At 48.4% G+C, this 138,984-nt stretch overlaps 11 protein-coding genes and 1 long non-coding RNA gene across 51 annotated transcripts in view; 8 read left to right on the forward strand and 4 right to left on the reverse strand.

Annotated features, from left to right (window-relative positions):
* Nucleotides 1-50,124: 50,124 nt before the first annotated feature.
* Nucleotides 50,125-54,605, reverse strand: LOC120689301 (polyadenylate-binding protein 4-like). The gene is made up of 9 exons (XM_039971600.1): nt 54,296-54,605; nt 52,828-52,946; nt 52,552-52,745; nt 52,219-52,475; nt 52,018-52,124; nt 51,744-51,933; nt 51,375-51,661; nt 50,574-50,753; nt 50,125-50,484 (listed from the first exon to the last, which is right to left on the reverse strand). The coding sequence occupies exons 1-9, from the start codon at nt 54,603-54,605 to the stop codon at nt 50,284-50,286; spliced, it is 1,845 nt and encodes a 614-aa protein (XP_039827534.1). The 3' UTR covers nt 50,125-50,283.
* Nucleotides 54,606-55,050: 445 nt separating this feature from the next.
* On the forward strand, nt 55,051-58,092 carry LOC120689532 (probable ADP-ribosylation factor GTPase-activating protein AGD6). Its single transcript, XM_039971820.1, has 3 exons — nt 55,051-56,011; nt 56,807-56,896; nt 57,350-58,092. Exons 1-3 carry the CDS (start codon nt 55,208-55,210, stop codon nt 57,827-57,829), a joined length of 1,374 nt encoding a protein of 457 aa, XP_039827754.1. The 5' UTR covers nt 55,051-55,207; the 3' UTR covers nt 57,830-58,092.
* A 2,217-nt stretch (nt 58,093-60,309) lies between these two features.
* On the forward strand, nt 60,310-62,973 carry LOC120689520 (THO complex subunit 4A-like). Its single transcript, XM_039971807.1, has 5 exons — nt 60,310-60,685; nt 60,815-60,961; nt 61,569-61,637; nt 61,718-61,896; nt 62,435-62,973. The coding sequence occupies exons 1-5, from the start codon at nt 60,479-60,481 to the stop codon at nt 62,613-62,615; spliced, it is 783 nt and encodes a 260-aa protein (XP_039827741.1). The 5' UTR covers nt 60,310-60,478; the 3' UTR covers nt 62,616-62,973.
* A 2,307-nt stretch (nt 62,974-65,280) lies between these two features.
* LOC120687999 (trifunctional UDP-glucose 4,6-dehydratase/UDP-4-keto-6-deoxy-D-glucose 3,5-epimerase/UDP-4-keto-L-rhamnose-reductase RHM1-like) lies at nt 65,281-68,821 on the reverse strand. Its single transcript, XM_039970119.1, has 3 exons — nt 68,420-68,821; nt 66,055-67,645; nt 65,281-65,958 (listed from the first exon to the last, which is right to left on the reverse strand). Exons 2-3 carry the CDS (start codon nt 67,621-67,623, stop codon nt 65,506-65,508), a joined length of 2,022 nt encoding a protein of 673 aa, XP_039826053.1. The 5' UTR covers nt 67,624-67,645; nt 68,420-68,821; the 3' UTR covers nt 65,281-65,505.
* Nucleotides 68,822-71,185: 2,364 nt separating this feature from the next.
* Nucleotides 71,186-75,431, reverse strand: LOC120688347 (UDP-glucuronic acid decarboxylase 6-like). Its single transcript, XM_039970635.1, has 13 exons — nt 74,941-75,431; nt 74,666-74,773; nt 74,472-74,558; nt 73,710-73,797; nt 72,919-73,010; nt 72,762-72,826; nt 72,593-72,681; nt 72,420-72,497; nt 72,219-72,312; nt 72,064-72,130; nt 71,908-71,971; nt 71,739-71,779; nt 71,186-71,655 (listed from the first exon to the last, which is right to left on the reverse strand). The coding sequence occupies exons 2-13, from the start codon at nt 74,759-74,761 to the stop codon at nt 71,464-71,466; spliced, it is 1,053 nt and encodes a 350-aa protein (XP_039826569.1). The 5' UTR covers nt 74,762-74,773; nt 74,941-75,431; the 3' UTR covers nt 71,186-71,463.
* Nucleotides 75,432-77,207: 1,776 nt separating this feature from the next.
* On the forward strand, nt 77,208-79,254 carry LOC120692324. Its single transcript, XR_005682577.1, has 2 exons — nt 77,208-77,654; nt 78,307-79,254. It is a non-coding gene; the product is annotated as an uncharacterized LOC120692324 (long non-coding RNA).
* An 8,637-nt stretch (nt 79,255-87,891) lies between these two features.
* On the forward strand, nt 87,892-92,848 carry LOC120689302 (cysteine-rich repeat secretory protein 55-like). The gene is made up of 3 exons (XM_039971601.1): nt 87,892-88,167; nt 91,902-92,062; nt 92,148-92,848. The coding sequence occupies exons 1-3, from the start codon at nt 87,892-87,894 to the stop codon at nt 92,599-92,601; spliced, it is 891 nt and encodes a 296-aa protein (XP_039827535.1). The 3' UTR covers nt 92,602-92,848.
* A 12,823-nt stretch (nt 92,849-105,671) lies between these two features.
* LOC120692634 (uncharacterized protein Mb0911c-like) lies at nt 105,672-106,590 on the forward strand. Its single transcript, XM_039976013.1, has 2 exons — nt 105,672-106,009; nt 106,104-106,590. The coding sequence occupies exons 1-2, from the start codon at nt 105,690-105,692 to the stop codon at nt 106,390-106,392; spliced, it is 609 nt and encodes a 202-aa protein (XP_039831947.1). The 5' UTR covers nt 105,672-105,689; the 3' UTR covers nt 106,393-106,590.
* Nucleotides 106,591-108,287: 1,697 nt separating this feature from the next.
* On the forward strand, nt 108,288-111,214 carry LOC120690922. Of its 40 annotated transcripts, XR_005682047.1 has the most exons (6): nt 108,288-108,793; nt 109,262-109,329; nt 109,424-109,491; nt 110,111-110,188; nt 110,242-110,342; nt 110,419-111,031. XR_005682047.1 is itself a non-coding variant. In XM_039973833.1 (5 exons), the coding sequence occupies exons 2-5, from the start codon at nt 109,220-109,222 to the stop codon at nt 110,512-110,514; spliced, it is 366 nt and encodes a 121-aa protein (XP_039829767.1). In that variant the 5' UTR covers nt 108,288-108,793; nt 108,892-109,219; the 3' UTR covers nt 110,515-111,031. The 40 variants fall into 40 exon arrangements, 6 of the variants coding, with proteins under 6 accessions (XP_039829767.1, XP_039829770.1, XP_039829773.1 ...); XM_039973833.1 differs by lacking the exon at nt 109,424-109,491 and having other exon boundaries at nt 108,892-109,329; nt 110,261-110,342; XR_005682034.1 differs by lacking the exons at nt 108,288-108,793; nt 110,419-111,031 and adding an exon at nt 111,046-111,214 and having other exon boundaries at nt 108,800-109,329.
* A 758-nt stretch (nt 111,215-111,972) lies between these two features.
* On the forward strand, nt 111,973-114,780 carry LOC120691359 (heat shock cognate 70 kDa protein-like). Its single transcript, XM_039974403.1, has 2 exons — nt 111,973-112,332; nt 112,681-114,780. Exons 1-2 carry the CDS (start codon nt 112,104-112,106, stop codon nt 114,420-114,422), a joined length of 1,971 nt encoding a protein of 656 aa, XP_039830337.1. The 5' UTR covers nt 111,973-112,103; the 3' UTR covers nt 114,423-114,780.
* A 15,729-nt stretch (nt 114,781-130,509) lies between these two features.
* Nucleotides 130,510-134,427, forward strand: LOC120689303 (extensin-like). The gene is made up of 4 exons (XM_039971602.1): nt 130,510-130,858; nt 131,859-131,999; nt 133,503-133,555; nt 133,897-134,427. The coding sequence occupies exons 1-4, from the start codon at nt 130,510-130,512 to the stop codon at nt 134,425-134,427; spliced, it is 1,074 nt and encodes a 357-aa protein (XP_039827536.1).
* Nucleotides 134,428-138,747: 4,320 nt separating this feature from the next.
* The window catches only part of LOC120688029, a 2,899-nt gene continuing 2,662 nt past the window's right edge, over nt 138,748-138,984 (reverse strand). The window contains exon 3 of the mRNA XM_039970152.1: nt 138,748-138,984. This exon is cut by the window's right edge and continues 370 nt beyond it. The gene's annotated coding sequence lies outside the window, so the exon portion shown is untranslated.

Here is a 138,984-nt window from a genome sequence, read left to right on the forward strand (position 1 = left end):
TAGATAAGTGTTAGTGTGCTTAAACCATAAGTGGGTTAGATTTTGATTTTAGAAGCATGCTTGTTAAATGCTTAGACTTTATTGGTTGAAAACAATGGTTTTGAGTCATGCCTTCATCCTAAGCCCCATCTTGTTGTTATAAGAATCTTTTCATTCCTTTGAATCTCAAATGATGAACCAGTACCGATTGTGGTTTATTATTTTCTGAGTTTGGAACCATATCATCTTTTGATTTAGAGTCATATTTGCTTTTCCGCAGTCTTCTTAAAGCTTTATTTGAGAAGTCTTGAGATAATTGTATTACTCACATTTGAATCCTTTTTGATTCAGATGGCGACTTGTTCCCAGATCTTTTGGGATGAGGAGGGGAATGCTCATACCGACTGTCTGTACTGGGAGGGTTTCCCAAGGATTCTTTGGGATTCACTTCGTATCTTCCACTACCCAGATCCACCCCAGTACACGGGACGCCAGTTTTCTGAGGAGGGAATTAAGAAGAACAGAGTTACAATGACCATTCCTCAGCACCCCACCTTGGAGTGGCCACCGATTGAGATTGAGGTGATTGGGTACCGTCTTGTTGATGCTTTTGAGACAGCAACTCTCAAAGCAATTACTACTTTTTGTGAGCACCATCCCGAGGAGGTAGCTGCATATCCTATTGGTTTGTTTCCAGCAGTCAGTGCTGGCAATGCAGAGTGGCTGTTTAGGGTCACCCACTTCGGGCACTTAATTGGAGATGTAGCGGATGAGACTATTGAGGCCGTAGTCAGATATATGAATGCTCAGTTGCACTACCAGATACTTCAGCAGCGACACATGGACCAGGTGATAGACTTGGCCCAGAGTTTTCAGCGAGGTCTTCGTTTGAGAGATACCCAGATTCAGGGACTTCAGGATGCCGTTGCTGGGAGGGATCTGGCCATTGCACAGTTTGAGCATCAGGCTATGGAGCATGGTGCTGAGATAGAGCAGCGCAACATAGTTATTGGTTTTCTTCAGGGGCAGGTGAATGAGCTCCAAGCAGATTGGGCTGATGCTTTAGCACATGTTGGTATGCTCCAGGAGCAACTAGATGCCCCAGCTGAGCCTGCAGCAGCAGATGAGGACCCCGAGGAGGTTGAGGGAGTATCTGATTTAGATTCAGAGCACGCACTTGCTGAGCCTAACCCTCAGCCGGATGACTCTTCTTCCGGCAGTGCCTCTTCTGTGGGCAACCTCGACGACTTCTAGGCGCCTTAGACTAGTCCTAGATAGTTCGTGTTTTCTCTTGTTGTAGCTTGTACATAGGAAAGAGATGTTGTAAGATAGCCCTAGGGAGGAGTACCACTTATTGTATTATATGTGGTAAGGGTGAGTGATGTTAGGTTGTAAGAAAAATGCTACTTTGAGTGTAATATAAGTAGCGACTACCAGTTTGAAAATTATGATCTTCCTACCTACCAATTCTCTTCGTTTGTGCATTTCTAGGCTGTTTGATGAATACTAAAGATGTTGTAATTTTTGTGGCATGTGTGCTCATCAAATTTTAGCCTATTGAATTTGTGAGACTAAATTTTTAGTCCAATCACTTCTATGATCTCTGTTGATTAGCAGCATAGCACATAGCGATGAAGAGTGAATTGCTAGATTATCTTCTTTACCCTTTTTGCTCTCATCGTTGAGTATCGATACGATGGAGCATGAAGCTATCTGACAGCTGACCTGTTCTGAGTTTTATGGGTTGCACAAATATGTGTTATGCCTATTGTGCTACACCGCATTTAGTTAAATTCTGCTGATTCTATTTTGATGTGCAATGTATGATCATTGCATGTACCATTGATTTTGGAAGCAAGAAATATGTATCTAATGGATGTCTTCCATAATTACAGATGGTAGGTCATACTCGTGGAACGCCTGATGGCTTCGGTTGTGAAGCCGGCAGTGGATCTCAGCAGCCACCGCCACCCCCCGTCGAATCTGGCCGAGTTAATGGCCATGCAAACAGAATTACTTCGCCAACTAGTCCAAGGGCAACAAAATCAGCCACGCCAACAGTATGGAGGACGTGAGGCACAACCAGCGGGTTACCAGGAATTCTTTGGTACCCAACCTCCGCTTTTCAGCAAAACTGATGACCCACTGGACGCTGATGCTTGGCTCCGTACAATCAATTCCAAGTTTGCTTTGTTAGCAGTACCATGTGTTGATGCAAACAAGGCCCACTTTGCCGCTCAGCAACTTCGTGGTCCTGCACGTATATGGTGGGATAATTATTGTGCAATGCAGCCTGCTGAACATATTATATCTTGGGAGGAATTCAGAACTGCCTTCAGATCACATCATATTCCTAAGGGACTAATTGAAAGAAAGTTGAATGAGTTCTTGGCTCTAGATCAGGGAACCCGCACTGTTCTACAATATGCACAGACCTTCAATCATCTGTGCCAGTATGCGGGCCATCATGCTGATACTGATGCCAAGAAACGTGATCGTTTCCGTCGTGGCCTCAATACCAAGCTCAAGGAACGCCTGAACCTTGTTCAGCCCAACACCTATAATGAGCTGGTCAACCTGGCCATTACACAGGAGGACTGTATTACTGCCCATCGTGCTGAGAAGAAGCGGAAGGCACCCACAGGACCCTCGAGTGCTCAGCCACCGAGGTATCGTCTAGTGCAGAATACTCCACCCAGGCCTCCGCAAAGAAATGCCCCAGTGGGCAGGTTTGTCTTTAGGCCGCCTCAGCAGCAAGGAGGATTCAGACCTCCAGTGCCTCAGTAGCAGCAACAGCAACAGCAGCAGCAGCAGCAGCAATTTAGCCCAAGGTCGAATGCCCCATAGTTCAATAGTGGGAATGGTAATAATCACTGCTTCAACTGCGGCAGTACTTCTCACTTTGCCAAGAATTGTCCGCAACCCAGAAGGAATAATCCAGGGCAAAACTCCAACCAGAACAACAACAAGGGCAAGGTTAAGAGGCAAATGGTGCAAGTCCGGCAAGGGCGAGTTAACTTCACAACTCTTGCAGACCTTCCAGAAGGAGCACCAGTAATGACGGGTAGTTTCTCTATCCACAATAAACCCGCAGTCATATTATTTGATTCTGGTGCAACGCATAGTTTTATAAGTGCCAAATTTGGAGCTAGAATAGGATTGGACTTTTGTCATACTAAGGGATCTTTTATGATAACAACTCCTGGTGGGAAGATAGCTTCCAATCAAATCACTAGATGTGTGCCAATTAAGCTGGGTAGCAAATTGATAAAGACAGATTTGATCTTGTTGAACTTAGAAGGCATGGATGTTATTCTGGGCATGAATTGGATGACTACACATAAAGTACTGTTAGATATCTCTTCCCGAGCTATCGAGATAGATTCACCACATCAAGGAGCCACCATACTCTATCTACCACAACGAAAGTGCTTCAACTCTTGTGCCTATACCACAAAAGAAATTAAACTTGAAGATATCGCTATTGTGTGGGAGTATGCGGATGTATTTCCAGATGATTTGCCTGGAATGCCCCCTGATAGAGATATCGAGTTTGTTATCGAGCTTCAACCCGGTACCACCCCTATATCTAAGAGGTCGTACCGAATGCCTCCAAATGAGTTAGCAGAATTGAAAGTCCAACTCCAAGACCTTCTTGACAAGGGCTTTATACGTCCAAGTTCTTCACCCTGGGGATGTCCAGCCCTGTTTGTGAAAAAGAAGGACAATAGCTTGAGGCTATGTGTTGATTATCGACCACTCAATGCGGTCACTATTAAAAACAAGTATCCTCTTCCCCGCATTGATATACTGTTTGATCAGTTAGCTGGAGCCAAGGTTTTCTCTAAAATCGATCTTCGTTCTGGCTACCACCAAATAAAGATCAGGCCTTGTGATATTCCAAAGACTGCTTTCTCGACCAGATATGGACTCTATGAGTATCTGGTCATGTCTTTTGGTCTTACCAACGCCCCAGCCTATTTTATGTACTTAATGAATTCAGTCTTCATGCCGGAGCTGGATAAATTCGTCGTGGTATTCATTGACGATATTTTGATCTACTCCAAGAATGAAGAAGATCATGCTGAGCATTTGCGTATCGTTCTTCAACGATTACGAGATCACCATCTTTATGCCAAATTCTCCAAATGTGACTTTTGGTTAATTCTTAGGCCACACTATCTCCAGTGATGGTATATCTGTTGATCCAACTAAAGTACAAGAAGTGATGGATTGGGAATCTCCTATTTCAGTTCATCAAATTCGCAGTTTTCTTGGTTTAGCTGGATATTATCGTCGATTCATTACTGATTTCTCTAGAATAGCCAAGCCTATGACGGAGTTATTGAAGAGGGAGTGAAGTTTGTTTGGAATGATAAGTGTGAAGAAGCCTTCCAAACTCTCAAAGCACGATTAACTACTGCTCCAGTATTGGCTACACCGGACAGTACCAAACCTTTTGATGTCTATTGTGATGCTTCTGGTACGGGACTTGGTTGTGTGCTTATGCAAGATAACCGGGTTATTGCTTATGCATCAAGAGCTCTCCGGAATCATGAAAAGAATTATCCAACACATGATCTGGAGTTAGCAGCTGTCATTCACGCTCTTAAGATTTGGAGACATCATCTTATGGGAACTCACTGTAATATTTACACTGACCATAAGAGCCTCAAATATATCTTCACTCAAGCTGATCTCAACATGAGACAAAGACGCTGGCTAGAGTTGATAAAGGATTATGATCTAGAAGTGCACTATCATCCAGGAAAGGCTAATGTGGTTGCGGATGCACTCAGCCGCAAGTCACAATGCCATTGTCTATCTGTAGAACCATTCAATGAAACTCTATGCCAGGAAATGATGAAGTTAAACCTAGAAATGGTACCTCAAGGAAGTTTGAACCATATATCCCTTGAGCCTACACTTCATGATAGCATCATCATGGCACAATTACATGATGAAGGTATCAAGATCATCAAAGAAAAGTTATCACAAGGAGAAGCAAAGTACAAATGTTTCCGAGTGGATCATAGAGGAGTTCTATGGTTTGAATCTCGACTGGTTGTACCCAAGGATCCTCAGCTTAGAAAGCAAATCCTTGATGAAGCACATCTATCGAAGTTTTCAATTCATCCCGGTGGTACCAAGATGTACCACGATCTTAAACAAAACTTCTGGTGGACTCGAATGAAAAGAGAGATTGCCAGATATGTTTCTGAATGTGATGTTTGTCAAAGAGTCAAGGCTAGTCACTTGAAAGTAGCTGGTACTCTCCAACCTTTACCTATTCCATCCTGGAAATGAGAGGACATCAGTATGGATTTTATCGTTGGCCTACCCACTACTCCTCATAAGCATGATTCTGTTTGGGTAATCGTTGATAGACTCACCAAGACCACTCATTTTATTCCAGTACACACAACTTATTCTACCAAGAGATATGCAGAAATTTATCTCGATCAGATTGTTCGTTTGCATGGAATTCCAAAGACAATTATTTCTGATCGTGGGCCTCAGTTTATTGCACGTTTCTGGGAGCAAATGCAAGAATCCCTTGGAACAAAACTGATTCGTAGTTCAGCTTATCATCCACAAACAGATGGGCAAACTGAACGAATCAATCAAATCCTTGAAGACATGTTGAGGGCATGTACTATTCAATATGGCAAGAACTGGGTTAAATGCCTAGCACTGGCAGAGTTTTCATATAATAATACTTATCAATCCAGCTTGCAAATGGCACCATTTGAAGCATTATACGGTCGAAGGTGTCGAACTCCTTTGAATTGGTCACAAGCTGGAGAACGCAAAATATTTGGGCCAGATTTAGTCTCTGAGGCAGAGGAGAAAGTCAAAGTTCTTCAGGTTAATCTTAAAGCAGCTCAATCAAGACAGAACAGTTATGCAGACAAAAGAAGAGATCCTTTACAATTCGAGGTAGGGGACTTCGTATATTTGCGAGTATCTCCTACTAAAGGTGTTCAACGCTTTGGCGTAAAAGGGAAATTAGCACCCCGATACATCGGACCATTTGAAATTATCAAAACTTGTGGACCCGTTGCCTACCGACTTCGTCTTCCATCTCAGTTGGCTGCCATTCATGATGTCTTTCATGTATCACAACTCCGGAAGTGTACCAGGGTACCTACTGAGATCCTTGAACCACAAGATATCGAGATTGAATCTGATCTATATTATACGGAGTATCCAATCAAGATTCTTGACACCAGAGAAAGAATTACTAGAAGGGAGAAATTTAAAATGTACAAAATCCAGTGGAATCAGCATACTGTAGAAGAAGCTACTTGGGAGACTGAAAATTTTCTCCAACGAAACTTTCCCGACTTTCTTAGAACCAATCCAGGTACCAAGTCTTTGCATCCTTTTCTTCCTGTAATCTCGGGACGAGATTCCTTTTAGGGGGGAAGGCTGTAACACCCCGGGTGTCTGCACAGTAATTAAATAGGTGTCTGCACAGTAATTGTGTATGTTTGCTATGCATCATGTGCTTGAAAAGCTTAAAAAGGATCTTTTTGTAATTATAAAAGGCTATATGTGTAATTATGATTTTATGCAAGGTCCTTTCTTTAGTTATTTCTGAATATAGCTTTTGTGGAGTGTGTTTTTGCAAAATTTCAGTGCATTTAATGCATGGCAGCAAAATTTACTTTTAAGTCTATGTTTGAAGTGAATTTGCTTTGAAAAAGACAAAATTCCTAGAATTCAAAATCCCTACAATGTTTTTAATTTTAGCTCTTGAATATTTGGTCAAATAAATTTTTGCACAACATCAAAGTTGTAGATCTTGAAAAGTTGAACAACTTTCATGTTGGGCACTTTTCCATTTGAGCTTTGGTTTAAAAGTTATTGCTTGTTTACAGAGTGGTCCCTGGAATTTTTGGAAATTGCAAAACTGCCCTTGTCTTCCACCTCCACCCCCCTGCTCTGTTTCTCGCCGCCGTCCACCGACAGCGCCGCCGCCCACCGACAGCGCCGCCGCCGGCGTCGTGGAGAGGCTTCCCGGCCATTAATTCGCCTCGCGCTGGCACCCACGCGTCGCGCCGCTCCTCCTCCCCCGCCTGTTGCCTCGCGCTGGAGCATTCCCGGCCGAGCCACGCGCCCCGCCGCTTCCAGAGCCACCCAGGCGGCCGCCACCTCGCCGTCGCCGTGGACAGCCCCGGACAGCGCCCGCCGCACCCTTCTAGCGAGCGCCCAAGCTCTACAAAACCCCCAGAATGCGATTCCTCTCTCTCTTTTGCTTCCCCCTCACTCCCACGCCTCGGAACGCCGCCGCCACACCACCCCGAACCCCCGCGAGCTCACCCCGCCGCGGAGCCGCCTCCACAGACCCGCTCCACCCCAATAGTCCCCACCATTAGCCGCGCCTCGTCCTCGCGCAACTCCCAGACCGCCTCCCCTCGCCCAATCCTCACCGGAGCACCCTCGCCGCCGCTTGCCTCCGCCGCCGAGCCGCCCTGCTCCATCGAGCCGCCGCCTCCGAGCCCCTCCCCGCAACCCTAGACCACCCAGAGGTGCGCCTTGAACCCGTGAAGCTCACACACCCCTCCACCCTCGCCGCCGGTGAGCCCCTCGCCGGGAAACCGCCGGTCAAACCCGCACTCCCCCTCTGACCCGACCCGAGGACCTCGGGTTTGAAATTCCAGAGAACCCGGGGGGTTATTTGAATAGGCCTAGACTCAGATGAATAGTGCCTTTGGGACTGCTTTGTAATGTTTTTCAGTGAACTTTGAAATTCAGTATCAATTCGTAGAAAATTTGTAAAATAGCAAATCTTGATGTTTTGGAATCCTCTTGAAGAGATCTATGCAATAGAACCATAATATGTTAGGCTTTAGTTGCAAGTTTTTGCTGTAGATTTGGATTTGTGTTACTAGTGCATAATTATTGGTTGATGTTATCTTTTTCTTAACTGCTGAATAAAGCCATGTCTTGCAGTGAAACTTTTATGGTAGTTTACTCATGTAATACTTGTTTTCCTATAAAAATTTCATGATCAGTTCTTTGGTGTAGCTATTTATTTGATTTAATCCTTGTTTAGTAGACTTTAATTATGGTAAATAGTTTCTGTTCTTAATAAATCATGAATTTATTTCTGCATGTTCTTTTTGAGTATCTTAGCTTGTCCAGGAAGTTTGAGCTTCAGTTCATGTCTAGATCAGGAGCTAAAATTAAATCTTGCTAATATGTTGTCTATTTTGTTTATTTTCTCATATTTATTTCTGTGTAGATAAAATCATTAAATTTTGAGGTTCTGCTTTGTTCTAATTTGACCTGTATAATTCAAGTTTGTTCTATGTGCTGCCTGCATGAATGTTTTGTTGTGATTAAATGGCTACATGTCTTGGCATGATTTTTACAGGGTAGATTGCTTTGTTCATGTTCTGTTTAGTGTAATTTTGGCAGATTTTATTACTGTTTGTACTATGAGTAGTTGATTGGTTAGCAAACTATGTTTTGTTTGTTATAAGAAAACCACCCCCACTTGTTTATGAAGTTAGTCAACTTCTTTTGTGCTGTTGATCATGATGCCTTGTGTAGTTAGATTTGTTATTTAACTACTCTATAAACGATTGCCCATGTGTGTATTTATAATGTTATTCTTGCATTACATATAGATACGACTACTTTGTCAGACGGGACGTACGAGCTGATCCCGGAGTCTGACGGAGGTGATATTGAAACTCAAGTAAACACTGCTGAACTAACTGAAGCCCCGGACCAAAGTTCGGAAGAGCCTAGGGCTGAAATAGTTAGCAACTATCGAGAAGGCAAGCCCCGGACATAACCTATACTTCAAATTAATATCATTTACTGTATTACTTACTTGTGCATTTACAGTTCTTAGGATTTGAATTGAAACCCTAGATGCATGATCCTAGGAACCTATGTACTGAACACTAGACTCGAGTTCGACTACTTCTAACCTTATAGGACCGGTAAAAGTCGAGTGATTGCCTGTCACTCGCGAGCTTTATAGGAATTGTTTGTTTACTTCTGTTATCAATATAAGGACGACGGACGGGGTTGTGATTGATATCATGACTTTATGTGAGACCCCGTCTGTGTTGATGAACTTGCTAAGGTCGCGGTGTGTGGTAGCGGTGGTTAAGTTTTTGAAAGTACTAGCCACATGCCGTAAATATGGTACGCGGCAAGCCTAGTAGCCGATTGGACCGGGGAGTGGATATACCTCCCACTCTCTCTTAGGGATAGGTTTTATTTTATGTTGCGCAACACTACGACTTCTAGGGACAAGGTTCGGCCTTGGAGCCCTGTAGTCGGGGAGAGTGGCACTATCCACAAGCCGGAAAGAAAGGTCAACGGTTGTTTGGAAACGACCCGACGGTGTTCCAAACGTGTGTGTTAGGTTTGTCTGGCCAGATTGAATTTCGATTCAGAATCGTCCGCCTCTCACGATGAAATGAGACTGCTTGATCCCTTTGCCACACAGAGTAATAAGAGCAACAATATTATTTATCAATCTTGATGTTTGCTTAGTTTTCTACCATGATTGAATAGTAGTTGCTTACATAGAATGGTTAATCAACTAGAATCTTGAAAGCTAAAACTTGAAAGTAAGGACATACTCTTTATTGCTTTTCAGGAAAAGGAAAACCAGTGCCTCACAAAACCTTGCATAGTCTAGCTAAAGTGGGCTATTTATACCCGTTGGCGGTTAAGTCTTGCTGAGTATTAGAATACTCAGCCTTGCTGTTGAACTCTCTTTCAGGTATGAGTTTTGAGGATCAGATCGCTAGCTTGACCTACCCTTGCTCGTTGCCTCCTGGCTGGTTCGTAGAGTGGGATACATCTGCGACCGGCAATGACTATGACGAGTGATACCATGCTTGGGCTAGCCTGGTGTCCTTTTGCGACGTGTTGTAGCCGTCGTGTTTTATCTTCCGCTGTTTTAAACTCTGAACTTATAGTTTTGGCTTGTATAACTGCTTTACTACGTTTGGTCTTGTATTAATGTTTTAGAACCAGTTTGTAATAACTTTTATGCATGTGATGTAAAAATTGTGGTTGTAATATCTCTAGACTCGCCTTCGTGCGGGATATGCTTGTTCGATCTGAGAACCGGTGGTTGTATCGGGACGTTACTCGACAGACCAAGAATTGTTCCGTTTGAAGTGCGTTTGTGCTGATGTTGCCTTTATGGTGATGGCCTGCACACTTGAGCCGGGATAATTTAGGCGGTTCTGCCACAGCTGCTGCTCTCCGGCTCCTCCTGGAACAGGAGTTGGAGGTCTTCACCTTCGGTTTGGGGCTCGTCGTCTTCGGAGACGATCCCGAAGTCGAACTCCTCTGCATCCCAGTGCAGAGGAGCGAGTGCCTCGTACGCCACCATCGGGTTGTACTCCGGCGTCGGTTCCTGACTCTTAGGAATAGAGTCGAGGGAGGAGGCGAGGGAGCTTGAAGAAGAAGGGGGAGAAGGATAGTCGATGGAGTTGGAGCCGGAGGAGGAGGAAATCACCATGGTTACTGAAGGTTGGGGTTTTCTGCGCTACTTGGCTTTGGAAGGAAGATGAGTTTGCGGTGAAAGGAGTCGATTTGGGATGAGATTAAATAGTAAAAAGTGGAAGACGGATCGGCAATTTCACATTCTACGAGGAGCCAGTTGCAGAGACGTTGTGTCTTCCATGGCGGTTGTTGTACGCTTTAATGAAGCATCAACGGGAAGGTGAAGCGATGGAGTGGTTTTGGAATTATCATTGCCAAAACCAGGGGGGCATGTGTTATCACCATAAATTAACATGGTTAATTAATGGGTCGCGAGCGAGTTGGGCTTAAAGCAGGAATCAAAGAAGACTTGTGAATCGGCTCCTGCGTGAGCATTTGGGCCGTGTGGGCCATGTATCTTTAAAGATTTAATTCAGTTTGATTAGAGATAGAGTCCGATATGGACACATTAGTTTAGATTGTTTTCCAAGTCTCCGGACTATAAATTTGTACCCTATGATATTTGTAAAAAGATCATCATCACGTTTTGCAAACAACAACTCTCGGCGCACCGCCACCCCTAATTCTAGGGTTTCATCCAAGTAAGCGCCATGCTGCCCTGATCGCTTCTTGCGATTAGGGCAGCGTTGTTCTTGCTTTTACCTTGGTATTACTCGTACTGAAGCGTTTTTATGGCGAGTAGTGCTAGTTATCCTGATTTTCGTAGCATGATCTTTAGTAGATTCATCGTGCTTTTATTGCTTATCATCTACGAACATCATGTCATCTCTGCGCGATCATGTTTTAATCTTATACTAATTCTTGTTGTATGGAATTAGTCGCGTAGATATGACACCCTGCTTCTTTTCCATCTAGTAGATTTAATCTGTTATGGTTTGTTCTTATATTTAAGAATCGGCATAATATCTGCTAGGTTAGGCCTTGCAAACGGGTTGGATGATCCAGTGATGTATTAGATGCTTTGCCTTAGTCTTAACAGGGAATTGATCCGGGAATCGGCTTTCGCTTGTTCTTAGGCCTCTATTCTGGTTAAGGTTTAGTTATTTATTACGCTCATTAGGCCCAATTACGTGTAGGATGTTCCGATCTAGCAGTGAAGCTTTTACCGTCGTGGATTAGATTAGCTAGATTCAATTGAAGCAGCTTTACAGTTATTTGCTTTATTCATTACCATATGGATATGCAGATCCAATCTGACACCGGGACTCGATCGGCTCTTTAAAGCAGATGCAAGAGTCATCCAGGGGAGCCGACCACGGCTCGGACTAATGTTTACACGTGTCTGTGCTTGTAGGCAAATCGTCGCAAGCACGTTCGCACCTTCATGATCGGCTATAGGTCAGGTGGCAAACCCTGCGTCTTATAAAGCCGCGGCGTGTGCCAGGATTGCGGGCCGTTGACGAGGGAGCAGTGCCTGCCAGCGCCCCGGCGACCTCCCAGCTCTACTAGATGGAAAAGAAGCAGGGTGTCGTCTCTACGCGACTAATTCCATGCAACGAGAATTAGTATAAGATTAAGACATGATCGCGCAAAGACAACATGATATTCGTAGATGATAAACAACCAAAGCATGATAGATCTACTAGAAGCCATGCTATGAACATCAGGATAACTAGTACTACTCGCCATCAAAAACGCTTCAGTACGAGTAATACCAAGGTAAAAGCAAGAACAATGCTGCCCTGATCGCAAGAAGCGATCAGGGTAGCATGACGCTTACTTGGATGAAAACCCTAGAATTAGGGGTGGCGGTGCGCCGAGAGTTGTTGTTTGGAAAACATGATGACGTTCTCCTTTACAAATGTCATATGGTACATATTTATAGTCCGGAGACTTCTTGCCGTGCAAGGCAACCTCTAAACTCTTTCCCAAACGAAGACTAGAGATAGATTACAACTCAATAAAGACTCGAAGATTAGATAACATGATCTGGACTCTTCCCTCCACCGGTCCAGATCTTCATGAAGCTTCCAAATATCAGCCGAACCATGCCGTATAATTGTGATAGATTCTAGTCGTCCTATTGTTTCGGCAGTTCTTGTCAACTCCGAGCGAATCTGGACGTGATTCCAGTTGTATTGGAAAGCTTATATCCTTAGCTTTCCATGCATATCTAGAACATCCAAAATGGAGTCCATATGTGGCCTGGGCGTCCATTTTTGTGCGGCCTCTTCCTGCAGTCCGAACCAGCCTCGCGAATAGACTGGGCTTCAACATGGATTAGCCCCGTGACCCCATCTCAGCTTGACCCTTGAGTGCCCAATTATCATTGTATTTGGCCAAACTTATGATATAAGCCTGGCTAGGTGGACTCCTTTACCGTGGGCTTCTTCTGACATTTGGCCTACCAATCCTGGTCAAATTCTGGCGATAACACTTCCCCAGCCTCTTGATCAATGCCCTGGAAAGCCTTGGCGTTACGGAACGCCCAAGGTACTACAGCAGATAGTACGAGCACCATGGTACCCTCCGCTGCAAGGTGATCCTGGTCATCGCTAGAAGTGACCGCTACCCCGACATCCAGCCATGGCGAGTGACCGCCACAGGGTTTAGGCACCAAAACACCTATCCCTTGGCCGTCAGGAAGGCGCTCTGTTATCTATGCCAGATTTTTGAAGGACACCTCGCCCCCACACCAATGAGGTTCTTCCCTCCGGCCATCAGAACCCCAGTATGGGAAGCTCGTATGAGAAGCCTGGAACGGCACCGCCATGAAGAAGACCCCCTGTACCAAGTGGCTACCTACCTAGCCTCCTTGGATCTGCTCTTTGACGAGCAAGCCAGCATCCTGAGGGAGCAGACCCATTGAGCTGAGCAAGCAGAGCTCACGGTAAGACTGCAACAGATCCGGGCAACCCAAGCCAAGGTAAGAGCCGTAGCTGCGGTTAGCAGCGAAGCGGTTGCCCAGGAGAGCCTCAGGCAGGCCCGGGACCGGCGTATGCAAGAATGGACCAGAAGTGGAACGCCAGTCTCGGCAATTGGGGAAGACCATGTTCTACTCAGGACGCCCATCATAGGATGGGGGCTGTGGCGGAACCACCCAAAACTACTGGGCCCGGGTGCTCTGATCTTTGTTGCTAAGCAACTCTGACCCAATTTGGCACTCACCGGTAGTTCCTCGAGTGAAGCCTCGATTAAAGCCAGCTATTCCAGGATCAGCAGACAACACTCACACGAAGGTGAGCCCAGAGATTACAACATAGAACATTTCATACATCTCAGAGTGATTGCAGCGGAAAGGAAATTTATTACAAACCAGGTTCAGAATAGTAAAGTACTACAGAGTTCCATCTACTCAAATTATTTAAGTCCCATTGTTCAGCGGAAGCAGTAAAAGATAACTAGCGAGATAACGTGATGCATCGATAAAGCCTGTACGAAAGCGTCACTCAGCGGGAGGGCGATCAACACCCGCTGAAGGGCCATCCCACTCGACAGACCAACCCGGAGGCAAGGTACACGGCCAAGTAAGACTTGCAAACAGATCCTCGAAGTTAGTACCTGAAAAACAGTGCCACAAGCAAGGCTGAGTATACTAATACTCAGCAAGACTGACCCATCTCCGGATATAACATAGTCCGATAACTAGACATGCAAGGCTTTTTGGTTGGTGGGGTTTGTTTTGCCAAAATGCCGCTAAATGTTGATCCTTAGTTTCAGGTTTTACTTAGCCATATTCTAGTTGGATTAACCATTCTAAATTTGCATCTAACTCTACACAAACATGGTATAGCAACCATTTAATCAACCAGCAGTATTATCATCATCATGTTCCACTTGTTACTCTGTGTGACCGAAAATATTAAGCAATCTCATGCCGTGAGAGGCGGACGATTCCGAATCGAATTTCAACCTGGCCAGGGGAACCTAGACCACACGTATGGGAACCAAGTCACCCACACAACATTTCCCCTTTCTTTCCAGTCCGTGGATCCGGAACACCCTCCCCGATTACAGAGCCCGACGTCTCTGCACCCATACGTCGCGACAAAAATATAAACCCTACTTCTACCAGGAGGGTGCGAGATCGTTCCACTCGCCGGTCCAATCAGGTACTTCAGCTTACCGATTACCATATTTCTCGGCATGTGGCTAGTACTTTCAAACGCTTAACGAAATGAGCCACACACCACGACCTTAACCATTTTTGACTACACCAGCGGGGTATCACAACTACACAACCCCGCCCGTTGTCCTTATATTTCAGCAGGAATTAAAGTCAGTAAAATTCCTATTTGCTCGCGAGAGGCAAGAAACCACTCGACTTCTACCGTACCTAATTACCATGGCAACTAGTCGATAAAAAGATCCGGTATCAAACATAGGTACCTAGGGATTATGCATCTAAGGTTTTCGATCAACGCCTAGAAAACTTAAATGCAGAAAGAAACTATTACAACACATTATAAGTAGATAAATGAATAATAATTCAGAAAATACTGGGATTATGCTCCGGGGCTTGCCTTCTTGGGCACTGTCAGGCAGAAAAGCCTCTGGGGCTTGGCCCAGGTCTTGAGACAAGTTAGCACAGTTCAAAGTGAACCCCTGATCCACACGAGAGTCCGCGGGCACCAATTCGTAGTCCCCGTCCGCGAGATTAACCGTTTCTATATGCAATGCAAGATTATGAGTTATTCAAGGATAACAATTTCTTTCCTTCATGATAAAGTTGTAGTTCAACAAAAGTTAACTTAGTGATGATTTCCACATTTCATTTCATGGGCAGTCATTTATAGAGTAGTTTCTAATTTCACTTTTCTTCATAAAAGAGCTGTGTGGTTTGGTTTTCAATTTTTATCATTATAACACATAGCATGCTTTCATTATTTCATAACAACAAAACTACTAAAGAGCTAGTGATGAACAACTAAGTAATGCAGATCCAAACTTAAGCATGTATGGTATAAATTTCAGATTCTAACCATAGAGCAAGTACCACAACTATTCATGTAAGCAGATTACTCTAGTTACTTAACTTTTTTGTACAGAACGTTTTGTATGGGTTATGGTGCTACAAAATTTATGGAAGCATCTACCAAGCATCTACTTAGTACTGTAATTTATCCAGATTTTATTCACTTATACAGCAGAGGTGACAAAAAGAACAAAAACAGCAAGCCATTAACTAAGATTAATTCTACAGAGAGTTACATTAGGGATATGGTCCTCAATTTTTTACCAGAGCCTATTCATGAGCTAAACATACTCCATAAAAATTATCAAGCTTTATATCCACCAGATAAATTATTTATGCGATTAATTTAACATGAGTTAGCATAAATTTCTCACAGATCAAATGACCAGTAACGCATGTGAACTTTTTATTACACATAGATCGTACTCTGCACAAGAACATGTCAAAAGATCATGATCAGATATTGTGTAGTTTACTCAGAACAAAAATAGTAAATCTAGCCATAAGATGCTAAGCATGATTTTTAACTAGAGCAAAACTCAGTAACTGCAGCTCAAAATTTTCAGGAAGGATCACAGAGCCAAAAAGAGACTTCAAAAATAAATATAGATTTTTATGAGTATACAAACTATATATGATGAATTAAGTTGTTTAAACAAGCATAAATCATGGTATATAGCAAAAGAACTCTAATAAATCTGAAATTTTTGTATTAACAAGGTTTCAGTTACACATGTACGCAGTATAAAATTCCAGAGCAAGTTCATGCATATGTTTCCCAGTATTAAATCGAGTAAGCCAACAACAGATTAGAGAATCTTGATTGTTCCAACATGATAATTATTTTGGTTGTGTGCCATCTTTTTACTGTAGCTTAAAATTCCAGTAGTGATAACATATTCAAAAATCAAGGTCAGTTGTTGAGTAGAACTTCCTGAACATGAATAGGGTGATTTTCTTATTCTTTTTCCCAGATTAAATTTGGTTGAGTTTCTGCAGATGTGACTGTTACAAAATTTGTAGATCTTGTTACAAGGATTCTAGATCCGTTGAGTTTATATTTTTACGATTTTTCTACGGTTTGTTCTGCATTTTAGAAGTTCACTGGTATACACTGGAATTCTTGCAAACACACCCTTGAACGAAAAAAAGAATTTACAACCGGGTCCTTCGCCGGCCTTCTCCGCCACTGCAGCTCGCCCGGTGGTGTTCTGCTAGGCAGGGCTTACCGGGGCTGCAACGGGGAGGCGCGTGGGAGAGTAGAGATCGAGGAACACCTACCCTGGTCGGCGTTCGAGGGTTCGGTGCACGGAATCGAGCTCGTCGGCGTCAATGGCGGAGCGGATGTTCGGGTCGCCGGCGTTGTAGGTGAAGGAGAGCTCGGGGTAGGGGAACAGGGCGCGCACGAGCACCGCGAGAGCTTGAGGATGTGCCTGGGGTAGCTGTCGTGCTCGGTCTCCCTCTGGGCTAGCCGGTCCGCGGTGAGCCCGAGCTCGCCGGCGGCGGCGCAGAAGGGGGAACAGCGACGGGAAGAGTCTGGGTTCGATTCCGTGTGCGTGGAGCTCAACTGGAGGGTGGAGAAGCTTGTGGGGTGGTCGGATGGAGCAATGCAGGGCCGAGGTGGCTGGTCCGCGCGAGCTAGATCTCGCCGGCCATGGCGGAGCGGCGGGAGGAGGAAGAAGGAGAAGAAGCCGCGCAACGGCGGGGCTCTGGGGTTCTTATAGGCCAAGGAGCTCCTGGGCGAGTGGAGTAGCGTCTGGGGGAGGCGGGTTTGGGTCCGAGGCGCACGACGGCGAGCGGGCGGAGCGGCCAGTGGCGCTGCGCATGGCGGGGGTGTCGTGGCGGCTCTGTAAGGATCGATGGACCAAGAGGGGGGTGAATTGGGCCTTTTTCAAATTTCTAAGATAGTTAAAACAACCTTAACCTATGCAATGCTAGTAAGGCTCAATTCACCAATCGGCTAAACAAAGCAAACTACACAAGCTAACAAAGATATGAAACTAAGCAAGGTAGAGCTAAGCTATGATCTCTAAGGTCAAGCACATGAAAGATTGCATGAAAGTAAGTGCTTGAAATGAGAGAGAGTGCAAGAGACAACCGGATTTTTTTTCCGTGGTGTCGATGTGTTGGCACACACCCCTAATCCACGTTGTGACACTTACTAAGAGTCTTGTCACCTCCCATGTCACCGAGACTTGGGCGCCCACTAAGAGTCTCCGTTCACCATCCCGGCGTGGTGGAGCTCAAGCCGCGTACAATCTTCTTCTCCGGGCTCCCACAATCCTTGGCAGGCTCCGCGAGAAACACCTCGATCACCAAGATCGCCTAGGTGATGCCAATCACCAAGAGTAACAAGCAAGGGCCTTCACTTGAGCAAGAACCGATCACCAAGAACGGATGCACACAAGCTTCTCTCTACTCAAGTCCTTAGCCTTGCTTCTTGAATGATTGAATGATCAAGTATGTGAAGGATGAAGCTCAAGGTGGCTCTTGACTATATTATGAGTGTATGGATGTTGCCTGGTGTCAAGAGTGGCAAAATGGCCCATTGGAGGGGTATATATAGGCAGCTCACACGAATAGAGCCGTTGGAGAAAAGCTGCCAGAAAACTGCGTAGCACCGGTTAATCCGACGATCCTCCAATAGCCAGCGTCGGTTTAACCGATGAATGTAAACTGCCCCTTCTGAAAACTAGCCGTTACAACTTGGGCAGATTAACCGACGTATCATCGGTTTAACCGGTGAGTGTAGTTGTCCACTGATCAACTGGAAAACCAAGTCTCTGGACAACTGCACCGATGTTAACTCAAAACCATCGTCGGTTTAACCGGTGAGTACAACTTCAGAAATCCCTGGAAAAACCATCTCACTGGTCAATTGCACCGACGTCTCAATTCAAACATCGTCGGTTTAACCGGTGTATAGAACCTTGAAACACCCTGGAAAAACCAACTCTGGACTAATGCACCGACGTTCAATTTAAACGCATTGGTTTAACCGGTGTATTGACTTGTCCAGACTCTGCTGACTTCGTTTAACCGACGTATAGAAAAATGAAAGCGTCGGTTAAACCGGTGTTAAAGACTTTTTCTGATTTTGCCTTTTCTGATTTGAATCTTGAATGAAATCCAAATATTCTTGACATATAAGTTGAGAACCACTTATTTGAACTTCTAGGAACCTGAGTGACCATAGTGTGTATCCATTTTTGATTGACCATGTCCATGCTCAAGTTACTTGGCCTTAACCCCTCTTAATAGTGCGATCACTACAAAACTATAAAACCTATACTAACCTGAGTGTCCTTCTCAACCTTATGACACTTAGGACTAGAAAGATCCTTAGTCTTGACATATATATGAGTTGAATACCGAGATCGCCTTTTTGGATAATGAAATTGAGGGGCCTCTTTTGACATATGACCAAATGAGCGATAATGATCTATTAAGCTGCACAAACTCATTAGTCACAATAATGGTTGTCATTAATCACCGAAACATACCTTGAGGGCCTAGATGCTTACAGGCTCGGGAGGACGCCCAGGACGCGTGTGAACGCGGGGAGGTGCCAAGGGGCAAGCCAGGTGGCGCTGGAGGGCTTCCCGGGTCCATTTGGCCGCGGGCGCGCCGTGGACAAGGTCCACTGGCGGCGTACGGCGGGCGGCGGGTGAAACAGAGTAAGTCGAGAGGAGAGAGATGGAGGTGAGGGCATATCTACAATTTCTGAAATTCCAGGGACCTGTCGGTAAACTAAAAATATCTCCTACTTAGAGGGCTCAAATGAAAAAGTGTTGAATACCAATTTTGCATAACTTTTCAGGATCTACAACTTTTATGTTATGCAAATTTTCATTTGAAACTCACATTTTGAACTATTTGTAAATTTGCAATCTTGCACAAAAGGGTTTTGATTTTACTTAGTTTTTGATTTGTTTTTGGCTTAAGTTCAATTGAGCACATGTCAATTGAAGTACCTCTCATGGGCCAATTAAAATTTTGTGCACATTTTTTAATTGAAATTTGAGTAGCTTTTCACTCTTTTTCCTTTCTCCTTTAATTTCTTTTGTTTACTTTGACTTTTATTTGACCCCTTCTTTTTGAATTAATTTCCCCCATGTTTCTTTTAAGTTTAAGTAAGGTACATTGATTGTGTTTAAGTGTACTGACACCTGAGGTGTCACAAGGACCACTGTTGGGAACTCCACAAGCCCCGCCCGAGAACCCTGAAGGGTCTACTGCCGCCATTGAAGGAGAAGCTGCTGCGCAACCCCTGGAAAACGGAAACCTAGAAGACGGCGAGTTGTCTGTTCCCCTGGAAGCACGTTCCGCCCCGGAAGAAGGCTTGCCCCGCGAGTAGAATGCCCGACGCCACCCTAGTGTAGTACCCTCCCGGCCCCTTTGGCTTAAGTTATACCCACATTTGTGACCTTTGTACCCGATCGTGTAGTACGCATTTTGGCCTTGCACCAATGTTGTGCCCCCTCGCAGTAATAAAATTGTTTGTGCTTGTTGCTTGCTAGCTTGTGTGCTCGTTGTTAGTTTGTGTGCTTTTCGGCGGAAGGTAGATTCTTCCTTTTCAAAAATATGAATTAAACAACTTAAACATCACTTAATCCTAATCCCAATCTCACAAAGACTCTATCCAATCTACATATGGCTTCTCGAAGCGGTACAAGGGCCTCCCACAACCGGACCCCTGCAGCCTCTGGCGCGGGAGTACCGCTCAACGGACAGAACCCTCCTCAGGGAGAACAATAAGTGAGCCAGAATGGAGGAGGAAACTAAGGAGAAGTGCCACTGCCACCACCACCACCCCACGGGGACCTGGTACAGATAATACATAATCAGACACTCATACTGGAAACTCTGGCCAATGCCCTCGTCAATAAGCGGCCAAGAGAGCAGACCATGAATGACAAGTTGACAGCTTTCCTGAGGACCAAACCACCCACCTTTGCCGGATCCAGCAACCCCTTGGATGCAGACGACTGTCTGCGTGTGATCCAGAGGAAGCTCGAGCCGTTCGAATGCCAAGATCGAGACAAAGTTCTTCTGGCAACCCACCAACTCACCGGGACTGCCTTAGCATGGTGGGAGAATTACTGCGCCGCTGCCGAAGATGCCTCCACCATCACTTAGAAGGAATTTGTGAAGGAGTTCCGCCGCTATCATATTCCCTCGACCACCATGAAGCGCAAGGCGGATGAGCTCCGCGCACTGCAGTAAGGAAGCATGTCAGTAGAAGAGTACACCTACCAGTTCATGGAGCTGCCCCGATATGCACCAGAGGAAGTGGACAATGATGAAAAGAAGTAGGACATGTTCAAGAAGGGATTGAACCCAGAACTCCGGACCTTGCTTACCCCTCAGATCTACCCGGACTTCAACACTCTGATGAATAAGGCCATCATCATAGAAAGAGCCAAAGCTGAAAAAAGGAAGGATAACAAGTGCAAGTTTCTGGAAAGCAAGGCCCGCCAGCAGGACCACTTTCAGAAACCAAGAAGCTTCAGCTACACTGCACCAAGAGGGAGTCACATTGTTTTATTGATTTGAGTGCATAGGAGCTTGAATTCAAAGTTGAATTTGAATCCAAATAGTCTTGAGTTGAGAGGAAAAAGAAAAGAGATAGGAAAATTGGAAAACCCAACCCAGTCCACCTCATTCTCTGGCCCAGCACTCTCCCACCTCCCTCACTCGCGCGGGCCTAGTCCCCGGTCGAATGGGCCCCCGGAACACTGGAATCGATCAACTCCGGCAAGGCGCCACCGCGGGATATGTCTCCGGCGACGCAGCGCCGCCGCCCGTGCGCCCAAACGCCCTGAGCCGCACGATCTCCATCGGATGGGCCGAAACAAACCAGCCCGAGGTCAACTAGATCAGATAACGGTCAGTGCTGGCGTTTATGCAAAGTAGTCCCTGTGTTTTTCCAAAAACAACCCGCCATCCAGTTGCGTGCAAAAGTAATTGCACGTGGGTCCTGTTTTTAATGTTTTAGACCCTGGGTTTCTTTAAAATAGAACCCGCCATCCAGGTCTGTTGTTTTTGCGAGTTAGACCCCAGAGTTTTAGTTTAATTACATTTTAGTCCTCGGTTTTGCCCAGAAACCCCCCTGGAACTCCAGTTTTCTTACAAATAGGTCCCTGGATCTTGTTTTTGGCCTAGATTATGCGTTTTAGCTCCGTTTTAGGCGTTCTTTATGTCCACGCGATTGTTGTAGCGCGTAGAATAGTTCTAGCTTAGTTTTGTCTGCTGTTTTCATGTATTGTTGTACTGTTTCTTAGTTTTTGCTATTATTTGCATGTATGTTTATGTTGTGCCTTGTTTTTGGCCATGTGCTCGTGAGTAGACATCGATCCATCTGAGGAGCCCCAGTACCAGTACCAGGAGCCATCATCTGAGCAGTTTGAGCAGCAGGAACAGTTTGAGGAAGGCAAGTATAACATGAACTACACCTTTCACTTTAAATACATTTTCATACTGCATTTTAATACTGTATGCCTATAAGGACTTCCCTAGCCACTTTATATCCTTTATATATATCCTTTGGGTTGCATTTTGGTTAGTTGTGCTAGGTGCCGCGCTATAACACACTTGGTCCTTTTTAATTAATTTGATTAATGGTATATGCAACTTAATTCTGAGAGTGGCCCGTTTGAGGGGCTCACGTCTCGTTAAAATTGATTTTGTTGGAAACATGGTTTAGGGGGCTAGCACGGTGCTTACTGCCTGGTTGGCCACTCTCCATAAGGACCGGTTCATAGAGCGACAACCTGGGACAACAGCGCTACCACAAGACTGGAATGAGACGGTCTTGGCTTACTAATTAGGTCATTTTGGTTCGGGAGTAACTTACCGACGGGGCAAGAGGGGTGGTGAGCTTCAATGGTCCCCAGGCTACGAGGCTTGGTCTGCGTACCCCTCGAGGTGGTCACCATCGTTGCGGAGCCTGATTCCTTTGCGGTTACACCTTACCAACGTGTCCTTTGTAACGGCCTCGTAGTGAGTTTGCTAGTCATCTCACCTAAGGAAGTGTGATGAACAACTAGCGTAGCTCACGACTTGTGGGTAAAGATGTGCAACCTCTGCAGAGTGTAAAACTGGTATACTAGCCGTGCTCATGGTCATGAGCGGCCCAGATCCTCCTTTTGATTAGTGGGGTTATCTTCCTTCGACGAGGCAGGTTTCCCCGGGTGGCTTGGTTTGGTTAGGATCTCAGTAGTTTCATAATTTAATTCTGATTAATTACTATGTAACTGGGTATAGTAACTCATCCACTTGTAGTAATTAGCTTTAATAAAATTTTGCCAAGATTAAAAGCTAATGCAGTTGAGTCAGCCAACCTTAGAGCCTCATAGTTTGTGTTATACTTGTTGAGTACAAGTTGTGTACTCACTCTTGCCTACTCTACTCTTTTTCCTCTTGGGACACTCTACTGCTGCTCAGTTCCTACCGATGCGAGGAAGTTCGCTCAGCACTACCAGGACTACGAGGACTTCTAGGCATTCGTCTCTCAGTCGACGTCCCTGTGGCGCCCTGCTCAGCTTCCGACGAGAGTTATCGTTTATGTACTATGCTTCCGCATACTCTGTATCAGACATTTTGTCATTAACGTAATAAATAACATTTGTACTCGCTTTATTATATCTTTTACGTGATATGTGCTGTGATATATTGTTCATTCTGTTGTATATACGTGTGACTTGATTCTGGCACGTATATGATTGCTCTGTTTATGTCCTTTTATAAACCGGGTGTTACAGAGTGGTATCAGAACTATATCGACTGTAGGACAAAAGCCTAGATAGAACTGGTCGAGTTTTAGGACTTCTTCTCTCTCAGCCTTGTCTGCTGAAACTATTTTGCTATTATATTCCTTGAAATTCCAAGATTTTTAGTCGTCTTGCCTTGATTTCTCTCTATAGAATAGTTTCCGTAGATTTTGGCCTGAAGAAAATCATCTGACCATCATAGGTATAAGCTAGATGACCCCTTTATAATAATTCGATAGAACGTTCTGCGACGAGCTGTGTTAGTCGAGTGGTGTGTTAAACTCGACTAAAGAATGAACTTTTGAATGCTTGTGATTATGCAAATGTTTGATTTGGATCTTTGGTTGATTGCATAGCTTAGTAGTTAAATTTGTTTAATGAAAATCAGTCTCAAGTTAAAGTTTAATTAATTAATAAAATGAGTTAGATCGTTGCGGGTAAAACCATCCACTCTATCCTCTCTACCTTATCATGCCTTGGGTTTCTCCTGTCTTGCTCGTCGAGAAGAAGGATAGCGCGAAGAGGATGTGATATTCCAGGATTCATCGACGAGGACGTCGGTTTCTGTAAGAGGGTAGGGATGTGACACCCCGGCCTATAGATAGAACAGGAGAATTTGAGAATCTCTCAGATGAGGCAGAAGTGTTATGCTATATTTCTCTTTTTCGGGTTTATGTGACATCTATCTGGAGTTAGCAGCAGTGATGCGTAGGTAGTGTTGTCCAAAAAAGATAGAACCTTACATAGTGAGGTTTTCTCTCTTCTTTGACCTTACCAATCTATGCTTCCTTTTATCCCAGCTCAATGTCGGCAGAACAAAAAGGCCTTGAAGACAGTGCAATGGGTGATGATGTTCATGCAACAGTTTCCGTGGAGCAGCCGATGACGTTACAAGTTCAGTCTTTGCAAACAACATACCACCCAAAGAATGGTGAGAAAGCTTGCCCGTGTTGCCAATTCTACGGTGTTCCTTGTCGTCAAGTTCGTGCGACTGAAGATGAAGCTACAATTAGGAGGAACCAGAGGTTGTTCTCCAGTACAAAGAGAAAGAGGTCTTGTCAAGAGCAGCTAGCAGAAGATTCCCTTTTCCTTGACGGCCCATCGGTCGATGAGCTACAAACCATCCAGAAGAGAAAGGATCCTGAGTGCTCTAGAGATACACAGGTCAAGAACCAAGCACTCTATGATTTTTTGATGGATTGACTATCACTATGAATGTGATTCAGCCACGCGGTCGCAAGGAGTCCTAAAAAGCAAGCAGAAGAAATAATGCAAGATGTGATGATAAGTTCACAGGGAGGTCAACCAAGTAGCGCCATTCACCACCACCGCATGTGCTACCAATGCGGGCAAAAAGGTCATTATGCCAAAAGTTGTCCACAGAAACGCCTTCCACTGGCTCCACGGCAGGCAGGACAGCAGAGGCGCCCAGCCCAACCCAGGGCGCCACGACAGGGGAAGGTGAACCATGTGACGGCCGAGTCAGCGGTCGAGTCTCCGAACGTGGTTATTGGTACGTCCATGGTCAACTCGTATCCAGCTACGGTGCTTTTTGATACTGGTGCTACGCATTCCTTTATTTCACAGTCTTTTGTCGAGCACCATGGTATTCGTACTAGCACATTAAAGAGGTGCATGTTAGTATCTTCACCTGGAGGACAATTGGGGTCTCATATCTTCTGCCCCAGAGTCAGTGTTTCCATAGGGGGGTAAAGTTCAGTGCAAATCTGATGGTGATAGACACCAAGGGTATTGATGTGATTTTGGGAATGGATACTCTTGCCAAGTGGGGAGTCAGAATTGATTGTGCTCAGCGGCCAGTTCACTCGTCAGCATCTGATGGCCAAGAGGTGACAGTCAGTGCTACAGAGCCTTCTGGTTTTCTTCATCAGATGGAGGCTACACCCACGGATGGTATTAGCGTTGTGTCTGAATTCCCGGATGTCTTTTCGGAGGACTTGCCAGAAGAAGGAAAAGGAGTTGATAAAGACATATCCGGATCTCTTTGCTAGCCAGCCCAGAATCTTGGGACGAGATTCCTGTAAGGGGGTAGGATTTGTAACACCCTAATTTAAATTTCAATATTTAATAACAAATTTAATTGTCTTTATTTAATTTTCTAGGATTTAATTTGCTTAGCCTTGCATTTATAATTTATTTTTGTTTTATAAAGTAATTAAAATTTATCATAGGGTTAAAATGTTTGTGCATTCATGCTAGAGCATTATTTTATTGATTTGAGTGCATAGGAGCTTGAATTCAAAGTTGAATTTGAATCCAAATAGTCTTGAGTTGAGAGGAAAAGGAAAAGAGATAGGAAAAATGGAAAACCCAACCCAGTCCACCTCCTTCTCTGGCCCAGCACTCTCCCACCTCCCTTACTCGCGCGGGCCCAGTCCCCGGTCGAATGGGCCCCCGGAACACTGGAATCGATCAACTCCGGCAAGGCGCCACCGCGGGATATGTCTCCGGCGACGCAGCGCCGCCGCCCGCGCGCCCAAACGCCCTGAGCCGCACGATCTCCATCGGACAGCCCGAAACAAACCAGCCCGAGGTCAACTGGATCAGATAACGGTCAGCGCTAGCGTTTATGCAAAGTGGTCCCTGTGTTTTTCCAAAAACAACCCGCCATCCAGTCGCGTGCAAAAGTAAATGCACGTGGGTCCTGTTTTTAACGTTTTAGACCCTGGGTTTCTTTAAAATAGAACCCGCCATCCAGGTCTATTGTTTTTGCGAGTTAGACCCCAGAGTTTTAGTTTAATTACATTTTAGTCCTTGGTTTTGCCCAGAAACCCCCCTGGAACTCTAGTTTTCTGACAAATAGGTCCCTGGATGTTGTTTTTGGCCTAGATTATGCGTTTTAGCTCCGTTTTAGGCGTTCTTTATGTCCACGCAATCGTTGTAGCGTGTAGAATAGTTCTAGCTTAGTTTTGTCTACTGTTTTCATGAATTGTTATACTATTTCTTAATTTTTGTTATTGTTTGCATGTATGTTTATGTTGTGCCTTGTTTTTGGCCATGTGCTCGTGAGTAGACGTCGATCCATCTGAGGAGCCCCAGTACCAGTACCAGGAGCCATCTTCTGAGCAGTTCGAGCAGCAGGAATAGTTTGAGGAAGGCAAGTATAACATGAACAACACCTTTCACTTTAAATACATTTTCATACTACATTTTAATACTGTATGCCTATAATGACTTCCCTAGCAACTTTATATCCTTTATATATATCCTTTGGGTTGCATTTTGGTTAGTTGTGCTAGGTGACGTGCTATAACACACTTGGTCCTTTTTAATTAATTTGATTTATAGTATATGCAACTTAATTCTGAGAGTGGCCCGTTTGAGGAGCTCACGTCTGGTTAAAATTGGTTTTGTTAGAAACATGGTTTTGGGGGCCAGCACGGTGCTTACTGCCTGGTTGGCCACTCTCCATAAGGACCGGTTCATAGAGCGACTACCTGGGACAACAGCGCTACCACAAGACTGGAATGAGACGGTCTTGGCTTACTAATTAGGTCATTTTGGTTCGGGTGTAACTTATCGACGGGGCAGGAGGGGTGGTGGGCTTCAATGGTCCCCAGGCTACGAGGCTTGGTCTGCGTACCCCTCGAGGTGGTCACCATCGTTGCGGAGCCTGATTCTTTGTAACGGCCTCGTAGTGAGTTTGCTAATCATCTCACCTAAGGAAGTGTGATGAACAACTAGCGTAGCTCACAACTTGTGGGTAAAGATGTGCAACCTCTGCAGAGTGTAAAACTGGTATACTAGCCGTGCTCATGGTCATGAGCGGCCCAGATCCTCCTTTTGATTAGTGGGGTTATCTTCCTTCGACGAGTCAGGTTTCCCCGGGTGGCTTGGTTTGGTTAGGATCTCAGTAGTTTCATAATTTAATTCTGATTAATTACTATGTAACTGGGTATGGTAACTCATCCACTTGTAGTAATTAGCTTTAATAAAATTTTGCCAAGATTAAAAGCTAATGCAGTTGAGTCAGCCAACCTTAGAGCCTTATAGTTTGTGTTATACTTGTTGAGTACAAGTTGTGTACTCACTCTTGCCTACTCTACTCTTTTTCCTCTTGGGACACTCTACTGCTGTTCAGTTCCTGCCGACGCGAGGGAGTTCGCTCAGCGCTACCAGGACTATGAGGACTTCTAGGCATTCGTCTCCCAGTCGACGTCCCTGTGGCGCCCTGCTCAGCTTCCGACGAGAGTTATCGTTTATGTACTATGCTTCCGCATACTCTGTATCAGACATTTTGTCATTAACATAATAAATAACATTCGTACTCGCTTTATTATATCTTTTACGTGATATGTGCTGTGATATATTGTTCATTCTGTTGTATATACGTGTGACTTGATCCTGGCACGTATATGATTGCTCGGTTTATGTCCTTTTATAAACCGGGTGTTACAGAGTGGTATCAGAGCTATATCGACTGTAGAACGAAAGCCTACATAGAACTGGTCGAGTTTTAGGACTTCTTCTCTCTCAGCCTTGTCTGCTGAAACTATTTTGCTATTATATTCCTTGAAATTCCAAGATTTTTACTCGTCTTGCCTTGATTTCTCTCTATAGAATAGTTTCTGTAGATTCTAGCCTGAAGAAAATCATCTGACCATCATAGGTATAAGCTAGATGACCCCTTTATAATAATACGATAGAACGTTCTGCGACGAGCTATGTTAGTCGAGTGGTGTGTTAAACTCGACTAAAGAATGAACTTTTGAATGCTTGTGATTATGCAAATATTTGATTTGGATTTGTATCTATGAATATAGAAATTTGTTATCATTGAAATCGAAAGTGTGGCCCATCGAGGCCTTGTGCGTTCGAGCCCGCGTTTTCTTTACTCTACTTCCGTGTTCTCGTATGCGACTTAGATAAACTTCTGCGAGGAATTTCGCATTCATAAGCGACGTACGCGTGGGGTAGTGAGGAGGGTGCCGTATCCCGGAGGCGTAGGCGGCCCCACGACTCGGCCGGCCCCGCACTGTAGTTGCTTATGCCTCACGTCCGTTTTTTCCAAGTGCACGAGAAGCTTAGAGACGGGACGGAAATTTTTCGAAAAAACATTGGCGATTTTTGGGGACGTTCGGGGGTTCCCCCCCGTAGTAGCCCTCGAGGGAGGCTTGGCTTTGCCGAGGGTGAAGCCAAGCGTACCTCAGTGTTCGTGCGCATCCGAGCCCTCGAGGGTCCGGAAGGTTCCCAAAAATAAACAAGTAAAGCGTACTTCTTTATTATTTCGGGAAATCGAAAATGCGAGTACAAACGATGTACAAATAGCTCAGAATTCTAAGGGTAAAAGCGACGTAGCTGCTGTATGTTCCAAGCGTTGGTGAAGATTTCACCGTTTTCGGTCGCCAGCTTGTACGTGCCGGGCTTGAGCACCTCGGCGACAATGTATGGGCCTTCCCACGGTGGTGAGAGCTTGTGGCGGCCTCTGTTGTCCTGTCAAAGCCTCAGCACCAAGTCCCCTTTATTGAGGTCTCGGCGCCGGACTCTCTGCGCTTGATATCTTGAAAATCTGCTGGTAGCGCGCAGAGTGCAGGAGTGCCACGTCTCGAGCCTCATCCACTTGATCCAGCAAGTCCCCGTGGGCTCGCTGGTTCTGCTGCTCTTGATAGGCCTTGAGCCTTGGCGACCCATACTCCAAGTCTGTGGGGAGTATGGCCTCGGCACCATAGACGAGGAAGAACGGGGTAAAGCCCGTGGCTCTGCTTGGGGTCATCCTCAGGCTCCAGATGACCGAGGGTAGCTCCGTGAGCCACCTCCGGCCAAACTTGTTCAACTTGTTGAAGATTCTTGGTTTCAGTCCTTGGAGGATCATGCCATTGGCACGCTCCACTTGCCCATTCGTCTGTGGGTGCGCCACAGCCGACCAGTCCACACGTATGTGGAAACTGTCACAGAACGCTAAGAACTTCTTGCCTGAGAACTGGGTGCCGTTGTCGGTGATGATCGAGTTCGGGACCCCGAACCTGAAGACGATGTCGGTAAAGAACAGAACCGATTGCTCGGATTTAATGTTGCCGATGGGTCGAGCCTCGATCCACTTGGAGAATTTGCCGACTGCCACCAGCAAGTGGGTGAAGCCCCCGGGCGCCTTCTGCAGCGGACCGACGAGGTCCAGTCCCCACATGGCAAAAGGCCACGAGATGGGGATGGTCCGCGGAGCATGGGCCGGGAGATGTGTTTTTCGAGCGTAGAACTAGCAACCCTCGCAGGTTCGCACGACGTCGGTGGCGTCGGCGACCGCGGTGGGCCAGTAAAAACCTTGCCGAAATGCGTTACCCACGAGGGTATGTGGCGCGGCATGGTGGCCGCAGACGCCAGCGTGGATATCGCGGATCAGCTCCTTGCCCTCGGGAATGGGGATGCATCGCTGCAGAATGCCCGAGGGACTGCGCTTGTACAGCTCGTGGTCGAATAAGATGAAGGACTTGGCCCGCCTAGCGAGGTGCCGCGCCTAAGCGCGGTTCGAGGGTAGGACCCCTTGAATCATCCAGTCCAGGTATTGGGCGAGCCAATCTTGCGAAGTGGGGGCCTCGTCGATCTCCATCGCTTCGGCCTCGTCCGTGGAGGAGGTCCCAAAATCAATGTCCATGAGCTCGGCCTCGTCTGCCAGGCGGTTCCCGCCGAGGGGCCCGGCAGTCGAGGGGCCTGGCTCTGCCGGATCCTTGAATTCGACGGAGGGCTTGGTGATGTCGCGAGCGAAGATATTCGGGGGGACGGTGGTCCGCCCTGACGCTGTAATGACCTACCCTGGGATAACGGCTAAGATCTACTCTGCACGTTGAGTAAATCACACCTGCTAAATAACTCTCTTGCGCTTTCGTCCTCGCTTCGCGCAAAAAGTTACAACCGGAGTTATTTAGCTTCCCGGGGCCTGGTATTTAAGCTGGTCTGGGTTCATTTGTATTCTCAGTATGGAACTAAACTGCCGCCGTGCTACAGTAGCATGTCGCTACAGTAACCCGGCCCAACCGGCATTTGGCCCGTTCTGTTACAATCATCCCCCCTTAGGACTCGACGTCCCCGTCGAGTACCAGACCAACCTAAATACCACCAGGATCTCCTCTCTTGGCCACGTCCCATACGTCTAGTGCTAACGGTCCCATGTGCCACGTCCGTGCGTCCAGTGCCAACGGTCCCTGTGCAACGTCCGTGCCTCGCACGCGCCCGTCCACATGCCTTGGCATCTGCGACCACGCGCCCGTGCTCATGCCCGCGCACTTCTGCCCGTATGTGGCGTGAAACCGCGAGAGTCGGCTCTGATACCACTGTAACGACCTACCCTGGGATAGCGGCTAAGATCTACTCTGCACGTTGAGTAAATCACACCTGCTAAATAACTCTCTTGCGCTTTCGTCCTCGCTTCGCGCAAAAAGTTACAACCGGAGTCATTTAGCTTCTCGGGGCCTGGTATTTAAGCTGGTCTGGGTTCATTTCTATTCACAGTATGGGACTAAACTGTCGCCATGCTACAGAAGCATGCCGCTACAGTAACCCGGCCCAACCGGCATTTGGCCCGTTCTGTTACAGACGCGATCTTGGCTAGTTCGTCGGCATCCTCGTTGTACTTGCGCGGGGCATGATTGAGTTCTAGGCCGTCGAATTTGTCCTCGAGGCGACGCACTGCTTTGCAGTATGCCTCCATCTTTGGGTCGTGGCAGCTAGACTCCTTCATCACTTGGTCGATGACGAGTTGAGAGTCACCGCGCACGTCGAGGCGTTTGATGCCGAGTTCAATGGCGATGTGGGGACCACTGAGGAGGGCCTCGTACTCCGCCATATTGTTAGACACAGGAAAGTGCAAGCGTACCACGTACCGCATGTGGTCTCCGAGGGTGAGATGAAAAGGAGGCCGGCACCGGCGCCGGTTTTCATCACCGACCCGTCGAAGAACATGGTCCAGCATTCGGCCTGGATTTGTGGTGGGGGTAGCTGAGTGTCCGTCCACTCTGCCACGAAGTCAGCCAAGACTTGGGACTTGATCGCTTTGTGGGGGGCGTAGGTGAGAGTTTCTCCCATCAACTCCACAGACCATTTGGCAATTCTACCCTCGGCTTCCCTATTGCGGACTATCTCTCCCAAAGGGAAAGACGAGACCACGATGACGGGATGTGCCTCGAAGTAGTGGCGCAGCTTGCGCCGTACATAAACCACCGTGTACAGCTACTTTTGAATCTGCGGATAGCGTGTCTTAGTTTTAGACAACACCTCGCTGATGTAGTATACCGGCCATTGGACGGGCAGAGCATGGCCCTCCTCTTGTCTTTCGACAATGACCACCGCGCTGACCACTTGGGTCGTCGCGGCTACGTACAGATAGAGGGGCTCGCCATCCGCGGGTGGTGTGAGAATGGGGGCGTGAGTGAGCGATGCCTTTAGCCTGTCGAGGGCTTCTTGGGCTTCGGGGTCCACGTGAAGCGCTCGGCTTTCCTCAGGAGTCGATACAGGGGTAAGCCTTTCTCGCCGAGACGCGAGATGAATCGGCTAAGGGACGCTAGGCATCCCATGACCCTCTGTACCCCCTTTAGGTCTTGGATCGGTCCCATCCGAGTGATGGACGAGACTTTGTCAGGGTTGGGTTCGATGCCCCGCTGGGAGACAATGAAACCCAAAAGCATGCCTCGAGGGACTCCGAACACGCACTTCTCGGGGTTGAGTTTTACCCCTTTGGCCCTTAGGCAATCGAATGCGATCCTGAGATCAGCAACCAGGTCATCCGCCTTCCTGGATTTTACAACGATGTCGTCGACATATGCCTCTACGTTCCGCCCGAGATGGTCCCCGAAAACGTGTAGCATACACTGCTAATATGTAGCTCCGGCGTTTCTGAGGCCAAAGGGCATCGTGACGTAGCAGTACATGCCGAAAGGCATGATAAAAGAAGTCGCGAGCTGGTCGGACTCTTTCATCTTGATTTGGTGGTAACTGGAGTAAGCATCAAGAAAGGATAAGAGTTCACATCCCGCTGTTGAATCTACGAGTTGATCAATGCGTGGCAAAGGAAAGGGAACCTTCGGACATACTTTATTTAAACTAGTGTAGTCTACGCACATCCGCCAACTCCAATTCTTTTGCTTCACTAATACAGGATTAGCTAGCCACTCGGGATGGAATACTTCCTTGATGAATCTGGCCACCAGAAGTTTCTGCAGCTCCTCGCCGATCGCCCAGTGCTTGAGCTCGTCGAAGCGTCGCAGGCACTGCTTCACTGGCTTGGAGTTGGGTCGGATATCAAGGGAGTGCTTGGCGGCCTCCCTCGGTATGCCAGGCATGTCTGAGGGGCTCCACGCGAGGATGTCTGCGTTGGCGCGGAGAAAGTCGACGAGCACCACTTCCTATTTGCTGTCGAGGGTGGCACTGACCTACAACGCCTTGTCGTCGGAGCGATTCGGGTCGAGGGGCACCTTCTTGATACCCTCGGCGGGTTCGAAGCTTCCTGTGTGTCGGTGCGTGGAGTCCAAGGCCTCGCCTGCCATTTTGTCGAGGGTGGCTGCGAGGGCTTCGTCCTCCGCTTGAGCCTCCGCGTGCTCAACGCACTCGACGTCGCACTCGTAAGCATGCTCGAACGAAGAGCTGACGGTGATGACACCCTTCGGACCCGGCATCTTCAGCTTGAGGTAGGTGTAGTTGGGGACGGCCATGAACTTGGCATAGCAGGGACGACCAAGGATGGCATGATAGGATCCCCGAAACCCCACCACCTCAAAGGTGAGTACTTCCTTGCGGAAGTTGGCTGCCGTGCCGAAGCAGACAAGCAGATCGATCTGGCTGAGGGGTTGGACTCGCTTCCCCGGCGCAACACCATGAAATGGCGACTTGCTGGGGCGAAGCTTGTCAAATCCAATCCCCATGAGCTCCAAGGTGTGGAAATACATGATGTTGAGGCTACTCCCTCCATCCATGAGCACCTTGGAGAAGCGGGTATTGCCGATGATGGGGTCGACAACGAGCGGATACCATCCCGGGTGCGGGACGTAGTTGGGGTGGTCCTCGTGGCCAAAGGAAATGGTGTCCTTCGACCAGTCGAGGTAGGACGGCGTGGCCTTGGTGACGGTGAAGACTTCCCGGCGCTCACGCTTGCGCTGCCGAGAGGTCATGTTCGTCGTTGGTCCTCCAAAGATGAAGAAGGCATTCTCTACTGGGGGGAACTCGTCATCTCCACCTTTGTTGCTAGCATCCTTCTTTTTGTCCTCGTCGCGATGCGTGACGCGGTTGTAGTACTTATTGAGCATTTCGCACTGCTCGAGGGTGTGATTGACCGAGCCCTTGTGGTAAGGGCACGGTTTCTTCAGCATGTCGTCGAATAGGCCGCCTCCACCTCGAGGGGGACCTCGAGGCCCTTTGCGGTCCGGGACGGCAACGAAGACCTCGTCGGAGTCTTCCACCTGCCCCGGTCCACGCTGGATTGGGGGGCTTGCTTCTTTCCCTTTCTAACCCGCTTTTGCTTCTTGGCATGGGCGTAGGTCTTGAGGTTGCCGCCCTCCGCGGGCGCATCTTCCTTACGCTTGTTCGGCTTGTCGTCGAAAATGGCACCAACAGCCTCCTCGCGCGGTGGCGTAGTTGGTGGCAGCGTCGAACAACTCATTGGTGTTGGCGGGATGGCTTCGCACAAGCTCGTGCACCAGGTTCTTGCACGTCGTGCCCTCGAGGAAAGCGTTGATGACCTCGACGTGTGTGACGCTGGGGAGCTCGGTGCATTGCTTGGAGAAACGTCGCACGTAGTCACGCAGGGACTCATTGGGCTTCTGGCGACACCCTTTGAGGTCCCAGGAGTTCCCAGGGTGCACGTATGTGCCCTGGAAGTTGCCCATGAAGATCTGGACCAAGTCGGCCTAGTTGTGGATCTGGTCCGCGGGCAAGTGCTCGAGCCACGTTCGTGTGGCGTCAGCGAGATGAAGGGGAAGGTTGCGGATGATGACCGCGTCTTCCGTAGCACCGGCCAGCTGGCACGCTAGGCGGTAGTCGTTGAGCCAGACTGCAGGATCGGTCTCGCCCGAGTATTTGACGAGGGTGGTGGGTTGTCAAAAGCGCGGGGTAAAAGAAGCGGTTCGAATCTCCCGGCTGAACACCCGGGTGCCCGGAGGCTCCGGTGACTCACCCCTGTCGTGCTCGGGGTCGAAGCATCCACCCCGCCGAGGGGTGTACTTCCTGCCGTTAATGACATAGCGGGCGTCGCCGTCGCCGGCATGCCCGCGCGTGTTGTGGAGTCGCTCCCTTGCGGGAGCCTTTCCGATGCGGTCGTGCACCGAGGGTGCCTTCGCGTCGTGCGCCACGGCTGCCTTTCCTTTCCCTCCAGGCGGAGTGTGCACCGAAGCCTCGTGGTCCTGGCGTGCAGTCCCTCCGGGATGCTCCGGGGCTTTCTAGCGCATACGAGACGCAGAGCTCTCGGCCTGCTGCACGGCAGCTTGCTCGATAAGCGCCTGTGCCTCGCGGTGCAGGTTGCGACCCGAAGTCGTCGATGGCTCGGGCATCGCTTGGAGTAGGTAGGCCGCAGCGATGAGCTTTTCGTCGGCTGTTTTCAATTCCGGAGGTTTGTCGACGTTGTCGTCGGCTAGAATCCACTCCCAGGCAACACGTCCCACCGCCTGGGCATGTGCACCACGCGCGGTACGCTGCTGCTCGAGTGCGGTGCGCAGCTCCTGGGTCTACCGACGCTGCTCGTCGAGCTTGGCTTGAAGCTCCTTGAGCTGCGCCCGCTGTACTTGCCGAGCCGCCGAGCTTGATGAAGAAGAAGGGGCCGCAGGCGGCACCACCGGTTGGTTCGCCTGCGCGTCTGCCCCGCCGTTCCCATCATCACCCGGAGCGTTGTCGTCTTGCCCGTCCACGAGCTGGACCATGAAGCACTCCCGGGCGGGATCGTAATCCCCCCCGCCGCTGGAGTCCTCGGAACAGGTGAGGCAGTAAGCCATCGCCAGCTGGAACGAGCGGAAAGTGTCGGGGTCGCGGACCCCGGAGTAGTCCTCGGCCTCCTCGGCCGTCAAGTTGTCCATGAAGAAATTGATGTCATCGGCGATCGAGCTCGCCGTCTCGGGGTAGGAGTCGTTAGGAGATGACGCGATGAGGCTGCGGATCGACAGGAGGTGATGACCCGGCAGGTCCTCGTACTCAGCGAAGTTGGTGCTGGATGAAGAAGCGTAGGACGCAGCGTTGCGCATCCCAATGGGGAAGGGCGACGCCGCAATCACGCCTCCCCTGGGAGGCACTAGAGCTACAGTCGATGATGACGCCGGCGCTGCCGACGCCGAAGCACGTGATGACGAAGCGGTGGCCCCGTCGGCCGCGACGCTGAGCCGCGACATGGCAACCTCAACCCACGTAGGGGAGGTGAGCCGTGCCGCCCAGTGCCGCTCTGCGCGCGCTTATCGCGAGTGCTGGCCCGAACGCCTGTTGCGCCGGGCTGGTGAAGCCGGAATGTCCGGGTTGCGTCTTGGCGAGAGGAGCTCCATGAGATAACCGTTGTCGGTTGCTCTGAACTCGAGACTCCCGAACCAGATCACGTATCCTACTGGGAGCGGATCCGAGATGCCCATGGGGTATGGGTTGGATCTGCTCGCCATCCCTGGAGATCAAATGGGAACAAAAGAGAAAATGTCACGCAGTGAGCCCCTACCTGGCGCGCCAACTGTCGGTGCCCTGACTCGGGGGTCCGGATCCCAACTAGTAAATGCAGCGTGTTTCCTCGTCCCAGATATTGATGCAAGAGGCAACACAGTAACGCACGGGTTTATCCTGGTTCCGGCCACGGGGTCGTACGTCCAGCAAGGGGGTGTGCGAGGGCACTGTATTATCTTGCACCGGAGGTTCCTGTAGTAGGGGGTACAGGCAAGGCGAGAGAGGGAGGGAAGCTCCCAGGTCTCTGCTAGAGGAGAAGCTGACAGAGGCGAGTGCCAATATCGAGTGCTGAGCGTGGTGCTTATGTCCGGATGATCGCGACCAACGTCCCCCTTTAAGGGAGCCCGTCTCCTCCTTTTATAGTCACAAGGAGGGACGGTGTACATGAGCAGGGGATCGTGGAAGTCGTCATTTCCCCCCGAATCGCGGGGTGCAGTGGTCGAATACTGTAGGAAGTACACTGTGGGGCATGGCGTCGGGCGTGGCTGCCGTCCTTGGTCTTGCGGAGATCGCGCCGGCGTCCTGCCAGCCCCAGCGGGCGGCGTGATCGTCGATGTAGGGTGTACAGTCTTCCAAACGTGGCGTGACGGCGCCCTGAGGGACCGAAACTGGCGACCAGAGGGGGGTGAATGGGAACCGATCAAAATTTCTCTCGAAATCGATCCGTCGGCCTATATCCCGAAAATCACAACAAACCCTCGAACCTAGAGCGAGAGAGTAGCTATGGATCTGCTATCTCCTTGCGAAAAGCCCTAGGAAGCTACGCGGAAGCAAAAGAGTCAATACGATTCGAATCGCAGAACTCGATTGCCTGGACCGGTCTGACCGGTGCAACGGACCGGTCTGACCGGTCGTGGCCTGAACAGGTCTAGACCGGTCTAACCGGTCTTGTCGCCCGGTCTGACCGGTGCACCCAGGGAAACCCGTGAACAAGACTTCAAAAGAGGAATCTCGAGCAAACGAAGTCCAAATCCAGTGAAACTTGGAGGATACCTCCGCAACTAACCTGTGAACATATCCCCAAGAGATCTTTCCCAAAAGATCAAAGAATCTTGAGAATTTAAGGGAAGATCAAGAAGGATTGGGGTTTTCTCAAGAACTCAAAAACTTCAATTCGTTAGAACTCATGATTCCAGAGGATTTGGGATGAGGCTAGGGGTATGGGAATCACTACAAAGAGCTCTACGAACCGTCACGATCATGTGCACCAAAAATGAAACGAAAATCCATCACAAAAGAGCACAAGAGGGACGAGATTGGATTGATTCAAAAGCCCAGAGGGCACAAGGAGGATGGGGCCTCCTTTCCCAATCAAATCCAATACAAAATCTCACAAATCCATAAGCAAATCCTATTCTAAAGAGAAGAATGGGGGGAGAGACACAGGGGTGGCGGCCTGGAGGAACAAGCAATCCACTGAGAAGTTACAAAAGCCGCAATAACCTAATACAAGTGAAGGGGTATTTATACCCGCGGAGGCCGGTCAGACCGGTTCCATGGACCGATCAGACCGGTGCCAGGGACCGGTCAAACCGGTTGGTCTGCAGTATCCCCCTGTACACGATCCCATCTGACGGCTGAGGTTCTTTCTTCGGAACAAAGTCTTCTCCACGATGCCGCCATCTTGATGAAGATCTGGTCCACGGTTTTGGAAGGTCCGTGAAACCCGGGTAGGTCGCCGGTTTTGAGAAAACCGCCAAAACTCCTCGCGCGGGAAGATTCCCGCCTCCACGCCGTGGCCCTAGACGCCGTTCCCGCCTCGGCTTTCTGACGGCCCTAAACGCCGCCCGACGCCCGTCACCTCCTCGCCCGCAACGAGGCCCTAGACGCCGTCGACGCCCGTCACCTCCGCCAGTCCCGAGACCGACGCCCGTGCCTCCACGACTTGGCATCTTCAACCGTCGTCCGCCTGCTTGGTTTTGTGGCGCAAACCAAGAAACCCGCCTTCCGTCGCCGCTTGCGCCCTCGATCCAGGAATGGACGCCACAGCTGCCGCCCGGCCCGAGCTCTTCCATGGCAACTCTCCGTCGACACTCGACACTCGTGTACCTGCAATCCAAAGACCAAGCGCACGATCATACCACACGGTTGACAATTCAATCATCATAGGCAGGATAGAGTACTCAACATTCCTCAATCTCCCCCTTGATGAGTGCATTGTCAACACACCACCTGAAACCAGAGAAGTGATAAAATAGAAGCAAGAAAGAGAAGAACTCAAGCAAGTGACAAAAAGCTCAGAAAGGCAAGACCAGTCACTTACTCAAGCACAAATCGATCCCCTAAGACAAGGTCAACGGCTCGACACAATCGATCAAAAGCCAAAATATGACTCCTCAAAGACATAGGTAACGCTCGACGCAGTCATGCAAGAAGCAGAGGGAAAATGAGGAAACCAGGAGCCACAACAAAGCAGAAACTCCCCTTGAAATGCATTTCCCCTCACAAGTGCAATTCTCCCAAAATGATGCACTCTCAAAGCCAAAATCAAACAAGTCTCCCCCTTGTTCGATCACTTCTCCCAAAAATTCTCCCCCTTGTTGGCACATGCACACATCAAGTCTAAAAAGACCTAAAGCTCCCCCTGAAGCTGAAACTCCCCCTGAACAGATGCTATACAATGAATGCAATGCAAGAGGTGTAAGTGAAAGCATTCAGGGATACAATGATATGAGCAACATCTAGTCACAAGCACGTGTGCAACCACAAACAAGACCTGCATCTAGCTCAACAGGGTATATAAAATCAGTCTAGAGCTAGACAAGTTCAGTTTAGGAGAAATAAAAGCATCACCCATGATCTAGCACTAATAAGAAGGGAAAGGAAAGCAGTGCTAATCATACTCATACATGTGAGCCAAACCAGCCAAAGCATGTTGCAAGCATTCATTTTTCAGTCAAATTATATCAAGCAATTCTTAATGCCAGGGGTTGAAAGGTTGTCATGCTTTACTTAGCAATGAGGCCAAGCCTATGCCAAAGACAATCAGAAGCTCAAGACACTCGTTTTAGTCATGCACAGCCTTGCTCGGGTTCTCACAAGTGCAAAGTGAGCCGTCCCGAAAGCTAGATCAGTGCGACAAGCAATCCCACCTGGGTCTTTTCAATCCATTTCAAGAACAGTTCAAGCAATTTTATCAGATTTAGATCATTTCAAGTATGAATTGCTTAACGAAAGGCTACACTAGCATGAATAAGATAGCAAAGCATATCAACACGCCCTAACATGCTAGTAGCCAAGACAGGGTGATCATGTTTTCAGATTTTCAAAACAAAATAGCTTAACTCAGATGATGTCATATACACAGTGGAGCAAGCTATACATGATCAAATTTATCAACTCACACTAGCAAGCACTAGAAGATCATAGCAATTTATACAAGAATGCTAGTGCAAGTGAGTAAATGCAAAATACAAACATGTACAATGCATATGCACAATGCAACTACCAAACCTAGAAAACGAAGAGAAGCAAATACAACCTACAAAGCTAACCAAAGAAAAGTCAGCGATCAAAAGGGGTAACAAACCCCAAGCTCCCCTCGCAAGCGAGCAAAGGTGTCCTGCTCAAGCGGTTTGGTTAGGATATCTGCGGTTTGCCTCTCTGAAGGGACATGGATCAAGTCTATGTGGCCTCTCTTATGGTTCTCTCACATGAAGTGGAACCGGATATCTATGTGTTTGGTTCTGGAGTGTAGGACAGGATTCTTTGCAAAGCTAATGGCTGACATGTTGTCTACAAAAATGGGAACCCTACCGAAACTCAAACCATAATCCTGCAAGGTTTGTTTCATCCAAAGTATCTGGGAGCAGCAGCTAGCAGCGGCAACATACTCAGCTTCTGTGGAAGAAAGCGCTACGCTAGCCTGCTTGCGAGAGGACCAAGACACCAAAGATGTACCGAGAAATTGACAAGTGCCGGATGTCGACTTGCGATCCAACCGACACCCACCGTAATCGGCATCAGAAAAGCCCACCAAAACCAGAGAAGAATCCGCAGAGTACCAAAGACCAAATTCAGGGGTGAATTTCAGATACCTGAAGATGCGTTTCACCACCTGCCTGTGGGAGGTGCGCGGAGAAGCCTGGTACCGCGCACAAATGCCGACCCCGAACTGAATGTCCGGCTGGGTCGCCGTCAGGTACATGAGCGAGCTGATCATGCTCCTGTACTCCTTCTGGTCCACCGCCTCGACGTACAAGTCCTCATCAAGCACCGTCGAAGTGTTGATCGGAGTCGGCTGAGGAGACAAGTCGCTCATGTCGAACTTCCGCAGCAAGTCCCTGGTGTACTTGGCTTGATGAACGAACGTGCCCTGGGAAGTTTGCTTGATCTGCAGCCCGAGGAAGAACTGCAACTCACCCATCATGCTCATCTCGAACTCTCTGGACATATGCTCAGAAAACATGGAGACAAGAGCGTGAGAAGAGCTACCAAACATAATATCATCCACGTATATCTGAACTAATAAAAAATCAGTGCCAGATCGCATGAGGAACAATGTTTTATCCACACATCTCATTTTAAAACCCTGAGCCAACAAAAAAGTTTTCAGTCTATCATACCAATCTCTAGGCGCCTGTTTCAAAACGTAAAGAGCTTTCTGAAGTTTATAAACACGGTTTGGAAACTTGGGATTTTCGAAACTAGAAGGTTGCTTCACATAAACCTCTTCTTCGATAAAACCATTCAAGAAGGCAGATTTAACGTCTATTTGTAAAACTTCAAAACCCTTGGAAGCAGCAAATGCAAGAAAAATCCGAATAGCTTCCAGTCGAGCAACTGGGGCAAAATTTTCCTCAAAATCAATCCCTTCTTTTTGGCAAAACCCTTGGGCAACAAGACGAGCCTTGTTTCGAACAACCAACCCATCCTCACCCTGCTTGTTTTTGAAAACCCACTTCGTTCCGATGGGATTACAAGCTGGTGGAGGCTCGACCAAAACCCAAACTTTGTTTCTTTCAAAATTTTCAAGTTCCTCATGCATGGCATTGACCCAATTAGAATCAAAAAGAGCGTGTCCAATATCCTTAGGCTCAAAAGAGGCAACAAATACTGAATGAGCAAACCCAGCGATACTTGTTACCTTGGACCTGGTGACTCGCTCGTTGAGATCACCTAGCATCTGTTGAGGTGGATGACGACGCTGAATGTGTCGCGGTGCTTCCCTTGTCGAAGTCGTCTCCTCCTCAACCAAATCTGGTGTCTCCTCTGGTGCAGCTGGTGAAGCCTGAGTCACCTACTCGATCGGCCCTCATGAAGTAGACGTCGTCAGATCGGGGCCGTCATCATCGTCCGAGCTCGTGGCGGAGGCAACTGGGTCCACAGCACGCGTGGGAGCCTCAGCCTCACCCTCCGCAGCTTCTTCCTCCTCATCTTCAAAGATGGAGGTGCCGAGCTCATCATCTCCTGCAACTTCAAAGACAGAAGAATTGCACGGTGCAGTCTCGTCGAAAGTGACTTCACAAGTCTCTCTGGAGATGTTAGTATCAATAATCAGCACACGGTACGCTCTAGAGTGAGAAGCATAACCGAGAAAAATGCCGTCAGATGAGCGAGACTCAAACTTATCAAGATTTCCATCTTTCAGCACAAAGCACCGACAACCGAAGACTCTGAGATGATCAACACGGGGCTGGCGTCCAAATCACAACTCATAAGAAGTCCTGTGCATGAAAGCACGCAAGAAAATGTGGTTGGACACGTAACAAGCGGTGTTAACCGCCTCAGCCCAGTATTTGCGAGGAGTCCTATGCTCATCGAGCATCGTCCTCGCCATCTCAACCAGCTTCCGATTCTTCAGCTCAACAACTCCATTCTGCTGTGGAGTGTAGGGAGAATAATACTGGTGTTCAAGCACTTGATCACTGCAAAAGCCGTCAAAACGAGCATTTTTGAATTCTGTGCCATTATCACTGCGAATCGCTCGCATGGCCTGGGGTAGCTCGTTTTTCAACCTGAAGATCAAGTCTCGAACAAACTCGAAAGCCTCATCCTTGGTTCTCATGAAAAAGACCCAAGAATAGCGAGAGAAGTCCTCCACGATCACAAGAACGTACCACTTCCCACCAACAGACATCACCCTAGAAGGACCAACTGTGTCCATGTGAAGCAACTCTCCAGGGTGAGCGATCATCACCTGATTAACAGGCAGATGAGAAGCGGCAATCATCTTCCCGTGGCGACACGGATGGCAAACAAGGTCCTTTTCAAACTTCAATTTGGGCAATCCTCGGATCAGCCCAAGTGAGCTAAGTCTCGACAACAAATCGAAGCTCAAATGTCCAAGTCTCCTATGCCACTTCCACAAATCAGAACAAGGACCAGCCAACAAGCAACGAGAAGAGACAAGAGGAGTTCCAGAGAAGTCAACCAAGAAAACCCGATCGCGAGGTGTAATCCGGCAAACCAAATCTCCTCTAGAATCCAAAACACGCGAACAGCCCTCCTTGAAGCGAACCTCAAACCCCTCATCAAGAAGTTGTGAAACAGAAAGCAAATTGAACCCAAGGTTCGAAACCAGAGCAACCTTTCTCAGGGTAAAGCGATCAGAAACTCGAACAGTGCCAAGTCCACGTACCTTTCCTCTTCCATTATCCCCGAACACAATGTACTCCTTTGAGCGCATCGGGGTGAGGCCGGAGAACCATTTGTCTCAGTAGTGAGACAAAGGGTGAGCAAATGTCTCAACACTGGGGTTAGCAAAGTGAGAAGCAAACCAGTGTCGAGCCATTTGCTCTACAGAAGGGTTAGCAAAACCAGACAATGCATATCCCTCGTCCCGTCTACCGCGTGACTGACGAACACCACCGCGAGGAAAGCGTGGTGCCTCGAAACCTTCTCCAAAGCCTCGGTCCCGTGGTCCATAGCCGTACTGAAAATGACCAGGAGCACGACCGGCAAAGCGACCACCCGCTGGAACACTGTAAGCACCACCGTCTCCCTGACCTCCACCTACACAGCGCGCCCTAGCAACTTGCCTATCATCACGCCAAGGAGGACCATGCACCCGACCAGAGTACATGTCCGCGTTCCATCTCTCCTGCTCACGCCTCACAGCCCGCTTCCTTCTAAAGCAAAACTCCTCCAGGTGACCTTCCCTGTCACAGTACTCGCAGTGGTACCTCACCTCACACTTGGGAGGCGGAGGCCTAGCCTGCGAACGGGGAGGAGCAGACCCCTTCTTCTGGGCAACCTGGGCTGTGGCAGCAGGGAGCGTATCCAGGGGATTCTTCAGCTCATTGGGCTTTGGAACCCAAACCTGCTTCTGCGGAGGTGCTTTCGGTGGTTCTTTAAGCACAGCATCTGCAGAGTCAACAAGCGAAGGCTGCGTGTTCGTACTAGCAGTGTTTCCAGCAGCCTTGCCGATTTTACCATACAACTTGTCAAAGTCTGACTTTATGTATGTCTAACCGACCCCAAACCCATCACCACGCTTGAACTGCTTGATCATCATGCCCAACTGCGGCTCACTAGCAGAAACCCAACTAAGAATCGCCCTAAGATAGGTATTCTCATTCTCCAGATTGGCTTTCTCTACCGCAAGATTATCCAAATCAGAGATCAAACCAGGGCAAACAGAGCAGTCAATAGGTGGGCTAGACTCCATGACCTTAGTCTTCCCCCCAAAGACTTAATCAAGGCGTTCTTCTCATCTAGCTCCGACCTAAGCATGGGACAAAGCTTGCAAGCACCAAGCAGAACTGGCCTAGACTTCATCTCCTCTAGCTCGCACACAACAATAGCAAACTTGGACTGCAACGAAGTTAGATCGGACTTAAAGATAGGACACTCATCACATTCAAGCACATCGCTAACAATAGGAGCGTCCTTAACCAGTTCTAGTTCATGCTTGGCCTTAGCGAGCTCATGAGACACATCAGCAAGCGAAGTCTTAGCAACATCTAAGTTCGCGACGTTCTCATCATGCTTGGCACGGAGCGCAACAAGATCATTCGTGTGAGATATGCAGCCAGCGCACTCATCCTCAATAGATTTCTCCCTAGCCAAAGCTAGCTCAGCCCTAAGCTTTCTACGCTCTCTAGCTGCTTCCTTAAGCAGCCATTTCTGGTTGTCGAGAGCGGCGTACAACTCCCTAACCTCTGTATCTAGCAGATCAATCGTGGAGTTTACCTCTGAATCACTCTCGGATCCAGGAGAAGAGTCGACATGCGTCGGTGTAGCATGTCCACCTGAAGACGCACGAGCACCATCGGCTTCACCCGCCATGGTACAGAAGCCCTTACGCCGACCGGCCGCCAAGCAAAGGCCGATGAAGCCAGTGGCTTCCTTGTCCCGCTTCTTCTTCTTCTTGTCGTCGTCGTCGGAGGTCGGTGAAGAAGAGCGGTCGGTGTCGGAGCTCTTGTCGAGATCGCTGAGTTGCGCCAGAAAGGCCTTCTCCCGCTTCTTGGCCTTGTACTGGAAGCGCTTCTTGAACAACTCCTTGTCGAAGCGTCCTCCCCGGTCACGACTGCGGTGCTTGTGGCGCCGATGCTCCTTGTTGGAGCCTCCCTCGTCGCGGTCGCGGTGGCGGTAGTAGTCAAAGTGGTTGTTCTGGCCACCGCCGGAATTCTTGGGGCAATCGGCGATGAAGTGGTTCAGATCGCCGCAGTTGTAGAACCCGGGGTTCTTCTTCCTCTGCCTGTTGTGGTAGACGCGCTGGAACTTGCTGATGAGGAGGCACAAGTCATCGTCGCCAAGCGTCTCCAGCTGCTCATCTGTAACAGAAGGCAAAGAGGCAAGAGAAAAACCAAGAGCAGAGTTAGCGTTAGAGCTCGATCCACCTGGGCCAGTCACAAGAGCGATGCTCTTGGAAGGAGGGGCACCATTGAGCTTGGCTCGTGTCTGGTTATCCACCTCCGTGGTCTTGACCTTGCTGAAAAGCTCGTTCACGGTCAGAGTCTCATAGCCAGCAAACTCAATGATCGTGTTCACCTTGAGATCCCACACAGAGAGGTCAAGTGCGTAGAGCAGCTTGAGGGGCCTTCTCATGCTCTGTGTACTCAAGGGCATCAACAGATCTGTTCGCATTGATCTTGTTCACAATCGATTGAAACCGACTGAACATGTCGCCAATGCTCTCACCCGGCCCCTGTGTGAAGTTCTTGTATTCACGCCGGTGAGTCTCGAACAGTCTAGCCTTTACCTGAGGTGTGCCCTCGTGGTAGTTCTCAAGGCACGTCCAAACTTTGTGGGCTTCCTGAAAACCCTGGACGCGTGAGAACTCCGCACGAGAAATGCCAGCGAACAAAGCATTGACAGCCTTGGCGTTGGCCTCGTGCTCGGACACCTGAAGAGGTGTGGTCCGAACGGCAAGCACCTCGTAAGCCTGGTTCCTGATAATCTCCCAAACCTCGGCTCCCATGCTTTGCAAGAAGGCTCGCATATGCATTCCAATAAGCATAGTCCTCGCCGGCAAACACAGGGATCTTACCAAGACTCGCCATGGTCGCCAAGTGATTTTCGAACCGGTTAAGGTACTGAAAACCTCAACCAAGCTCTGATACCAATTGAGGGACCGAAATTGGCGACCAGAGGTGGAGTGAATGGGAGCCGATCAAAATTTCTCTCGAAATCGATCCGTCGGACTATATCCCGAAAATCACCACAAACCCTCGAACCTAGAGCGAGAGAGTAGCTATGGACCAGCTATCTCCATGCGAAAAGCCCTAGGAAGCTACGCGGAAGCAAAAGAGTCAATACGATTCGAATCGCAGAACTCGACTGCCTGGACCGGTCTTACCGGTGCAACGGACCGGTCTGACCGGTCGTGGCCTGAACAGGTCTAGACCAGTCTGACCGGTCTTGTCGTCCGGTCTGAATGGTGCCACCCAGAGAAACCCGTAAACAAGACTTCAAAAGAGGAATCTCGAGCAAACGAAGTCCAAATCTAGTGAAACTTAGAGGAAACCTTCGCAACTAACCTGTGAATATATCCCCAAGAGATCTTTCCCAAAAGATTAAAGAATCTTGAGAATTTAAGGGAAGATCAAGAAGGATTGGGGTTTTCTCAAGAACTCAAAAACTTCAATTCGTGAGAACTCGTGATTCCAGAGGATTTGGGATGAGCCTAGGGGTATGGGAATCACTACAAAGAGCTCTACGAACTGTCACGATCATGTGCACCAAAAACGAAATGAAAATCCATCACAAAAGAGCACAAGAGGGATGGGATTGGATTGATTCAAAAGCCTAGAGGGCAAAAGGAGGATGGGGCCTCCTTTCCCAATCAAATCCAATACAAAGTCTCACAAATCCATAAGCAAATCCTATTCTAAAGAGAAGAACGGGGGGAGAGAGACACAGGGGCGGCGGCCTGGAGGAACAACCAACCCACGGACAAATTACAAAAGCCTCAATAACCTAATACAAGTGAAGGGGTATTTATACCCGCGGAGGCCGGTCAGACCAGTCAGACCGGTTGGTTAGACCGGTCAGACCGGTGCCAGGGACCGGTCAGACCGGTTGGTCTGCAGTATCCCCCTGTACACGATCCCATCTGACGGCTGAGGTTCTTTCTTCGGAACAAAGTCTTCTCCACGATGCTGCCATCTTGATGAAGATCTGGTCCACGATTTTGGAAGGTCCGTGAAACCCGGGTAGGTGGCCGGTTTTGAGAAAACCGCCAAAACTCCTCGCGCGGAAAGATTCCCGCCTCCACGCCGTGGCCCTAGACGTCGTTCCCGCCTCGGCTTTCTGACGGCCCTAGACGCCGCCCGACGCCCGTCACCTCCTCGCCCGCAGCGAGGCCCTAGACGCTGTCGACGCCTGTCGCCTCCGCTAGTCCCGAGACCGACGCCCGTGCCTCCACGACTTGGCATCTTCAACCGCCGTCCGCCTGCTTGGTTTTGTGGCGCAAACCAAGAAACCCGCCTTCCATCGCCGCTTGCGCCCTCGATCCAAGAATGGACGCCACAGCTGCCATCCAGCCCGAGCTCCTCCACGGCAACTCTCCGTCGACATTCGACGCCCGTGTACCTGCAATCCAAAGACCAAGCGCACGATCATACCGCACGGTTGACAATTCACTCATCACAGGCAGGATAGAGTACTCAACATTCCTCACGTCCCGTGGGCCCTGCAGGTCAGGGTCTTGCGTGCTCCAGCGGCACGTGGCGATCCCGGACCCCCCTGAACGGAGTGCTGGCGCACGTACTAGGAGGTCCGGGAGACACACGGAGTTCCCGGACCCCTCGAGGGGGAGGTCCGAGACTCCGGCTGCGAGTGCTAAGCGTCCCTCCTTGAGGGGCACGTGGCGACGCCGGACCCCCTCCCGAGCAGGGGGCGGGTCCGGGGTCATACGTGTGATGAGATGGAGTCCGGACAGCCGGAGTTGGCAGAACAGTAACGGGAACTGTGCCGAGCGCGTCTCGTCCCGCGTCGCAGACTCCATAGTGCTGCCACAGCGTCCGGGATGGCGGAGCAGTGACCGGAGTTGGCGGACGGGACTCCGATCACAGTCACTGTGGGGAATGGCGGCCTGACGCCGTCTGTCCTGGGCGCTGTGGAGGAGTGGTTGGCATTCAATGCCCCCGTACGACGGACGGGTGAGCGGCAGGGCCGTTTGTCCTTTACGCCGAGGAGTGGCCTCGAGCGAGGCGGAGATGAGTTGCCTGCTTGAGGGTAGGTTCGCTACCCTCGAGCGAGGCGGAGATGTTTTGCCCACTCGAGGGTATATTCGCTACCCTCGAGCGAGGTTGAGATGCGGGGCGCAGTCGAGGGTCTCGATGGGAGCCCTCGAGCGAGGCGGAGATCGCCCCGCGGGTCCGAGAGGGGTGCGAATGGGCCGCATGCTGGGCTTCTTTGAGTCTTTTCCTTTCTTCCGGATTGAAAGGAGGCCGTGGGCCTTCGTGGGCCCAGTCGCCTATCATGTGTTTGCGTTTTTTAGGGTGACCTTAGTACCCCGATTAAGGTGTCCCTAATCGTGGTACCCGATAAAAACGAAGTGAGGCACGGAAGGAGGGGAGGAGTAGAGAGAGGAGACGGCGGGCGTAACATCTTCGGGAGAGGGAGCTGCGGTGGCGGCGGGCGAAGAAAATGCCGGGGAAGGGAGGGGAGCGGCGGCGGGAGGAGAAGGAAACGCGGGGGCGTTGGTGTGGCGTGACTTGCGGTGCGGCGCGTGGCGTGGGGGTTGCGTTGCCCCGCCCGCGCCGTCTTTTATCGATGCACGCATGATGATTAAGCGGAGCAAAACTTTTGCTGCAAAAGAAATCGCCTGCCGCATCAACGTTTTGCCACCATGCCCCGGTGCGATGCACCCAATCGTGGGGTTGTTGGGACGTGCAACTTTGTGTATCTGGGCCTGTCAATTTCTCTAACACTTTCGCCAATGCTGACACCATACAGAAAATGTCGTTATATCCAAATGAAGGGCTGTCACGCCAGCTCGGACACATGCACCAGCCGCCAACCCGTGCCATTCTGTCCGGGCGCAGAAAGTGCAAGAGCAAACGCAGATTCTTTGGTCCTCGAGAGGACGACGAAGATTCTTTGGCCAGGAGCCCAGGACGATGGGCCGGCGATGCATTCTTTTTCGTGAACAGAATGGCCTTGTTTGTTTTGTTCCGTGCTATTCCATTCTACAAAAAAAATCTTGCATACATGGTGTATTAAATGAAGTCTATTTGTAAAACTTTTTTAGTGATGGGTGTAACTTTTCGCGACGAATCTAATGACAGTAATTAAGTGATGATTTGCTACAGTGATGCTACTCGCGCGGTCAAAGGCCTCATTAGATTCTTCAGAGTCACTAGCGCGGGGATACTGAAGTTGGTTTTGTAAATTGTCTTTATTTGACACCGTAATTAACGGTCAAATGTCACTATTCACTAGCACAGCACAAACCAAACGGGGCCAATCTCGACGGGCGGCGACGCTCGAGCAGTGAAAGATAGCTCAGCTAGTCAGCTCCACTGATTTTAGATGAGCTAAGATGCTGAATTCTTCTCTACTATTTGAACTACTTGGTTATGAACTATACTTATGACCACTTCCCCTAAAGCAAAGCAAAGGCACAACGAAATCATCTAACGAATTGGAGGTGCCTGTCATGCAACTCAACCTGCTAATGGGTTGAAATCTACACTAAACCCACACAAAACCATTTTTCATAAACACGGCAATTCAAACCACTTCAGACCGCCCTATCACATTTTAAAACCAGATTAAACCAAACCAAACATTTAGTAATCTGAAACCAACCCAACCATACACCCGGTGTCTCCAAACAGTTGGTCAGCGCTTCGTGAGGCCTAGGGACCGGACAGCGAGCTCAGCCTCAGCTTAGGCTGCTGTCATCGTTGCGATCGAGGAGCATCAGCTATATATTACCAAAACGTCCAAACCACAATGAACGGTTTTCTCCGTGAAACCGAATTAAAACAAAAATGTCAGCTCGAGCAGACCACTTTCCTATTAAACCCAAGCCTGCCAAAGCAAAATTCAAACCACTAAACTTGGTTAATTTCCACCCAAACCGTTAGCAGATTAACAAGCAACCACCTTGATCTTGCATCGGCTGGCCGTGGCGGGTAGATAAATTATAGAACGATCGTCACTGATTCACTGCAAACTTCAAAGGCAATTGAGCTTGTTTGCAAAGGCAGATTGAAATGAACTAGTCATACTAGCTCCGGTCTCACTTATTAGCACTGTTTGTCTACACAGCCGTTTACACCGTTTATACACAACGGGTAAATGATTATCGATGGGTAACCGTGTAGGCCGATTAGCCCGTGTAAAGTCGTGCAAAACCGTTAACCGTTTAAACGGCCGTGTATACCATCTTTTTGCTAAACGATGGGTGACCGACCGTTCACCGTTTAACATTTAGGCTAACATTGCTTATTAGCTTACATCATTTTTTTAAAGACAAAAGTCTCTGACATAGTGAGCAGGAACTCGACGTGCGTTTCAGGATTTCAACGTCTTTCTGCTGATCTTAACGCCGGGACAACGCCAGCAAGGTTGGCATGTGTGGCCATCCATTGCCTACGTTCCACAGCTCTATCCAGCTTTACACCAGCAGAGGGGAAAGCAACGTTGACGGCTTGACGCCTCTGGAGAGGAGTAACCTGAAAACGAGAGCACTGACCACAACATGCTCGCAGGTTGCAGCCTTTCAGAAGCAAGGCATTCTTCTTGCATTGCTCTAATTTGTGAGCCCAATCTGGACCAAACTCATTAGAAAATAGACAACCTAGCTTCCATATACCTACGAACATAAACTACTACCCACGAAACCAAGGACAAATTACAGTACATGAACGTCAACACAAACAATTTATTTTCCTAGGATTCGAAAGGTTCTACCCAAGTAAGATTCGTAGCATGTCCAGATAACAGTTCTAGCTAGCTGAATCTAGTTTTTATTATTGCTAAGTTCTATAGCAAGCAGCACCTCAGCAAATCCAACCGGTAAAACTCCGCAAACTAGACGCGAAAACGCAGCAGCTACCACCTAGTTACCATCCCTATCACACAAAAGCAAGCAGCCAAGCTTCAATTGGCGTTTACACCAGCAGACTCCATCAAGCCCAGGTGTAGCGCGTCCTGATCCTCGGTCTTGGTTTTTGTTGCATGAAGCAGCTGAACGCACTCGTCGACCTTGGCTGACAGCATCTCCGACGAGCAAAGCAGAGCGACTACCTCAGAGTTGTCCAGCTCCAGCAGCATACCAGTGATTTTGCTCACGAGTTCAGGCTTGAACCAACAAAGCATAGATCAGTACAAATCTGGGTCCCTAGCTATGTTATGGATGGAATACATGACAAGAAAAAGCATGAGATTACTTGGTGTCTCTCAACGAGCGGATAGAGCCTGTTCCCAAGCAACTTCTTCTGTTCCTCCGGTGGAGCAGAAGCCAGATAGCTGCTGAACGAATCATTCACCGAAGAAACAGGGTCACCATGGTGAATGGTTAAACCGTTGGCCATAACATCATTTGAGAAGTACTTTGGATGGCTGAATCTCTGCAAAAACTCGAACGTATTATTAATAAGTGAACTGTCTTGTGTGAAGATAAGAAAAAGGAAGAACCAAATATAACTGATAAATCATCATGGAGAATGCTATCATAAAAGCCACAAATAAAAATGATCAGATTGGGAAATAGTTCATTAGATGCACATGAAACTTGCATGGGTGGGGGTGGGGTGGGGGCGTGGATCAAATCATCAAATATAGGTCACTAAGAAGGCTGCCACAAGGCAATGCCTAAAAATGTATTCGCATTGAACAGAGATTTTGGAAATAGTTAAGTACTAGATGAGCTCATGAGGCAACAGCCAGGCTATTTTGCAATGAGGCACATAACATGATATTCACATACTTACATTAATTTAAACATGAGGATGTAGAGAACAAATACCTGTCGGGGCATAGACATGAAATCTTTAGCTGGTGGTGCATGTGCGACATAGTTTACAGCATGAACGGTATGAGGAAGAGGCATCATATTCCCACCCATCCTTCCCCTGTTACTTCTGTAATGCCTTGGCGAATTCGGCATCTATGATATGGTAAATAAGAGCTTATTAACAAAGGAGAAAATATGAAGCAAAAATAGTTAAAAAAAAAGAAAGTAAATGTACCATGGGTGAATGTATTTGTTGGATATTAGGTGGTGAAGGAAACATGTTCGGCCTCCATTCGTGACTGAGCCCCATGGGTGGATACACAAATCCATGTCTTGGAGGACCTTGAGGAAGATGTGTACTTGGATGTGCAAAGTATACGTGTGGATATCCTGTGGGAATCATAGAGTTTGCAGGTCCAACCATTCTGGCAATATGAGCAAAATGTTGCTGCAGTTTGGCTCGCCTCTCCTCTTTCCTTTGAAAAATAGCAACGTACAATGGTTTTCCATAAAACATAACACCTGCGCGATTAACCCAAGTAACATGTTAGTAATCTAGTTGCAATAATCAATGAAATATGTTTATGAACAATTATGAAATTACCACGCATGCTGCTTACAGCACTCTTTGCCTCCTCAGGGGTACTGAAACATACAAAACCGAAGCCTCTACTAATGCCCTTATCATCACGCATAACCTTCGCTGATGTTATGTTACCAAATTCACCAAACCGTGCACGAAGAGTGTCATCATCGACTTCGTCATGGATATTTTTGATATACACATTTGATTCCTGTAAAAGAATGCATATAACATGAGTAAGCATAAGTTTGGAGATCGAGCATATAGGACTTAGGAATACATGTGTGAAACTTACATTGCTCTTATTTATTATTTCTTTTCTTTTCTCCTCATGTAAACGCTGCAAATATTGTTTCCTTTCCTCCTTCTTTTGAGCTCTCGCCACGTATAAAGCTTTTGATCCTAAAGAAAATAATTCACAAAAACATGTACCCATTAAAGCTTTTTTTTCTAGTAGAAGCTTTTATGTTATTTAACATGCGATTGATAAACATACCAATTAGCATCCCATGCATGGTCTCTTGTGCTTTAATGGCACTTTCAGGGTTTTGGAAACTAACAAATCCAAAACCCATAGATGACCCATCAGGCCTCCTCATAATCTTCAAACTAACTATTGGACCAAACTGAGAGAACTTCAATTTAACAAGTTCCTCTGTTATGTCATCATCCAGATGCTTCATGTATAGGTTAGTGTACTTGTCATCATTATTTGCAGACCGTTCACTTTTCTTAACAAAAGTAGCAACGTGCCTAAGAAAATGGAAATTATATATGTCAAATACAAACTATTACATGTAATACAAATGATTAAAGGACATAGACATACAATTTCCTATCATTGAAAAGGGAGCCATGGAGGTTCTCAATTGCTTCATCTGCTGGTTCTTGTGATGCAAATTGAACGAACCCATAACCTCTGCTAGTCCCATCCTCATTTTTAGCAACTTTACATGATAAAACATCTCCAAACTTGGAGAACAATTCTTGAAGGCTGGCATTGTCAACAGAATCACTAAGATTCTGGGAATTTCACAACAAAACAGGATTAGACCTTCATAAAATTGTAAATTCAGCAGGTATATATGCTCTATTGCGAGTATACCTTAACAAAAATGTTACCGACACCACTTCTCCTAGCATCTGGATCCCGGTTCGACCACATCACCCTTATTGGCTTATCCAAAATTAAGCTATGATTTAGTTTTTCAAGAGCTGTCACAGCTGATAAATAATGTTAGAACACTAGTCAAAATCTTACTATATTAGTCAACAAATGAATTATGATACTATTCATATTCATATCAATTAACAAAAACAAGATATAAGGATCACCACCATTTTTAAATGTATGACATCACCACCATTTGATATTTTGAACTAACTAGCTTGCCCACAACATCATATATTTTAAAAAGGAGGGAGCAACATGGTTTATTTATGCGCTCGGTTGTCACTAAAAGAAAATTAAAAACAATTCAGTAATGTAAAACAAATATCTAAACTTCAGTACATCTACATGTCAAAAGATATATGCGAAAACCCAAAATTATATGTGAGAGTAGCATATCAATTAACCTACTATGAAAATGCATGGAAAAGTGATTAAAGGAACAATTGCAAGTCAAGTGCACAATGCACCTATAACATTCAAGGAGTTGCACATTTTGACATGGTAAATCATTTACTTCCAGAATTTCAAAATACTTATCCACTCATATACAAATTAATGCTAGCAAAGATACTGATCCGTAAAAAAATGAAGGCACCCTTTTTAATTTCATCATACATCACTAGACAAACTCAATGTTGTTCTCAATCCTACTCGAATGATCAAACAAACATAAATTGACATCCTTTAGGATCTGCTGAGTATGTAATTAAGTTGCATTGGACGAGTATCATCAATCAACAAAGTTAATAAACAAAAAAATTAAATGCATTATTCAAATCAATTCAACCCGTGTATATTGTTAGAGTTGCTCACAGTTTAAGTAACTACCACCCTGAATGTGTGTTTGTATGAGTTCAAAGGGACACATATATATGACCACTTCAACCCAAGAGGGCAAGACGTGGTCTGAAAATATAAAGACGACTTTCTCATTGTCATGCAAAAAGACGAAAAAGAGAAAATCATCCTCAGCAACTTAATATGCTAAGCTTTACCAGTTCACATACCATGCTTGCGTTGGACAGCGTGAGAAAGAAAGAGATGACAAGGAGACGGCAAGTACGTGTTTGAGGTGAACAGCAGCATTTGAACTGGCGCTCCAAGCTTTGCATGGACCGTGCTTGCAGGATGCATGAGGCCTTCCTAGCTAGCTACCCGGCTCCAATTTCCCCACACCTCGAATTTAACATGAATGTTTTTCTAAACGATACTGGTCGATCCGATTTTAGTCTATAAATCCCAGAATAATGAAAATATACGCAAACCAAGCTAATAATTAATAATTAAGCCCTCGCATTACAGTAATACAGACAGGCAATCAAATTAAACCCCAATCAACCGGCCGGTACGACAGCTCGAGGAAACGGGATCAAGCGCGGCCGAGAGCTAGCGCACGTACCGTCAGCCCGGGAGAAGTAGTTCACGTATCCGTATCTAAGCGATCTGCTGGTGGCGTTGTCGCGGCAGACGCGCACGGACGTGACGGTGCCGATTTTGCTGAAGGCGTCGAACAGGTGCTCCTCCGCCACGTCCTCGTGCAGATCGCCCACGTACAGCGCCGGCACCGCCGCGGCGGCCGGCTGCGCCTCCTCGCTCCCTGGCCCTGCTGGCGCCGCGGGCGCCGCCGCCGACGTTTCCTCCTGCTGATCAGCGGCCGCCGCCGGCGCGTGCGCGGACGCGGCAGGCGCTTCCATCTCCGACGCCGGCATGGGCGAAGCAACGACGACCTGAGCTGGAGGCGCCGGCGGCGAGGAGCGGGCTAGGGCAATGCGGGGGAGGCGACGAGATGTCGAAACCGGCGAGGAGTCCCGCAGGGTTTCGGCGACGCGACGGTTTCTAAAAAAACTCGCGAGGGCGAGGGCCAAGAGACGCCACAGGTGGGCCTCCTCCTCCTTTTATTCGGCGGGGAGCGCGTCGGATACGGGAAACCGTCCGCGCCTGCCTGGCCGCCCGCCCATCTCGGTGGCCCCCCGAGCAGGCCCAGCCTCCTCCTCCTCCTCCTCCTCCTCCTTCCCGGCGCGCTGGGCCCAGATTGTCGGCGTCTGGAGTGGGCCCCTGTTCGGTTCGGCCACGCCCACCAGCCAGGGTCCCGGCGCTGCCCTCTGGCGACGAGGGGTAATTACCGCTCTGCCCTGGCCACCGCCCGCGCGCAGCCAGGGGCAGAAGCGTCCGCGTCACCGTATTTGACCCCTCCCCGTCCCGTGTCGGCGACTCCTCCTCCTCCCTGCCTCGCCCTCCCCCTTTCCCCTCCGCGTCCAGGGCCCGGGCCACCCACCCAGCCGCGGATCCGAGGCGCAGATCCGATCCGGCGATGGCGTCCACGGCGGCGAGGCGGCTGCGGGAGCTGCAGGCGCAGACGGGGAACAAGACCTGCGTGGACTGCGCGCAGCGGAACCCGCAGTGGGCGAGCGTCTCCTACGGGGTGTTCATGTGCCTCGAGTGCTCGGGCAAGCACCGCGGCCTCGGCGTGCACATCAGCTTCGTGCGCTCCGTCACCATGGACTCCTGGACCGAGGCGCAGCTCCGCAAGATGGAGGCCGGCGGCAACGACCGCCTCAACGCCTTCCTCGCCGCGCGGGGCGTGCCCAAGGAGACGCCCCACGTCGCCAAGTACAACTCCAACGCCGCGGCCGCCTACCGCGACCGCATCGTCGCGCTCGCCGAGGGCAGGCCGTGGACCGACCCGCCCGTTGTCAAGGAGACGCCCGGATCTGGGGCGCCCGCCCCCGCCAGGAAGCCGCCCGTGCACGCCTCCGCCGCGTCCGGAGGCGGCGGTGGCGGCGACGGCGGCTGGGACGAGTGGGACGACGACTTCCGGCCGGACATGAGGCGGAACCAATCGGTTGGATCATTCGCCGCCGCGGGGACGCAGTCGGGGAGGCAGCCGCCTAGGTCCAAATCGACGCAGGACATGTACACTAGGCAGCAGCTGGAGGCGTCGGCGGCAAATAAGGAGGATTTCTTCGCCAGGAGGATGGCGGAGAACGAGTCCAAGCCTGAGGGGATCCCGCCATCTCAGGGCGGCAAGTACGTTGGGTTCGGATCCAGCCCGGCGCCGTCGGCGAATAGGAATGGCGGTGCTGCCCAGGGCGATGTCATGCAGGTCGTCTCCCAGGTAAAAATATCATCTTTTTGCTATTGCTGTTGTTGTATGCCATTTAGCAGAACGCGCAATGTACAGGCCCCCGCCCAATTCTCCAATATAAGGAGCATAATTTCCATCGATTGGATAACAATATCATCAGTTTGCAGAAAAATAAATTACTATATGCATATCTGGTTTACATGCAAATGTTAGAAATCTCTGAATTTTGTTCCTTGGTACTATTTGTCCGTAAGATTGGGAATGTTGCAACTTGCAACTGTTGTTACGTAAAAATCAACTGCTCTCCTTGGGGTTGCCGACTATAAGGAATCTTGTTAGTACTGTGTTCTAATCAAGTTTCAGAAACCTAATGGACACATAAACATAGTGATGAAGAAGTTTTACTTCATAATAGAGGAACAAGCTGAGCTCCTCATGTAGTATATTTACATAAGAACAATCCCACTCTCTTGAAATATTTCAGCAGAATAGCTTCTGGAATTAAGTATACATCTTTGGTTGCTCTTGTTTCGATATGCGTCAGCATGTTTTTGCACTAAGCCTGAGATATGGTGTGATTCAATAGTATTCAATTCACTATTCACGGGTATACTTTGATCTTGTTAATATTTAGTTAGCTGCGATCTTGTTAATATTTACTTAGCTGCGCACGCCCTCAGCTTACTTTGATCTTGTTAATATTTAGTTAGCTGCGCACGCCCTCAGCTTACTTTGATCTTGTTAGTTAGCTGCGGTGATGCCAGGATTGTACCTTGTTTTGTAATTGTATTGATCTGATAGTTCCTCACTGTAACACCTTTTCAGGGATTTGGACGTCTTTCGCTAGTTGCAGCATCTGCTGCCCAGTCTGCTGCCAGTGTTGTCCAAGTCAGCACAAAAGAAATCCAATCAAAGGTGATGATACGCTTGCTTCCCCATTTCTGTGGCTCAATCATGTATCAGATATGAACCCCTCTTAGGTTCATCAAACTCATCTAGCTTCTTATTTGAATCTTTTGTTTTTCTTAAGCACTTCTTATAGCAACAATACTATGCTTCTGATCAATAGTAATGCATAACTTGGAAGTTACCTCGACATCAGTGTATTTTGAACAAATGGCAGTAAATCTTATTTAATTTAACATCAAATTAGTCTTGTGCTGCCTTTTTTCCTTTGAGAACCAAGTAATGTTTTTCACTTACATTTATGCAATATTCTTCTGTCAACACTTTATTGCTCCCTGTGCAGTAGTCACTGTTAGACTACATGAAAGCATATTTTGTTGCATTTTTTTTACCAGAATGTATAATACATTTGTTGTGCTTCACTGTTTTTTCCCCTGAGAATGGTGCTTGTCTGGAATGCAGATGAGGGAAGGGGGCTATGACCAGAAGGTGAATGAAACTGTCAGTGTTGTTGCCAATAAAACTGCAGAGATTGGAAGCAGGACCTGGGGGATCATGAGAGGAGTTGTGGCGTTGGCTACGCAAAAGGTCGAGGAATATGCCAAGGAAGGAGGAGTAGGTGGCTGGGGAGATGATTGGCAACGCAGTGAGCAGAGCAATGAGCCTTACCAAAGGTTCCAGCATGAGACCAACGGCAATGGTTGGAACTCTTCCCAAAATTCTTCATCCAAGAACTACAATTCCAATTCCTGGGACAATTGGGATGACCAAGGCAAGAAGGACGAGCCTGCGAAACCGCACCAGAGCAGTGACTCATGGGCCGGCTGGGATGACGGGAAGGATGACAGTCCTAGTTTTAGCAATCACAGCACCTCCAACAAGGGTAGCAACCAGAACGGGACCTCCGGCGGCTCGTATTGGACGGAGGGCGGATTCCGCTGAAGTTTCTCTCTTTCGACATAGAGCTATACTTTCAGGGTTGTTATTATATGCCAGGAAACTTGAGCGTCCAGTGGTTGGTATTATTGGGGATACTGAAACACTTGGGTAAAAGGGTTTGTGTTTTTGTACGATGTCTGCAACTGTTATATCTAGTGGTATATTTTTGTGGTAAAGGCCTGTCCGAAACCGCCGTCCAAATTACTAAGGAATGCCGAATTGAAGCTGTAATTTACGCAACTTCCTCGCATATTCTTTATTGGTTTTGCACCAGACAAGCTAGCCTTACAGAAATTTGCCTTAGTGGATGTTCTGGTTCCCATTGTGTGGCAGTATGCGCAATGAACTGGATATACTGTTCTCTGATCGGTGTCTTGGCTTGGGGCAAGTATTGTGCCCACTATCCACCAACTGATAAGGCACTGAAATCCGGTGCTTTCTCTCCAATTGGCTACTTTCCAAGTAGTTGATTCCAGGTAGGAAGCTGACAGTGTGACTCCACTTTTTGGAATCCATTGGTGTTGGTGCGGAAAGGATGCATCCCAGGTGATGCCAACCTCAAGCTCCACGTTCCTACAGAATCGTCGACAGCTGTATCTTCCAATCGAATTGCTGGAGTAGATTAACAAAATATTCCAGCCACTACATTCCATGATGTATAAAACCGATTGGACCTGTTTGGGCATTCAATCATCATACTGTATTTTCTTGTAATAGCTGGATTATACATGGAGCTTCCTATTTATGCCTATTTATGTGCTTCCAGTGCCAATCTGCGTTGTGTATTTGGCTAAGAGGGTCCCAGTCAATTAATGCATCAAAGGTCTGCACAGCAAGGAGGATGCAATGCTTGACTAAGGCCTTGTTTAGTTGCGAAATTCAAAATTCTAAATCTATCACATCGAAAAAGAATCTTACATGCATGGAATATTAAATTTAGATGAAATAAAAAATAAATTGCATAGTTTGCTTGTAAATTGCGAGACGAATCTAATGAACCTAATTATGCTATGATTATACATTAAATTGCTACAGTACACCTGCTCTAATGATGGGGTTAATTAGGCTAATTAGATTCATCTCGTAATTTACAGACAAGTTCTGCAATTAGTTTTGTGATTAGTCTATGTTTAATACTTCAAATATGCAAAGATTCTATTTTTACAATTTTACATGGGCAACTAAACGAGATCTAAATACAGGTAGTGAGCATGCTTGATAAATGGGAATAAGAGGTTACTCCCTTTTGGACTCGGTGATGGAACAGCAAAGGACGAAGAATATTATGCTACACTGTCATTTACCTGAACGGAGAAAATGAAACATGAGACAAATAAGTCGGTATAATTCGTGTCACTAACTTACTAACCTGTAGTGCTTCACGTTTTGTACTTTTGTGGCATAAAACCGAACTTGAGACAGGCACTAAACCAAGGTATGGGCACCTCATATAAGTTTATTTGTATAAAGTTTCGCTCACCAATCACCGCGCTAAAGTTAGGCAGCAATCTGAAATGATAATCATTTATAATTGTATGTACAAATAAAGAGGCGCCATCTCCACCGAATGCGAAAGCATAGAACAAAGCTTAGTTGGAGCACATGCACATGCATGCCAACTTGAGCTGTCCATGTGGAGCACTAGCTCAGAAAATTTTCTTCTCATCAGATGAGCAGGATGTTCGGTGGACCTGGACCATACAAGATTCTCGAGTAAGTAGTATAAGAGGTATTAACTAGGTGCCACTTAGGAAATTTTGATGATATGAAAAGTAACTAAACTAAGCTCTCTTCGTTAGGGCTCCGGCATCTCGCAAAATGGCTCGGGTTTTGGCTTTTCAAGTGGACCCGAAGCCATTTTACAAACCCTGTTAAATTTAACAAGCAATAATAATATGTTGCACTCTAGCCGTTATGCTTGCCCATTGGTTCAAGAGAAAGTGTTTCATAGTGTTTGCCTCATGATGATAGTATTAGTTATTTTAAATATTTTCACTCACTGCCGTTAACAAGGGTATCGATGGGCATTTCATTTTGACTTTTACCTGACTTTAGCACGTCCTTGTATGTGTTCTATGTACAAACATTCAAAGTCTAAAATAATAACTCATTCCGAAGATCTTTAAAATGTTTTATCACTAGTGGAGTGTTTTGACCGGCATAAAAAAAACCGTGTCTATCTCAAAGGCAACACTATTTTATTTTTTTTTACTAAAATCTACAATTTTATAATAACATGAAATCAACAAAGCTGCTTTTGCGTAGCTCGTGTCATCGTGTGGAAAACGGAATTCCAAAAAAGGATGGACCGAAAAGGAAAAAAACCATGAACTCTTTGCGCAGTTCCGGTCGGGATGTGACGGAACGAGCCAGAGGCCGCCGCCGCCGACCCGGACTCGGCCCATGTCAAGCCAACCAATCAGTGCCCGTCCGCATCACGCCGTCCTGGCCGTGCGCCCCCACCGCCTCATCCCGCGTTCTCCCTACGCGTCTCCGCCTATACTATTTCCCCCGCCCGAAAAAATATCCCCAATTCCCCACCCCAGCTCACAACCCTAATCACATTTCGCCGCCTCCGCCCCCGTCAACCTCTTCCCCTTCTCTCGCCAACCCTAGCCCACCCCCGGCGAGATCTGCCCAGCTCGAGCAGCCATGGCGGATACGCTCGACATGACCCTCGACGACATCATCAAGAACAACAAGAAGAGCAACCCCTCCTCCGGCGGGGGCCGCCGCAGCCGCGGCGGATCCGCCTCTGGCGGCAGCGGCAGCGGCGGCGGCGGTGGCGGTGGGGTCGGGCCGACCAGGCGCCCCTTCAAGAGGGCTGGAAACAGGCAGGCTCCCTACCAGCCGCCGAAGGTACGAACGAATCGAACGGGCTAGTGGCTCCGCGTCGCCCGGCGGAGGATGCGGGGCTTCCGACTTCGCTGAGTCGGGCGGGAGGAGATGGTCGGAACGTTTTCTCACGTGGTGACGCGATCGATCCAGGCCCCCGACGCGGCGTGGCAGCACGACATGTACCCCGCGGTCGCCGCCACCGGTGGAGGCAGCGGCGGGAGGGTCTCGGCTATCGAGACGGGCACCAAACTCTACATCTCCAACCTGGACTTTGGCGTCTCGAACGACGACATCAAGGTATATGCATCACCGGCTTCTGAGCATTTAATTGTGCACAAAATCCGTAGTTAGCTGGTTAGATGTACGATTAGCTTGGATTCTTTCTAGATCTAGTGATCCTGAGGGTAGCTAAGATCTATTGTATGATGTTGTAGTTTGTGAAAGTCACTTGTATGTATTACTTGCAATTGTGCATGTTAAAAAAAAAAGGTGTTTAGATCTGGCAAAGATCTATATCTACATATAGCTTGGTCTTCGTTTTCTATGACATAGTGATTCTCCCATGGCGATATATGATTGAAAGTATTTATAGTAGGCTGTCTGCTTCAAACACCTAAGACTATGCTCCTGTTATATCCTCAGCTCGTCATGAGTTCTCAGTTTGTCCGTTTGGCTTATCCTAAAATATGCATATTTTCTGGACATTATTTATATTTATGTACCATAGGTGTCAGTTCTGTTTTTTTAGATCTTACTTATGCTAATTGCTAAATATTTAAGTTGTAGTGAAGCTATGTTCTAAGACTTTAAAATCGCAGTGGCGATTCTGTTTATTCGTCAATTTCTGCTGCATACAATATCAGAATTTAAACATTAGCTCACTAGTTTTGTATGTATGATGCAGGAGCTATTCTCTGAGTTAGGTGATCTGAAGCGATCTTCCATAAATTATGATCGAAGTGGGAGGTCTAAGGTACAGATGCAACCTTATTGGTCTCCAGCCCATCTCTTACCTATTTTTGGTCTCTTAAGTTAGTTTTTTTTCCCTTACAGGGAACAGCTGAAGTTGTATTTGCACGGCGTGCTGATGCTGTAGCTGCGGTGAAGAAATATAACAACGTGCAACTTGATGGTAAGCCCATGAAGATAGAGATAGTTGGGACCAATACTCCAACAGCAGCTTCTGCTCTTCCACTCACTAACGGAGGCCAGGCTAGGAATGCTGTGAAGAGGTATATTCTCAATCGGTCCATGCCAAATTGCCAATATCAAATTTGTAGGGGCATGTTCGGCAGTATTTAGATTAACTAACAGGCATTATGCTAAAAGTTGTTTATTGTTATATGAATCATGTCATTGAACAGCAGAGCTAGACTCATGTCTCTCAATGTAGCAATGCAAATAGAAAGATATCAATTTTATTAGTTATTTTTGTAATAAGAGCTTAACAGTAATTTCCATTGTGCAGTAGGCTATTTTTGGCATGTGCAAACTTAATATAATATGTCCTGTTTTCAGGGCCTTTGGCATTGTTGAATCTGTAATTTTTAAGGATTGAAAATTCTTAGGTGTTTGTATTTTGTGCTAGTTCATCTGATGAAATAGTTGCATCCGTGGACCATTTTCGTAACTGTGCATTTGTCACCTAATATGCAGTGAGATGCGTAATTGATCTTTTACCTATCAAAATTGTTATGTTTATTTTTTCCCTTTTTATTAATAGATATGCAATCTGTGTAAAGTTTACTAAGTCATATGCAAATGTTACAGCGCACCGAGGGGTGGCCCAACAGGTATGCCACAGCGTAGACCCCATCAAAGGGGCAGCAGTGGTCGTGGTGGTGGTGGATCTGGTGGTCGTCGTGGCAAAGAGCGTAGTAAGCCAAAGTCTGCTGAAGAACTTGATGCTGACTTGGAGAAATATCATGCCAATGCGATGCAGACCAACTAAATACCTTCACCAAGTTGACATTTCCATCAAATATGAAGAGCATTAGTCCTTTCATTCCTGCTGTTTGTGCTGCTATGTTCAGGGGACAACAGAACTTTATGTTTGTGGGGGGTCTTGCTTTACTGAATTTATGGGTTATATGTGTTTACATAGAACTAGACAGTGGGTGATGCTGAACACTGCTATGGAAATTACTTGGTTGCCTTTAGTTTCTGTACCTAATGCTGCGGAGTGAAGAATCATCCAAGTTACTCCACATGTGAACGTTGGAGTTGTATCAAGGTTCCTCTCATTTGCTTTGACCCTCACCATGCAACAATACAACATCTTCAAGGTAAAAAAAGGAATGGGTTTCAGATGTTCCCTGGTGATCCAGTTTTGTGCTTTCATTCTGATATTGCTGAGATGATTAACTGCTGTCCCGGTTCAAGCTCCAGCCATCTTAGGAGGTACGATGCTTTTCAGTTGATTAGAGTCCTTACTTTTGTTGGTTAGCTATGTATATTCATTTTCTTGTGTTTGTGAGGTTTAAGGATTTTTTTTTCGTATTGCAGGTGGCTGTTGCTTTTTATTGTGAAGCAATTTGATATTTATTTTGGGCATCTTAAGCGATCTTCGCAGGCACATTAATGATTCGCATGAGCTCGAGGTGCCTCATTCTTTTAAAAACTGAATCCTTTCTTGCATAATCTTCATCGCTTCTGGTGTCGACAAGTAAAGTTATCGCGGATTTGGCAGTCACTAATCTCATTGAAACATCATGGTTCAAATCCTGCCTCAAGGTCTGCTTTTGGTAGTTATAGTCGATGCTCTGCATCCTTTTGGAATTGAGTCCCATGCTTTCTTATTTATGGTGTAAGCATATGTGGATGCCTCTGAGGCTCTGATGGTTGATCTCATCAACTGCTCTTCGTTGGAAATATATCAACTTCCTTGGAGGATGCACATGGAGTCCCTTGCCTCTTGCCCAGAAAATTAGTTTTTAATTGAGACACTTTCCTATTTCTTGCCTGTCACTGGGTAGTTGGAACTTGTTTCAACTTCAACCCTGGTGGGCATCTCCCCATGCAGATGGTTTGAATCATCCTAGGTTCCCAGTTTTGCATGTGATTACTTGTGACCCTGGTGGTAATGCTATATCTCGTTAGCGGGCTGAGGTCAACCTTGTTTTTGTTCCTTCTCTTATTCTGGTATAGTTGGTTATGGTTTGTGGAAACATTTCTTTTGTTTCATTATTGCTTCAGTTTTATCGCACAATGTTTTAATATTCTGGGAGTGCTACACTTTTCAGCTTGCGTGCGATTTTTCTGATGGTTGGAATTATATAGTAATATAATAGGGATTGTCGGTTTAATTGATGTGTTCCTGTGGTGCTTTGATTTACTCCCTCTATCCCAAATTATTAGCTGTTTTGGGTTTCCTAGATATATTGGTTTCACTATGTAACTAGACATGATATATATCAAGATGCATAGAAAAAATTATGCATTTATAAAAGTCAAAATGACTAATTTAATTTGGGACGAAGTGAGTAGGAATCTTCGTTTCGCAGTTTTTGTTCTGATTACTTATTCTGGAGGTTTGATTGGCGAGTGCGTTGACGCGTGCCCCTTGGTGAACTAATAATCTTCTTGCTATACCGGCCTAACTTAGCAGGAAAACAACGCACGACGGGCTAGGGTTATTCCAGCGACTACTATTATTATATCATGGTTTTCGAACTAGGCAAGATACATTTCAGTAAACAAGTGGTAATGGTACGCTATTAGGCAGGCCGATCATGTTAGCTTGCATGAGGTGTCCTGACCTAAGGGAAACAGCAGAAACGGTCGCAAGACGGTGCCGCCTGACAGCCATGCGGGTTCGTGCGGCTGCGACCCTCGCCCTGCCAGGTGCGGGGCGTCCGGCAACGGAAGGGCTTCGTCAGGGGTGCACATCCGTCCCAGGGCGGTGCGCTGTGCAGCCAACAGCCACCAGCGATGCAACCGCGCAGCCAGCAGTGCAAGTTCGCTGCCGATCCTCCGACCAGCTGCGCTCTACATCACCTGTTGCCGATTTGCATTTGCGGCAAGCGGGCAACCAAAGGTGAAAGGTCTCACAAGTCACAATGCACCAATAATAACCAATTGACCATAAGCGATTCACCTTTTTGCATACATTTGTTTATGATGTAACTACCTTATCAGATCAATAAAGGCCTTGTTTGGTTTCCTAGCATGCTAGGAAATCAACACTTTGACTACTAATTACGGTGTCAAACAAAATCAGTTTATAAAATCAACTTCAGAACCCCCGCACTAGTGACCCTAAATAATCTAATGAGGTTTTGACCGTGTGATTAGAAGATGATTACTGTCGCAGCATTATAGCCAATCATCGATTAATTACCTTCATTAAATTCGTCGCGAAAAATTACACCCATCCCTGAAGAGGTTTTGCAAATAGACTTCATTTAGTACTCCATGCATGCGAGATTTTTTCTCAACTTGCATGTGCTAGAAATCTTGGTAGGAACCAAACAAGGCCAAAGCTCGCCGAATGCCCCCCCCCCCCACAAAAAAAAAACATCGAGCAATCACCATGCAGTGGTAGACAAAACACAAGATTATCGTAGCGAGGATAATCACTGAAGATGCTGCTATGCTAGGGGATGACAACCTACATGTATCTCGATAACCACGCCTCAGCTTATTAGCCATTATATAGAACATCTAAGAAATATCTACCTGTTCTGTAAAAACATGATCCAACAGAACGATAAAGGAGAGGAGGTATGCCTGCCACTGTCCAAAAAGAACCGACCACAACTACGAACCACCATTCAACATTTAGCTAATTTAGTGTCCAACGATAACAAATACAAAGGACCTCAACAACCGCCTATAAATCCTCAGCTAGAAGGGACCTTCCTGTTTGGCTCAAAGACATTCTTGATCAAAGAATCCTTGATGGATAGCAGCTCAGGGAACTCAGCCTTCAATTTAGATGCGTCCATCTCATTGTTGCTCCTAGGTGCAACTATGACCTTGGCCTGCTCTTCCAGGGTGAAGTTGGTCCACTTGAATTCAGGATTGATGTACTTTTTGTACATCTCCAGAATCTCGTTGTGGCTGACAACACCAGGGTTGGTGAAGTTCCATATGCCCCTGCAGTCCCGCTTCGCCATCTCGATGGAGATAGGCAGAAGCTCATCCAAAATTGTCATGCTGTTGGGAATGTTCACCACCTTGTCGTAACGAGCTATCTTTGTGATGAAGTTACGAGGGTTGCTTAGGTCTGATGATATAGGCATCCTTACCCTAAGAGTACAGACATTATCATAGTCCTTCAATAGTTCTTCCACCTGCACCACAATTAACAGCAGAGAAGTTAACTTCCAGGCATTATGAAGCAGTAGAAGGAAATCCCACGATAAAAGAAAAGACAAAAGTGAGCTTACCATCGCTTTAGTTTTGGAATAAAAGGAACCTGTAAAGTTGGGTGTGTCTTCCTCTTTAAAGCCGATTCCAGACCCTTCAGGGTGCTTAGCATCGTACTCAAATATACAGCCTGTAGCATAGTTGATCATGAGCAAACCCTGCTCACGACAAACATCTGCAAGATTCAAGGTGCCTACAACATTGGTGCGGATAGTGTCTTGTTTGTGGGTCTCGCACCAGTCAACATTCGGTCTCCCAGTGACTCCAGCAGCATTGAAAACATGAGTCGGCTTCACATTTCTAATGTCCTCCAAAAGCTGAGAACGCTCCTCCAAGCGTCCTTTCCCATACTCATATGGTATCCCTTGTTTCTCACAAATCTTCCCAAGGAGGCCACCAATCCATCCAGTCCTACCATATATTAAGAACTTGTAGGGATGCTTTTGAGGGGCATCGGTGGTGCTTTGGGTATTGGTTGCAGGAGCTGTTGTGCTAGCTTCCACTGGTGAAGAAGATATAGACTTGATTTCCTCAGTCCAGTTATGTCTTTCATCAACACCAGGAGTCATCAGCATCCTTGGATGAGGGAGCAGTGCACCACTGACATCTCCCCAGTAATCAGGATTGGTGGTATACCACTCAATTGTTTTCTTCAATCCCTCTTCCCATGGTGTGCGCTCTGCCCATCCCAATCTCTTCAGCTTCTGATCATCCAAGAAGTACCTCTGGTCATTGAAGGGCCTGTTCTCAACAAACCTGATGACTTTCTCAGTATCCAAGCCAAAGAGCCTGCATATGTCCTTGGCCACATCAATCACCCTCCTCTCCTTCACAGTACCAATGTTATACACATGTCCAACCTCTCCTTTGTGAAGAACCACCTCAAAAGCTTCAGCCACATCCTCACAGTACAGGTAGCTCCTGACATTGGAACCATCTCCATGAATAGGAAGAGGTAGACCTCTCATGGCCAAAAGAATGAATTTGGGAATGAGCTTCTCAGGGAACTGATTTGGCCCATACACATTGTTACCCCGAGTGGTAATCACAGGAAGACCATAAGACCTTCCATATGCCATCACAAGCATTTCAGCCCCAGCTTTTGTAGCTGAATAAGGATTTGTTGGAAGCAGTTGTGATGCCTCGTGGTTACCAACCACAGCATCCTCATCAGTTTCTCCATACACCTCATCAGTACTGACATGAATAAACCTCCTGATCTGACCAGTAACCTTGCAAGCCTCCAGCAGGACGTGGGTACCATATATATTGTTCTTTGTGAACTCAAATGAATTGCCGAAGGAATTATCCACATGAGTCTGAGCAGCAAAATGCATGATGGTGTCAATCGACTCTGTGATCAGAAGGTAGTTGACCAGATCAGCACTTGCAATGTCACCCTTGACAAACTTGAAATTTGGTGAAGGCCGTGAAGGGTTGAGGTTCTTTAGGCTGGAGCAGTAGTCAAGCTTGTCGAGGACAACAATCTTATAGTGTGGATAGTTCCTAACCAGGCGGTTTGCCACATGTGATGCAATGAAACCAGCAGCGCCGGTTATGAGAATGTTCTTGGGCTCGTAGGTCGCCATCTTTGTCTGCTAATCAGTGGACCTGTTAATTTGTACAGAGCACAATGAGATCAGGTGTCCAGTCACAGTGACTCCTCATCTGCTTAAGTTGAGGAAATGAAAAGACAGACAAGCAACATTCTCAGGCAAAAAAGAACTGACATGTACAAAGCAGATACCTGGTTGCATCAGTAGAAATAATAAGTTAATAATAAAAAATAACAAAATGAAGACAACCATCACTAGAAAACATGTAATTAATTAAGTATTAGCAAATGTAGTACTAGAATATAATATGAAATGAACAAGGATCTTTAGCATAGATATTCTCTATAATCAGACACGTCAGCTTAATGGTCTTGCCCGCTGATTGCCAGCTTGAGTTCTCCATGCTACGCAACTAATAACTCGATTACTAAGGATCATTAACTCAAGCAGTAAGAGTCGTTAACTCTAACAGTAAGGGGATCATTAACTCAGGAAGATAAGCAGAAGTCAGACAGCGCTCACCACAATATCCTAGCCCAGGCAATTAACAAATTGAAAGGCGCGCGTCCACCATGATCCACACACAAATCTAGCGAACCAGCTCACGCAACGCAACGGCAGCCAACTCCATCGACTATCCGGCCGCAACGACCGAACGGCATCGCCGGCGACCAACTCCAAACCCGGCAGGGATCACGCTCCCTCACTGACGCGGGCCGCGAGGATCAATCAGATCTATCGCGCTGGCCGCTACAACGAAGCCGAAACGAGCACCGCCCGGAAGCAACCGTGGAATTCGCACGATCAGATTCGAGAGCAGGGGACTTACGAGAAGCGGTCGCCGAGATCCGGGAGCGCCGCGGTGGCGGCAGAACCGAACCGAGCCGAGCCGGGGGGAGAAGAGCCTGTCGCGGAGCCGAAGGGGGCGGTCGCGCGCGCCTCGTCGGGGGACGAGGCGGCTGGCGAGCGCGGGCGGGCGGGCGGGGACCACGGCCGGTGGCGGTGATGAGATGACGCCTGCCGCGACGAGCAGCGGGGCGAAGCGTGGGCGTGGAGGGTGGAGATCGGGAGGAGGGAGGGAGGGGGCCGGGGCTGGCTCGCTTAAATGCGGGCCGCGCTAGTAGTCTAGTCCTGGCTCCAGACTCGCCTCGCCGCGGGGACACGCCGTCTGTTTCGTCCAGCGCACGCTGCTCTTGCTGGCGCCTGGCGGTGGTGGACTCGCGGCCGCGGTGTCCCCGTCGCCGGAATCAGCTCCCGACTGGAGGGCGACACCGTCACTGCACGTGGGCCCAAACGCCCGTCGGGTCCACGCGTCGGTGACTGAGTAGACTGCAGAGCATCTCGTCCCCGTCGCCAGCGCCCAAGCCCCACAGGCCACGGCTCAGCAACGGACTGACGGAGCGTGACGGGGGTAGGTAGGCGGCGCCTCCGGCGGCTCGCAGACTCTCGCACACGACGCGAATCTCAGCGGTGATTCCGAGATTTTTTTGATTATTTTTCTTTCTTTTTGGGACGGACTCTACACGGTTAGCGACGCGATCCTGTTTGTGCCTTCGAAATTTGCACACATGCATGGAGCACTAAATTTAGATAAACAACTTAACTAATTACACAGTTTGGATATACACGACGAGACGAATTTTTTGAGCCTAATTAGCGCATGATTAGTCATAAGTGCTATAGTAACCTATATGTGCTAATGATGCGGTCAAAGGCTTCAAAAGATTCGTCTCGCGGTTTTCAGGTGAGTTCTGAAATTAGTTTTAAATTAGTGTCCGAAAAATATTCCCGATATCTGGTCAAATCGTTGATGTGAGACCCAAAATTTTTTGATTTGGGAAATAAACGGCCCCTCTGTTGTGCGCTTAAACTGTAGTAAGCCCCGTCGTCTTCTTAGGCCATGCTTAGTTCTTGGGTCACCGACATATCCTGACGGCGTGCTTGGGTCGGACAACGGGCCGCTTCGCTTGGGACGGAAGCGTTGGATCATTCGTTGCTCGCTTCATCAGCCAGATCTGCTCGGCTCATTGCCCCATTCGAGTCAGGCTCAGGCCACGGTCCACCCCACCCCGTGTGGGTGTGGGGGCGTCGTGGGCTTTCGTGGCTCGTTGCTGCTGTTTCCATCGTTAGGTCACGGCGTCACGCGACCGACGCGGGAGGAAACTTTCGTGACGCGCCCTGCTTCGTTTTTCACCGTGCCTAACGCGCAGTCAAATCTGCCAACCTGTGACTTGTTTAGTTGCTCTCATAAATTTTTTGAAATGAAATCTTTTTACATTTGAGGTATTAAATATAAATTAATTATAAAACTAATTACAGAACTCGTCTGTAAACTATGAGACGAATTTATTAAGACTAATTAATTTATCATTAGCACATATGTACTGTAGCAATTTAGTGTCTAATCATAGTCTAATTAGTCTCATTAAATTTATCTCGCAATTTACAAGCAAACTATACAATTTTTTTTATCTAAATTTAATACTCCATGCATATAAGATTTTCTTTCGATATGATAGTTTTGGAATTTTGAATTTTGCAACTAAGGGCCTGTTTGGCAGGGCTCCGGCTCTTCCAAAAACAGCTCCGGCTCCGGCTCCTCAGATGGAGCGGCTTCTCTGGTAGAGTTGGAGCCGTTTTAGAAAATGTTTGGCAAAACAGCTTCACTTGTTAGATTGATGTGTAAGCCGCGTGAAGCCACAATTTCATGACTTCACCTTGCCTGTGTAAGCCGCCGATGGCTTCAGGACCAGCTTCACACGTGAAGCCGGTTACAAAATAAACATTTGGGAGGGTTTCGCCTAGAGCCGGAGCCGCTCGTAAAGCCGCTCCAGAAACCCTCCCAAACGGGACCTAAATAAGGGCATGGTGTCCCAGCACTGAGAATAGTCTTGAATCGGGGCAAAAGAAGCTCCTGTCACGAAAGGTCAAAAAGGAAGGTTCTGGGCGTTCCGCGGCACGATCTGTGCACGAATTGACTGCCTAGCACCCAAGGAATCGCAATCAGATCTCAGCACGACCCCCCACCGCTTGCATGTTACGAGTACTACTCCGTACTTCGCAGCTTCTGCTACTCGTGTCATCTTAAGCATTTTTAGATGCACTCAAAATTCCAAAATTTTATAAGATTTTTCGTCACATCGAAGCTTTGAATGCGTACATGAGATATTAAATGTAACTAAACAAAATAACTAATTACATAGTTTGACTATAATTTGCGAGACAAATCTTTTGAGTCTAGTTAGCACATAACGGGACAATAATTATTAAATATAAATGAAGGTGCTACAATATTTTACACCTAAAATTTTTCGCATCTAAACAAGGCCTTGTTGGACAAGTGCCATTAGGGATGAGCTAAATTTCAAATGGTATTGAAGGGAATTTTCTCTATTTTCTCCAGACGACACCCGGCCACCGGGATTTCCGTTTGCCGAAACACGGTTCGGTCAGATTTCTGCAAGACAACGGCCGCTTTGTCCTGTACTCCTGTTAAGGTATTGTCATGTTAGCAGGACTTTTGTCCAGTAAACAAAGTGTGCAGTTTAGCCATGCCAAGCTGGTTGGTTACTCTGAGGCAGCAGCAGCAGCAAGATGGAACAAAGCTCAAAATGGCATCAACATTGCTATAATCGATTCAGGAGTACACAGGCTACAAACACAAGTACAACAAGATCTGCGGGAGCAGAGAGACGCAAAACGGCCGGCCCTGTATGGGAATTCTAATAGTACAATCTTTCAAGGTGAACGACAAATGTGTATTCAGTTTATTGGAACTCAAATTCCGTAATGAAATGCGGCCACGAATAATGACGAACCCAACTATGAGTATGCTCCCCCCTTGGATATCCTTCTCGCCAAACACAGGGCGGTTTAGGCCTTGGTCTTCTTGGGCACCGCCAGGCGCTCCCGGAAATCACCCTCCATGAGCACCAAACCGTCGCGCAGGACGACCTTGGGCTCCCACCCAAGAACTTCCTTGGCCTTTGTGATGTCTGGCTTCCTCTGGCGAGGATCATCAGGAGTGTTCTCGGTCATCATCACTGTCACTTCTGGGTTGATCAACTGCAAAGCAGGCATGTCAGTAAACCATCAAGATTTACCAAGCTTTAAAAGAAAGGTTTGCAGTTATATAATATCCAGCTTACCTCCTTCACATTCTCAGCAAGTTCCAGCATGGTAAATTCACCTACACAATAAATATAGCCATTTAGCAGAAAGAAGGAGCCTGACATCTTTAACATTGGAATACTTATGACAAATTTATAACACTGACAACTGTGTGTCAACAAAAGTAAATATAGAGATGAATTTTACCTGGGTTACCCAAGTTAATCGGTCCAGTGTTGTTTCCATTCATCAGCTTAATAAGACCATCAACCTACATTGAAATGATGTAGTTGTCTATATCATGCACTGATAGAGCCATGAGAAATTATGAATCCAATTTTGAAAATGCAATGGAAGACAAACCATATCGGCAACATAGCAGAAGCTCCTAGTCTGTGTGCCTGGTTTCTGCACAGTCAGGGGTTCGCCACTAGAAGATTGTGAAAAAAAAAAGGTAAGCCACCAAAACCATCTGGACACAAGCTGAATTAAAATAGGAGAAATCCAACGATTATTACCGAACAGCCTGAGCAATGAAGTTGCTAACAACACGGCCATCATCAATGTTCATCCTAGGCCCGTACGTGTTGAAAATCCTGGCAATTCGGATTTCTGCAGACATGGATGACAAATACTAATAAGGAAAAATCATCCCAGAGTAATAATGGAACAAAAAGGGCTATGAGCTAATAGTCAAGTTTAAGTACACAAAGTATTACCAATGCCATGCTGCCTGTGATAGTCGAACATCAGTGTCTCTGCTACACGCTTACCCTCATCATAACAACTCCTGACTCCTGATAGAAAAAAAATCAAAATGGTAAGAGAACTTGAAAATAAATTTTGAAAAGCAGAGGAAAATATATTGCATTTGCCAGACGAACAAAATTACCAATTGGGTTAACATTGCCCCAGTAGGCCTCGGTTTGAGGATGCTCAAGCGGATCACCATAAACTTCAGAGGTCGAAGTCAACAAAATCCTGCAAATGAACATAAATTCCATTTAATACAGCTTTTTCACATGGAGGCATTGGAAGAATCAATAGGCATGATTACCAACCTAGCTCCAACTCTCTTTGCAAGTCCCAGCATGTTAAGGGTCCCAATAACATTAGTCTTGATGGTCTGTTCAGGAAATTATAGACATTTCAATACAATGAACGGTCAGGAAAAACAAAGAAATGATATACTTATCACAGAACAGAGAACTTGCATACCTTAACAGGATTGTGCTTGTAGAAGATTGGGGAAGCAGGGCAAGCAAGATGATAGATTTGGTCAACCTCCACAAGCAGCGGTTGGGTGACATCTAAAACAGTGAGGAAGAATTTACAGCATAAGAGCATAACTCATGACTCATTAGGAAGAAAATATACTTAAAACGAAACAACTGAGACTAGGTATTCATTAAACTGTTTTTTCATGATGACATGATGAATACTATCAATTTGAGTATATCTGTCCCGTCATCACATTTTCATGATCAGAAATGAAGAAAGTTACAACCAGTGTCAGAAAAAATAACTTGAATGCACATGCTTGTACTCCGAATATGAGTTGTCATTAGCAAGTTCCAAATCAATAGTCAATGACCAATTAAGAGAAAAAGAAAGTTAATTCAGTCAACAGACAACTCGGGTCATGCTATTGGACAAGCATTGAATATATGGCACAATAATTGCATCGTACTTCAATTGTCATTGACTAACCATGATTCAAATTTTCAGGAACCTTTGAAAAAAGACTAAAATAACTACAGCTTACAAGTGAGTACAGTACTAGTCAACAACTAAGGCTTCAATAATATAGTTAGAAAATATTAACCTCCATTAAACGAACAACAAAGGACACGTTAGGGCTAACATAGAGACAACATAAAAAAGTAGCACTTTATTTCCAATTGACTATCCAAGATCAATAACTCAGGATCCTATGAAAGAGAAGACTTAAAACAATACCAACATAGTTGAATTTGTGGCAATGCGTAGTTAACTAGTAGTTATTTTACCGTGACGGATGAGCTCAAATCTTGGGTGGCCGATCCACTTCTTCAGGTTGTCTTTTGAACCAGTGAAGAAGTTATCAGCAACAATGACCTGGACACAGCAGAACAGGGTTAAGAAAAAATGTATGGTATGCAGGATCTGTAACAAGGATCCTATAACACACAAATTTAGAGCAGCATGAACTATGAAGCATGAAACAACACTACCGTAAATAGCCCTCGATCCTTAGAACAGCACTCCACATGAGTCAACAACTATCTTAGGAAGCTCAAAATGAAGTACCTCTAACAGGATCTCTAAAGCATTGCCAGTGGATCTTTGTGATCTTTCAAAGCCACAAACAGATCCACGAAATAACACTCTGAATTACAGTCATGATATAGCTTGAGCTCTATCAAGTAATGCACGATTTGCTGCTGGATCTCACTCAATTCAGTGATCACTCACATTACCAATCAGATCCACAGAAGTACTCAATGCTCGAGCAAAGCTTCCAGCTATAGCTTAATACATCAATTGCCCCCACATGATGCAAAATGTAACTCGAAAGCTTGCTCCCCAGAGATTGGGAAGCACAATTATCTCCAACTAACGTCCCTTTCAAGCAGATCTAGACCCACTCAGTTCCTGGCCTTATCACTCGGATGAGATCTAGACGCCCCCCATCATAATGGGTTTGACCCAACACATGAACGCAGGCCGATCCCGCAAACCAACGAGAACCGAAGTGCTATGCTACGGGATCTCAGTCAGGGCGCGCGTACCTCGTGCTTCTCGTTCTCCATGAGCTTGTCGACGAGGTGCGAGCCGATGAAGCCCGCCCCACCGGTGACCAGGATCCGCAGGTTGGCCTGGATCAAACAGCAATTCGGCACCGGCGATCAGGATCCGGACCACGCGAGCCCGCCAGACCAGACGGCGAGGGAGGGAGATCCGGCGGCGGAGATCGCGCTCTCACCTGGAAGAACTTGGAGAAGCGGAGCGGCGAGGGGGTCGGCGGCGGGCGGGAGGTGGTGTGCTCGCCGTTGCTGCCATTGGTCTCCTTCTGCGCCATCGCGTCGCGCACCTGGTTCCGCCCAGATCCAACCCAAACCACACGCGTCAGGCGTCAGGTAAAAATCACGCACCGGAACGGGGCGGGACCAAAAGCGATCACGCAATTGCGAGCGAGCGAGCAACGAAGAAGCGTGGGAAGGGCGGAGGGAGGGGACGGGGACGGGGCGGGGCGCTCACCCAGCAGCTGGCGCAGGGGATTGGGCTCGGCTTGCTTGGCTCGGACAGACACGGGGAACGGGCGGTTTGAATCGGATTAGACTCTGGGCGGACGACGAGGAGGCCTTCCAGATCTGAGCAGTATTTATAGAACCCGCGCTGTGCACTCCCGGAGCACAGAGGGGAAGAACAGAGGCCACGCACCAGCACCGCCACCGACTGCTGCTAGCCTGCTACCAACCGGGATAATCGGCCAATCTAAATCAGATCTCACCGCCACCCGACGCCACAATTAATTCCTCCCCCTTTCCGATCTGGTGCCAATAAGAAACTAGTAATCCGTGCAGCGGAGGGCGCGGGGGGACGAGGAGGGAGGAGCAGACATTTGCGCTTCCAATGGAAGCAAAGGTGCCGGTGCTGGTGCGGATGCCGCCCCCGGCCGCGCGCGAGATTCCAACGGGTGCCGCGTGCGATCGATGGCGACAGCGCAGCGCGCCCGGACCTCGACGCCCGCCCGCCCGCCCGGCCGTCACCGCGCGTTCTTTGTTTAGTGGCGCGATTAGGCGCGCGTTAGGTGCGATCTGGGCGACTTGGGATGGGGGTGAGATCGGTCGGTCGAGCAGTCGAAGGTTGGGATCGTTCGGCGGGCAGGTGGGGCCTCGACGGCTGGTGAGGCTCACGAGCTGCCGCCTTCTGGTTCTGGCGCGCGTCCGGTCGCGGGGCCGGCGAGTTCGAGCCGACGCGCTGTTGGACGGGGCTGTCGGGTACGGCGGAGCGGCGAGGTGCCGACGTGGTGGCGACTCGTTGCTTGCGACATACGGCGCGCGAGCGCATCATGGTTCAGAGCCGTCGATTGGGTGTGTGACCGGGCTAAGATTAGATTAGGCGATCAGCGAGCGGCATGGGATTAAAGGCCTAGATCTCAGATTATGATACCGGGTGAATGAAGAAGCTCGAGGCTTGCCTTCGCACCGGGATAAGAATATTCTACGAATTCACGTTCACGTCGCGCTCCAACCTTTAAACCTACCAAAAAAAATGCCCCAACATTTCCTTGAGAGCTAGCAGGCTAGCACTAGTGGGTGGTTACGCGGAGTGATGAACGTAACCAACTGCAGAGCATGTGATTGCGATTGCTGCCGTGAGTTTTAATCTTGGGACGTAGAGCCGGGCTCCGCCTCAGGCATTTTATTTTTTTTTCTTTTGTAGCGCCGGTTTGCAGCATGCGGTGGTTGTTGCCATTTTCCCTCCCTTTTTTTTCCTGTTGGGACCTGCTCTCGGCCTTGAGATGCCGGCGACATGTTATCGTTACTTTTTCTGTTCTTGTCGATGCGTTGGCGATACTGCTACAGTACTACCGTCACCCTGCCTGCCTGAAGGCAGACGGTCATTGATCCCAGCGAATTGTTTCAGAGCCGCAAAAGCGAAACGAGCGAGATCCTCAGCGCATCAGAAGAACCCAGCCGAGCAGGGAATGAGCATCGTCTGTGGCCTGTGGGTATAATAAGCAAAGGTCAACGGTCAAACCCCTCCCCCGCGGCAGATCTTGAAATGAAAGGCACATCATCGTATCGTATACATAAAAAAAACAGATCGAGGTTTTTTATGGGCTGCTTGAAAGTGTACCGAGATATTCCCTGCTTCGGACACGAGATCTTCCATTCCACGCCGGTAGCGGCAGGCGGTAGCCCATGTGTTTCCCTGACTCGCAGCTTGACCTGGGGAGCTCCCGAGGTCAGCTCTCGGTCACTGATCCTCGATCATCAACCACCAACCACTGTGTTCGGCAGCTCCACCAGCCTTCAGCTCAACAGTATTTTTTTCTCACACCGTTCCAGCACCAGCCTCCAGCCACCAGCCAGCCAACAATATTTTTCTCTCACACCACTCCAGCACCAGCCACCAGCTCCAGCCCAGCGAACAGAGTGACTGGTCCATGCACCGCCGTGGTGTCGCAGTGCGGGCGGGCAGAATTAGGGGTGCAAATGGGTGGATGACCCTTAGAGCAACTCTAGTGGAGTCATTAAATTTGAGTGACTAAAATTCATTTTAGTCACCCAATTTTCAAGTTTAGTCACTTAAAATATAGTCTCTACTCCAACAGCGCCGACTAAATAGACTAAAAATGGTGGGTTTTACTATTGGTAGCCTAAGACCATCTCCAACTGGAAGACTAAATATGAGCCTATTTTGCATTTTTTAGTAGGCCCATAAAATTTAGGGGCTTGAAATCCTCTCCGGACTCCAGCACGACCAAATAATGGCCCCTAAATCAATCTGTGGGACCCAACCGTCAGCGAAACAAATTAACTATCCACCGCCGCGGACGCTAGCGCTCGAGCTCTCGCGCCTCGCCGCCGTCCTCCCTCTGCGCCGGCGACCTCGCGCCTCGCCGCCGTCCTCCCTCTCCCCCTCCCGCACCCGGCGGAGACCTCCCTCCCGCACCCGCGGCGAGTTCGTGCCGCGCCGGCCGCCTCTCCCCCGCGCCGCCACGCCCACCTCGCCCCGTGCCGCGCCGGCCGTCGTGCCCGCCTGCCTCGCCGGCGCCGTGCCCGGTGCGCCATCCCCGCCGTGCCAGGGGATTGACAAGACCGCTAGAGAGAGGGAGACCGCAGTGCGGAGATGGGTTGAGGAAGATGGAGGGAGAAAGCGGGCAGCTTGGTGGATCTCGTCACCGCGCATCCGCCGCTGCTCACTTGGGCCGCTCCTCCTGAGAGGCTCAGCGCCTCCACCAGGTATGCTTCTTCATCTCTTCAATTTTGTGAGAAACAGAAGCATTTGCACCATTCGTGCTTGAGAAGTTAGCAGTAATAATATTAATCACCGGATTCAATGTAATGACTCTGCTTGAATCAAAAGGATTCAAAGGGATTTAACATACATCCCTTTAATTGTCATATATGGATGAATCAGTTATGGCCTGCTGAATTTGGCCTAGCAAATGTCCGCACTGTCATCTATCATGTCCTTTTGGCACTTGCACCTTCACCATTAGCTCATCTGATGGATCACCTGATATGCAGGTAGAGTACCTCCCTGGTTTATGCAGCAGTAGTATACATGACCAGAAACTTGGCCCTTTCTCTGGTTTTGCCAGTATTTCTATGCTATATAAATACTTATAGGTTGTAATAATGTACAAGATCAGAACCTTGGCCATGGACTACTGATGGTGCAATGCCCGAATTTGTTATTGCTGGAAAAAGTACCTTAGAAAAAATGAATAAGAAAATGGTGTCTGAATGTCAGCATAATTTCTAAGTAGATAATGCCATCAAAGTCAGTTCAAAACAGTTCAATATTGTTGAAGATAATATCATCAAGTGTACCCAACCTTGTCATTTCTTATATGCTAACTGAAAGTGTTGAATTTTGTTGGTGTGGCAGATGTCGAGGTCCAAGAGGTTTCAGCGGTGGCGGGAGGAAGAGGAGGAATTCGATGAAGATGATGTTGTCTTCCTTGGTGCTATGCTTGCGGCATTGAAGAGGAAGAAGAACAAGAAAAAGTTTCGCGGATCTTTACCGGGCCGCCACAACGTGCCACGAGATATCCTAGGCGGTCACGAGAAGATTTACTGGGATTACTTCGCTGACAAGCCTATTTATAACGAAAATCATTTCGGAAGGTGCCTTGCTGACGGGATTACCATGGGGTATTACCTTGCTGACGGGATATACCCCGCATGGGCATCACTTGTGAAAGCTTTTCGCAACCCGCAAGGTAACAAGAAGGTGCATTTCACAACAGTGCAAGAATTTTACAGGAAGGACATAGAACGAGCCTTCCGGGGTACTACAATCATGATTCGCCATGATTCGAGGCCCTGCTAGATGGTGGAGCAAAGGAGATCTCTGGTACATAATGATGTGTTGTGTTATCTTACACAACATGATAATAGAGGATGAGCGAGAAGAGGATGAGAACTTTAACTACTACCAGGAGCCGGTACTACATAATGATGTCTGATGCAGCCTGCTGAAATATTCTGCATTATAGCTCTGATTGAACTGATCTACAGGTTGCCACACAACAAGCAGAAAGCAGTAGTACAACACCAAAGGAAGATCACTAGCAGTTCAACATAGCTTCAACAGTAGTACAATTTCAGCATACTGCACTCCAAATGCCTTGCATTATAGCACTGTAAATATTGCTGAACTATACAAGGTGCTCAACCTTGCTGACAATTGAGCTTGTTGTGTTTTTTGTCTTGAATGTAAAATACCCATCTCTTGTACCTTCTATTATTTTTCTGAACATAAAGAAACACATTTGTATTCCAGCTTTGTCAAAATCCTGAACTTTTCTGGATGATATTCAGACAAATGCTGTGTCTGTGCTGTGTCTGCTACTGTGTCACCTCTGAATTGTCACCTCCATGGATGCTGAGTAAATAAGTTCAGGTTCAGTATTTACAAACAATAGTACTGTCACATGATACCAGGAGTCGTGATGGTGGAAATTTGATGATAATCATGGCAGCACAACTTAACAGATAAACCTACCAACCATTTCCAAAAAGCCTGAATCATTTCATTTCATCTCAAGGACAGTCACAGTTCAAAAGCACAGCTCAATCCATGACAACTCAAAGCAAGCATGGTTGGGATTACATGGACCGACCTAACAGGCTCTACTCAAAAACACTGGTAACAACCATCTAACAGGCTCTACTCAGTACAAAAACACAAGCAACAACCATTCAGATCTCTCTCTCTCTCTGAGAAGTTAGCTTGACCATTCAGGTGACAGATTCACATATATACAGCACACAAATGACAGATTCACATATACATTCAGGTGGCAAATAATTTCAGTGGCAAATATAAATACTGGCAATAGATCCACATATACATTCAGACCACAAAATCTCTCAAAATGGAGATACTCAAACATTCAGCTTACAAACATTAGTACTGAACTAATTTGCAAAATCTCTGAAATGTTTCAGCCACAACCCATTTTCGCTTGGACTGAGAAGACTACAGATCAGTACTTTAAGCTTTTGCTACACATGAGAATATTCTTAACAAGACACTTTCAAGTTTGTGCAGTAGAAACTTGAATACAAGCACACTGCAGTAGAGCACTGAAATTATGACAGTAACTGAAAAAATGGTCTTCACATGAGAGACTCGGCTTCATCAGCGTCACCTCCGCTACCGTGCTCACTTGTGGAACCTCCCCCCGATGCCTTGACTAATGCTTCCTTGGCTGTTACTATTTGTTGCTTCATTGCCTTGACATTTGCTATTTGGCTTTCATCCATGTTGGAGGTGTTGCAGAACATGATCTTTTGTTCTTGATCCCACAGCAACTTCCGCTCCTCGAGGTCCTTCTCAGCTTTCCATCTTTCTTCATGTTTCTGATGTTCTTCTGTCTTCATTTGTATAAAGGTTGCAAGTTGCACGACATATTCATCTTCTCCATCGTTCCTCTTTTGTTTCTGTTTTGATTGTTTGCGACCTGAAGGTCGCTTGGAAGGTTCACGGCCATCTTCTTGTGCTTCTTGTGATGGGATCGTAGACTTGCTTTGCCTCTTTCCTTGGGCTTGTTTCATTGCTTCATATACTGATTGAAACTTCTAGGTATGGCGGACCTCCATCCAGCAGTGAAAGTAAGGAAAACATTTGGTCTCATCATAGGATTTTTGCGCTAAATTGATCTGCAACAAAGATAAAATCAACAATTAGAGAATGAGAAGTATTTGATGAAGTCATGAATTTACGAACTTACATATTCTGTATGGGGAACGCCACTTGGACGGAGACGTTCTATCTTCTCGATGCATTCTTGAAACCGAATGCATTTCCTTTGGATGCCATTCCACCTTTTTTCAAGGGAGGTAACATTTCTATCAGAGACAAAAGTCTTGTTCTCATGATAGTGTTGTGATATCCGATTCCAATATGTGCCTTTTGGTTAATCACTTCCTATTCTTGGGTCAAATGTTATGGCCATCCAAGACCAACACAACTGGATGTCTTCATTGTAATTGTAGTTTCCTCCCCGCCCTCTGCTACTGCCACTATCTGGGATTGGTGCTTGTGTGAGAACTCCAGATCGGCTTCAGAGTCTTGTGTCAGCATGTCCACCAATGACTGAGAACTGTCCATTAGATCCTATAATGCAGAGGCTAGTCAGTCAGAGAACTGTTGTTCCTACTGCTTGAGTTTCACCAATTGAATATTCAGGTATAACAGTCAGTTTCAACTCTGAAGCCTAACAATTCATACTAGTATTGACAGAATCTGAACATACTAATTTTAGTGCACAAGTAGCTGTAAAACATGCTGAGATACATGCTGATGGTAGATGGTAGCTGAGATACATGACCTGATCCATCTACAGTGATAGAGAGGTGCAATAGCCATAGGGACACCCAAAATATTGGAAAAACATTGCACAATTTGGCCATGCCTTTGCACTAGATCAAGCTGCGATTTTTTTGCCCATGTATTTCAGACTAAATTTGTGCCCAGAATTGCAGGCCAAAAAAAAGATGCAGAGTATGGAAAAACATTGCAGTTCAGAGGTGCCATGCACTATGGGAAGTTAATCAGTTGGAGCATGGCAACAACAAGCACTCTGTATAAATAGCAAGCTATGTGATCAGCAACCAAATACAGTACAAGGTGTACTCAAAATTGTAGATAAGCTAAAGTAGGTGTGGTAAACACATGAAATGAGCAAAGTGTAGCACGAGGGTACCAAATTAAACTGAGAACCAGGTGGAGTTGCTTCTACCTGCATAGTGTTGTCGGCAGTCAGGGTAGGGCTCCAGTCATACAATGGCATCGAGGAGGAGTTGAAGTAGTCGCCGTCGTCCTGGAGTGAAGTCGTTGAGGCGGATCTTCGGGTGTCCGAGGCGGTGGTGTCGGCTTCCCTTGATGTCTTCTGGACTTGGTGCGACGGAAGCTGTGCCGGCTCGGAGAAGCTCGGCGTTTGGGCCTTCCTGCCGGCGCAGGTGAAGACAGAGCCGCGATATGGTTCATGGCGCAGGAGAGCGGGCAGGAGGGGGCCAGGTGGAGGCGGTTGGAAGAGCCGGCAAGGCAGCAAGGCGCCGGGTGCGTCGCGGACCTGGCGTGGCCGGACGCCGCCGGGATCGACCCCGGCGTCGTGGTTCTGGCGAGGTAGGACGCCGCCGGGATGAGGACCTGCCGGCCGTGTGGGTGCCACGAATGTCGGCCGGCGTTTCTTGGATGCCGAGGTAGGCGCGGCCGGCCGGGGAGGGTGCCCGTCGCCGGAGATGCCGCGAGGCAGCGGCACCCCGTCCAGGCGCGGCGACGGCCTGGTCCGGCTCGGCCCGTCGCCGTCGGTGCCCCAAGCCGGCCGGCCGTCCCCCAGAGGGGCAGATCCGGTCATGGCGGGGAGTCTACCGGCGGCGGGCGAGGATCTCCAGCGACGGCGAGGCTGGATGGTGGCGACGGCGGCCGGCGCGCGAGGGGCGGATCGAGCGAGCGAGAGCGAGTGGCGCTGCGTCGCAGGAGAAAGAGGGGAAAAAATAGATGTGGGACCCACGTGTCGGGTGGAAATAGAGGGCCTTCAATTCTAGGGGCTCTGGACCAAAATTTGGTGGTCTTCACAAAATAGTAGCCCGTTTAGTGATCCGGCTGGAGCTGTTTTTTTTTTCACTTGGGAGACTAAAACAAGAAATAGAGGCCCATATAAGGACCCGGCTGGAGATGCTCTAAGTAAAGGGTGATTAAATTGAGGGAATGGGAGAGAACGAGTGCTCGTACGAGCCCAACCGTCGACGCGGACTCCCCGTCGCGTCGTTGCCCCGCCCTGTCGTCGATGTGCTTTGTCAGTTCTTCGTGCGGCCGAGTATGCCAATAATTGCTGCCGAACCCAGCTTCGTAGTAGGATACTGACATACTGTTGGTTGCTTAATCGGTTGGTTAGCTTGGCACTATGGGCCTGTGTGTCCGGTCCTGTAGACGGTGCGGTTGTGCCAAATTTCGTGGAGCTACTGTGCCGCTCGCTGCTCGTGTTGGGTGGCTTTCACGATGTATTTTAATCCATCAGTTTTTTTTAAGGGAACGGGTGGACTTCTCACTTCTGGATGGGCTTCTTCAGGCCGCATGTGATGATGCCCCGGTAAACGGACCCGCGCGGGGGTAGGAACGAGGCCCAAGTGCAGGCCATTCTGATCCCCCGACGCTTCTTTCTGCTCTTTCGTTCTTCTGGATGAGCTCCCCTGTCGTGGATGATGAGTGGCACGCCACGCCCACACGACTTCAAGAGTAGGGAGATTGGTGGATGCACGCACACGATGCGTCTGCTCTTCTTCTTCCTTTTCGGCCTTCATGGTGCTTGATTTACGTGCAGTATATAGACAGTCAAACTTGGGATTGGTTGAGGTAACTTATCACTACCATCTATAGTTCTATACCATCCTCATGGTGGTTCACTGTTTCGTTCACTCACTCAAGGTGGATGTTTGGATCCTTGGACTAAACTTTTCTCTTTTTTTTTACACCGATTAGATGGACTAAGGGCCTATTTGGGAGGGCTCTGGCTCTCTGCAAAAAGGGTGGAGATGGAGCTGGAGCTGATTTTTGTGGCTCCACCTTCTCACAAGCAAAGCTGCTGCTCCACTTTCTCACGTACATAGTATGAAGCCACTCCACTTCCATAATATTTGGTAGGGCTCCGGCAGGAGCCGCCGAGAGAGACGGAAATGGAGCCTTGCCAAACAGGCTCAATAAGAGCAATGCGGCTAATTGTCGAAACGAACCACTTAGTCTAATTAGTCCATAATTAGCACATGTTTACTATAGCACAATATTGCCAAATTATGGTCGATTAGGTTTAATGGATTTGTCTCGACAATAGCCCCTATTTATGCAATTTGTTTTTTAATTAGTATAGATTTAATAATTCTAATTGGTTTCCAAACATTCGATGTGACTGGAAGGCCTAACTTGCAAGGGTCCGCCCGGCGAGTACAATTTATCTTATATGCAAAATACGAATATAACAAACAAAAAAAGAGAAACAAACCTAAATCTCTAAACCTGAGGTCTCTGCTTATTTTTCTGACTCCCAGGAATTTTTTTTAAAACAAAATCAGCGAGCTTTCATCTATGAACTGTGATGGGCTGCTATCAATTCGGAAGATATCGGAAGATGAAGGGGGTCGTCTGCAAAGCCCAGGTCAAGGAGTCGTAACATGCATGGCGCCAATCGAGCCGCCAAGCCAGCTAGCTCGCAATGTCTGCAAGTGCCAACTGCCAAGTGCCCGTCTGCGGTCTGCCCATGCCCACCCGTGGACGGTGGACCAACTGCTGACTCAGCGGTCAGCACTGCTAGGACTGCAACTCGATCTGCATGCTTATGTCCCCATCAAAACGGCACGCAACCAAGAAAATTAAACAGTCAAAGGACGGCAGCAACCGGAAAGCACCTCTCTGCAATCCTAATTCCTATCCACTCTCCCTCTATATAAAGCTCCAGCACACCCTTCACAAGTGGAGCCACACGAATCACTAGCATCTTAATAAGTAAGCAAGCACTTGAGCTCGGCACGCATGGAGTTCAGCACGATGCGCCGCTGCGTGGCGCTACTTGTCTCATTGGCCCTGCTCCCTCTGCTGGGAATGGCCGCGGACTCCATCGGCAGCTACTGCGCCGGCAGCAGCTACGCGGGCAGCAACAAGGCCGTTGCCAGCATCAACGCCGTCCTCGCCGACCTCGTTGCCACGGCCTCCACCTGGGGCGGCTACGCCACGTCCACCGCCGGTGTAACATCCCAGGTTTTGGAAAAATTGAAATTCCGAAAGCTCCGGGTTCAAAAACCAGAACCTCCGGTTTTACTCTGCTCCGGTGGGCAGAGCACGAATCGCGGCACGCCGCACGTCGCCACCGCCGCCAGCCATCCTCGTGCCACGCGCCGGCCATCCTCATTCCATGCACGTCCTTATCCCCTGAGGAGCTGCCGTGTTCTTCTTTTCATTCTCTTCTTCCTCGAGCTCAAGCCGAGCTGAGCCGCCCCGTCGCTGCTCCGGCCATCTCCGGCCGCCGTTCGTCGATTCCTCCCACCAGCATCTGCCGAGCCTCGTCCTCCACCCATCCACGAGCCCATTTGAGCTGTTCCCCGACCGAAATCGATTCCCCACGGCCGCCACCGCTTGAAACTCTGCCTCACGTGTCGAGCTCCATTCTCCTGCCTTTCTCCGCATGACCTGAGCTCGGGGGTAAGTATCACGGCATCCCCCTCGACCTCTCCAGCCATTTCTTCTTCCATTCCGGGCGTCGCGTGCATGCCATGGCAAAGATCGGCTGAAACCGGAACCGCCGGTTTTAGAAACCGGAACCTCCGGTTTGAAATTCCGGAACCTCCGGTTTTGTCAGGGTTGCATATCCAAAATGTTATCTCATATATATATATATATATATATATATATATATATATATATATATATATATATATATATATATATATATATATATATATATAGACACACACACGCATATCATTTCATGCAGTTAATTTTAAGCACAATCGTAGCATTGCACTAACGCATGCATTTCATCCATGCATTATAGTGACCGAACCATCGGAGGTCGAACCAGTGGAGCCCACCGAGTCCGTTGAGCCTGAACCCGAAGTCCCGTTCGCGGTCGAGCCCGAAGCTAGCCGAGGCAAGCAGCTAAGCATGAATTCTTGCTCCTATTTAACCTGATTTAATTAGTTATCTCATCGGGTAATGTTGGGTTATATATATATTATATATGTATTGCATTCTTGCACCTATCTGCGTTCATTATCCTTTCTTGATTTGTTATCCTTGTTCTTGGCACCAGTTAGTCAGTTAATCACTTAACTTGACTAGATACTGAGCTATGCTTAGAACAATCTTTTCGCTCACTAAAAAGGATAGTTTGGAGTATGACACTTACCGGTTACCCTTGATCGCACTGGTTCGGTTTAGTGGTAAGGGTTTGGTAGTATCGAGGTTCGAGCAGAATGGTAGGGTTTAGAGAATGAAGTCACATGAGCATAGTCCGCTTGGATCGATTAATGACTGAGTTGATGCCATCGGCCTTGAGCACCTTTCCGTGCTACCACATATCCAATATAATGGTACGGATGAGCCAATTATCTTCTTTGACTTGATCATTGATGTGCAGTCCTAGATACGTGGCTACGGGCTATGCAGAGAGGCTTAGTGTGTCCCCAGGTGGACCTATGTGTAGAAAAATTTAGAGATGTCCCTGGTGGAACTAAGTCTCTACTCGTAAACTAGGTGTGAGGTTCAATGATCGAGCCATGTTGGGAACGGTTGACGCGAGTACCGCCTTATCCAACTTTGGCCAGTTGGGTGAGTCGCATGGTCCTTGCGTCGTGTGGGTAAAGTAGTACACCCTTGCAAGGTTATTATCAATTCGAATTGCCGCGCTATCGGATATGAGCAAGCTCTTGGTTCGTCGAATTCTTCATAGAGAGTTTCGGTATTGTTGGTTTTGGCTTCATGTCATATCGAGGATTTATTATAGATTATGTTACTCTCTTAATCAACTAAAATTGTTTGGAGGTTGGGCAAAATTAATTAAGTTTGCTAGGTGATAGTCTAGACAGCTCATGTTTATGCAATAATTACTTAACCCTAAAGTCTTTACTTGAGCCTTTGCATGATCCTTGTTTATTTAATCGCGTAAGTCTTGCGAGTACCTTTGTACTCAGGGTGCTTCTAACCCTAGTTGCAGGTGAACCGGAAGTGGTGTTCGGCCACTTCTACCCCGCCGATTCAGGCGCGGGGGAGGAGTAGGTCGTTGAGGCTGGGATGGTGTCCTTGAGCAAGACATCATCATCGTAGTATGTTTTTATCGTAATCGAACTCTGTGAGGGCATATAAATATAATAATCTTTAAGTTTCTGTTTAATATGGCTTTCGTGAACCCAAGGCTTGTAATGAAAGTTAGTTGAACCCTCCTATATTGAACTTGTAATTTTAAGTGTGTAAAGTTGCTCTTTGTGGATCATCGGCAATGTATGTGCTTGTGTAACGGTACGTGTGCTTAATCCTGGGCATGTGGCAAACACGTACCGGGACTACCGGGTTTGCTCTCGTCCTAGGTGAATTGTGTTGATTAAGTGCCTCTAAGATGTTGATTAGCACGTGGCATGTCGAAAGACGGACACGTGCTAGCCCTCATCTTAAAGGATTAATCAATAATTTCACCTAAACCGAGTGCAAATTGGGCGGTTCTCACAACGGGTATCAGAGCTGAGGTTCCATGGAGTGAACTTAAAATTTGCTTAGGGGGATGAGAGTTAAATAAATTTGATCATTTGCACTAAGATTTATGTTTGTTAAAAATTTGAATTTAAGGTAAAATGATACCCTTCTTCCTTCGTCTTAGAGCTAATTCTTCCTTATTGCTTCACTTGTTTAACTAAAATGTGCTTAACCTCTCTTGACTTTGTGGGTAGTGGGCGCGTAGGAAAACCCTTTGACATCCGGAAAACCTTTTGCTCCTTTTACCGGGGTTGAGTAGGTGGGAATCACCCATTGCCCTAAGTGCTAGTAGGAGGATTGTAGCGCTGCTGGGCAATGCGGTTGTTTCGGATCGTGAGTGAGTGCTAGAACGTTAAGGCGTGCTCACAATGTGAGGAGACGACATGTTGCATTCATACCTTGCATGCTTACATTCATGCATGCATATACTCTTTTGGTCCCCAAATCTGCACCCAATCACTCTCCCATGCGGCTGATCAGATTTTTGCCCATCTCGTTCTTGTTAATCTTAGTGGACCAAATCTACTCTATCTCTTAGAGTTATTACTCCTGTGTTGATCAGTGTTAGATTTTTATCTACACATTGTCTTTCCACCGTTCCTTCGAGTATCCTTCTCTATCTTTTATTTCCCGATCGCTAACTGTTTTGTTCATTAACAGTTAACAGGATGGTGTTGCGCTCGGGGACTGATAGGGATGATGCTAGTGCATCGGGTGCCAACCGCAATGGCAACGATGTTCCCCTTCCTGAACCTCCCAATTCACCCAACCCTCGCGGACGTCCTGGCCCGACAAACTGAACTCATGGCGCACTTAGTCAATCAAATGGGCAATGCCGGCAATCATGGTCCAAGAGCTGAGCCTCCAGTGAACAGGTTCGGAGAATTCTTCCGCACCAACCCACCCATCTTTCATGGCTCCAAGGATCCACTTGATGCAAACTTCTGGCTCAATGTGATCGAAGAAAAACTTGGTCTTATTGAGTGTGAGCCACATGAGAAGGTTCTTTTTGTTGCTCATCAACTGCATGACGCCCCTGGGGCTTGGTGACGGAATTTCAAGGCCTCTCACCCTGCTAACCACCGCTTCACATGGGATGAGTTCCACACAGCTTTCCGCTCTTTCCATATCCGCAAGGGTATAATGGATATTAAGAAGAAGGAATTTCTAAACCTTACTCAAGGACGTCGTGATGTGATGGCATATGTCAATGCCTTTAATACCCTTTCCCAGTATGCACCTGAAGAAGTGGCCACCGATGCCAAAAAAAACAAGAATGCTTGTATGATGGGTTCTCTGAAGAATTACAAGACAAGCTCTCCACTACCAAGTTTGAAGACTTCAATGATCTGGTGAATATTACTAGCAGAGCCGAGCACAAGATGAAGAATCTTGAAGCAAAGAACAGGCGTCCTGCTCCTACCTCGGCGGGTGGTAGCTCCTCACGTCCACGTCTGGGGCCTTCTCCTCTTCCACCTCGGGCGCCGAGAGCTCAACCTCCCCATCCTATGTGGATTGTGCGTCACCCTCAATCTCTTCAGGAACAAGCTCCTAGGCTGGCCAAAACCTATTGGAACAACCCCGGTGTTGCCGCAAGAGGTCCATGCTACAATTGTGGTGGCATGGGTCACATCTCTAGGAACTCTCCCTTTCCAAGATAGAGTGGTGACTTCAATGCACCTAGGCCCAATAACCCTTCACTTCAAGCCCCGCGTCAAGAAGCTAAGCCACCTCAAGTTCCTAAGCGTGGTCGTCTCAACTACACCACCGCTGAAGGAGTTTCGGAGAATGCCGAAGTGCTCATGGGTACGTTTCTAATCAATCCCCACCTTGCCATGGTTCTTTTTGATTCTGACGCAACTCTCTCATTCTTCAATAAGAAGTTCGTACTGCATAGTAATCTTGAGATGTAAAGTCTACAAGTACTATACCATATAGAATCACCAGGTGGAGAGATCATTTCTAAAAATTTTGTAGATAGGGTTCCAATTCTCATCGAGGGAGGTACCTTCCAAGCTAATCTTCTTATCCTAGATCAGATGGATTAAGATGTGAATCTTGGGATAATTTGGTTGAGTAAGCATGATAGAGTTAACAAATGTGGGCCCCGCATCATCGATCTTTTGCATATCTTTGGGGGTAGAGTTCTTTTCTCTCTCTACCACACCCCACTTTCTTATTGAAGTTCATCCTTCCGGATATTGTTATATGTGTACACAATCACCATCAATAAGACTCTAGGAATGTCACATCATGCCATGTCAGGTCACATATACCTCAGATCTTAGATAGTTATCCTGTCTAGGTGATTATGGCCTCAACCTAGTCTAAGTTTTATCCTTCCCCTCTTGCTTACCCAAATCTCGGGACGAGATTTCTTTAAGGGGGGGGGGGGTAGATTGTAACATCCCAGGTTTTGGAAAAATTGAAAATCCGGAAGCTCCGGGTTCAAAAACCGGAACCTCCGGTTTTACTCTGCTCCGGTGGACAGAGCACGAATCGCGGCGCGCCGCACGTCGCCACCGCCGCCGGCCATCCTCGTGCCACGCGCCGCCCATCCTCATTCCGTGCACGTCCTTATCCCTTGAGGAGCTGCCGTGTTCTTCTTTTCATTCTCTTCTTCCTCGAGCTCAAGCCGAGCTGAGCCGCCCCGTCGCCGCTCCGGCCATCTCCGGCCGCCGTTCGTCGATTCCTCCCACCAGCATCTGCCGAGCCTCGTCCTCCACCCATCCACAAGCCCATTTGAACTGTTCCCCGACCGAAATCGATTCCCCACAGCCGCCACCGCTTGAAACTCTGCCTCACGCGTCGAGCTCCATTTTCCGGCCTTTCTCCGCATGACCTGAGCTCGGGGTAAGTATCACGGCATCCCCCTCGACCTCTCCAGGCATTTCTTCTTCCATTCCGGGCGTTGCGTGCATGCCATGGCAAAGACCGGCTGAAACCGGAACCACCGGTTTGAAATTCTGGAACCTCCGGTTATGTCAGGGTTGCATATCCAAAATGTTATCTCATATATATCTTTTTACGCATATCATTTCATGCAGTTTATTTTATGCACAATCGTAGCATTGCACTAACGCATGCATTTCATCCATGCATTATAGTGACTGAACCATCGGAGGTCGAACCCATGGAGCCCACCAAGTCCGTTGAGCCTGAACCCGAAGTCTCGTTCACGGTCGAGCCCGAAGCTAGCCGAGGCAAGCAGCTAAGCATGAATTCTTGCTCCTATTTAACCTGATTTAATTTGTTATCTCACCGGGTAATGTTGGGTTATATATATTATGTATGTATTGTATTCTTGCACCTGTCTGCGTTCATTATCCTTCCTTGATTTGTTATCCTTGTTCTTGGCACTAGTTAGTCAGTTAATCACTTAACTTGACTAGATGTTGAGCTATGCTTAGAATAATCTTTTCGCTCACTAAAAAGGATTGTTTGGAGTATGACACTTACCGGTTACCCTTGATCGCACTGGTTCGGTTTAGTGGTAAGGGTTTGGTAGTATCGAGGTTCGAGCAGAATGGTAGGGCCTAGAGAATGAAGTCACATGGGCATAGTCCGCTTGGATCGATTAAGGACCGAGTTGATGCCATCGGCCTTGAGCACCTTTCCGTGCTACCACATATCCAATATAATGGTACGGATGAGCCAATTACCTTCTTTGACTTGATCATTGATGTGCAGTCCTAGATACGTGGCTACGGGCTATGCAGAGAGGCTTAGTGTGTCCCCAGGTGGATCTATGTGTAGAAAAGTTTAGAGATGTCCCTGGTGGAACTAAGTCAATACTCGTAAACTAGGTGTGAGGTTCAATGATCGAGCCATGTTGGGAACGGTTGACGCGAGTACCCCCTTATCCAACTTTGGCTGGTTGGGTGAGTCGCATGGGTAAAGTAGTACACCCTTGCAAGGTTATAATCAATTCGAATTGTCGCGCTCTCGGATATGAGCAAACTCTTGGTTCGTCGAATTCTTCATAGAGAGTTTCGGTATTGTTGGCTTTGGCTTCATGTCATATCGAGGATTTATTATAGATTATGTTACTCTCTTAATCAACTAAAATTATTTGGGGGTTGGACAAGATTAATTAAGTTTGCTAGGTGATAGTCTAGACAGCTCATGCTTATGCAATAATTACTTAACCCTAAAGCCTTTACTTGAGCCTTTGCATGATCCTTGTTTATTTAATCGCATATGTCTTGCGAGTACCTTTGTACTCAGGGTTCTTCTAACCCTAGTTGCAGGTGAACCGGAAGTGGTGTTCGGCCACTTCTACCCCGCCGATTCAGGCGCGGGGGAGGAGTAGGTCGTTGAGGCTGGGATGGTGTCCTTGAGCAAGATATCATCATTGTAGTATATTTTTATCGTAATCGAACTCCGTGAGGGCATATAAATATAATAATCTTTAAGTTTCTGTTTAATATGGCTTTCGTGAGCCCAAGGCTTGTAATGGAAGTTAGTTGAACCCTCCTATATTGAACTTGTAATTTTAAGTGTGTAAAGTTGCTCTTTGTGGATCATCGGCAATGTACGTGCTTGTGTAACGTTACGTGTGCTTAATCCTGGGTATGTGGCAAATACGTACCGGGACTACCGGGTTTGCTCTCGTTCTAGGTGAATTGTGTTGATTAAGTGCTTCTAAGGTGTGGATTAGCACGTGGCGTGTCGAGAGACGGACACGTGCTAGCCCTCATCTTAAAACATTAATCAATAATTTCACCTAAACCGAGTGTAAATTGGGCGATTCTCACGGCGGGAAGGGCAGCGCCGTCATCTACGGCCTCGCGCAATGCCGCGGCGACGTCTCCGCCGGCGACTGCGCCGCCTGCCTCGCCGACGCCGCCAAGCAGCTCCCCAGCACCTGCAGCTACAGCTCTGACGCAAGGATCTGGTACGCCACGCGTCTACACGCATGCTGACATGGCGAACCTGGTACGACCATTATTATCTACATGCATCTTTGCACGTGCGAGCAGGTACGACTTCTGCTTCATGCGGTACGAGAACGCCGACTTCATCGGGCAGGCGGACATGGACGCCGGCGTGATCCTGGTGAACGTGCAGGCGGTGGACAACGCCAAGGCGTTCGAGAAGGCGGTGGCGAAGGTGGTCGGGAAGGCGACGGCGCAGGCGTCGGCGGCCGGCAGCGCGGGGCTCGGGCGGGGCAGGGACCAGTACACGCCGTTCGTGACCGTCTACGGGCTGGCGCAGTGCACGCGGGACCTGGCGCCGCTGGCGTGCGCGCAGTGCCTGTCCACGGCGGTGTCCCGGTTCGGCGGCTACTGCGGCGCGCGGCAGGGGTGCCAGATCAACTACAGCAGCTGCAGGGTGCGCTACGAGATCTACCCCTTCTACTTCCCGCTCGCCGGCGACGGTCGCCGCGCCGTCACCGACATGACCAAGAACACCAAGATCGTCGTGCACCCTTGATGATAAGTTGTTTGTTTGTATGTGTGTGTGTGCTTGTAATAAGCTAAGCGGCGCATCATGATGTGCTTGCACACTTAAGTTTGAAAGTCGCTAAGAATGAAGTGACTGGCTTGATGTACGTTGGTCGTTGGATAAGGCTATGAAGAAATAGCCTTTGCCTGTGTAACTGGGAATAAAGATGTGCTTGCTACTGCTAAGCAGTTTTAAGCACACGTCTGCGTCGAAGCAATAATATTGATAAGTTAGCTACAGCCAGTGGCCCTGACGAGTTATGATTCGGTCGCGCAAGATTCGCTACATATCTGTGTGGATGTCTCCTTTGGCTTCTTGCTCAGCTGTATATTCGTGTTCGATCTACTTCCTTTTATGTTTCGATTCATAATTGTCCTTTTTTTAGTTTTCTAACACAAAAAGGAGTGTGGGCAAAAGGAAAGGTCACACAAAATTAGGACACTACTCCTGGTAGGTGGGTGGGTGGGGGGGGGGGGGGTGCGGGCAAGGCAGCAAGCTGGTACCATGTGCCCTGATAAAAATCTGCAAATTGTGCCAAAAAAGAAGTGTTCCTTGATACAGTTGACCCTGTTGTATAATGGTCACCGACACCAGCGTTTTCGATCGGCAGGCTTCGTCGCAAAACGCCTCGATTTTTTTGGTGCTTACTGAAAAAGGAACCACCACTGCAGTGTGCGTGCCTGCGTGCGTGCTGTCACACCCCAGAAAAAAAAGGGAAAAAGAAAATGAAAATCCCCGCCGGGCCCACCTGTCAGCCGCCTCCTCTCTCCCTCTCTCTGTTTCCAGCGCGCCGCCCGCACGCGTCGTCGCCGGCGTCCATCCTTGGCTTCTGCGCCACGTGCCGGTCATCGTCGAGTCCCGTGCCGCCTCTTCCTTCTCCCCTCGCCCCTCCCCTTATCCGCGTCGCGGCCGTTCCCGTTCCCCGCCTCAAACCCTAGCCCCCTCCATCGCCGCCGGCCCGAGCTTCCGTCGCCGCCCGCCGCCGTGATTCGGGCGCTCCGGTGAGCCGCGGCTCAATTCTTCACGTTGGGAGCTTCCTCGCGTCGTCATCCTTCGATTTCGCCCCTCACCCGGCCTTCTCTCCCTTCCTGCAGCGCCGGCGACGAGCGCCTCCGCCCGCCGCCGCCTCTGCTCGTCGCACCGCCGCCTCGCCGCCGTTCCCCGCCGTCCGAGCCGCCGGTGAGGCTCGCCTCCATCCCCTCCGCGCCGTGCGCGCCTTCCCCGGCCCGCTCTGGCCCTGCTTCGCCGTCCCGCCTCGCGCCGCCGCCGCCGTCGCCGCGCGTGCGCGCGCGCGCGTCGCGCCGCGCGCGTGCCGTGGCCGCGCTCCCGGGCGGGTCAAGGCCGCTGGCCTTGCCTTGACCCGGCCTGGTGGGCAGCTGGCCCGTGGGCCCCGCCTGTCGGCGCCTGGGCTGGCCGGCTGGGGGTGTTCCTAGCAATTTTAGTTAGGTTTTCTTTAGGATTATTTGTGCTGCAATCTTGCAAAATCTCTAGAAATTCTTGTATAGCTCCAAAAATTATGAAACTTGTTTTGTTGGATTCCTCTAGATAAGATCTTCTTAGGAAAAATATTGTTTTGCATGTTACTTTGTTGTAGATTTATCTATAGATTTATCTTGCAAAAGTGAGTTTATTGCTTAGTTATTTGTGTACTGCTTGAAAAATGTCAAACTAAATTTTGTTAGACTCCTTGTGAGGTGTAGTTTTCAGTGGTGCATCTTACTCATGTGTTTCCTTGCTGTTGGTTAGGGTTTCATTTCGATTTTGTGCTTGCTGTCCAAAAGGTGGTTTAGTATAGAACTTTTTTCTGGAAAGTGATAAAATGGCAAAACCAATTTTGTTAGCTTTGTGTTGCTGCCTAGTTTCCAAGATAATTTTCTTGGATTTGTTTAGTTTAGGTTGCATGCCTTTTCTAATTTACTTTGTTTAGAGTGGCTGAAAGCTAAAATATTTATGGTTATTTATAAGAAAATGCTTTTCCTGCAAAACCAATTTTCATGAGTTCTTTGCATTGTCCTCTGCATGCTTATTTTTTTTCCATGATTTATGCATGTGGTTAAGATCATTTCTTAATTCGTGCATTGCATTCATGCATTTTAGTGACCGGACCGTCGGAGAACGAACCCGTGGAACCAGCCGAGTCCGTGGAGCCTGAACCTGGAGTCCCGTTCGTGGTCGGGTCGGAAGTGAACCCAGGCAAGCAGCTAAGCATATTCCTTGCACCTATTTAATCTGATTTAGCTTAGCTATTTCACCGGGTAATGTTGGGTTATATATATTATCTATGTATTGCATGCTTGTACCTACTTTGATGCATTCTCCTGCCTTGATTCGTTTATTCATATCCTTGGCACTAGTTAGATAGTTAATAACTTAATCTGACTAGATGCTTAGCCATGCTTAGAATACTCTTTTTGCTTGCTAGAAAGGATTGGATTGGAGTATCACATTTATCTGTTTATCCTTGATCGCACTTGAGCATTTGGGGCACGTGGAGTGCAGTATCGAGATTCGAGCGGAATGTTAGGGCCTAGAGAATGAAGTCACATGGGCATAGTCCGCTTGGATCGATTAAGGACCGAGTGGACGACGTCGGTTTTGAGCACCTTTCCGTGCTACCACATATCCAATATAATGGAACGGATAAGCCAATTACCTTCTTTGACTTGCTCATTGATGTGCAGTCCTAGCTACGTGGCTACAGGCTATGCAGAGAGGCTTAGTGTGTCCCCAGGTGGACTTATGTGTAGGAAAGTTTAGAGATGTCCCTGGTGGAACTAAGTCTCTACTCGTAAGCTAGGTGTGAGGTTCAATGATCGAGCCATGTTGGGAACGGTTGACGTGAGTATCCCCTTGCCCGGCGTGATCGGTTGGGTGAGTCGTATGGTCCTCGCGTCGTGTGGGTAAAGTAGTACACCCTTGCAAGGTTAAATCAATTCGAATTGCCGCGCTCTCGGTTATGAGCACGCTCTTTAACCCATGAACTCCTCATAGATTATCGTTTATGTTGAAAATGGTTCATGTTTTAGCTATGAACAGTTATAGTTTATTTTACTCTCTTAATCAACTAAAATTGTTTGGGGTTGGGCAAGATTAATTAATTCTGCTAGGTGGTAGTGTAAAGAGCTCATGCTTATGCAATAATTACTTAACTTAAAGCTTTTCCTTGAGCCTTTGCATGATCCTTGTTTATTTAATCGCGTAAGTCTTGCGGAGTACCTTTTGTACTCAGGGTGCTTTCTAAACCTAGTTGCAGGTGAGCCAGAAGTGGTGTTCGGCCATTTCTACCCCGCTGATCCTAATGCGGGGGAAGAGTAGGCTGTTGCTGCTGTGGTGATGTCCTTGAGCAAGGCATCATCATCTTAAGTAGGTTTTATCGTAGCTGAGCTTCGGGAGAGCATGTACTTTCAATAAATTCTAAATCTCTGTTTAATATGACTCGCGTGAGCCCAAGGCTTGTAAGAGAAGTTTGAAACCCACCTATGTTGAACTTGTAATTTCACGCTGTGAACTCTGATAGTATAAAACTGCTCTTTGTGGATTGTTGGCTATGTATTCGATTGTATACGGTATGTGCATATGCTGATTCTGGGCGTATGTTGGAGCACATACCGGGACTACCGGATTTGATATTATTTTGAATGAATGACGTGTCGGTTATTCGTGTCTCTAGATGTGGGATAACACGTGGCACGCTCTACGGCAAGCACGTGTTAACTCTCATCTGGGTGATAATGACCGGCGGTTCGCTTAAAATAGTATCAAATTGGGCGGTTCTCACAACGGGTATCAGAGCTGAGTTTCCATGAAGTGAACCTAAAATTTTCTTAGTGGGTTGAGAGTAAAATAAAATTTGACTACTTGCACTAATGTTTACTTTTGCTAAAACTTTGAACTTAAGGCTGGTTGCTACCTTTCTTCCTTGGTCTTAGAGCTATTTCTTCCTTACTGCTTCACTCGTTTAATTAAGAAGTGCTTAACCTCTCTTGTCTGCATGAGTAGCGAGAGCGTAGGAAAGCCCTTTCACCTGCTGGAAACCTTTTGAGCCTTTTTACCGGAGTTGAGAAGGTGGGAATCACCCATTGTCCTGAGCGCTAGTAGGTGGGTTGTAGCGCTGATGGACAATGCGGTTGTTTCGGGTCGTAAGTGAGTGCTAGAACGTTAAGGCGTGCTCGCGATGTGAGGAGACGTCATGTTGCATTCATACCTCGCATGCATGCATACTTTCTTTTGGTTTTCAAAGCTGCATCTAACTAATCTAGTGTGTCGTGGTCTAGTTTTCGCTGATCTCGTTCTTGCTAATCTTAGTGGACCAAATCTGCTCTATCTCTTAGAGTTGCTATTTCGGTGTTGATCATGTGTTAGATTTTTATCTACACATTGTCTTTCCACCCTGCCTTTGTGTATCATCCTCTATCTTTCGTTCCTGACCGCTAACCGTTTTGTTCATTAGCAGGATGGTGTTGCGTTCGGGAAATGAAAGGGATGGTGCCAGTGGTTCGGGTGGCAATAACCACCGCAACAACGAGGATCCCCTTCCTAATCCTCCAGTTCACCCAAATCTCGCGGATGTCCTGGCCCGACAAACTGAACTCATGGCACACCTAGTCCATCAGTTGGGCAATGCCGGCAACATTGGCCCAAGAGCTGAGCCTCAAGTGAACAGGTTTGGGGATTTCTTCCGTACCAATTCGAATTGCCGCGCGTGAACAGGTTTGGGGATTTCTTCCGTACCAACCCGCCCATCTTCCGTGGCTCCAAAGATCCTCTGGATGCGGATTTCTGGCTCAATGTCATTGAAGAGAAGCTGGGTCTTATTGAGTGTGAGCCCCATGAGAAGGTCCTTTTTGCTGCTCACCAACTGCATGATGCCCCTGGGGTTTGGTGGCGGAATTTCAAGGCATCTCACCCTGCCAACCACCGCTTCACATGGGAGGAGTTCCGCACAGCTTTTCGCTCCTTCCATATTCCCAAGGGTATCATGGACATCAAGAAGAAGGAGTTTCTGAATCTTACTCAAGGAGGTCGTGATGTGATGGCCTATGTCAATGCCTTCAACACTCTCTCCCAATATGCACCTGAAGAAGTGGCCACCGATGCCAAGAAGCAAGAACGCCTGTACGATGGGCTCTCTGCAGAGTTGCAAGACAAGCTCTCTACTACCAAGTTTGAAGACTTCAATGACTTGGTGAATATTGCCATTAGAGCCGAGCACAAGATGAAGAATCTGGAAGCAAAGAACAAGCGTCCTGCTCCTACCTCAGCAGGCGGTAGCTCCTCGCGTCCACGTCTGGGGCCTTCTCCTTTTCCACCTCGGGCGCCGGGTGCTCAAGCTCCACGTCCTATGTGGATTGTGCGTCACCCTCAACCTCCTCAAGGACAAGCTCCTAGGCCGGTCAGTGCTTATTGGAATAACCCAGGTGTGACTGCAAAGGGTCCGTGCTTCAATTGTGGTGGCTTAGGCCACATCTCTAGGGACTGCCCCTCTCCGAGGCGTGGTGGTGCCTTCAATGCACCTAGGCCCAATACTCCTCTGCCTCAAGCACAGCGTCAAGAAGCTAAGCCACAACAAGCTCCTAAACGTGGCCGTCTCAACTACACCACCGCTGAAGAAATTCCGGAGAATGCTGAAGTACTCATGGGTACGCTCCTAATCAACTCTCACCCTGCAAGTGTTCTTTTCGATTCTGGAGCAACTTTTTCATTCATAAGTAAGAAATTTATGCTGCATAGTAAGCTTGAGATTCAAAACCTACAAGTGCCATACCATATAGAATCACCGGGTGGGAAAATCATTGCCAGACACTTTGCTAGTGAGGTTCCGATTCTCATTGGGGGAGTTACTTTTCGAGCCAATTTTCTCATTCTAGACAAGCTGGAGTTAGATGTGATTCTTGGGATGAATTGGTTGAGTAAGCATGACGGAGTTATTAAATGTGGGCCCCGCACCGTTGATCTTTTGCACCCTTCTGGGAGTAGAGTTGTACTGTCCCTTGCCAAGGTGGAATCTTGTTTATATGCCTTGGCAAGTACCAAAACCACGGTGTTGGAGAATATTCCCGTGGTTTGTGAGTATCCGGATGTCTTTCCAGAAGAATTACCGGGTATGCCTCCTGATCGTGAGGTGGAGTTCGTCATAGAGCTCAAGCCCGGAACTGCTCCTATCTCTAGACAGCCTTACCGAATGCCTCCCAATGAGTTGAAAGAATTGAAGAAACAACTCAAGACTTTATTGGACGAGGGTTTTATTCGTCCGAGCTCCTCTCCTTGGGGATGCCCGGCTCTTTTTGTGAAGAAGAAAGATGATAGTTTGCGGATGTGTGTTGATTACCGTCCGTTAAACGAAGTCACTATCAAGAACAAATATCCTCTTCCACGGGTTGATATCTTGTTTGATCAACTCTTTGGAGCTCGTTATTTTTCTAAGATTGATTTAAGGTTGGGTTATCATCAAATCAAGATTCGAATTGAAGACATTCCGAAAACGGCTTTCTCTACTAGATATGGTCTCTATGAATTCACTGTCATGTCTTTCGGCCTCACCAATGCACCGGCTTATTTCATGTATCTGATGAATAGCATCTTCATGGAGGAACTTGATGTCTTTGTGATCATCTTCATCGATGATATTCTCATTTATTCCAAGACCAAAGAAGATCATGCTCGTCATATTCATATTGTCCTCCAAAAGCTTAGGGAGCATCGTCTTTATGCCAAACTTAGCAAATGTGAGTTTTGGCTTGAAGAAGTATCTTTTCTTGGTCATGTCCTCTCCAAGGATGGTATTGCTGTAGATCCTAGTAAGGTGCAAGATGTTCTGGATTGGAAGCAACCACAGAATGTCCATGAGGTTCGGAGTTTTCTCGGACTTGCGGGATATTACCGCCGGTTCATAGAGAACTTTTCAAAAATTGCGAAGCCTATGACCGAGTTACTGAAGAATGGGGTCAAGTTTGAGTGGTCCCCAGCCTGTGAAGAAGCCTTTCAAACCTTTAAGGATCGCCTCACTACTGCTCCAGTTCTTGCTCAGCCAGATATTTCCAAGAGTTTCGATGTTTATTGCGATGCTTCTCGCATCGGTCTTGGTTGTGTTCTTATGCAAGAAGGCCGAGTAGTGGCCTATGCTTCTCGTCAACTCAAGCGGCATGAAGAAAATTATCCTACCCACGATTTAGAGCTTGCGGCTGTTGTCCATGCTCTAAAGATATGGCGTCATTATCTGCTTGGTAATCATTGCAATATTTATACTGATCACAAGAGCCTCAAGTATATTTTCACTCAATCTGATCTTAATATGAGGCAACGTCGATGGCTTGAGTTAATCAAGGATTATGACATTGAAGTGCACTATCATCCCGGTAAGGCGAATGTCGTCGCCGATGCATTGAGTCGGAAGGCTCAATGTAACTGCTTGACCATAACTTCTCCTGTGCATACTCTCTGTGATGATCTTCGGAAACTCGGAATTTCTATGGTCAAAGAAGGTTATCTTGCTACTCTTACAGTCAGATCTGATCTTTATGATCAAATTAAGGAAATCCAAAAGAACAATAAGGGTATGGCTCGAATTCGGGAGTTAATGAATGAGGGCAAAGCTCGGTGTTTCTCTACGGATGATCAAGGGGTTCTATTCTTTGGGAAGCGAATTGTGGTGCCAAAGGATCATAACCTCAGGCGAATTATTCTTGATGAAGCCCACAGTTCTCAATTTTCCATTCACCCAGGTAGTACAAAAATGTATCAAGATCTCAAGCAAAGATTTTGGTGGACTCGCATGAAGCGAGAAATTGCTCGGTACGTCTCTGAGTGCGATGTTTGCCAAAGGGTTAAAGCCGAGCATCTTAAACCAGCCGGTACCCTTCAGCCCTTGCCTATCCCATCATGGAAGTGGGAAGAAATTGGAATGGATTTCATCACTGGATTACCCAAGTCTTCTCAAGGGTATGATTCTATATGGGTAATTGTGGATCGATTGACGAAGTCGGCTCATTTTCTTCCAGTGAAGACTACTTATCTTGTCAAGCAATATGCGGAGTTGTACCTTACCCGCATCGTTTGTCTTCATGGTGTTCCCAAGAAAATTGTTTCTGATCGTGGTCCTCAGTTTGTTGCCCACTTTTGGAGAAGTCTTCATGAAGCCATGGGAACTGACCTCACCTACAGTACTGCTTATCATCCTCAAACTGACGGTCAAGCCGAGAGAGTCAATCAAGTCTTAGAAGACATGCTGCGAGCCTGTGCTCTAATCTATGAGAAGAAATGGGTTACTTGCTTGCCGTTCGCAGAATTCTCTTATAACAATAGTTATCAAGCAAGTATCAAAATGTCACCGTTTGAAGCTCTCTATGGAAGACGGTGCAGAACTCCGATCAACTGGTCCGAATCGGGAGAAAGGCCTTTCTATGGTCCAGACTTGGTAAAAGATGCTGAGGATCAAGTCAGAATTATCCGTGAGAATCTTCGCATTGCTCAATCTCGTCAGAAGACTTATGCTGATCGTCGTCGCCGAGAACTCCATCTCAAGATTGGTGATTATGTCTATCTCAAGGTTTCTCCATTTAAGGGCACTCGCCGTTTCCAAGTCAGAGGAAAATTAGCGCCACGCTATGTCGGACCTTTTCGAATCATCAAGAAAGTTGGAGCAGTGGCTTATCAATTGGAACTTCCTCAATCACTCTCCGCAGTGCACAATGTCTTTCATATCTCTCAGTTGAAGCAGTGCCATCGTGTTCCAGCTGACGCCGTCGACCTTGAGTCACTTGATCTTCAACCAGGTCTTACCTACGAGGAGCATCCCATTGCTATTCTTGATCGTGAAGAAAGAAAGGTGAAGCGTAGCATGGTGAAGTTTGTAAAGGTTCAATGGAGTAATCATACCGAAGATGAAGCAACTTGGGAGCGTGAGGATCGGTTACGTCAAGAATACCCGGAATTCTTTTCCGATGAGTAAGTTTTCTCCCTACCTCACTCCACTTTCTTGATGAAGTTCAGTTTCCTAGATACTGTTATATGTGGACACAGTCACCATCAAAAAAAAACCTAGGAATGTCTCACACCACATCATCCTTGCCTTGGTGCATCATCTCTTAGATGTTTATCTTGTCTAGGTGATTATGGCCTCAACCTAGTCCGAGTTTTATCCTTTCCCTTTTGTCTACCTAAATCTCGGGACGAGATTTTCTTAAGGGGGGGAGATTGTCACACCCCAGAAAAAAAAGGGAAAAAGAAAATGAAAATCCCCGCCGGGCCCACCTGTCAGCCGCCTCCTCTCTCCCTCTCTCTGTTTCCAGCGCGCCGCCCGCACGCGTCGTCGCCGGCGTCCATCCTTGGCTTCTGCGCCACGTGCCGGTCATCGTCGAGTCCCGTGCCGCCTCTTCCTTCTCCCCTCGCCCCTCCCCTTATCCGCGTCGCGGCCGTTCCTGTTCCCCGCCTCAAACCCTAGCCCCCTCCATCGCCGCCGGCCCGAGCTTCCGTCGCCGCCCGCCGCCGTGATTCGGGCGCTCCGGTGAGCCGCGGCTCAATTCTTCACGTTGGGAGCTTCCTCGCGTCGTCATCCTTCGATTTCGCCCCTCACCCGGCCTTCTCTCCCTTCCTGCAGCGCCGGCGACGAGCGCCTCCGCCCGCCGCCGCCTCTGCTCGTCGCACCGCCGCCTCGCCGCCGTTCCCCGCCGTCCGAGCCGCCGGTGAGGCTCGCCTCCATCCCCTCCGCGCCGTGCGCGCCTTCCCCGGCCCGCTCTGGCCCTGCTTCGCCGTCCCGCCTCGCGCCGCCGCCGCCGTCGCCGCGCGTGCGCGCGCGCGCGTCGCGCCGCGCGCGTGCCGTGGCCGCGCTCCCGGGCGGGTCAAGGCCGCTGGCCTTGCCTTGACCCGGCCTGGTGGGCAGCTGGCCCGTGGGCCCCGCCTGTCGGCGCCTGGGCTGGCCGGCTGGGGGTGTTCCTAGCAATTTTAGTTAGGTTTTCTTTAGGATTATTTGTGCTGCAATCTTGCAAAATCTCTAGAAATTCTTGTATAGCTCCAAAAATTATGAAACTTGTTTTGTTGGATTCCTCTAGATAAGATCTTCTTAGGAAAAATATTGTTTTGCATGTTACTTTGTTGTAGATTTATCTATAGATTTATCTTGCAAAAGTGAGTTTATTGCTTAGTTATTTGTGTACTGCTTGAAAAATGTCAAACTAAATTTTGTTAGACTCCTTGTGAGGTGTAGTTTTCAGTGGTGCATCTTACTCATGTGTTTCCTTGCTGTTGGTTAGGGTTTCATTTCGATTTTGTGCTTGCTGTCCAAAAGGTGGTTTAGTATAGAACTTTTTTCTGGAAAGTGATAAAATGGCAAAACCAATTTTGTTAGCTTTGTGTTGCTGCCTAGTTTCCAAGATAATTTTCTTGGATTTGTTTAGTTTAGGTTGCATGCCTTTTCTAATTTACTTTGTTTAGAGTGGCTGAAAGCTAAAATATTTATGGTTATTTATAAGAAAATGCTTTTCCTGCAAAACCAATTTTCATGAGTTCTTTGCATTGTCCTCTGCATGCTTATTTTTTTTCCATGATTTATGCATGTGGTTAAGATCATTTCTTAATTCGTGCATTGCATTCATGCATTTTAGTGACCGGACCGTCGGAGAACGAACCCGTGGAACCAGCCGAGTCCGTGGAGCCTGAACCTGGAGTCCCGTTCGTGGTCGGGTCGGAAGTGAACCCAGGCAAGCAGCTAAGCATATTCCTTGCACCTATTTAATCTGATTTAGCTTAGCTATTTCACCGGGTAATGTTGGGTTATATATATTATCTATGTATTGCATGCTTGTACCTACTTTGATGCATTCTCCTGCCTTGATTCGTTTATTCATATCCTTGGCACTAGTTAGATAGTTAATAACTTAATCTGACTAGATGCTTAGCCATGCTTAGAATACTCTTTTTGCTTGCTAGAAAGGATTGGATTGGAGTATCACATTTATCTGTTTATCCTTGATCGCACTTGAGCATTTGGGGCACGTGGAGTGCAGTATCGAGATTCGAGCGGAATGTTAGGGCCTAGAGAATGAAGTCACATGGGCATAGTCCGCTTGGATCGATTAAGGACCGAGTGGACGACGTCGGTTTTGAGCACCTTTCCGTGCTACCACATATCCAATATAATGGAACGGATAAGCCAATTACCTTCTTTGACTTGCTCATTGATGTGCAGTCCTAGCTACGTGGCTACAGGCTATGCAGAGAGGCTTAGTGTGTCCCCAGGTGGACTTATGTGTAGGAAAGTTTAGAGATGTCCCTGGTGGAACTAAGTCTCTACTCGTAAGCTAGGTGTGAGGTTCAATGATCGAGCCATGTTGGGAACGGTTGACGTGAGTATCCCCTTGCCCGGCGTGATCGGTTGGGTGAGTCGTATGGTCCTCGCGTCGTGTGGGTAAAGTAGTACACCCTTGCAAGGTTAAATCAATTCGAATTGCCGCGCTCTCGGTTATGAGCACGCTCTTTAACCCATGAACTCCTCATAGATTATCGTTTATGTTGAAAATGGTTCATGTTTTAGCTATGAACAGTTATAGTTTATTTTACTCTCTTAATCAACTAAAATTGTTTGGGGTTGGGCAAGATTAATTAATTCTGCTAGGTGGTAGTGTAAAGAGCTCATGCTTATGCAATAATTACTTAACTTAAAGCTTTTCCTTGAGCCTTTGCATGATCCTTGTTTATTTAATCGCGTAAGTCTTGCGGAGTACCTTTTGTACTCAGGGTGCTTTCTAAACCTAGTTGCAGGTGAGCCAGAAGTGGTGTTCGGCCATTTCTACCCCGCTGATCCTAATGCGGGGGAAGAGTAGGCTGTTGCTGCTGTGGTGATGTCCTTGAGCAAGGCATCATCATCTTAAGTAGGTTTTATCGTAGCTGAGCTTCGGGAGAGCATGTACTTTCAATAAATTCTAAATCTCTGTTTAATATGACTCGCGTGAGCCCAAGGCTTGTAAGAGAAGTTTGAAACCCACCTATGTTGAACTTGTAATTTCACGCTGTGAACTCTGATAGTATAAAACTGCTCTTTGTGGATTGTTGGCTATGTATTCGATTGTATACGGTATGTGCATATGCTGATTCTGGGCGTATGTTGGAGCACATACCGGGACTACCGGATTTGATATTATTTTGAATGAATGACGTGTCGGTTATTCGTGTCTCTAGATGTGGGATAACACGTGGCACGCTCTACGGCAAGCACGTGTTAACTCTCATCTGGGTGATAATGACCGGCGGTTCGCTTAAAATAGTATCAAATTGGGCGGTTCTCACACGTGCCAACTTCTGTCACACTGTTTGCTATGGGTTCACAAGGGTATGTCTGTCATTGTCTTGCTGAATTGCTGTCCAAACCATCGGTGCAGTGCAGTGCCAAGCACTGAAAAAGTGGAAAGGGGCGAATTATCGCCCCAACGCCCCTATCGAAAACTGTCGCCAGTTGTATATGCAGGGGGGAGTAGGGCAGAACGGCGTGACTGGTGCCAAGACGACGTGACGTTGATGTCCATGTACCTAACGAACATTCAGAGTACTATGCTGCGGCCATGGCCGCCAATCATATGTCACCCAGGCCAAACTTGCAGCAAACAGGACGATCTCTGAAGTCACTGATTGTTATTGTTTACTGTCCGAGAACTTGTAATTCTAGAGCTGATACTTCAGCGGCAATGTGCTTACTATGTTGTATTGATGGTACTAGGATCTGACAGTGGCAGGATAAGTTCCAGAATCTTTAGGTTTGTTTTTGTTGGTCTCTGGCGATTTGTCTAAACACAGTAACTAATGGAACGGTAATTCCATCTCATTAAAAAAACACAACAAACAGGAGGGCAAAAACCTCATCCGGCAAATCGATTCCACATTTCAGGCCCCTAGAAAATTTTCCGTGACCTAACACACGTGACAGGCCCAATCCACACCAAGAGCTCAAGACCACCAGCATGATCCGTCGGGCTAGATACCGAAACCAGGCCGTGAACTCACGACTCTAGCTTCGTCTGTGAATTGCTTTGTGCCACCACCGACTGGAGGAGACGAACGTGGAAGCAAGCGAGCATGTCGCCACTTGCATGCGCGACACCTCTCACGCCGTGGAACCCGGTTCGGCCGCCGGCCCCGCGCGCACAAAAGGCCAGGGCGGGGGCCGACGCCTAGAGGCCGCAGAGCTACTCCCGCGGCAGGTACGCGCGCATCGATCGCCAGCTGAAATTCACAGCAGCATAGTAGGAGGAGCGCTAGGAATTAAGGGGCACGACGGGGCCATGGCCTCCGGCGCGGTGTGCCCCGCGTTCGCCTACACCATCGTGTACGTGACGGACGTGGAGAAGGCGGCCGCCTTCTACGCCGCCGCCTTCGGCTCCGACGTCCGCCGCCTCGACCAGTCCCACAAGTAAGATACGCAGACGCCTAGCTAGCTTCTCGCGTGTTCCATGCCCCCGGCCCGTTCCTGATGATCCTGCTGCGTTTTATTTGGTTGTTTGCAGGTGGGCGGAGCTGGAGAGCGGGGCGACGACGATCGCGTTCACGCCGCTGCACCAGCGGGAGACGGACGGGCTCTCCGGGGAGGTGCAGCTGCCGGACGCCGCCGCGGCGCGGGGCCCCGTGGAGGTCTGCTTCGTCTACGCGGACGTCGACGCGGCGTACAGGCGCGCCGTGGAGCACGGGGCGGTGCCCGTGAGCGCGCCGGAGCAGAAGCCGTGGGGGCAGAAGTCCGGCTTCGTGCGGGACATGGACGGGAACGTCGTGCGCATCGGGAGCCACGTCCGCGAGTGATCGATCCCCCGGCTGCTTGCTGCTGCTTGCGACATAGTAGCAGTAGGAAAAATACGCTCGGCCGGCTACTAGTATATATGTCAAAATAAATCGTGTAGCTGGAGAGGTTTAGGCGTCGAGGTACATACTTGTGTGAAGACCAGTGTAGTAGTAGTTTAATAATAACAAAAATAAATCGTGATCTCGATCACCAGTGGGTACAGTGGTGGAGCTAGGAATTTGTGATTGGGTATGCCACATATAAAAAAATTTCAAAGCAAATAGGCAATACAATGGACGATAAGTTATAATGGCCACAACAAATTCATAATAATAACCAAAGTATAAGTAATAATTAAATAATATTATAAAACAATAAAGGCTACTACAATATAATCCTACGACCCCTTCTGTTCGAAGAGATTGATAATATCCTCATTTTTCACTTGACTGAAGAATTCTCTCTGAATAAATGTAACTAAGCAAATGTAATCGCAGCCCGCGAGCGATAGCCGATGGGGGCGAGCGCGCGAGGTGATGGGCTACCCGCCTATCGCTAGAGTGACCAAGTGTGAGAGCCGTCGAGCGCCAATTGCCGAGCTGGGGATGCGCCGATGAGGCCTCCAGGATGCGGCGCTGAGGCGAGCGGGGAAAGGGGTGATACAATGCGACTCGCCGCTTGCTAGATGCGGGTACTCGAGTCTAGACCTGTATGGTTACTTCAAGCCCATAATCCTCTTGTAGAGGCGGAATAATAGGGGTGTGGAGTGGCACATATTAAAAAATGTTATTTTCTTGATGCGGCCCACATGAAATAAATCTCGTAAGCATCCTTTAAAGGAGCTTATGGGTTTATGGAGGGGTTTATAAGTCTATGTGTTTGGATGAAATAAGACTTATTTGAAGTTTATTGGGCTAGTTTCTCTCTTGATGAGCTAGTAGACTTTGTTCCTTCATATACTGAATATACATGATACGTATAAATATGTATACATATTAATATTTGATCTCAAATCATGGGTATGCCAAGGCATGCAGGGGCATACCCCTGCCGCCGCCCATGAGTGGGTATTGCTCATCCAGAATTGAACCTTTCCCAGCAGTCAATACTGCAACTTTGAATTTGTGACCGTGTGATTTGGGATTTTTCATCGATCCCCCTCGATCAGAACGGTCGATACAGCGGACTTGACAAGTTTTTTTAGATCAATATGTAGAGTTCTTATTGGGCGGCCCTGCAACACGTGGAGAGCAGGTGCACAAGTACGCGACCTAGGCCCGGAACGATAGAAAAGGTGCCGGTAGATTCTTGGGCTTAGTGGTACAGACCCGAGCTGGGCCAGATGTTCTCTTTCTTGTGTTTCCTCGAATTGGGCCTAAACATTTCCCTGGAGGAGCATCACGGTGTTTTTTTTATATATTTTTTTAAATTCGTTTTTTACAGAAATATATTTTCGGTTTCATAATTTACAGATTTACACTCCTACCGCCCGGCTGCGGGGCGGCCGGCCCCCCTAACACTCTCCTGCCGGGCGGTAGGGACCTTAATGTAAATAAAATTTATTTTTAATCACATTTTGACCTGTGGGTGGGGCGATAGGCCTACTCGCCGCCCAGCAGGGGGCGGCAGGCCCCTCCCGCAGGTAAAACCTCGCCCATCAGTATGGCAGTGCGGCATTAGATGTGATTTTAAATATTTTGGATAGAAATAAAAACCGTTAGTAAAGTAGATGAATATAAAAAATATAACTTAGCAATTCATACACATACGCAACTAATAATAAAATAGGTTATGCATGAGAACGAAATAAGTATCAAGTAACAACGAAACATGTTATAGTACCCAATCTTAAATTTTTTTCACCAATTAAACACACCAACACTTTTTTTTTCGTCTTTACGCTTTCGATGTCGCCCTCGCGGAACCGCCACCCCGCTGTCGATCCACCTCGCCCACGACCTCGTGCGCCGGTGCGCAGCGGTTCCTCCGCCCCACACCGTCCTCCGCTCCACGCCGTGCGCGTCATCGCTCGCCGGCCGCCGCGCCCTCCGCGCTGCCGCTGCGCCGCCTCCGGCGTTGCTGATCCGCACCGGCTCCTCCGGCCTAGCGCCCCTGCCTCCTCTGCAACCGTGCCACGATCTGCTCCGACCCGATCTGCTCCGCCCAAAGCTGCCCGGCCGCCTGCAACACCGATCGCCGCGAACTGCTCCATCCTGATCTACACTACCCAAACCCGCCCAGTTGCCTGCAACTCCAACCGCGCCGCGAGGTCTTCGTCCCCACTGTCGGATCCCTAAGCCCTCTCCCACGACCCGACCCCGACGCCCACGCCGCCCTCGCTGTGGTCCAGGGACCCGCCGCCGGCGCCGCAGGTGCAGGAGGCCGCCGCTAGGGTGCGAGTGCAGGGGGCGGCCGCCGCAGGTCAGTTCACCTCTTGTTCCCCCCTATCTGGTGCCGCCTCCTCTCCCTTCCGAGCCACCTGCGCCATCACCTATACTTATCTAGCCGTGCCCGTCCAGTCCCTGCCTGTATGCACCCGCCCGTCCAGAGAGATCGATGGGAGCAGACAGAGGAATCAATTTTCCAACTGCTTGGTGTTGGTGAGAGGAGATTGGTGTTGCGGCTTGATCCTTGCCAGTTGGAGTGGCAGTAGAGGTCAAAGTGAGGTGCTTGCGGGAGACAGAACGTATAATGGGGGAGACAGAGAGCAACAAGTGAGAGAGATAGATCAATTTCTCTCAATTTTGCAATTGCTTTTTCTGATTGTGCAGGAATATCAGGTGGAGTGCAACTGATATTAGTCCCAAATTAATCCTGTGCATTCTTGCTCCCAATCTATTTAATATCATGCCTTCTGGTCATGGTTCGCTCGATACACACGCCGTGCAGGCTCTCCATGAGGACAATGATGTTGTGCTGTCGCACCAGCAAGGACGTACAGAAGAGGGAGCTACAAGGTTTGGATTAAGCATTCAATTTTCTATTAGTTATTTTTGCACTAGAATATCAAAGATTGGTTACTGAACTGAACTCTTTGCACTACTAATCCAGAGTTGACATCATTGGCTCGTTTCCTGATCCATGAACCATAGCATATCGGTTCCTATATTCTCCTCACTGTAAGTTTTTTGTTTGAGTTCAGACTAATAGATTATTGTAGCTATCTATGGTTGCAATCTGGTTTCAAATCAGATGGCTTGTTTATGACTTTTATTATACTCTAATTTCCGTTGATTAGATGAGATGCTACAAATTTCTAAAACTGAATGTAAGGCTATTTTCTGACATTAGGAAAGCTGCATGTTTTCGCTGCGTTGAATAGATGTAAGCAATCCACCTGTTAGGCATTATTGAAGCATGATAGCTTTTTAAATTTTCCATCAGCACTGACCACAAAGATACCTTGTTCTAACAACATCTTCTTTACCTGAAATTTCGGATCGATGTTTAAAGCCTAGAACAGTGAGGTATGCTTATCAAAATACAAAGCGAACCTTGGCTTCATCATCGCAGCGCTGGCATCATCCTGCTCACTAACATAGTTCAGTTTTCAGGCCGTACTTAGCAAAATAACTTAGATATAAGGTATATGATGCACAGGAAATAGGTTAATTCTTTTATCAGTGATAAAATTTGAGTATTGCTTGCCCTCGAGTGCCCTAAGAAAGTGATGAGTTCACTTCAGATTTAAATTGTATTATTTTCACTTTCAGTGATGAGTGCTCCTCTAAGCTGCAGGTTGAAAAGGAACAACTACGTCATCGCAATACACGTTGACGTTGAGGTGGACAGCCATCTTCACCTCGAACCTTCGAGGTATTCATCTTGTGTTCTCACTCACTAGCTAGATTTCTCTTATCCCACTGCAGATTTGCAGTTGCTTGACAGATCCAACTCTGAGATAGTCAGCTTCGTGAAGCGGGTTGCCAATGACCTCAAGCTGCCAGGCAATTTTCTCCCATCCATTCAGGTGCCTCTATTTTGCAAATTGACCAGTCTTAACTCTTATGCACATGACACTTCACTGAAATAAGCTATTAGAGCAGGTAAAGGCTCATACCTTGAAAGACATCAACTGGGATATGCTTCCTAGGCAAAATGTTATTAAGTTAAACTACAGTTTCTACTACACGGTTCTGTAAAACTAAATTTAGAAATCTCAAGGAATTGCTGCCATGAGTGTCCCTTAATCTTACTTTGATTTTGCTTTTGAAACATTTTTTTGTGAGTGTGGCAGCATGGAAGAATTCAGCATGCCATTGTTGGTGAAGTGTTCTTTCAGCAACTTCTCATTATTGGATATTGTCTTTGATGACTGAATTTTACTTTCTTTTTTACTGACCTGCTTGTGGTCCTACGTTTTTTCATGGGATGGTTAGTGCTTAGTCGCTAACCAATATTTTTTTATTCCTCAGATGCTGTTGTACAAAACTATTAGTGAACTGGCACAAGGCTTTCATCAGTAATACTGAAGTAGGTTTTCCAATGAGGAAATCTGACAAATGCTGCATTGATTTTCAGCTTGAAATGCATGTCCTGGTATTGGAATGATGAGACATTGTGTTGTACATGTTTTCTTGAACTTAGTAGTTGTAACTCAATGGGCTGCCCTCAAAACTAACATCAGCTATTTTATAGGACATGACTGTTTTTCGTTTATTTCCTTGAATTAGGAGGTCCTTCTACGCTCTTTGGAACGGGATTTCTTCCGCTGAAGAGACGATGTGAAAATGAAAAGTAGATAACCTATTGTGCGATTTTCATTGGTGTAACAAAAATTTCTTGGTCAAGTAAAAGTGGAAAGAGCTTATAGAAATCTTAACAAGGGTGTGTTTAATGTAATCTTGGCTTGTTCATGCAAACTTCATCTGAAGCACATGATTTCATCGCCTGTAGCAACGCACGGGCTATAGACAGTGATAGTAATATAAAAATTCGCTCACCGTAAAAAAAACGGGGCCACGAATAAACGAAAAATTACACAATTCTTTTTACTTAAAGAAGGGGGCACAGTTGTTAAGGTCCTTGTGGAGGAAATAACCAGGTACTGTTCACCACAGAAAAACAGAAAACATATGCCCAACACTGATACACCCCGTTCTCCACGCTTCCAAACGGTGGTATGGAGAAAAAGCACGTATTATTAAAAGCGATCCCCTTAAAAGACCACAAATAAAAATAAAAAAAGAAAAGAAGACAACAAATAAACAAGCCATTCCAGCGGCTTATAGAACAAAAACACGACACCGTTCCAGTGTTTTCCACTTGGCGCCGGAACTCGCCCGAGCCGCTCCCAGAAAAAAAAATCTCTCCTGGCCACCGCCTGGCTCGACGCCCCAACCCAACCCGCCGCTGCGGTGGAAGCCGCACGAAACCTGCGACCGACTGACCGACCGAGCCCCGCGAACCGTTCTGGAGAGCTCCCGCGCGCGCCCGAACCCTCTCCACCAGCTCGCGCGCGCGCCCGCGCTCCCCGCGACCCCGACGCGACGTCGCCCGCGGCCGCCACATCACCCCCACCCCCTGCTGCACGAACCTTCCCGAACGCCCCCGCTCCCCCCCCGGCCCGGCGCCTGTATATAAGCAGACGCCGCCCCCACCCGCCTCATCCCAACAACTCGAGAACAGAGCAAAGCATCAATCGATTGATCGCAAGCGAACCGGCAGCGAGGAGCAGCTCTCGATTTCGAATCGCGATCGGAGAAGAAAGAAAGGGGAGGAAGTAGGAGAGATGGCGAGCAAGAACGGCGGCGGCAAGGGGGAGGGCCCGGCGATCGGCATCGACCTCGGCACCACCTACTCTTGCGTCGGGGTGTGGCAGCATGACCGGGTGGAGATCATCGCCAACGACCAGGGCAACCGCACCACGCCCTCGTACGTGGCCTTCACCGACACCGAGAGGCTCATCGGCGACGCCGCCAAGAACCAGGTCGCCATGAACCCCACCAACACCGTCTTCGGTAAGTTCTCCCCTTCCGAGCTTCGGAAACGATTCCATGTTGTTTTCCTGCAATCGTGCTAGCATATGATAATCGGATGATCATCGTAGTTATAAATAATTCAGCACTAATCAGATGATTCACCTGATGATCACAATTGCACGGCTCCTTGCTCTGCTCTCACTCTGTTTTGGAGGCACAACATGGCTAACTTCACTTAGTAAATAAAATACTAGATTTTTTTGACACAAAACAGGTGTACTTTACTCTATACCAAAACATACGATTATCTATCACGACCAGTGCATCAGACATGCATAGCCGTGTTGCGGACGGATAGACCCTAACCACTCTGTTTCCGCCATGCAGATGCCAAGCGGCTCATCGGCAGGCGCTTCTCGGACCCGTCCGTGCAGGCGGACATGAAGATGTGGCCGTTCAAGGTCGTCCCCGGCCCCGCCGACAAGCCCATGATCGTGGTCACCTACAAGGGCGAGGAGAAGAAGTTCTCGGCCGAGGAGATCTCCTCCATGGTGCTCACCAAAATGAAGGAGATCGCCGAGGCCTACCTCAGCACCACCATCAAGAACGCCGTCATCACCGTGCCGGCCTACTTCAACGACTCCCAGCGCCAGGCCACCAAGGACGCCGGCGTCATCGCGGGCCTCAACGTCATGCGCATCATCAACGAGCCCACGGCCGCCGCCATCGCCTACGGGTTGGACAAGAAGGCCGCCAGCTCCGGCGAGAAGAACGTGCTCATCTTCGACCTCGGCGGCGGTACCTTCGATGTCTCCATCCTCACCATCGAGGAGGGCATCTTCGAGGTCAAGGCCACGGCCGGCGACACCCACCTGGGAGGCGAGGACTTCGACAACCGCCTCGTCAACCACTTCGTGCAGGAGTTCAAGAGGAAGCACAAGAAGGACATCAGCGGCAACCCGAGGGCGCTCCGGCGTCTGAGGACGGCCTGCGAGAGGGCCAAGAGGACGCTCTCCTCCACCGCCCAGACCACCATCGAGATCGACTCCCTCTACGAGGGCATCGACTTCTACGCGACCATCACTCGGGCCAGGTTCGAGGAGCTGAACATGGACCTCTTCAGGAAGTGCATGGAGCCCGTGGAGAAGTGCCTCCGTGACGCCAAGATGGACAAGTCGCAGATCCACGACGTCGTGCTCGTCGGAGGCTCCACCCGTATCCCCAAGGTGCAGCAGCTGCTGCAGGACTTCTTCAACGGCAAGGAGCTCTGCAAGAGCATCAACCCCGACGAGGCCGTCGCGTACGGCGCCGCTGTCCAGGCCGCCATCCTCAGCGGCGAGGGCAACCAGAAGGTGCAGGACCTGCTCCTGCTCGACGTCACGCCGCTCTCGCTCGGGCTGGAGACGGCCGGTGGCGTCATGACCGTGCTGATCCCGAGGAACACCACCATCCCGACCAAGAAGGAGCAGGTCTTCTCCACCTACTCCGACAACCAGCCCGGCGTGCTCATCCAGGTGTACGAGGGTGAGCGCACTCGGACCAAGGACAACAACCTGCTCGGCAAGTTCGAGCTGACCGGCATCCCCCCGGCGCCGAGGGGCGTGCCCCAGATCAACGTGACCTTCGACATCGACGCGAACGGCATCCTGAACGTGTCGGCGGAGGACAAGACGACGGGGAAGAAGAACAAGATCACCATCACCAACGACAAGGGCCGGCTGAGCAAGGAGGAGATCGAGCGCATGGTGCAGGAGGCGGAGAAGTACAAGTCGGAGGACGAGGAGGTGAAGCGCAAGGTAGAGGCCCGGAACGCGCTGGAGAACTACGCGTACAACATGCGCAACACGGTGCGGGACGAGAAGATCGCGTCGAAGCTGCCCGCGGAGGACAGGAAGAAGATCGAGGACACGATCGAGGACGCCATCAAGTGGCTGGACGGCAACCAGCTCGCCGAGGCCGAGGAGTTCGAGGACAAGATGAAGGAGCTGGAGAGCATCTGCAACCCCATCATCTCCAAAATGTACCAGGGTGCGGGCGGCGCCGCGGGCATGGACGAGGACGCGCCCAGCGGCGGCGCCGGCACCGGCGGTGGCAGCGGCGCCGGGCCCAAGATTGAGGAGGTGGACTAAGCGAGTCGTGACAGGTCCTGAGCTGGAAGTGAAGTGATGTTGTTTGTGCCTGCAGGTTCCGGGGACTTTGCTCGTGTGTCCTGACTGCGTCATGGCGTCTTAATCCGTCTGTGGAATAATGTGGTGTTAATAGGATGTTCCAAATCTTATGTGTCAGGGTGGTATTAGGTTCAGTAGAGTGAAACGTGTGTTAAGTAGACTAAATAATCCGTAAGATAAGAACATCTTACGCATGTTCTTGTAATCGTCTCTGCTTGAGTTCAGGAGTCGATATATATATCGAAGTGTTGTATTTTTCAGTTCGGACGTTCTGAAACTGTCCTTTGTGCTAATCATGAGTGCATCTCTTATACTCTTCTACTGAGTTTGTGAACTGAGTTTGTGAATGTCAATTTTACAAAATATCTTCTGAACTTTAACGACACGCTCTATTGATGGTAAATTTACGGCAATTTTATGAAAACCTTCGAACTTTGACAAAACCAAAAAGATCACTTTAACAAAATCAACAGTCTATTACCGCAATTTTACGAAAAATCCTCTAAACTTTGGCGAAACCAATCTACACTCAACGAATACAGAAAATTCAGAAAATTCATATATCGGTGACAAGTTGAATCGTCTACATAGGACATATACCACAACAACATTAACACATATGATGACTGCTGCATATAAGTCTCGCTACAGACGCACGAATGATCCATATACATATTTCAACGATCCACACATCACACATATACATTTAGGAACCACATCAAATTTAATCGAGCCCGCAACAAAATTTTATAAACAGACGCAACATTTTGCTAGTCCAGTGATAATTGGCAAATGATTTTCGTTAGGTTTGAAAGTTCTAAATCGTCGTTGTGTGTCTCAGATTATACAACCACCAGGTTCTGTATCTCGTCAATCTCATCAGTTCCCAACTTGGTCAGGGGACTCTATACAAAAGTGCAGCCATTGGGCCATTGGGGTCAACCGAACTAATCAGTTAAAGAACTTGAAAGGAAACTGATTTTCCTTGTGGAGGGTATCAATTGGAAGCAAGAAAAACAATCGAGACCAGAAGAGTCACCAAAACAAAGTTCCAAACTTATGCAACATGAATCCAGCATCAGAAGGCAATGCCAAAGTATATATAGGCAAGCCAGCAGCAATTTTCACCACTCGAACATGATTGGGCAAGCTTTATGCTTTTTTGTGTTGTAGTGTATGGGTATTTTCTGGTTCCGAGTTTCCCCGGTGAGCTGCAGCCCTGGGAGCTGGCTAGGACTTTGACTGAACTCTTAAAATGCTGTAGTTTCGTTGCACTAAGTATGTAATGAAATTCGGGAAAGGTTCTTATTGGAAAAGGAACATGATTGGGCAAGGAATCATCTATAACGGTCTGTTATTTGGAGTTAAGATTCGTTGTTATTGAAGTTGTTACATATCAGAGTTTTCTAGCATGCACAAAGAAGATTGATCGGCGAACAAGTAAAACAATGATATTGCGGTTTTGATCAAACAAACTGAAGGTCTTACTTTGAGATAGATTTTTTTTTTGAGGCGAACTGCGGCGGGCCTGTTGGGCCAGCCTGAGCATACATTAAACAACAGGGATACAACAGTTCACCGCGCATCAACTTGGTTGAAGATGAGCGCATTCCTGCATTCCCAAAGGTTCCAGAGAAGACCAGTAATGACAGTAGATTGCACCAACGGAGAAGACCAAGCCGGGCCAGGAAGGGCAATCTCCCAAAGATCCTCAATCTGAGCGATATCAGCCGAAGAAAACCCAATTGCCCCCCAGAAGCATTGGGCACGATACTTTGAGATAGATAGATAGATAGATAGAAAACATATCAATTTTGAACCAAATATAGCTATAACATTGTGATGGAACCACATCAGTCTGACTTTGAAATTCATGGTTCCAACTTAATCTAGCTGTTAATTGGATTATGTAACCACTTCATAGTGAGTAAGTGTGGTCAAGTGTAGCGCCCCCGTCTGCGTAACGACACACCGATTAGGAGTGGTAAAGGGTCTAAAATTTTGACTTATGTAATTTAAAGACCGGATACTAAAAAAAGGTCTGACTCTACTTATATAATTTTAAGCTAAACATGTATAAAACTAAGTTGGATTGTGAAAAGATTACTAAAGCCATAACTCATTACCACCCTAGGCACCGTGCTTCGCATGTTAGCTAGTCAGTAACCAGCGCCCAGTTCGGTTGGCTGGAAAGCCAGAGCTGGATGGCTGGTTCTGCTTGCGTGGTGTGCTGCTAGGCTTGCGCTCCTGCTTGCATGGTGTGCGTGCGTGGTGTGCTGTTGGTATAGATGTCCATGCAGCCCGCAGCCTGTTAGCCCAGCCCGAGCACGGTCAATTTGGCCCGGCCCGCTCCCCACCGTGCCCGGGCTTGGGCCGCCACCCCAGCCCGTGGGCTGGCACGGCCCGGCATGGAGTTAGCAGGCCGGCCCGAAATAGGCCCTCTAACTCCAACAATGGAGCCCAGGCGACTAGCCCACAGCCAGCCGTGCCCTCCCTCCCCCCACCCCCAATCCCCCCGCCCCCGCTCCCGGCTACCCGAACCCTAGCCCCCATTTCCCCACTCGGCCGCCGCCTTCCCACCTTCGCCGCCTGCCCGCCTCCACACCGCAGCTCTGCTCCCTCACCACGCCGTCGACGCCGCCCCCTTCGGCCTGCGCTCCCTCGCCCCGTCGTCGACGGCTCGACGCCGCCCCAGCCGGCCTCCGCTCTGGGATCTGGCTCACTGAAATGATCTTGATCACGCGATGTCGTAGCCTAGAGGGGGGTGAATAGGCGTTTCTTCAAAAATTGGCGTTTAAACCCTGCTGGGACTGCCTGGACCGGTCAGACCGGTCTATGCAGGCAGACAGCCCAGTCAGCAGGAACTTGTCCCCTCTCGAGCTTGAACCTATAAGAAACTTGGGATATGTGTCTTGCAGAGTATTTCTAACAATATAAACAAGTCCCTACACATAAGTAGAGCACACCCAAGTAGATCGAGCGGAAGCACAAATCAAACTCAAAAACTATAAATGCAAGGTAAGTAAATCAAACTGAAATAGAGATGATACAATGAAGACACGGTGATTTGTTTGACCGAAGTTCGGATTCACCCCGTGCACCAACGTGTGAATCCTACTCTCCGTTGAGGAAGCTCGTAGTGACCCCAAGGTCAAGCTATCTCCTCTTCTCCACTATATGACCATGCGCCCTCGTGGCACACAATCGAAGCCGCAACAAACTTGCCGCTGCTCACCACAACCTTGGGAGCTAGTCGGCGAGGCCTAGCCGTCTAGGAGCCGATGCTCCAAGAGTAACAAATGCTTCAATTGAGTTGGCCGACGCAACCTCAAGTGCTCAAAGCTTGGGATGTTTATCTCTTGCTCAAAAGACTCTCAAGGAATGGATTCACTCAACCCAACTCAAAGATTCACCTTGAATCAAGCAACTCTCACAAAGAGAGGTTGGGGAGGACTCTCCAAGTGCTCACAAGGCTCTCAAGATGTTCTGAAATGTTCTAGCATCAGCAGCAACGAATGGGTGAAGTCATGGGGTATAAATATCCCTTCTCTCAAAACTAGCCGTTGCCCTGTCAGTGTTAGACAGGTCAGACCGGTCCCCTAGACCGGTCAGACCGGTCGGTTTTGAAAACTAGCCGTTGGAGGCTCACCCTGCTCAGACCGGTCCCACTATATTTTCTACAGTTAGCTCTCACTCCTTAGGCTAAACTCTCTAGGGACTGGTTTAAGCACTTTTGGTATTGTCTAAACCTACTGATGTTGCATCCCTCTTGATAGTACGGCATACCTATACTCAAGTGCACAAATAAAATATACAATTTCCACGATTACTTGAGCTTCTTCATAATATTATCATGCCGACTTTTCTTCGATCAATACCTTGAGGGTATCAACATCTTCTTTCTTTTGAGCATACCCACTTTGAGCTAGTGACTTTGAATCTTTGAATTGCATAGGAATGAAATCCACCTTGATTCACAAGTCACCTTCTTTTCTTGAATGACACTCTTCAACATAGAGCTCTCCATGACTCTAGAATCTCCGGCCTTTGACCCATATCGGTTTCTTTGCTCCCCCCAAGCCGTCGCTTGCGTAGCCTCTTAAAACACGCCTCTCGGTCCTCTACCTTTATCCTAGCCGTCCATCTTGAACTCATATTGATTTGTGCCATGCATGAAATCTTCATTGTCAATTTGAATTCTTAACTCAATCTTGAATGCAAGCCTTCCAATTTGAGACATCATATATGTATCAACTCATGTCTCATTCTCTTTTGTCTTGCTTGCTTGCATCTTAAGTTAACATTCATTTATCACATGTGACAAGATCTTCTATATTTGAGACTATGCATAAGCATATCACATCTCATTCATAAAACCTTTACTTGTCACTTTGAATCCCATCATAGATCGAAACAAGCCTTCGCAAATACTAGAGCCTTTATATCAATCATGAATATCTTGCTCTATTTTTCTTTTCTTGTTTTGCTTGTCACATACACATTTTACCAATGGGATAAACACACTTGCTTGCAACATATGAGCCATCTCATTTAGTACCCATTACTTAATTAAATACCTGCTCATGATCTCATGCAAACAAGTTAGTCCTTTAATCGTGTTGTCAATCAATGCTCCAAAACCCACTAGGGCCTAGATGCTCTTTCACTCACGCTCGGTCAACGCGCGCCTCCCTCCCCGCGCCGCCCCCCTCTCTGGCCAACGCATGCCTCCCTCTCCGGCGTGGCGGCGTCGCCCCTCTCCTCTTCGACCTCCGACGCTCCTCCACTCCTCTCCGACCTCCGGCAGCCGGCGCTCCCCTCCTCTCCGACCTCCATCGGCGTTGCGGCTCCCCGTGATGAGCAAGTCACCACTCCTAGATCCAGGACGGCCAGGGCGGCACGGGGCTTCTAGATCCAGGACGGCGGTGGCCGGTGGGCGCGTCGGCGGCGGACGCTAGCGGCGGGCGGCGTGCGGCCGAGGGGCGGCGGCCAGCGGGCGGGCGGCGGCACGGGCATGAGGAAGCTCTCGTGCTCCCCGGGCCAGCACGGCACGAATTCGGCCCGTGGGCTCATGCTTAGGCCGTCCTCGCAGTCCGTGGGCTGACCTGGCACGGCCCGCTAAGGAATATGGCCGGGCCAGGCACGGCTCGGAGGTGACCGAGCCAGGGTGGGCCCGGGCTCGGGTCGGGCTGGGCGGCCCGGTTGGACATCTATAGCTGCTTGCTCCTGCTTGCGTGGTGTGATTGCATGGTGTGCTGCTGGGCCAACCAGCCAGCCGCGCCTGGTATTAAGTGCAGTCGAACAGGTACAGAACATTTTCGTTTACATTCTTTTTTTGCTAATTTGGTCCTGCATCTCGTTGGGATCACTGCTAATTTTATCGGGTCATTGTTGGGATACACTTGGTGGAAAATGAATAAGCCATACTCCATCAGTCCTGAAATGTAAGGTATTTGAGAGTTCAAAATTTGTACCCAGATATAATGCATCCTAGAGTGCTTTGGATAAAAAGACATATTTACCTATATTTAATGTTCCATGCATGAGGCAAAAGATTTGATGTGATAGATAAATAGTGAAGTTTGAAGAGAGAAATTTTGAAACTAAACACAGCCCCACACAACCAAACATGGCCAAGAAAAACAAACTCGGCACAGTCGCACAGATTGGAACGTCGGCCACTTAGCCTAGCCCAGGTGATGACAAAACGTAGCAGAAAAGGTGTCGCTAAGCTATTGGGCTGGAATGTTTTGCGGCATTGCATTACAACTGAGCCGAGGCCAGTAAGCACTACCGTCGTCGGTCCAGTCCAGGACAAACAGCTCTGAAGATTGGTGATGGGCTGCCCGCGTTATCCGGAGTCCAGTGCGGCAACGGCAGGCCACATCATCATCCCACCGATCTTTCTTTGACGCTCGCATGCCGCAGCGAGAATTTCCTCTCACACTTGTTCTGCTCGCATGCTCGCATGACGCTCGCTCGTATCCCTGTTCGCTTGTTCTGTTCCAGCACCAGGCAACAGTGTTTTTCTCTTATACTACTCCAGCAGCAGCTTCCAGCCACCAGCCAGCCAATAGTGTTTTTCTCTCACACCACTCCAGCAGCAGCCTCCAGCACCAGCACAACGAACAGAGTGATCATCCCTCCATACACTGTCACTACATGGTTAGCAACGTACGCCCTATTATAGTGAAACAGCAACGATCAATGCAATCGACCAAGCACGCCGTTCTTCAGCCAACAGCCATGAGCCATGTGCCATGGTGCAAACGCCGGGGGGGGGGGCAGAGTAGCCTTATCATAAGCACCAACCTCTGAGCAATAAGCAAGCACACGACACGGCATGAAAAGGTCCCAGGCCCGGGCTTATTATCAAAATAAATAAATAATAACCCCCATCCTGCTCCTAAAGTTGCTGTTCTCTGTCATGAGCCAGCGATAATTGCGTCCTTTTTTTATTTTGTTTCTTAACATCGAGAGAACAGTGGAACGATTCACGAACAGCCTTTGCGTGAGTGAGAGGCCACTTATCGAAACGATGAGATGCAGATAGTGGGGTCGGTCCCTTAGCTTGCTGCCAGGAGATGGGGTCAGGTTGCCACGTCGCAATCGATTTCTCGAGGTCTTGGGCCCCATCTCGTTCTTGCAATCTGTTAGCAGCAGGAATGTAGTGGAGAAGAAGATTTGGGAACAGCTAGAAGAATTGGGGCAGGGCGGAGATCAGATTAGAGGAATAAAGTTGTTACAAGTTTGTTCATGAGTTCTTCTTCCTCCCCACGCTTACATTATATAGCAGAGCCCCATCTCGTTCTTGCAATCTGTTAGCTGCTGGTTGTCCCCAAACAGCGGCATTAGGAAATTGCTGCTGCAAGGTTGGAGCATCCTCCCAAGTAGCAAGAGACGCAGGAACATGAGACCACTTGATGAGCAATTGAACCACAGAACGAACACCATGCATGACAACGGCATTGCAGAATGGCTTCAGGGACACTCCACTGAAAGAGATGGTCAGGAAGATCAGACGTCACCTGATGATGATCACCAACCAGTTTCTTCAATTGCGAAACGTGAAAGACCGGAAGCACCGACGATGAAGACGGCAACTGGAGTTTGTAGGCCACAGAACCAACCCTAGCCACCACCCGATAGGGCCCAAAAAAACTTGAATGCTAACTTCTGGTTAGCACGCGCAGCTAATGAAGACTGCACATAAGGTTGAACTTTGAGGAACACCCAATCACCGACTTGGAAGACACGCTCAGAACGATTCTTGTCAGACTGCTTCTTCATACGGTCTTTGGCGCGAATCAAATGTTGACGGACCAGGTCGTTCATCAGTTGCCTCTTAGACAGCCATTCAGACACGTTAGCAGAGCCGACTGCCAACTCTGAAGAAATACCGAAATGCCTGGGCTCATAGCCATACAACACCACGAAAGGAGATTTAGTTGTAGCAGAGTGGGGACTGGTATTATACCAAAACTCAGCCAAAGAAATCCATTGACTCCATGCAGATGGACATGCATGGACAAAACAGCGTAAGAAGGTTTCAAGGCACTGGTTGACACGCTCGGTCTGCCCATCTGACTGCGGGTGATACGCCGTGCTCATTCGTAACTGAACATCAGCCAGACGAAAGAGTTCATGCCAAAGTGTACTAGTGAATATACGGTCACGATCAGACACAATCGAAGTTGGAAGTCCATGCAAACGGTAAACCTGATGGTGAAACAGTTTGGCAACAGACAGAGCTATAAAAGGATGCTTGAGCGGCAGGAAATGAGCATACTTGGAAAAGAGATCAACAACCACCATGATGCAGTCATAGCCACTGGACTTAGGCAAACCTTCAACAAAATCCATCGAAATTACCTGCCAAGCCGAGGTGGGAATAGGGAGTGGCTGTAGCAGACATGGCAACTTACTTCTATCAGGTTTAGCCTGCTGACAGATCAAACATGATTGCACAAACTGCTGCACAAACTTTTTCATGCCAGTCCAGGCAAAGAGTTGCTTCATACGTGAGTAGGTAACAGGCACCCCAGAGTGGCCACCCAAAGCAGATGATTGCATAGCAGACACTAGTTTGGAGTAAAGTGATTCATCCTGGCCAATCCAAATCCTATTCTTGTATCGAAGGAGACCATCTCTCCAAGTAAACTCAGGTACTGAAGATGGATCCAGAGCCAACTTGGCAATCATACCTTGGGCCTGAGCATCACCAGCATAAGAAGCTGCTACTTGTTCCAACCATACTGGAGTTACAGAAGATATCACCAAACATTCGGAGTCAACAACAGATCTTCTGGACAGAGCATCAGCCACCCTATTGTCCACACCTTTCTTATAAACAATCTTATAGTGAAGGCCGAGCAATTTGGCAAACACTTTCTGCTGCCATGGAGTATGGAGTCTCTGCTCAGACAATTGAACTAAACTTTTCTGGTCTGTATATATGATGAACTCTGCAAACTGCAGGTAATGTCTCCACTGATGAACAGCCTCCAAATTTGCTAAATACTCCTTCTCATAAGTAGACAACCCTCTGGATCTGGGGCCAAGGGCTTTGCTGATATAAGCTAGAGGATGACCTTTCTGTAAAAGAACTGCCCCAATACCAAGACCACTAGCATCAGACTCAATACAGAATGGCAGGGCAAAATCAGACAGAGCCAAAACAAGAGTAGAACTGAGAGCTTGTTGCAGAGTTTTAAAAGCTCTTTGATGCTCTGAAGTCCAAACATACACTACACCTTTCTTAAGAAGTTTAGTGAGAGGCTTAGCAATGATCCCAAAATGCCTCACAAATTTCTTCCTATAATAACCAGCTAGGCCAAGAAACCCTCTCAACTCTTTGACATTTGCTGGAACAGGCCAAGTTAGCACTGCTGACACCTTACTAGGATCAGTAGCAACACCATGCTCACTAATAATATGACCTAGATAAGTGACCTGCCTTTGGGCAAAAGAACATTTAGACAATTTGACTTTCCACTGGTCCTTCTGCAGAAGCTGCAAGACTTGCTGAATATGCCCCAGATGCTCAGCACAAGAGTTACTATAGATCAGTATATCATCAAAAAACACCAACACACATTTCCTGAGTAATGGTGCCAAGGTAGAATTCATGGCCTTCTGGAAGGTACCAGGAGCACCAGACAAGCCAAAAGCCATAACTCGAAATTCATAATGCCCTGTATGTGTCTAAAAGGAAGTTTTATAAGCTTCACCAGGTTTCAACCTAACTTGATGATACCCAGCTGTAAGATCTAAGCTAGTAAACCAACTGGCCTTGCCAAGTTCATCCAGAAAATCATCAATTAAAGGCACTGGATATTTACACTTCAAGGTGATGACATTTAAATGCCTAGAATCCACACAAAACCTCCATGTTTTATCCTTCTTTTTAACCAAGAGTACAAAAGAAGAAAATGGGCTGGTACTATGCTGAATTATATCTTCCTTCAACATCTGAATAATTTGGCGTTCAATTTCATCCTTGATAGCTGGAGGATATCTGTAAGGTCTGACAGAGACTGGAGAAGCACCTTCAATCAAGAGAATCTCATGATCACAATGCCGAGAGGGAGGTAACCCACTGGGTGATTGAAACACATCTTCATACTGATGTAACAAGGCAGCTAATTCAGGAGGCACATTCAGATCCAAAATAGCAGAATCTGTGAATAACACATCACAAACCTCAACAACAGAATGCTCAGGCAATTCAGGCCCTAGGCCTTGTAGAATCACAGAAGTCCCTTGATAAGGAATAGACATCCACTTTTGTTTCCAGTGCACCTTCATAGGACTGAAAGTTTCCAGCCAGTCCATACCCACAATAATGTCATAATGAGATAAGGGAATCACCTTCATATCAGAAGTGAAATGGCAACCTTGCAGAGACCACTGAGCACCAAGTAACTGAGACTGACACTGCATTTTGTTACCATTGGCCACCAACACATTCAGAGATTGAGGGAGTGGGGACAGACCAGACAGATGAGCAGCCACAGTAGCACTTATAAATGTGTTAGAACTACCAGAATCGATCAACACAAGTACCTCTTGATTCTAGATGAACCCTTTGAATCTCATGGTCTTTGGAGCCTCCACACCAATGAGAGCAGCTTCAGACAGAGAGAAAAACAAGTGCTCAGAACCAGGCTGAGAAAAATCCTCCTCAGACTGTTCCTCCTTGAACTGAATCAGATCATATAACTCCTGGATGACATGCAACTGCACAGCTTCAGGGCACTTGTGGTTTCTGCTCCATTTCTCAGCACACTTGACACACAGGCCCTGTTGGAAATATGCCCTAGAGACAATCATATTTCCTTGTATTCATGATTAATAAAGTGTTCCTTGAATATCCATGGATGACACCTTGTATTGATTAATACTTATGTGAAGTATTTGTGAAACTCTTTACTTGTATGGATATTATAAAGTATCCCTAGTCGGAGTTCATGTGAGGACACACATGAATATTAGACTAGCACATGTATTAGTTGATTGACTACGTTTCACAAGTCATGGACATGGGGATGTCAAACTAATAATGTGGGCTCATGTGAGACATGAGACTGAACTGACCCAACACGAGATGATGACTTCTCATTACACAATATGTACGCTATGTCCTAAAGATGTGAACCGACTTACTTATGAGCCATCAAACGCTGCACCGTAACAGGGTAGTCATAAAGGTGACTTTCGGGTTTGTCAAGAAGCATGTTGTGAGATATAGTCGGTCAAGATGGGATTTGCCCCTCTCTACAAGAGAGAGATATCTCTGGGTCCCTCGGGTGATTCGGATCAGGAAATGCATGGCCATGCTGGGGTTAAGAGTTAACCAAGGATTCCGAATCACAGAACCGAGAAAGAGTGGTCGGCTCTAAGGTAGACCAAATATCGTGAGGCAAAGGGAACATCATGTATATGATATTGTGGCGGCTCGTCTGATATGATCTTTGTGTGCGTAAAGGAGTTGACATGTCTTGCTAGAGGTCACTGTCTACTATTGGGCTGAGTAAGAGTACTCGGGCCATGTCTATTCGTATGTGAGCCCATAGGGTCACACACTTAAGGGAATGAAGCCCGATAAGGATGAGATCCGAATTAGACTGGGCTTAGTTGCACTAATAGGCCATTTAGGCCCAAAAAGGACACCCAAGGTGGGGCCCAAGGCAGCCCACCTATGGGGCTATATAAATAGAGGAGGGGGCGCCTAAAAACCCTAGCCCTGGCCCCTGCTACAGTAGTCGCGGGTGAATAGTGCCGCCCCTCCTGTGCGCCAAGCCCGAGGTCGCCTTCGCGGACCTAGCAGTCCGGATCGTGACGCTTCTTCCCGTACGTGTGGATACCTTGGAGGTGCCGCATCTGCTGCACAAGGACGAGCCGCACGTGAGGAAGTTCACGCAATTGCACTGCCGGCTTCCATCTGCACTACACCGACGCGCTACAGAAGTTCCGCAACCGCGCGTCTAGTGGTAATCCCGTGATCTATAACTGCAGTAATCCTGGTTTACGTGGTAGAAATTTTTTGTTTTTGCTACCCCATATTCCTACATGCCCTTAGCACGACGATATGCACACAGAGCTGACAACTTGTCATCTAAGAAACGGCTTCTACTTGAATCTGGTGCACGAATGCCATCAGAAGCAGACTGAGCAGAGACTTGTCCGATGATGGAGGCAAAGGCAGTGGTAGAGGAACCCTTGCTGGTGAGCGTGCCGAATAATCAGCACGAGGAAAGTCACGTGACTTGTTGCGATCCAGCACCTCCTCCTGCAAAAGAGCGAGCACGCAAGCAGTATCCAAATCTGGAGGTCGCTGAATGACTACTGCAGAATGAATATCACTTTTAAGCCCATCAACAAATCGAGTGGTATAGTACAGCTGATCGGATTTAGACTCATATGCGGCCAACTGATCAACCAACCCAGAAAAACGCTCAATATACTCTGCTACCGATGTGAGCTACTTGATATGGAACAACTGACGAATAATCAATTCATGGTGATCCTTACCAAAGCGATCTAATACCAACTGACAAAAACTAGACCATGAACAGGAAGGTAGTTTGGGCTCAATGGACTGCAACCAGCGAGCAGCCGATCCAGTGAAGTACATGGATGACAACTTGATCCAGATCTTAGAATCTACTTGGGATAACTCAAAATAATCCTCAGCACGGCGGATCCAGAGTTTGGGGTTCTCGCCATCAAACGCTGGGCACTGCAACTTGGGAATCTTACTAAACTAAGAACTACCAACAGAGTTTAAGCCGCCCGAAACAGGGGAAGGAGATCGCTGATGGGAAAACACAGGAAGAACAGGCTTAGTAGGCTCGAACGACATACCCTTGACCAGGGAATGCGTGTGAGTATACACGGACCCGTGCGCATTCTCCCGGATGTTGTGATCGACGCGGTGCCCATCGGGGCTGTCGGCGGGACTGGCGATAGCATAAGGAGCCGAAGCCGACACAAGTGCGGGGAAGATTCCCACCGCCGAGACGGAGTTGGACTCGAGCACCACTCGATTCACGGTCTTGCGCATGGCACCAAGCTCCATGTGAACATCGTGGATGGAGGCATCCACCTTGGGCTTCCACTCGCCGAACTCGCCGGCCGCATCCTCGATGCGCTCGAAGCGCTCGTCGAACGCGTGCTCCACGCCCTCGATGCACTCGGTGACCGACGACTTGAGATCCGCCATGGACACCGAGAGGGACTTGGTCTCGTCGAGAATGGTCTTCAAATTGGGCTCCATAGCTCTGATAGTTTTGCGGAACCGGGTGAAATGCTCGTGGTGGATTTCGTGGGGATCCAGATCGGTGTCTCTGATACCACTTTGTTAGCAGCAGGAAGGTAGTGGAGAAGAAGATTGGGGAACAGCTAGAAGAATTGGGGCAGGGCGGAGGTCAGATTAGAGGAATAAAGTTGTTACAAGCTTGTTCATGAGTTTCTTCCTCCCCACGCTTACATTATATAGCAGAGCACTCACGCACGCCAACCCGCTAAGCCTAGTATTCTCCTTCCCGGGCCGAGTGGAACGACGAGGCCCATTAGCTGTAGGCATGGCTTGATCAACCGAGCTAACACAATCTTAGTAGTTAGTATCACTAATTATTTAGACTCCTTCTAAACGCTCGATATGAAGCCACCTAAGTTCTAGGTTGAGGTCTTCGAAAACAAGAAAATTTCTAATTTTTTTTTGAAAAAGCAAAATATTTGGTCATCAATTAATATATGATAATAACCATTGATAATAACAGTCATTGGATTTACTTTGCTTTTAAAAATTACTCATCTATACCATTACAATAGATAAATTATTTTATAGATCATATTGAGACTTGTGTTATATAAGAAAACTTAAATCTATCTGAACTGTTTTCAACCAATGGTCGGACCGGTTAGACAAATGAGAACCATAGAACTGAGCACCCTAGCAGTTCGATGACCTGATCCTAACAGTATAACACAAGTCGCAAGTGTCTGAAGCGCATCGCACAGGAGCCCGCACGCCGAGCCACGTTCACGTTGCACCGGAGCCTACCGGCAGCGGGTGCTGCGGGTGCAGAGCACAAAAGCATTCCATTTTTTTTTTGTCGCTCCAGCAAGCGTCTCGCCTCGCTTGCGACTTGGATATTTGGGAGGCTGGTCTGACCGCGACGTGTCAAGAATATTGGTTGGTGATTACTGACTAGGTGGGCTGGCTTTGGCTCGTTGCTTGGCTTGAGAGTGGGCGTGGCGTCTCATCTCGGCCAACGGCTACGTCTAGTCGTCTATGCCTTATCCACTGCTGGACTGGTGGTGATGCACAAGCAAACCGGTTCCCTTCAGAACTCCAGCGCCGACAGGTTCAGAGTTGAGACTACAGACCTCCACGCCGTCATAGAAAAGGCTGGAGAGGAGACCGCCTCGGTTCTCGGATGTGGAGATTAAAATAACCGACAGCTACTAGCTCGTCCCTCTGTGATTCGATTCCATGAGCGAGAAGAAGAAACACTTAGCTGCCTGTTCAGCTGTCGTCCAGGTGGACACTTGGAACGGAGCAAAAGTGCGGTCGACGTGGAAGCTACTAGGGCCAGGTGTAACATCTTGGATTTTTCCGAAATATTATAAAATCGAAAAATGTGAATTTCAAAAAAAAATCGTGGCAATACTGTAATTATCAACCTAAGTAGGATTTCTGCCTTCTCAAAAATTCTAGTAATTAAAAATTTCTAATGTAATTAAGGTTATTAATTACTAGTGTGAGAATATTTGGAGTTGTTTGGATTTATTTGGCTCTACCTTGTTTAATTCGAATTCGAATTGGATTTATCTTATTGTGGAAATTAAATTGGGGTGCGCCCTTCGATTTAATTTCATCTCCTGACCCTTGAGTGGGATTTAATTTGAATTATGCCATTCAAATTAAATCCAAATCCTATCTGACCCTAACCCGCTAACTTATCCCAGCCCTGACCCCAAACCGGACCAGCCCGCTAACCAGTCCGAACCCAGGTCCGATCCAGCCCGGTTAGACCCAAAACCACCTAAGCCCATCAGCACCTAAACCCAGTTAGCAGTCCAGCCCACCTGGCCCTTTCTCTTTTTCCCGGCCTGCTCCCGCGCTCGGCCTGGCCTGCTTCACCCGCGCCCCCCGGCCCGCTAACGCGCGCGCGGCCCAGCTCGCCAGCCCGCACCGGCCTGCCCGTGCGGACGCGCCTGCCGCTTGGCCCCACCTTTCGGGGAGGGGAAAACTATTCCCCTTTCTCTCCCACGGAGACCGCCCGCTGCTCTGCTTTTTGCCATCCGCCTCCGCGTCGCGACAACCTGGTGAAACCGCCGCGCCCGCGCCTCGCCGACGTCACGGCGCACCCCCGCGCCCTCCACTTTGACCGCTCCTGCGCGCGCCGCGCCCAAAAACCCTAGCTGCAGCCGCGCGATGGGCGCCACGTGCCCTTGCGCGCGTCCACAAATCGGCCTCCGGCAATCCTCGGCATCCGTGCCTTGGAGCGCCCCGCGCCGAGCCCAAACCCTAGCTGGCCGCCTATAAAACCCCCACCGGCCGCCGCAAACCCTAGACCCCCAGTGCTTTTCCCCAATCCAGAGCCGTCGCCGCCTTCTCGAGGAAACAGAGGAGAGGGAGAGGAGAAGAAGAAAGAGCCAAGCGCCAGGAAGAGGGGGAGAAGGAGCGCGCCGAGCACCCGCCGCTGCGTCCGGAGCCGACGTCGCCCAGGAGGAGGAGGACGCGCCGCCACAGAGGACCTTCGCCAAGCCTGCGTCTGTTCGACCACATCGCCGTTGCGGTTCTCCCTGCACGGCCTCGCTTCCTCGCTGCTCCGACTCGCCACTGCGTCGCCACCCATAGCCCTCGAGCCCATCGGTAGGCCGCTGTCCCGTTGCCCTCCACCCTACCTTGCTGTCCGGCGTGAGGGCCGCCGCTGCCGCCGATGAACCTTCTTTAGCACACCCCTAGGATCCCCTGTCCCTCATTCTTGTGCAGGAGCCCGACGCGCCGCGTTCCAAACCCGCAGCCCACCATCTCTTGTCCTCGTGGCGCTGCACCACCGCCGTGGCCACGCCATGGCCTTGCCGTGGCCACGCCCGGCGTGCCCGCTCGTGGAAACCGCCCAAGGCCGCACTTTTTCTAACACCATGGCACGCACACGACCAGCTGTAGTGAAGCCGAGCCTCGCCACTCCCTCCTGGACACGAGCATAGCCGCATCATCGTCGCACTTGCGACATGGCCAGTCCTCTTGGGCATTTCATCGAACACCTTGTGGGCAGCCACCAGTCCAGGCTGACGCGCACCTGGCACGACGCCTATGGCGTGCTTGATGTGCCACCGTCGCGTTCCACCTCCGCCTCGACACCCTAGCCCTGCTCTGGCCCTCACCGCATCACGGTGGACCGGGAACGCCCGCGTTCCGCTCGCGAACGCACACGCCCCTTGAGCATGCTCACGCACACTGGCCACAGCCTCGCCCACCGTCGCGTTGTGCCCTCGGCCACGTCGACGCGCACACGCACGTGTTTCCGCTGCCATGACCACGCCGTGCGCGCGCACACCGCTCCGCCATGGCTGCGCCATGGTCTTCGCCATGGCCACGCCTCGCAAGCACCGGCCGAAAGGCCATGCCTTTGGGCATGCTCCGCCCGTTCCGAGCCCTTGCTCGCGGCCTACCACCGCGCTGTGGACATTTCCCGTCTCCGCCTCGCCGCCGTCGAGGCCAAAGGCCACGCTTTTGGCCATGCGACACCTTGATCGAACCACCGCTGGAGCCACCAAGGATGAGGAGGGGCCAGATCTTCGCCCAGAAGACCGGACGCGCCCGCCGGACCTCGTCATCGCCACGCCACCAGGAAGCCATCGTCGCCCAGAGAGGAGGAGCCGTCCGCACCGACCCCGCCGTCGTCATCGCCGCCGCCGGAGTACCCTGCCCTCGCCGCTGCGGCCCGAACCGTCGAGGAAGATGAAGCCCGAGCTCCACCCAAAAACCCTAGACACGCCGCCGGAACCTGCCGTCGCGCCGCGCCTCTGCTCCGCCGTCGAGCCTTGCCACCGCTCTGACCCACACCGAGACACACAGCCGCCCATACACCCGCTGACCCGCATGAGATCATGCCCGGCCACACCGGATCCCGATGTCGCCTACCGTCAAGCCCCGCGTGTCAGCGAGTGCAGCCACCGCTGACCGGCAGGCCCGCCTAGCTAGTGAGAGAGAACGAGAGAGTGAGGGGGAGTTGTACCGCTTTCGGCCCAACAAGCCAAGAGCCCGAGCCGGCCCAAAACCTGAAGCCAAACCCGAGCCGGCCTGTGAGCCGCCAACCGAGCCGACCCGCGATCCCAAGCCGAGCCTTGTTGGGCCGTTGTGCACTTCCGGCCCAATAATCCTTACACCCTTTTTCTTTTTCTGTTTTAACCCTTACACGTGGGCCCCACTTGTAAGTCTCTGCTGTTAGGCTGACTAGTGGGACCACTGACTCGCGGACCCCTCTGACCCAGTTGACCAATCAATGGCCAACGTAGACGTGGTCAACGCTGACGTCAGCAGGGCCCCTGCTGACGTCAGCAGAACAGGCTCCTCAGGTGATGTCATGATGACATCATGCCGACGTCATCATGCCACGTGGCACGCTCTGGTGCTGCCACATGTCACCTTTGTGTTTTTCCTTTTTTGATAATCATTTGTTAATTCCAGAAAAGTCTTTAATCTTAGAAAATTCACAGTAATTTACCCGGAGCTCCCAAATATATGAAACCAATTTCATAATTCTTCTAAAATCCTAATCTACACGTTAGAATAGGTTTTGTTGTGAGTTGGATCTGTTTTTAGCCTGTTTTATGCATTCTTACACTTTGGCCCCTGTATTTATACATAATTACGACTAGGTCCTGACGAGAAGGAGCTGACCGACGTCCCGGACGATCAGAAGATCCAGAAGGACTACCCCGACACCCGAAGGACCCAGAAGTACGTACCGGACGACCAGAAGACGTCAGAGACCAAGGAAGACCACGAAGACCTATCAAGTTCACGCACATTCGCTATTGAATACCTATTAGGCATTTGCTTGCTAGATACGCTATGCTCCCAAATTGAGTGTGATGAAATGAGCTTGCATGGCATTTATTTACCGTATTCCTTGTTTCCCATACATAGATGTAAATTGTTGTATGCTATTGCTTCTATGAGTGAGATTGGGTATGGGAATATATGATATGATAGTCCTTGCTTGCTGGAAGATGCCTCCACATATATGGGAGTTGGTGATTAGGTTATAGCGGGGGCGAGCGGACCCTTTTCTCTGATCTTCGGGTCGAGAGCCGGGGATTGTGTGTTGGGCACGATCCTGTGAGCACCTGTAATGGGTGACGGGCACCTGTGGCGGGTGCTAGACCGTTCCCGTGGGAACATTATAGAGGTGTAGGAATGGAGGAGATACTTGTGATGGGTATCGATTGCAGACCGTGTTGACGGAATGCTAACTTGGATGAAGACGCTCGCCTCAGCGGGATGAAGGACTTGACTTTGTGGCCCTAGTGACGGAACTATGTCAAACGTGCACACCACTTATCTTTTATGCGGGGGGACCCAACCCGAGCTAGCTATGCGCGGCACCATTACTGCAGGAGGATAGTGTTTCAGTGTCAGGGGGAGAGGGCAGGACCCCATCACCCCCGATCGCAGGATCCATGGAGATTCTATTCTAGATAGTTTTACAGCCCCGGGCGACCTTCTGCGGGAGGACGCGCCCCAGACCGGGAGTAGGATGGTGTCGTAGCCGTTAGTTTCGTTGTCTGGTGCCTCGGAGCCTGTCGGCCGACGGGTCGGCTGGCGAGGCGAGCGGGTACAGGTGTACAACCCCTGTAGTGTGAAAACTATACGGATAGCCGCGTACTCGGTCATGTACAACTCTGGATCTGGCCCCACAAATGTAGTTAGAACCACATATACTTTTCTACCTCTCTCTAGTACCACTTTCCTGCTCGGATAGCAGCTGAGGTGCGGGGAGAGGGAGTTCCCGCACCGAAACAGGGTTGAGATAGTTGTAGCGGAAGATAGGAGACCGGGAGTCCGGGGATGCCGGAGCTGCCCGCGTTGAAAGGTGACTTGGATGACATATATATTGCTTGCATAGGAAAACATAACCTATCCTTGGTTTTATTCTTATACCGTTTGCATCCACATAAAGCTTGCATACGGATGGTGACGTGAACCTATCCCGTCCTTGGGGATAGATTGATAGATGCAGGATCCGAGTGAAGGAGTCGACAGGACGACAAGGAAAGCAGATGTGAAGGATGGCCCGAGCTACACTCCGAGCTGCATGTGGAGAGAATTCATGAAGATGAAGTTATCCAGAAGACTAGATACCGTTTCCGCTTTCTTTTTGTTTTCTTTTAGCCCAAGGGGCTTGTACTCTGAGATTCGTAGTATAATCCTTCGGATTATGTAATAAATAAACTCATGTGATGTTGTAAACGCGAGATATGTCTGTGATGCTCAATTGAAATAAGATCTGTATGTGATAGCTGCTGATTCAGGAACTATCACGACGATACAGAGAGTCGGGTTCCCCTTTCGGGTCTGTCAGGTGCCGACATTGCGCGATCAGTCTGCAGGCGAAAAGCACCTACGATTATGGGTGGGCAGAATACCCGAAACCCGATACCCGAACACGAAAAACCCGAGCCGGAAAAATCCAAACCCTAATTCGGGTTCCAACTCACGGTACCCGAAATTATTACGGGTAATTCGGGTATTGGGCCACGGTACCCGAAATACCCGAACAACCCGAAAAACAGCCCAGCCCAAATATGTTTATTGATTGTAGCCCAGCCCACCGAACCCCTAAACCTTAACCTACCACCCTGCCCCACGGCCCACACCACGCATCCACCACTCAGTACCCTCCCACAACCCCAGCCGCCACTGCCACCGCCCAATCTGCCCACCGCGCCACCGCCAGCCCGGCACCGCCCGCTGCCCCACCACCCGCCCGGCACCGCCCGCCGCGAACCTGCCACCGCGCCGCCGCCGCCACCACCGGCCGCGTGGCTCAAGCCATCATCCGCTCCTAACCCCCGGCACCACCGCCCGGCCGTGCCAGCGTACCCGATCCCCGGCGCCCACGCCGCCGCGGACCGTCCCGGCGGCGCCGGAGCCTTCCTCCTCGGGGAGCGTCGAGATCCGTCCGTCGGAGTCTCGGAGATGACCCCTGCCGAGGCGCTGCACCTCCGGTCGTGCCTCGCCGGCGAGCTAGGCCGCGTCTGCGCGCTCCTCTGCCCCCAAGACGGCGAGTTCCCTTCTTCTCTACGCCTTCTCCTCCAGCAGGGCGCCACACCGCCGCCGCCAGTGCCTCAGCCCTCATCTTCTCTAGCCCGGCGGCACTGCAATCAAGCCATCAGGAGCAATTCGGGTAAACCCGAACCCGAAATGTCGGGTTTTGATTTTTGACAGCAAATTTCGGGTTCCAATTTTCGAAACCCGAATTTCCAAAAACCCGAAAAACCCGACCTGAAATATTCGGGTAACCCGAATGCCCAGCCATACCTACGATCCCCCCCCCCCCCTCCCCCCTGTTGGGAAAGTAGCTCCCGTATATACTCTCCGAGTATGCTCAATGGAACGGAACCGTCAGCAAAATATCAGATAATCCCTTGCTGGCTGTACGAGTGCAGCATAGGGCAAAGGCGCAGCCGACAGTGACCGCAGACTGAATTCTAATGCAAAAGATTTTAGGTAAAGCCACCATGTATATGCGGATGCATCCGTGTGACCGGCTAGTGGTGAAGTGATGCCTGGTGACCATCAAAGCAGCTAGAAATCTCTCTTTCACACGCCAGCATGGGGAGAAATTTCCAGGACAGAATCGATCTGACATGGCCTCTCTCTCGTCCCAATCTCCTCCTAGCCGGCAATCAATCGACCCGAGCTCTCTTTTCCTCGTTCCGCAGCCATAGCTTTCAGAATCCAAAGCATGAGGTCGACCAAAGGTGCAGATCCGCCGGAGGCTTATCCACGGCAAAGATCTCGGCCGGAAAGCGGCGACCTCCACCGCCCAATAAGCACGGCAGCGGATCAGCGAATGAGCCCTTTTATCATACCTGGAAATACTTTGCAATACTTTCCAATGCCTCCCAATACTTCTGCAAAAAAGTTTTTTTTGTTGATTTTATTGTTCAAAAAAGAAATCAAAACCTCTCGGGCAGGGAGACGAACAGCGACGTTCTCTTGTTTCTTCAGCAACGCTCGTGCATCCAGCCATCCAAAGATCCACGTACGACGGCTGCGTCCAAGTGCATGCACCAACAGGCATCGAGGAAGCCAGACTTCTTCAGACCTCAGTATTTTTTTTCTTTTTTGAAGATTCAGTAGGAGCACTGCTGTATACATAGGGAGAAGAAGCATTGCAAGTCTTTGCGTAGCTGTGATTACGTAAATAACTCTGAATTGATCTTACTCCCAGCATTGAAAGTAAACTAACTAATTCTCAACGCAGGGCCATCCAGGGGCGGATCTAGAATTGAAGTAAAGGGGGGGCTGAGTTTCCCATCTTCTTCCTCTCTTTTCCTTCTTCTTTCTTCACCTTTTCTTCTTCTTCCTCTTCATTCATGGCTAGAAATTGTAGGGGGGGCTCAGGGGGGCTCCAATGGACTGCATGGGGGTAGGGGGGGCTCCAGCCCCACCTGCCCCCATGCTGGATCCGCCCCTGGGGCCATCTCGTCTTTGGTCAGACTTGTTCAGGCCTCGCGGTTTCCTTCTCTTCTCCTGTGTTTCTTTACTGATCGAGTGAACGCCGGGCTGGTTGTGCCCGGCCGGCAGGTCCGGAGATGGGCCAATCAATCATGAAACCGATCCGGAGAGGGAATGAGAACGATTGGCCGATTGGGGGGTGCAGGTGACGGGATGAGGCAGGAGGAGAGGAGCCAGGGTGTCGATGAACCTGTCCGGTTAGGCCCTGCATCCGGGGGCAGACATCTTGTCACCTTCAGGGTATCATATTTACAATCATTGTGTCAGCATGAATGCTTTGAAATGTGATTCATTTTTGGACCCACGTTCACGGTGCTCACAGATGCCAATCGAGCTAGAGAGGAACCTCCAGGTGTCCACTCCAGCAGAATTGTTGGCTGGCTGGAGAGTGGCATCTCGTCTCGGCTATTCCCTCGCTCCCTGTTGCGGCAGCACACGCGAGCCGGCGCCGACGGGTTTCAGACATCAGACTGCGACCACAACCATTCCTCGTGAAACACGATGAAGAGGAGAGGTACATGGGTGCTGATGCAAACCGAGCACCAATATAATTATCATCTGCGTATGAGTGATCGTAAGGGTTTGCTGCTAAGAAACCACGGGATCAAGTTCTCTGCGAGTGCAAAGCCCACAGCAAACACAACTCTACTTGCTTGCAGTAGTGCTTGACCCTGGCTGCTTGCCAAAAGACATGCCACGGCAGCCGTCGCCGGTCGCCCCTGTGTGATTCCGTGAGGAGAAGAATCGGTGTTCCCAGTCTAGGTGCCGCCCGGTGCGGCTGACGTGGAATTGGTGCCGCGACGGCGCCATCGATCTGCACGCGACATGCATCTACAGAGAAAATTCCAGGCAAAAGACCCAACGTTCGTTTAGGGAGGAGAGGAAAGGATCATTGCATCCAAGATTAATCACGACCCAAGGCAAGGAAAAGTATATCAGATAGAACGTGTCAAAAAGTATTTCAGGCCCCCCAAAAATATTTTATCTTCGGAGTTCGGAGGACAATACATCAGCACGCGAATGCCTGGCCGTACGAGGACAGCATATGCCAAAGGCTTAGACGAAAGTGACACGCAGATTATATTCTAATGCAAAAGATTTTAGGTAAAGCAACTAAATAACCTCGCATGGTTCAGTGGGATCAGCCGATGCAGCCGCATGCAGAACGGCGTGCATGGTGACCACTTTTTTTTTCTTCGACACCAGGAGCACAGGTGTGTTTAGTTGGTGAAAAAGTTTGGTTTTTGATACTGTAGCATATTTCGTTGTTATTTGACAAATAATATCCAATCATAGACTAATTAGCCTTAAAAGATTAATTTTGTACTAATCAGTTAGACTGTATAATTAGTTATTTTTTCAAGTATATTTAATGTTTCATGCATGTGTCCGAAGATTCAATGTGACGGGTACTGTGCAATTTTTTTTTTGAAAACTAAACAAGGCAGATTTGAGAAGAAAGCAAGTACAGATTACAAGGTTCATGGTGACCACATGAAAACCAGAAATCTCCTGCACAAGCCGGCTGGCAGAGAGAGAGAAAAAAAACATACACGCCGTGTTTTCAAATCATGCGCTGTCACCCATATAGTGGCAGATATCAGATAATCTCAGGACTCATGAGGATTCAACCAGGCGGGAAAAAAATTCTTCGGCGATGGCTTAGAAGTCCAAACGAGGAAAGATCAAAGCAGACCAAACGGGATTCTTATCCACAGCATCGATTGCAGCCACAACCACCGCTACACTGCACGACATGAGAGCGCGACGCCCCGGCGGCTTATCAAAATGCCAGACCCCAATGCATCAAAAAAAAAAATGCCAGACCCCAGCTCCGCCCCCGGCGCGCCAAGTTGTCATTCCTTTCCAGGGGACCAGCACCAGCTGCAGCTGCGCCGGTTTCTTTTTTCGGCAGATGGCATCATGGATTCATGGCAGCTCGGAGAAGAAAAGCGGCCCCTGGGCGCCGGAGAAGCCACTTCGCCGGCTTATCGAGACGATGCCGATGAGACGCAGATAAGGGGGGCCACAGGCTACCCACCTCGCGGGCGTCGTCAGGGTGCCACTTCCCAATCGCTGTCGAATCCCCCTCTCCTGTGAGAGAGTCGACACGGATCGGATTAGCAAAATAACGATTATCAATTCATTATCCCCAGAAAACAATATACATTTGTCTTTGTCAATCGTTCTTAGTTGGAGACAACAAGAGACGAACAAGAATTGCAAAGATACAAGTGCCTGTTTCTTGGCGTGGGGGAAGAGCAGCGACGCCATTTCCTTGAGCCATACAGCAGTTAGCCACGTACGTATAGGGGTATAAGTTATTGATGTTCAGGTGCACCTCTAACTCTCTTTAGTTTAAAATTTTATACTACTTTAAAATCAGATTTCATTTTGAAAAAATAGTACAAAATTTTAAATAAAAAAGATTAGAAATGCACCTAGGTCACCAATTTGCACCTGCAGGTACGTACGCGCAAGTACATGCACCAGCAGCGGCTTGCAGGGAGAAAACGCCGGTCCGGTCGCGAACGTCTGCAAGGTGGACTGGTCAATCATAAAAATGGTAGAAATGCCCAAGGAAAACAACACGCCAACTTGCCGGGAGCAGGAAAACTATGTGGTGTGTGTGCCAGCGTGGTTGATAGATGATGAGGCGCAAGCGCCAGGGTGTCCACCTGGCCAGTTAGGCCCTGCACCGGGGCTCAGGGAGGTGAAGTATCCAACCATTTTGTCGCTTTCAGAGAAACATTAGAAACCATTGTGGCATTGTGTCACATCCACTGTGTCATCTCAATGGCGTTGCATCAAGCCGAGAAGTGTTGCGGTAAACATAGGACGCTGGACTAAGCAAACCCATTGGGGAGGCACTGACAGAAACATCCCAGCAAACGTAACCCATGTATAGAACAGCAAAACCTTCAGACTCAACCGAACACCTGTGCTGGATGAGATGCTGAATGCACAACAAGGATCATAAAATGCGTGGATGGTACCAGTCCCCAGTATAGAAGGCACAGCTGATACTTGATGCACACTGATCACTACTATATTGATTGATGAGATACATTTTCCAGTATATTACACTTGACTTCCAGAAATTACTGGAAAATTACAAAATGCTACAACACCACTAGCTCTAATGGAAACATTGGTAAATCCTAGATTCCCTGACATGTACCCCATTTCCTAGTTTCCATAATTTGAGATGAATTTTCCAAGAATGCCCACAAAGCAAACCTGTCACAATCTATGGAA

Source organism: Panicum virgatum, chromosome 9N, assembly GCF_016808335.1.
Source record: "Panicum virgatum strain AP13 chromosome 9N, P.virgatum_v5, whole genome shotgun sequence".
Lineage (NCBI taxonomy): Eukaryota > Viridiplantae > Streptophyta > Magnoliopsida > Poales > Poaceae > Panicum > Panicum virgatum.

What these genes read in the sequence shown, in the direction of transcription:
- LOC120689301 (XM_039971600.1), bottom strand. Translation starts at nt 54,605, where the DNA reads ATGCCGGCGTCGGAGATGGAAGCGCCTGCCGCGTCCGCGCACGCGCCG. An exon ending in CTACTTCTCCCGGGCTGACG is followed by an intron (nt 52,947 to 54,295) that starts GTACGTGCGCTA and finishes ATTATTTATCAG; the next exon opens with CTGTGACAGCTCTTGAAAAA. An exon ending in CATGCATGGGATGCTAATTG is followed by an intron (nt 52,125 to 52,218) that starts GTATGTTTATCA and finishes TATTTTCTTTAG; the next exon opens with GATCAAAAGCTTTATACGTG.
- LOC120689532 (XM_039971820.1), top strand. Translation starts at nt 55,208, where the DNA reads ATGGCGTCCACGGCGGCGAGGCGGCTGCGGGAGCTGCAGGCGCAGACG. An exon ending in TCATGCAGGTCGTCTCCCAG is followed by an intron (nt 56,012 to 56,806) that starts GTAAAAATATCA and finishes ACACCTTTTCAG; the next exon opens with GGATTTGGACGTCTTTCGCT. An exon ending in CAAAAGAAATCCAATCAAAG is followed by an intron (nt 56,897 to 57,349) that starts GTGATGATACGC and finishes TCTGGAATGCAG; the next exon opens with ATGAGGGAAGGGGGCTATGA.
- LOC120689520 (XM_039971807.1), top strand. Translation starts at nt 60,479, where the DNA reads ATGGCGGATACGCTCGACATGACCCTCGACGACATCATCAAGAACAAC. An exon ending in CTCCCTACCAGCCGCCGAAG is followed by an intron (nt 60,686 to 60,814) that starts GTACGAACGAAT and finishes CGATCGATCCAG; the next exon opens with GCCCCCGACGCGGCGTGGCA. An exon ending in TCTCGAACGACGACATCAAG is followed by an intron (nt 60,962 to 61,568) that starts GTATATGCATCA and finishes TGTATGATGCAG; the next exon opens with GAGCTATTCTCTGAGTTAGG.
- LOC120687999 (XM_039970119.1), bottom strand. Translation starts at nt 67,623, where the DNA reads ATGGCGACCTACGAGCCCAAGAACATTCTCATAACCGGCGCTGCTGGT. An exon ending in ATTCCAAAACTAAAGCGATG is followed by an intron (nt 65,959 to 66,054) that starts GTAAGCTCACTT and finishes ATTGTGGTGCAG; the next exon opens with GTGGAAGAACTATTGAAGGA.
- LOC120688347 (XM_039970635.1), bottom strand. Translation starts at nt 74,761, where the DNA reads ATGGCGCAGAAGGAGACCAATGGCAGCAACGGCGAGCACACCACCTCC. An exon ending in GCAAAGAGAGTTGGAGCTAG is followed by an intron (nt 72,682 to 72,761) that starts GTTGGTAATCAT and finishes GTTCATTTGCAG; the next exon opens with GATTTTGTTGACTTCGACCT. An exon ending in TCTGCTATGTTGCCGATATG is followed by an intron (nt 71,972 to 72,063) that starts GTTTGTCTTCCA and finishes ATTTCAATGTAG; the next exon opens with GTTGATGGTCTTATTAAGCT.
- LOC120689302 (XM_039971601.1), top strand. Translation starts at nt 87,892, where the DNA reads ATGGCAACGATGTTCCCCTTCCTGAACCTCCCAATTCACCCAACCCTC. An exon ending in AGTGTGAGCCACATGAGAAG is followed by an intron (nt 88,168 to 91,901) that starts GTTCTTTTTGTT and finishes ACCTAAACCGAG; the next exon opens with TGTAAATTGGGCGATTCTCA. An exon ending in AGCTCTGACGCAAGGATCTG is followed by an intron (nt 92,063 to 92,147) that starts GTACGCCACGCG and finishes ACGTGCGAGCAG; the next exon opens with GTACGACTTCTGCTTCATGC.
- LOC120692634 (XM_039976013.1), top strand. Translation starts at nt 105,690, where the DNA reads ATGCGCGACACCTCTCACGCCGTGGAACCCGGTTCGGCCGCCGGCCCC. An exon ending in CGCCTCGACCAGTCCCACAA is followed by an intron (nt 106,010 to 106,103) that starts GTAAGATACGCA and finishes GGTTGTTTGCAG; the next exon opens with GTGGGCGGAGCTGGAGAGCG.
- LOC120690922 (XM_039973833.1), top strand. Translation starts at nt 109,220, where the DNA reads ATGCCTTCTGGTCATGGTTCGCTCGATACACACGCCGTGCAGGCTCTC. An exon ending in ACAGAAGAGGGAGCTACAAG is followed by an intron (nt 109,330 to 110,110) that starts GTTTGGATTAAG and finishes TCTAAGCTGCAG; the next exon opens with GTTGAAAAGGAACAACTACG. An exon ending in ATTTTCTCCCATCCATTCAG is followed by an intron (nt 110,343 to 110,418) that starts GTGCCTCTATTT and finishes CTATTAGAGCAG; the next exon opens with GTAAAGGCTCATACCTTGAA.
- LOC120691359 (XM_039974403.1), top strand. Translation starts at nt 112,104, where the DNA reads ATGGCGAGCAAGAACGGCGGCGGCAAGGGGGAGGGCCCGGCGATCGGC. An exon ending in CCCCACCAACACCGTCTTCG is followed by an intron (nt 112,333 to 112,680) that starts GTAAGTTCTCCC and finishes TCCGCCATGCAG; the next exon opens with ATGCCAAGCGGCTCATCGGC.
- LOC120689303 (XM_039971602.1), top strand. Translation starts at nt 130,510, where the DNA reads ATGACCACGCCGTGCGCGCGCACACCGCTCCGCCATGGCTGCGCCATG. An exon ending in TCGCCCAGAGAGGAGGAGCC is followed by an intron (nt 130,859 to 131,858) that starts GTCCGCACCGAC and finishes AATTACGACTAG; the next exon opens with GTCCTGACGAGAAGGAGCTG. An exon ending in GAGTCGGGTTCCCCTTTCGG is followed by an intron (nt 133,556 to 133,896) that starts GTCTGTCAGGTG and finishes CCACAACCCCAG; the next exon opens with CCGCCACTGCCACCGCCCAA.